This window comes from Diabrotica virgifera, chromosome 3 (genome assembly GCF_917563875.1).
Source record: "Diabrotica virgifera virgifera chromosome 3, PGI_DIABVI_V3a".
Taxonomy (NCBI): domain Eukaryota; kingdom Metazoa; phylum Arthropoda; class Insecta; order Coleoptera; family Chrysomelidae; genus Diabrotica; species Diabrotica virgifera.
The window spans coordinates 31,488,929-31,633,107 of NC_065445.1; the positions used below are offsets into that span (position 1 = coordinate 31,488,929).

The window sequence follows — 144,179 nt, forward strand, 5'->3', positions numbered from 1 at the left end:
ATTTTATCTACTTCTAATTATTTAAGCCTTAAAGTATTCATTTATTTTATTTTTCGGAGTATGACATTTATTTTCACAAACCTACACTTGGGCGGAATTATCAGACTATGCGGGTAATAGCGCCCACTGATGGTATAATACCGCCCAGGGTTTACATTGTATAAAAATCAAACACAAAATAATTATTTACGCACAAACAACATCTATATATTTTTTATATAAAAAAACATATTCAAAGAAATACTTAAGTAAAAAACATTTCAAACTACACTCTATTTGCAATAATCGCATATAAAACTTTTGTGATTATCGTAACCACTACATTCTTTATGCGCCCATTTATGGCAAACTCCGCATCTGTACCACATTTCCGATTTTCCATATTCGCCACAATAGATGCACTCTTCTTCTACGTCGCTGCTGGGATCATCGGAACTGTGGTCATTGCAAATCTCCATTTCATCGTGTAGGGATGAACCGCTTGAAGAACTATCATCGAAGACTTTCCTCGTAACACGTTTAATTTTTTTATTAACGTGTTTTACATTTTTTGAAAGTTTTTGCTTTTCTTTCTTTTGTAATTTTCTATTTTCTTTTTGCTCCAGTTCTATTTTTTCTGGAGTTGCCGTCAAAATCTTTGAAATGCCTAATTTTCTACCCCTCTTTTTTAATTTATTTTCAGTTATGACACACAACGGTGTCATTTCTTCAATCGATATATCTCCTTGTCTTTCATTTGTAATTCCTGATTTTGATGTTGAAGGAGTGACATCTGCATGAGCTTCGTTGGCTTTTGATGTACTTGGAATAACATTAGGTTCATTTGTTTCCAAGACTGCATCTTTTGAAGGCACTCGATTTGTTTCAGAGGTACAGGGAGTAAGTTCAGTTTTAGGAAGTTGTAGTTCAACAGCGGGAATATTAGAAAGGGTAGAAGGCAAAAAATCTTCGTCCGTGAAAATATTTGGTCTATATGGAACAATACCGCTTATTTCAAAGCCTTTTTGAGCTTTTTCCATGGTAGCTACACGAACGAATGCTCGATTCAAAATTTCAGATACATCAAATGGTGTTATTTTTTTGTGAACATTTCGTCTCATATAGAGTGAACATTCATTTGAATAGGCAGATTTTAGCGGTCCAAAAAATGTCAAATCAAGTGGCTGTAGCTTATTGGACGTGTGGGGCGGAAAAACGATAACATAATGATCCCATTTTCACGGCAAAATTCATAAGCAGCTAAAGAACAATGACTGCTGTGATTATCTAGCAACAGCAATGCTGGGTTGTCGTTCGAAGTAGATGCGTGTTTATTAAAATGTCTAAGCCAAATCAAGAATAATTCTACAGTCATCCAGCCTTTGGCCGAGCATTCATATATGACACCTACCGGTCCATTGCGTTTAAGCTGTTCCGACATTCGGATTCTAGGATAAATAAACATCGGAGGTATATATATCCCTGATGCACTTACTGAGCAGCACAGAGTTATATTTCGACCTCTCTCCCAACTTACAGCTTTTCCTAGTTGTTTGACACCTTTTGGAGCTACAATTTTGGATGGAACCTGCACCGTGGTAATGCCTGTCTCGTCAACATTAAATATGCGGCAGGCTTGAAAGTTATATTTTGTTAAAACTATATTTAAATTTTTGAAAAAAAGGCCTACACTTTCAACATTAAAACCCGAAATTCTCCCTAAACTGGTTGCCTCGGGTTTCCTCAAACTAAGATTTGGATGCCGTTTTAAGAAAGCTTGAAGCCAGTCTTTACCGGCCATTTTTTTGTCATCGTTGAAGCAGTGTTTGAAGCAGTATTTTTAACCGCAAACTCGTAGACGATTTTTCGTAAATCAGTGGCCGTTAGACCATAGAACATCTTTGCCAAATAGATGCAGCGATCAGCCACTCGCTTTTCTTGTTCAGTGGAAAATATAGGATGACGACCTAGTTGTGCTGCACAACTTGTATTTAACCTATCTTTTAATGTAGAATATGGGATACCTGAAAAAAGAACATTAGAAAATGGATTAAAAAATAAAGATCATATATTACCAAACTCTCTTGCACTTTGCCTTTTCCCCTTTCCGCTTCTAACTGCATTTATAGCTTTCTGAAGCTGTTCTGCTCTCCATGTTGCCTTTTTCCGCGAATTCATCATTGTCTTTGGCATTCTTTATCCTAAATTAAAAATGTATAAATCAATGTATAATACCGCCCACTGGAGGGTAATGCCGCCCAAGTTGGGCGAAAGTACCCGCCATCGCCATATTTCAAACAAAACAATTGTTAATCGTTATTTCTCAAAATATTGAAAGAAACTGTTTCGATTCATATATATAAGAGGACCGGTTACTAATTAATAAAAAAATCAATAAATTAAGTATAAAAATAAGTTACTCACAAATTATTTTCGAGCTCCTAAAAATTATAGTGGCACCACACAAAACACGTTGACTTCTCTGAAACAACTAAATATGCTTATGGCCGACGACCTTGTTGCACGGTTCTCTCAGTAGTATCGTGGCGTCATTTCGATGTTGCCAAAGTTACTATTTCTCTATATTTAAGATATTTTATAGAGTGGGCGGTATTTGCCGCTGGGCGGTAATACCCGCAGTTCCCCTAGGGTGAGGCAGATAACTGGCCTATTAGAAATATCTCAAGAACTAAAGGCAACAGAATCATGAAAATTGGAATAAAGGGGTTTTGAAGGACGATCTATTAAATGAAAATACTTTCATCTCCGGTTTCCGGTTATACCGGAAATTGCTTATAATTTCGTTTTCTTAAATGAGACACCCTGTATATTGTTACATTTTTGGATTCTCTTCGATGTCTTCTTTCTTAAAATATAAGGTTTTGTAATATTATACAGGGTATTTTAAAAGATAATTACGTTTTTTTTATTAATTTCGTAGCAATATTCACACCCTGTAGAATTGTAGTAGTTTGACATCTAAAACTCTACTTACGTTCAAATGATTTTTAATATACTCTACTATTGTTAAGAATAATTAGTATAGCTAAATCTTTAATTTTAGTATACAGGGTTGGTCGAAACTCGGAATGAGTATTTTCTGAGTTTTCTTAAATAGAACACCCTGTATTTTTGTATTGTAGTGAAATGATATTTTATAGTACTTTTTTATTTCTTAAGCATTCCCTATACCTAACTGCTTTAATTTGTGAGTTATTGGTGATTCAAGCTAAACATTAATTGCAACAAAAAATACGTAAAGTTTTATTAGGTTGGCCGTGAAAATACTCAATCCCAAATAATTTTTCAGAAATAAATACATATTAATCCAGACTGGTCCTTAAAATTACCAATAATGGTTTAGCTATCGAAATACCTACTTAGTTAAGATTGTTGGTGCGATTAACAATTAAGCACAAATTAAAGCAGTTAGGTATAGGGAATTCTTAAGAAATAAAAAAGTACCACAAAATATCATTTCATTACAATACTAAAATATAGGGTGTTCCATTTAAGAAAACTCAGAAAATACTCATTTCGAGTTTCGACCAACCCTGTATACTAAAATTAAAAATTTAGCTATACTAATGATTATTAACAATAGTAGAGTATATTAAAAATCATTTGAACGTAAGTAGAGTTTTAGATGTCAAACTACTACAATTCTACAGGGTGTTAATTTTGCTACGAAATTAATAAAAAAACGTAATTATCTTTTAAAATACCCTGTATAATATTACAAAACCTCATATTTTAAGAAAGAAGACATCGAAGAGAATCAAAAAATGTAAAAATATACAGGGTGTCCCATTTAAAAAAACGAAGTTATAAGCAACTTCCGGTATAACCGGAAGTTGCAAAGAGATGAAAATATTTTCATTTAATAGATCATCCTTCAAAACCCCTTCTCCAATTTTCATGATTCTGTTGCCTTTAGTTCTCGAGATATTTCTAATAGGCCCTTTATTTGCCTCACCCTGTATAGGTCCACCCTTGAAATTCTTAAAATACCTACGCCTGTAACACCCTATTTCGAACTCCTCGAGCTTTCCTAAAGAAGCTTCAGAAAGTGTCCAAGCCTCTATTCTGTGTAATAAAATAGAAAACACATAGCATTTGATTTTAGAGATTTTGGTATCAAGTGGTAAATCGTAACGTTTGAGAAAAGACTTCATCTTTACGAACGCTGATCTTGCTATCTCTTTGGGTAAGAACAGAACAAGTGGGTCGAGGTGGAGGTGTAGGTCGCGGTGGATGCCACTAGTTAAGTCGCGGTCGATGTCGACGCCACATAGCAAGGAGGTCACCTGCGCTGTCAGTCGAGCTAGAACCATTATCAAGTGAAGTAGTTTAATGAACTTTGATTGACAAAAATATTGTGCTTTTGCGATGTTGTGTCAGTCAAGCGATGATGGTGATGAAATGTCAGCTGTAAATAATCAGATCCTCCTTCATATTTCAAAAATTTGCTGAATTTAATTACTTTAGAAATTCAAAAATAAACTGAATACAAAAAGAGATTATATAAAAAGTATTATCTCGGATAGCGCAGGTAATGACAACTTGGCTTCAAACGGACCAATCACAGGGAAGCATCCTTGTAGGCCGCGCAGTAGACATCCATGTAAAACAAACTCATTTAATTTTCAAAAGCATCGACATAAACCTCTTGGATGGCATCGCGCTAAACCTCCACCGCGACTTACCTGCTCTTGTACAGGCCCGGCCCCAGGGGTGGGCGAACTGGGCGGCCGCCCAGGGCGGCGAATTTAGGGGCGGCAATTTTAAGAGGACAGACAATTTTTGAAAATGAAGAAATAACAAATTATGTTTTTAATATGATAAAAAATCAATATTATGAACAAAAGCATCAAAAATGCAACTGTAAAAACGAGAATTATTAAGTGAAACAATAACAATTGCAAGTACAATTGAACTTCCATCAAGTAACGGTCGAATCCATCAATTAACAATTGCAAGGTTTATTCGACGGGACCTTCTTCACCAGGATTCAACACCGCCTTCTTCATCTCATAAGAATAGTGGAACCACAACTAAATTAAATTCACTGAATTCACTTAAAATTAAATTTACTGAAAATAGATATAGGTAATAATTTGAAAAATCTGGCTGAAGCTTATTGCTAAGCTGACAGAAGGTTTTTTGCCAAAACTGAATGAACTGAAACTGAGAAAACCTTTGAACGATATGAGAGAACAAGGGTATGATAATAAGGCAAACATGAAAGGGAAGAATTTTTGTCCCATGTTCTAGCCATTCACTCAACTAAGTCCTAAACGATGCTGGTATAGTCTCCCTGCAGTTTCTTGTTATTCCTTAGTTATAAAAATTTACAACTTTTTTTCACCACCTATTCATTGTTGGGCTATACATACTAAAAAATCATATTTCTGGCATAACATTGAAACCTTTGTCCGAAACTATGTGTAGATGGGGACTAGATGAAAATTGATTCAATTACTCCGATCAGATACTACCGAATTGAAGAAATCTATGCTCTTGTAGAAATCACTGAAAATAAAGCCAACGATAAAATGGTTGCTCATGAGGCAAGCTGTTTGGAAAATCAAATACGTGATTTTACTTTTCATTGCTCTTTGGTAATAGGTATGGCATGACATTTTACTTCACATCAGCGTAGTCAGCAAATCACTGCAGAGTATTGATATTAAGTTGAGTGTATCAAGCTGTCAGTTTATTAGAAAAAACAGAAATCCATTTTAAGTCTCTCAGAAGTGATTTAAAATTCCAGGACTATTTGACAGACGCAAAAGAGTTCCATCAAAGTTAGAAATTGAGAACCCGAAAATCAGAGGCACACTAACATCAAGAAAGAGGAAAGTGAAAAGACAATTCGGCTGAGGCTGAAGATGAAAGAATGGACCTAGATCCAGAGACACGATATATAATATGTTGACTTCTATTTGTGATAGATTTCAGCAAATTAAAAGCCATGGAGAAATTTTTGGGTTTTTGTACGACATAAACCAAATTAAGCATATGACTGCTAGTGATTTATCACGTACCTAAATGTTTTAAGCTATGTGATGCTTTAACTTTTGATGAGTCAAAAGATCTAAATTATGCTGATCTAAAAGATGCACTCAAAGTACTTTCCACGATTGTGAAGTTCAAGAGTAGGTACACCTCTAGAGACACTGAAAATGATTAGAGAGTACGATTTTGATTTCTCACCCAACGTTAGTGTTGCTTTGAGGATTTTTGTAACCCTACCAGTGACAGTGGCCTCTAGAGAGGGAAGCTTTTCAAAGCTAAAATTAATAAAAAATTACTTAAGATCAACTATGTCCCCAGGAACGTTTGAGTGCACTAGCGACAATCTCTATTGAACACGAAATAAATGAGTCTCTGGATTTTTGAGAATTATTAAAGACTTAAAAGACTTTCTCGTGCCAAGATAAAAAGAGTAGTACTTACTTAAAAAAGTAAGTGTGTAATTATGGATACCTATGCATAGTGAGTTTTTGGATATTAAAGCATGTTTTAATATAATAATAGTAATGTAGTAAAATTTCATGAAAATATTGCAAATATATGTATGTATTTTTAAGCGTGTATCGTTCAAATAGAGTGAAAATCGGCATATTAAATAATTTAGCACAAAGCACACATCAATAAAACTGCAATCGTGATTTAAGTTGGCGATCGCTAAAGGAAGGTGGTGAGTCATGGGTCTACCAAAGGGGAGGCGCGGTCGCCACTCTTGCCCAGGGCGTCAAAATCTCTAGGGCCGGGCCTGCTTTTGTATTTGAGTACCGGTAATCATATCGAGAATCGTATTTCGCAGTAGGTAGGTATTTTGTATAGGTATTCCGATATAACAACGACCTTCACCGATATGTTAAGGGATAAAAATGATTTGATTACTATGGTTACTTTTGTTGCTTTTGTATTTGAGTGCCCCTAATCATATCGAGAATCGTATTTCTCAGTAGATAGGTATTTTGTATAGGGATTCTGATAAAATATCGACCTTCACGAAGTACGAAGTAATCAGAGTAATCAAAGTAGATATAATAGTCGTTACTCGCTCTGTTACGATTGGTATGAAGTAACGAAGTAATCAGAGTAATCAAAGTAATCAAACTAGATGCAATAGTCGTAAATAGCTCTGATACGATTGGTACGAAGTAACGAAGTAATCAGAGTAATCAAAGTAACGATTTGCCTCTCTGTACCGTAATCGTTACTTTCGGTATTCGTAAGTAACGAGTACTTTGTAATGAATAGTTACTTTTTCAACATCACTACTGGGTAAACAACTGCGTTCGCTGGTATCTTCTAAAAGCAGGTTATAGTATTGTCACAGTATTGTTAGGTAGGGGAGAGTAGGGCCGGCATTAGATCTAATTGATTATAATATTTAATACTAAATGAAAGAAAAGGGTCATAGGTTTAGAATGTCTTTCTTTAAAATATTTTAATTTAGTTGTGGCTAGTGCTATATGCTTTTTCTTGTAAGGCAGATTCTTGTACAGCTTAGGTAGTTGCTCTCGGCATTAAATGTAAGATATCAACTTGATTACTAAATTAAAGAAGCTTCAAAATACATGCAAAAACCAAAAACCTTTTTTACACTTGTACATGAAGTACTTTTTACCAGTTTTATGTGATGACTATCACATCTTCTTAGATCATAAAATAAGAGTGTAAGTATCATTTCTAGGACAATTTGTTCGCATTAGATAACGATTTTAAAAACAGCTTGAATTAGGAAATAATCTAATTACATAATTAGCAATTTTTGCTGTTGGTAGAACAATATTTGTAACTGTAAATGATTTATTAAGAAATTGTGAATAGCTGGACCAATTTCTTACTGTTTATATTATACATACATATAAAGATTTGTACATGGATATAAAACTTGCCCAACATATCATAGTTTTAGGATACGATAATATAGGTTATGGTAATATTACTATAAAAATAATACTTAAATATAATAATGATGTAATATATTTGTTTGAATGTAATGTCGTATGTTTTCAATTAAATAATTTTTATATAAATCTTGTTTTTTTTCGACGCAGCTCGAAAGAGCTAAATGAATCTCCACGAATGAATCTGCATGATACAGTCGATGCAGTAATTATTGTTAAATGGAATAACCACAGACATAAATACCTAAGACTGCGCGCTGCAGTAAAACTGTGCGAGAGAGAAAAATGTTTGTTTTTACCGTAGGCGTTTCTGGGCAAACTTGCAAAGGAAATAAATAATAAAAAGAAAAGGTGCTGGAAAGAAATGTGCGATAAACTGGAGAATAACACCTGGGGTGATGCATAGGTACAAGATAGTTACCAAAAATCTTAAAGGAAGTAATATCCTCATAATCGAAGAAAGCCGTAGAGGAGAGGTAGCAGAAGAGCCATTCCCACAAATAGATATGAGGAAATATACACCTTTGCATGTAGAAACGCCTTCTTTCTCTATAGAGGAGCTAATGGAGGCGGGGAAAGTTCTTAAGGTCGGGAAAGCACCTGGAACTGATAGAGTTCTACCAAAAGTTGTAAAGAATTCATGAATGACCTTCTCAGAAAGCAAAAATTCCCAGAAGCATGGAAAACGGCAAAACTTTTAATTATTCCCAACCCCGGGAAAAATTTGGGAAACTTTTAGAACGATCTGCCTATTAAACTATTAAACACAATAGGCAAGATATTCGATCTTTTCAGGCCATAATAATGAAAAGACCTTCTCCAATGATATAAAAACTTATACTAAAATTATGGCATCTCCTGAGGTAAAATGAGCCTCCGGTCGGATATCCATGTGAGGACTATCTCAGAAGGAACACCATTGCAGGTTAGAAAAATCAGGATAGAGTCGTGGAATCTTGGTAGAATTACAGGTAAGAGTCTGGAGTTAGTGGATGCGCTCAAACGAAGAAGAGTTCAAATTGCTTGTATTCAAGAAACAAGGTGGAAGGGACAAAGGGCGAAAGAACTAGGTGAAGGTTACAAATTGTAGTATGCAGGGAGTAGTAACACTAGAAATGGAGTTGGTATAATTGCTGATAGTGAAATGAAAGATAACGTAGTGGAAGTTGTAAGAACGAGTGATAGAATGATGTCAATGAAATTTGTAATTGATAAAGAGGTATTGAATGTTGTGTGTGTGTGTGTGTATGCTCCTCAAACAGGTCTGGATGAGAATGAAAGAACGGCTTTCTATGACCAATTAGAAGACGTCCTGAGTGATATTCCGTCAGAGGAGAAAGTTGTAATAGGAGGTGATTTCAATCAAGCCAAGGGAGGATACGATGCAATACATGGGGGACTAGGCTTTGTAACTAAGATATTGTACACCGGCGGCACCGGTGAAGCATCAAGTAAAAACAAACAAAAGTACAAAAAAATTTTTAGAGAAAGCCCTCCTATTAAGGGTCGTATGCGTATGCGCCTATAGAACGGCCTCGACGGTAGCCCTATAAGTTATAGCTGGAGCTGGATTACCACCAATACACTTGCAGGTAAAAGAGAGAGCCAAAGCATACGACAAGAGTAATCAAGAGAAGATAAAATAAAGGAGAAAACCCATCATAAAGTGGCAGGAAGAGTGGGTACCTACTGTGTGCGTTCGTAGGTATCTATGCAGAAAGTTCAATGATGAAAGAGCGGAGCTATAGGCACGTAATAGTAGGCATCTAGGAATATGTACACACAATTATATGACCGTAGTGACAAGCGGATCTTAAGCCTTAAATGAAGCTTCATTCGTCTAAAATCCAGGTTCCTAAGTACCTATTTGTATTTATCAACCATATTATTCTATCGGTGCATTTCCCAAATGTACCTATGTTTGTTTGTATATTTGTTTATTATTGTGATTAATTATATTAATGTCTTAGCTAATCATTTCTCACGCTATTTTACCAGTTTATGTTTGTTTTCCATGTTCAATAAATTAATATACAAGGTGTAACAAAAATACAGGTCATAAATTTAATCACATATTCTGGGACCAAAAATAGTTCGTTTGAACCTAACTTACCTTAGTACAAATGTGCACACAAAAAAAGTTACAGCCCTTTGAAGATAAAAATGAAAATCGATTTTTTTCAATATATCGAAAATTATTAAAGATTTTTTACTGAAAACGGATATGTGGTATTCTTATGGGCAGTAGTGTCTTAAGAGAAAATTATAGTGAAATTTGGACACCCCATAAAAATTTTATGGGGGTTTTGTTCCTTTAAACCCCCCCAAACTTTTGTGCACGTTCCAATTTAATTATTATTGTAGTACCATTAGTTAAACACAATATTTTAAAAACTGTTTTGCCTCTTAGTACTTTTACGAGTCAGTTTACGAGCCAGTCAGTTTTTATCGCGATATTTAGAATATTTTTGTCAAATCCGCCACATACATATTTGTATATATGGTTACGTACAATTATAGAGACTTGGTAATAATATGAAGATTTATTTATGATTTAAATTTTTAGGTAGATTTTTAACCATATTAAAAAAAGCCACATCTCGATAAAAGGTGCCTTATCGGAAAAATAGAAAGAGGCAAAAAAGTTTTAAAAACGCTCTGTTTGACTAATGGTACCGCAGTAATATTTTAATTGGAACGTACACAAACTTTTGGGGGGTTTAAAGGAACAAAACCTCCATAAATTTTTATGTAAACATATTAAAAAAGAAGCCACAACTCGATAAAAACTGCCTTATCGAAAAAATACTAAGAGGCAAAAAAGTTTTAATGGCATTGAATGTAATTAATGGTACCACAATATTAATTTAATTGGAACGTACACAAAAGTTTGGGGGGGTTTAAGGGAACAAAACCATGGGATGTACAAATTTCACTATAATTTTTCTTTAAGATGTGCCTGCCATAAGAATGCCACATGTCCATTTTCAATAAAAAATCTCTAATAGTTTCCGATATACTCGAAAAAATCGATTTTCGTTTTGTAATTTCAAAGGGCTGTAACTTCTTTTGTATGTAGGTATATTTGTACTAAGATAAGTTAGTTTCATTCGAACTATTTTTGGTCCCAGAATATGTGATTTAATTTATGACCAGTATATTTGTTACACCCTGTACATACAGAGTGAGTTTTATATGTTTTGTTCGTCCGCTATAACTTTTCCCATGCGTCACGGTTCATTTTCAAACAAATTAAATCAAAATATAAAGTGAAACGAACGTCAATGTGTATATACATTTTGTATACTGTATACTATATACTACACACATCGGCGTACGTTTCACTGTATGTTTTGACTTAATTTGTTTGAAAATGAATCGTGACGCATGGGAAAAGTTTTTGCGGACGAACTGCATATATGGAAACACTCAATTATCTAGAAAACGGCTTGTACGATTTTTATAGATTTTGGTAAGTGGGGGTTTTCTAATACGGCCGAATTATAGTGCTAATTACATTGTTGTCAGATTTTCCGTTTTTCTGAAAATCTAATGAACTTTCTTATTTCAAATGGAATACCCTGTATATTTTTTGCGTTTTGCAGTCTAAAAAACTACATACTAATTATTTTTCATGTTAAATTCCCTATACCTAAAGGCCACAATTTCGGAGTTATTGCTACATTTATTAAAAAAAAATTAAACAAATTATAAAAATCAATTTTTTCGGCCCGGGTAAACACTATTTTACGTTCCTTGGATCATTGAGAAAAAAAGGTCTTTTATAATTTTTCTCTAAAGTTAATCGTTTTCGAGTAATAAACAATTTAAAACTGAAAAAAATCGAATATCGACGATTTTTAAGGTTCAAAAACACAAGTAAAAAATATAATTTTCGAAATTTCGAAGTACCTAAATTCAAGCTCAACTCTTCTAATAGCTTGCCATCAGATTTTTGGCTCGCGGTTTATTCTAAAACATTTCTTTTTAATTGTTAATGAATAAGTGCATATGTGAGGAAGGGAGATAGGGCTGCATTAACAACTAAAAACCAATGTTTTAGAATGAAACAAGCTCAAATTGCTTATCGGTAACGGTAACTGATAAAATAAGGCTTGAAATTGAATTTGGGTACTTCGCAGGTTCAAAAATAGGTAATATTTTTTATTTGTGTTTTTGAACCTTGAAAATCATTATTCGATTTTTTTCAGTTGTAAATTGTTTATAACTCGGAAACGATAAATTTTAGAGAAAAATTACTAAGATCTTTTTTGTTCCTAATGATCCCATCAACCTAAAATAATGTTTACCCGGGCCGAAAAAATAAATTTTTATAATTTGTTTAAATTTTTTTTTTTTTAAATAAATGTAGCAATAGCTCCGAAATTATGGCATTTAGGTATAGGGAATATAACATGAGAAATAATCAGTATTTCCTAAGGACTTCAAAACGCAAAAAATATGCAGGGTGTTCCATTTGAAATAAGAAAGTTCATTAGATTTTCAGAAAAACGGAAAATCTGACAACAATGTAATTAGCACTATACCACCAAAACTTATAAAAATCGTGCAAGCCCTTTCCGAGATACTTGAGGGTTTCCAGTTTTTCATACATAAAACTCGCTCTGTATTTTACTTATTATATACTACATTCGCTCTCGCGAGATTTTTTTTGAGACATTCGGAATAGGAAACGTACAACACAAAAATTCCTACCTCACACTATTAACTGCTAAAATCAACTCAAATCAACTTAATCTTTCATTAAAAAAAGAAGAATTATTAGAAATAGTGGGAGTGTCTACTAATCTCATAAAATTTTGTGAAGTTTATTTCTACAAAATATTTTTATTTTGTACAATAAATAATTTTCTCATTTGCTATCAATACATTATAATGGTTTAGATAAATAAATATTGATTGGCGTAAGGTTTATGTTATTTTTATTTCTGTTTACTATTAATAATATTGGATATAGCAGGTGCGTTGGTTTTGTAGTAATTTCCAGTCACTTCTGACAACTGAATTTTTCAAAAAAGAAATTACTAACGTCAGTGTCAAAAAAAATCTCGCGAGAGCGAATGTAGTATACCCATGCTCTTTGCTCTTTCCCGATTTATTTTAAAGACGTGGCAACTCTGCGAAGTGCCAAACTCCTTTTTGACAGCTTCCTTCGAGTCGCGTGGCTAACTTCACACGTATTGTGAATGAAGTCCAAAAATGAGTAACAATAATAATGATTCATTCAATTTTAAACCAGGAATGTTTTCTTCGCCACCTCCAATGTTAAACGTAAGTGTTTAGTGCATTTATAATATTATTATCCGTAGGTTATTATTCTTTTCATAGTATGGTCCATATGCAGAAAAAATACTTTTCTGGTTTATACAGTTGATGTTCCTACTGATACTGAGTTACTTTACCTACCTATGAACCACATTCCTCAACGGAGAAACAAACACACAATTGAAATATATAAAAATAGGAACCACAAAATCATTTGATAACATTGACCAATCTAACATAAACAAATTTAGAAACTATATATTGCAGGTCTTATCTGACAGCTCTGCATAGCATAACAACTGTTTTATCCTGTTGAACTGCATTGGGAAATGATTTACTAGTTGGTAAACATAAATATAATATTGAGGGCATGTAATACTTTTGCAGTTATTTTTAACTGCATTCTAACTTTTAATAGATTTTGAAATCTTTTCTTGTTTCACTAAGTTTTCCTTGCTTGCTTTGATAAATTGATGATGGAATCATCATTTGATGATTGAGTCATATATGATGATAATTTGGTATGGTAGTTGTATTATTATTATTTAGTATTATTACGTACAGTAGAACCCCGATTATCTGTGCTATGATTTCTCGTTATTCAAATTGCATTTTTGAGGTTTTATCGAAATAGTGCTCAAATAAATCTGACACCAAGTGTGTGAGACTTAGTTGCGCACTAGAAAAGAGTTGCAGGAGAAAAGTTTTAACAATTTTGAACAAAAACTATTTATTTTAAACAGAAGTAAAAGTTCACTATTATTTCCTGCATGGATAGCTTGTAACATATTCCAAGATTAAGTTCATTCCTGAAGTAAAGTAATTTGAAATAGGAAAAGTTGCCACAAAAGGGGCTTCTTCTTCTCTGGATAATAGAGTACTTGCACATTTTTTTATTACATAATAATGTTCAGTTTTGTATAAAAATGAGATTTCCAAAATTTCACGCTTCAAAAACTCATAATAACTTAGAAGTACAAATTTAAAGTCTTCTTTATCTTAAAATAGTTCAAATGACCCGTGACCTCACAGAGTGTAACTATGTGGTTCTATTTATGGTTATATTTACGTATATTCTTCTTCTTCTTCTTCTTTAGTTTATTGGCCTCCACCTACTTGGGTATTTGGCCAGCTCGTCGTCAGGGAATATAGGAAAAATATTTATATTCTAATGACATTTATCGTATGTCGTTGTAATAATATATACCAGTTTGTTGAGATTGGAGTTTGATACAGTTTTTTAAGGAAAGGAAAGAAGGTTTACTATTGAAAATAAAACCATTTTGTAAAAGTACAAATTTTCTATGAATAGTTCAAACGATCAAAACCACTTTTAATGTCACATAACTGTATTTTTTACTGACGTTTATAATGTCTAATTTAAAATTATATATACAATTGGTGTAGAATGTAAACATACAACCCCGTGACGTCACAACGCGTTTTGGGGTGGCTGGTATAAGTTGAATTTTTAGTCATCTTTAGGGGCCAAACGAAAGACAAACAAACCTTTTTTATCTTCGATACAGGTTCTAAATTATGTTCTGTTATGATTTATACCACCATTTTTTTCGAATTTAAAATTTTATGCAAGTTCCTTATTATGGTCCTATCCCAGTGACGCAGCTCTAATATTTAACAATGGAGATTTCTTTGTTGCTTTTTTTTTTCAAGCAATGTTACACCAATTGCTCAACTAATGTACCTTGGTATTATTGAGACAATAAAACACCTCTAGTGAAGAGAATTTATAATGAACTATATTATAGTGAACTAATGAATACAATAATCTACAAATATCAGAAATACATGTTCGGATTATCTGTTCATTTCAATAATATGTGCCACGCCCAGTCCCGTGGAGCATGGATAATCAGGGTTCTACTGTATTTGTTCTTAGTTTCCTGAGTATACATCAATCACTTCAGATGGTACAATCAACTTTAGTATCGAATAACTATTTTGTAACAGCACTTTAGATTTCATCTTTTATTTCTTTCATCTATTAGCTTTTATTTATATACCCATTGTGTTTCCTATTTTAACACGTTAAGTGCCACATTTTATACCCAATTAGGTGGACACAACAAATATCTGTGGCAAAAAGTTTATCTAATACCATCCCCTCTTTGTGAACACACACACACACACAGGTGGACACTATGCTCTGTTTTTAAACCAGGAGGAGTAAACTAAAAAGACAGATTCACACCCAAGAAAGTCACTAGAAAATCACCAAATACATCTTCTTTATTGGTTGATCATGTCAGCCTTCGACGGTAATCCATAAATATTATATTATACTATGGTTCGTTTTTAAACCAGGAGGGGTAAACTAAAAAGACAGATTCACACTCAAGAAAGTCACTAGAAAAATCACCAAATACATCTTTTTTGGTTGATCATATTGGGCTCCAATGGTAATCCATACATAAGTATTTTATACCAATATGTTGCTAAAGAGTTCTAAAAATAACTGTTTTTTATATAAAAACAAACTATGCATTTAAAAACCAAAGGAATAACGCAGAAAACACAAAAAAAATCGCTGATATAACTTAATTAACATATAAACTGACAATTGTGTCAAAATTTCACAAATTTCAAGTGTGTACTCTTAAAAGTGCTCTCTTTCTTATTGCCATGCATTTAGTTTTTCCATTATTTATCTTCAAGCCATACGTTTTTCCTACGGTATTTATTTTATTTAGCATCAACTGCGTATCATGTTCGCTATCTGTGATTAAAGCAGTGTCGTCGGTGTCATGAATGTTATTTATCGGGTACCCGTTGACATTTATACAACAGTAAGTGCCTCTGCAAAAACATTCTCCACATAGAGGTTGAACAGCACAGGAGACAAAATACACCCCTGTCGCACCCCTCTTAAGATTCCAAATTCCTCTGTGTTCGTTGATTTGTTCAACCTCACTTATGCTTTTTGATCCCAATAGAGATTCTGGATAACTCTTATATCTTTCTTATCAATATTAGCAATGAGAGCATTTTTATCAAATGCTTTTTCATAGTTGAGGAATGTGATGATTATATCCTTTCGTTGGTCATTGCAGTTTTGTATAAGTATATTCAAGCAGAATGCTGCTTCGTGTGTCCTGAGTCCGTTCTTGAAACCAAATTGTGTATCTCGCTATTTAGCTCTTCTTACTTTCTGAACATTCTTGTGTGGAGTATGAGAAGAAATACTTTATTTACTTTATCAGTCTGTGCAGTTAGTGTCAATAGAATCAATAAATTTGTAATAATAATGTCTAATAACAGAAATGACAATTTTTTAACATGTGTGTTATTAAACCATCAATGTTCTTTTAGAATGCATCAAACTGGAATGGTTTTAAATATCCTCAACAGCAACAATTTCCTAGTTCCCCTAGATATAGAAACGTATTAGAAAAAAATGGTGAATCACCTCATAAACGTTCTCCCGGTCCTATGGGAAATACTGAATTGTCATCACCTTCAAACAATAATTTTATGAATAGTAATGTAGCACACGCTCAAGTAAGTGTTTTAGTTAGTTAAGTATTCTTTGCGTCACAATATAAGAAATTTGGCCTGACACTGGTGGGATGTCCCTACCGATTTAGTATCATAATAAATAGTTGATGTTACTAATCCCTCAATTATCTTTGCGACGGATGGCAATAGTTTTGGAACAGCTTACTAGGGCCGGACTTTATATTATTTACAGAACTGACTCGTTACCTGTCAATGCAAATAAATTATTAAAATTAACATTTCTAGACAATGCTTCGTATTAAAATTTTTTAATCTTTTACTGTTAATTCTGCTTTTAGGGCCGGTTGTTCGAACGCTAATCAACAATGATCACTATCAATTATTTAATTACTGTCACCAAAACTGTCAATGTCAACTTTTTATTGGGTTGCTGAAAACATAATTGATTATAATTATAAGGACCCGTTGTTCGAACGCTAATCAACATTGATCACTATCAAATATTTAATTACTGTCACAACTGTCAATGTCAACTTTGGTTGGGTTGCTGAAAACATAGTTAATTATAATTATGAGATTAGTTAGTCCATTAACATAACAATTATTAACATAATTATTAACTAATTTCCTAATGGTCATCAGTAATTATGTTTTCGGCAACCCAACCAAAGTTGACATTGACAGTTGTGACAGTAATTAACTATTTGATAGTGATCAATGTTGATTAGCGTTCGAACAACCGGCCCTAAGATTAGTTAATCAATTAACATAACAATTATTAACATAATTGATTAAGTAATTTCATAATTCTAATCAATTATGTTTTCAGCAACCCAAACAAAGTTGACATTGACAGTTGGTGACAGTAATTAAATATTTGATAATGATCATTGTTGATTAGCGTTCGAACAACCGGCCCTAAATCTTTTACTATTATTATCATTATTTTCCTTAATTTCTTTAATTTGTTCATTTCTCTTATTTCATTGTACATTACCTATAACTACATAGATATAAATACGTAATAAATATAATGATATGATATTTAAATTTATATTTATTATTCCAACCCCATTAAAATATTATATCTACGTGAAGACTTGAACTTTTTTGTTAAGGGGATGGGTACGAACTTTCGGCTTTAGCCGTTATTACCGAGGGCCGAAAGTCCCTGAAATCTTCTATAATGTTTATTTTAATAAGTTACAGGGGTGAAAAACTAAGAAAATTTAGTGTGATTTTGAATTTTAAATATCTCATTCAAAAGAAACATTTTATTCATTCCAAGGGACTTTCTGCCCTCGGTAATAAAGTAATTTTTCATTCTGCGTTTAAATTTTTAAAAAATACATTAGGTTTTTCACGATTCGAAAAAAATGATTACATTTAAAACACATTAAAAATTTTGACAGGCGTCAAAATTTTGCGTTTTGTTCCTTTTCCCTTAATTTTAGCGAATCCGCTCCTGGAAGGTTTGTTGTTTGTTATTATGATACTAAATCTGTAGGGACATTCCACCAGCGTCAGGCCAAATTTCTTATATTGTGACGCAAAGAATAACTATTGATATTTTCTGTAGTAGCGCTGTGTTTGGTTTTCGGAATGCAGTAGGTACGAGAGAGGTTCTATTTAGCATACCAGTGCATTTCAACGATGTGGAGACGTGAATTGCAAAATCTATGCATGCTTCATTGATTACCATAAAGCATTCTATACAGTAAAGCACAACAAGCTGATGGAGATATTAACAAATATTGGAATTAACACCTAGGTTCTAATTATTAGCAATCTTTACTGGAATCAAACTTCGTCAATCTATACAGAGGCAGGAGAATCGGATTATATCAAAATCAAAAATGAGGTATGTATCCACACCTCTGCCGTTTAGCAGACACTATGAGGGGATCTTTCTTTAAGAAGCAGTAAAGGATGCTGAAGCCGGAATTCGACCTAACAGAGAATGTATCAATAACATCAGATATGACTACACGGTGGTATTCACTGCCAGTTATGAAGCCCTTCAGGAATTAATGAATATGTTCCCATAAGTAAGATATGGACTTTCATTAAACGCTAAGAAAACACAATGTATGATGATCTCTAAGAAGGAACAGCAATTTGGATGAATCAGTGTGGACAATGAATAAAAAGAGTAAAAACACTCCTACATTGGTACAATTGCGACCATTCACTAGAAATCAAATGTAGGATAGAGAAAGCAAAAAAAATGCGTTTCAAAAATGGCTAAGCTAATTTTACAGGTAAAAGTAGAAGGAAAACGATAACCAAAAAACGAAGTGTCTTTATTCTGGCGAATACCATATTTTTGGATTGCCAGTCAAAATATCCAGGAAAAAAAATATTTGTAGATGTTTAGCGGATGTGTCTTATCTCGCTCTAGATATAAATATGTACTAAATCAAAAATCATTTGTAGGGTAGTCCGATGAAGTCATTTGAATTTCCCCCACCACCAATCGATACTAGGCCATCTTATGCAATGAATCCTTCAATGCAATCTCTTCCTTCTACCGGTTTTGAAGGAAACCCAAAAATTTCACTTTTTATGTACAGGTAAGACATATTTATGTTTATTTAATTATATTGTATATCTGGCGGTCTGATAAGTAACCTTCTCTGCCGATTGGGGCGCTGCCACCTCACAAAACATTAATTCTAGAAATTCTAACCTTTCTTAGTCACACATGTGAAATGTTAGAGCGATGCCGCCATAAGTATATTTTTGACAGCTGCATAAAGTTGACGTGTTTGAAAAAATGACGCATATGGAAAAAAACGATTTTCGATCTCTTATTCCGAGGGCCGGGGGTGTATATGGTTTGAAATCAACATATCAAGCACATTTTTGTGAATTTTTTTCGAAGATGTAGTAGAATTATTTTATTTTTAAATTAAATAAACATATTAAGTACAATTCAAAGAATATTAAAAAAAATTATTCCGATATATTTAAAAATAAGCCATTAGTGACAAATGTTGACAGGCAGCTAAAAAAATGGATTTTACGGTGGACATCGGAACCCGTCATACTCTGGGCTAATTAGCAAAATTCATGGAAAAGTTATTTACCAGCAATTTTATTGCTGGAATCGAATTATAAGATCCTATATATTAATAATATAGGTATGCAAAGTCCTCAGATAGTGTGCTACTTTTTTTATAAACAAAATGGCGCCGACAAATCGTATTTTTTTCAATTATTGCTCTATAACTCCGAAGATTTTAACTTTACAACAAAAACACCCAAATAAAAATTCACCGCAATTAAATTCTGCATAGAGATATGTTTTTCACGATTTGCTCCGACGAAAATTTTCCTCGGAAAATGCGGGTTTTCCTAACAAAACTATAATTTTCAAATAAAGTTTTAGGTAAGTAATTATTAATCAATAATTAAATAACTTAGTGACATCAAAGATTTCTTGGTATAGATTGTAATTCCAGAAGCCGGTGAAAATTAAACGAATATTTTAGCAACAATTCAATTGTTAATTAACAATTTACGATCGCAATAATAACCAAAATAATCATGATACATTGAGCAAACTTATAAAGATTATAAAGATGAGATGCTTGTTTAATATTTTATCGACAAAATATAAATTTTTCTTTTTTTTGCTAAATCTTTAAATTTTGAAAAAAAAAATAGTTATAATACGTTGGTCTAATTAGTAAAGTACAAAGAAAGGTTATTAACCGGCAATTTTATTGCTTTAATCGAATTATAAGATCCTATATATTATTAACATAGGTATACATAGTCCACAGATAGTGTGCTACTTTTTTTATAAACAAAATGGCGCCGACAAGTCGTATTTTTTTCAATTATTGCTCTATAACTCAGAAGATTTTAACTTTACACCAAAATAACTCAAATACAAATTCACCCCAATTTAATTCTACATAGAGATATGTTTTTCCCGATTTGCTCCGACGAAAATTTTCCTCGGAAAATATGGGTTTTCCCAACAAAATCTCGAATTTTCAAATAAATTTTTTGGGCCAGTAATTATTTACCAATAATTATATAGCTAGGTGTAATAAAAGCTCCCCTGGTATAGATTATAAATTCAGAAGCCGGTTAAAATGAAACGAATATTTTAGCAACAATTCAATTGTTAATTAACAATTTACAGTCGCAATAACAACCAAAATAATCATGAGACATTGATCAAACTTTGAAAGATTATAAAGGTGTGATGTCTATTTAATATTTTGTCGACAAAATATAAATTTTTCATTTTTTTGCATAATCTTTAAATGTTTAAAAAAAATTGTTATAAACAAAGTAACATTTCTTAGAAATTGTTTATCATATTCTAATTTTAAAAAATACTTAAAATGCCTATTTCATAGGTCTTGGAAATGAATGCTTTAAAAAAATTTTCCAACCATTTGCAAAAAAGTTAGGAAACAGCAAAATAAATATACGATATCTCCATTGTTTATAATTTGTTTTAATTGTTTCAAAGCTTAAAAGTGAGTCTATGGTACAATCTAATTACTCACAAAGAATGTCAAAAATTAGTGCAATGGTTATATTTTAATCAAAGATTAAAAATACTTTTTTTTGTAATTTTTAGCGCGAAAGTAGGCTTGATACAGAGCCGGAGATAAAATGTTCACTCGAAGCGATTGACACGCTTAAACTCGCGCGAGTTGTTTATGTGGGCGGGTAGCTACGGTACTGTATTATTCTACTTTCGCGCGTGTAAATTACAAAAAAATATATTTATAATCTTTAATTAAAATATAACTATTAAGCTGATAATCGATATTGTTTTATAAATAATTAGCTTGTACTTTAAACTCACTTCTACGCTTTGAAAGAATTAAAAAAAAATATTAACACCGTAGTAATCGTATGTTTATTTTGCTGTTTCATAACTTTTTTGCAAATGGTTGCAAAAAAGTTTTAAAGCATTCATTTTCAAGATATTTGAAATGCGCATTTTATCTATTTTTTAAAATTATAATATAATAAAAACTTTCTGAGAAACGTTAATTTGTTTATAACTATTTTTTTTAAAATTTAAAGATTATGCAAAAAAAATAAAAAATTTACATTTTGTCGACAAAATGTTAAATAGACATCTCATCTTTATAAGATTTCAAAGTTTGATCAGTGTATCATAATTATTTTGGTTATTATTGCGACCGTAAATTATTAATTAACAATTGAATTGTTGCTAAAATATTCGTTTAATTTTCACCAGCTTCTGGAACTGTAATCTAAACCAAGAAGGCTTTTAAGTCACCAAATTACTTAATTATTGGTAAATAATTACTTATCTAAAACTTTATTTGAAAATTAAAGATTTTGTTGGGAAAACCCGCATTTTCCGAGGAAAATTTTTGTCGGAGCAGATCGGGAAAAACACCTCTCTATGCAGAATTTAATCACGGTGAATTTTTATTTGAGTGTTTCTGTTGTAAAGTTAAAATCTTCGGAGTTCTAGAGCAATAATTGAAAAAAACACGATTTTCGGGCGCCATTTTGTTTATAAAAAAAGTAGCACACTATCTGAGGACTTTGCATACCTATATTATTAATACATAGGATCTTATAATTCGATTCCAGCAATAAAATTGCTGGTAAATAACTTTTCCCAAAAATGGCCTATTCTCCGATAATCAGCCCAGACTATCACTGGATCATACGAAACACAAAATTCAAAAATATTTAATTAGCTTAAAGTTTCACGAGGTAACAACGTTTAGTTTTTTTATTTTAATTGTTTTTTGTATTTTTGGTATCACCCAGAAGTCAAAAATACTAAATTTATGGTAAAAATGTTGTGAAAATCAACAGATTTATTATTGTTGAAGAAAAAATAAGCACAAAACAAAAAAATATCTCGACGTTGTTACCTCATGAAATGGGTAAGGAAAATATATGCAAAATTTCAGGTAGATCGGTCAAGTTTTTCAGTTAAAATGTTCACCGCATTTGAAAAAGCAGTTTTGAGAAAAATTCGTTTAAAGTTTTGACAACTGCATCTTCATCTTCTTATTTGTCTGCCAAATCGTAAAATGAATCGTAAGACTCTATGGGGCAGAGCTAGAAGTACAGATATACGACGGAGATGCATGGTGGATAACATTAATAACTGGGTAAGAAACAGAATAGAATGGAATGACCACATAAGCCGAATGACAACAAATAGTGTAGTCAGGACAGCGAGAGACGGTTCCCCTATAGGAAGACGATCAGTGGGAAGACCACGAAAACGATGGAACGACAACTTACTAGAGGTACATTGAAAAACAGACAGAGTCATGTCTATACAAAAAGAAGAAGAAGAAGATAATCATGGTCAAAGACCATGGATTGTTTACCGTCTGCGCAATTTTCCAATTTATAATTAGTACTTGGCGCCATTTTCAACAAGTCTATTGATAAATTCACCAAAGTAGTATACAGTGGACGGAGGTAGCGGAATTAAAATGAGCTCACTGTCATGGCGACCGTTCCGTAACACGTTCCGCAAGTAGCGGCCCATTCGGAGAACGAATTCCCAACTGTTGCGAAACCGTTCCGTCACTTTTTCGTCTCCTAAATGCGATACTTGTAACATATTTATAATTTTCGTAAGTTTAATTTTGTTATTTAATATAAGTGATGCGTTAATTTTGCCAAGAGTTTAATGAAATTTAAACCGGTCTATTTTTTCAGATTAAACCCAGCACAATACTCATATCCCATGGCTTCTACTCATCCCAACCCATATCAATTAGGTGCATCCCTTCAATTCTCTTCATCACAACCTCCTTTACCTCCAGTTCCTCCTCCTGAAAATCCTCCTCCACCACCTCCCCCTTCTACCATCACAGCACAGTCTCATCAAGCAATGCTACAAACTTCTCATTATGCCATGTATAATAGAATTCCGTTTAACCCAATGTTTGGCAACCAAAGGCAAAATATGTATAAAAGGAGATATGATGGTATGTATAACATCGCTGTAGTTAGTCTGTATATTTTCTTTAACCAATGTGATGCTAAAGTGTATTCCACTAATTATTTTATGAACCATAATATTTAAAATTATAAATAATGTTTTACAGTACTACAGCACAAAAACTTCTGCGTCGAAAATTATCTTTAAAATTTAACACCAACGGCAGATACCGATGATTGAAAGGCCACCAGGAAATTAAAACAACCCAGTAAACACATCCCAGCATCAAGAAACCCAGATGGCTCATGGCCGAGAACAGATCAAGAAAAAGAAGAGACGTTTGGAAAATATCTTGAAGAAGTTTTTCAACCTCTACCCTCTGTCAGTGCTGAGAAAGATGAAGCTATCTATGGAAGTCTAGCAACAATGCAACAGCCAAGTGAGCAAATTAAACCAGTAACAAAGAGATGTAAAAATTCCATTAATTATAGATTAAAAACCAAAAAAGCTCCAGGTAATGACCTTATACTAACAACAGAAAGAGCAATGTTAGGTACATGACTGTCAGATAAAAAGAAGAACGGCTGGGTAAGATCAAAAACAAAAGTCGAAGACATAACAAAAAAAGTTGCCGAACTTAAATGGATCTTCGCAGGCCACACTGCTAGACAAAAAGACCAACGTTGGAATGCAACAATACAACTCTGGAGACCATACATATGTTGCTCAGGAAAGAGACCGATGGAAGGAGTCGGGAGAGGCCTATGTCCAAACGTGGACGATAGAAGGCTGAGAAGAAGAAGATGACCTTATAGTAGAAACTATCTTAAAAGAGTTACCAGATAAGGGTATAGTTATGATAGCACAACTTTTCAACGCCGCACTAAGGCTCAAAATTGTACCCATGCAATGGAATATTGTCGATATAATAATGATCCATAAACCTGGTAAACCACCTCACGAATTTACATCTTATCGTAGTATTAGAAAAACGATGTTAATCGAGACCTTCCTTTGTAGCTTAGGATAGGAGCCTTAAGATGCTACGTATTCTCGAATCTGTTGTATGGAATAAAAAACTAGACACTAAAAGTAGGTAATATAAATAAGTTGGAAGCACTTGAAATGTGGCGCTGTGGAAGGATTTTGAAAATACCATGGATCCAACTAGTTACAAATGCAGAAGTATTAAGACTACAAAAGGATTGTGAGGTCATAAAGAACATAACAACAAGAAAGCTGGAATATTTAGGCCACATTGGGCCTAAATATTAAGGCTCATAATGCTAGGTAAAATTAAGGGTAAAAGATCCATAGGTAGAAGAAGAATTTCCTGGCTGAGAAACTGAAGAGACTGGTATAGTTGCAGCTCAGTAGATCTTTTCAGAGCAGCCGCTAATAAGATGCGGATAGATGTGATGATAGCCAACCACCGGTAGTAGAAGGAACTACAAGAAGGAGAAAATTCAATACATACATTACAATTGCATACAATAAAACAAACAAATTAAAAAAGTACATGTTTCTGACAAATAAACTTTGTTTTTTGTACTACCACTGTTGTTACAAAAACAGATTAAAAACCTATCTACATTACCAAATACCTCAGGAACAAGCGGGGTTTGTAAAGGGTAAAGGTACAAGGGAACAAATCCTGCACCTGAGACAACTCATTGAAAAGTCTAGAGAATTTCAAGTACCTATGATTATATGCTTTGTCGACTACCAAAAGGTATTTGATTGTGTAAGCTGGATAAATCTGTGGTCAATTTTAATAGAAATGGGCACACCAATGCACCTGGTGACACTTATTAAAAATTTGTACCAGTCCAATATAGCGACAGTACGACTAGATCACAAGTTCTCAAACCAATTTAAGTCCGAGAGAGGTGTTAGACAAGGATGCGTGTTGTCACCTGACTTGGCTAACATTTATGGTGAACATGTCATGAGGATGATTTTAGAAGGATGGGCCGGGCCGGTGGAGTAACAGTAGCTGGTAGGAAAATCTCCAATTTAAGATTTGCTGATGACACTACACTTATAGCAGCAAATGAGTAAGAAATGTTTGATCTCCTGCGAAGAGTTGTGTACGAAAGCAATAAAGTTGGTCTAAAAATCAATAAAGCTAAGACAAAAATAATGGTGATCGACAGATTCGACACTATTCAACTGACTAACATGTTACAAGAATACCAGATAGTATACACCTTTGTCTATCTCGGGTCTAGTATAACTAACGATGGTAACTGTGAAGCAGAAGTTCGGAGACGTATTGGTGTGGCAAAAAATGCGATGAGTTGCCTAACTAAACTTTGGAAAGACAGATCTCTCTCTCAAAAAAATCAAGATGAGACTGGTGAATGCCCTTGTATTCTCAATATTTCTATACGGAGAAGAGACTTGGACTCTTCGCGCATGCGAGCGCGATTGCCTTGCGCAATGCAAGGCATTGATGCCATTGAGATGTGGTGCTGGAGAAGAATCCTGCGCATACCTTGGACAGCTCATAGGACAAACGTTTCCATTCTAAACCAACTCAAGATTAAAAAAAGGCTGTCCACAGTATGTCTGCAACGAATACTGCAATTCTTTGGTCACGTGGTTCGCAGAGGTGACGACAGTTTGGAGAAAATAATTGTTTCTGAAAACGTTCCGGGGAGAAGATCAAGAGGACGATCACCAACTAGATGGTCCGACCAAATAAAGAATTCAGCTGGAAACTCATTCTGCGAAGCTCTTAAAGCAGCTGAAGATATGAGACCAATGGAGAAACATTGTTAGGAATATTGGAAGAAATCACGATCCTCAGTAATGGAGAAACGACAAAAGAGAGAGAGAGAGAGAGAGAGAGAGATTGATGTTGCATCTCTTGATTTTTTAGATAGGGTGTAGATTGATTCAGGTCTTGGTCGTTTCTGTCATATTTCTTTCGCCATTGCCTGACGCCTCTTCTCTTATCTTCTTGAAGATTTTGATGTAGTTAATTGTTGCACTGCTTATTTTAGGCGATGGTAAGAAACTGCCCAAGAAAAAGAAGAAACCATTATCGCAAGTGGTTCCTCAAAAGAGGGACTGGTCCTTAGCTGAGGCTAGGAAGGCTTTGGACGTGGAAAAAGAGTGCAACAAGAACAATAAAAGACAAGGGTTGATAATAAAGTTTCCAGATGTGGAACTGAATAGAGATATCGTTTCAAATTTCCACAGCAGTATTGACTCTGTTCATTTTCAACAGCCGTCAACTCCAAGATACTGTTTTATTACGTTAAGGGTAAGATAATATCACATAGCTTATTTTTCGTTTGTTTAACAATAACTGTTACAGAAAATTTATGTATATTTAACGTACTGTCTGACCAAATTCACTTTTTATGCGAGATGCGTATGAATAGTGCGGAGACCGTGGAATTCGTAAGTAAGCGAGACAGGAATCGAATGACCACTCCGTGTATAATCATTTACATTGCTCAGCGATGTTCGGTCTACGACTGGTAGCTCCCGTTTACCGAACGTCAACACCAGTGCGCATTCAAATCTCAAATACAAAGTGAATTTGGTCAGACAGTAATCGTCATATATAAAAAGTGTAAAGAAAATCGAATCGAAATAGATAACTTGTAGTCTGGCAGATTATCGGAAAATAGACCATTTTTTGGTTAAGTTATTTACCAACAAATTTTATTGCTGGAATCGAGTCATGAATGTACATATTAATAATATACGTGTGCAAAGTCCTCGGATCGTGTGCTATTTTTTTTATAGACAAATTAGCACCCCGAAATCGTGTTTTTTTTTCAATTATTGCTCTGTAACTCAGAAGATTTTAAATTTACATCAAAAACACCCAAATAAATATTCACCGTAATTTAATTCTGCATAGTGATATTTTTTCTCGATTTGCTTCGACGAAAACGTTCCTCGCAAAATCCGGGTTTTCCCAACAGTCTTTTATTTTCTGCTAAAATTTTAGGTAAGTAATCATTTATCAATAATTAAATATCTTGGTAACATAAAAGCTTTTTTGGTAATTATAGATTAATTTCCAGAAGCCGAGCCGGTGGAAATTAAACGAATAATTTAGCAACAATTAATAATAAAACGATCGGGATTACGCGTGAAAAATATCAAAATCCCAATCAAAAATTAGGTTAAGGAAAATAGAATCTCAAAGTTCAAAATCGGTATACGTTAAAAAAATGTATTTTCTCGGCTTCCCATGGAGCAATTTTCTTAATTTTTTTTTATTCTCAAGTAAATCGAGTAGAGCCGCATAACCTGTAGTTTTGTTTTATATTAGTATATTAAAGTAGTTTTACTAGTTTCCGTTTATGTATATATTTGCTTTAATTAATAAAATAAACAAAGTTCCAATATTATGTTTTATGTATTTGTGGACTACAATACCTGGCAATAGCGACCATCTTTCTATAGCCGTCAGTAGTTATTTCATTTTTAGTGGCCGTTATTGACAGGTTTTACTGTATATGCAATTTTATACAAAATTTGTTTAACGCCTTCTGTTCTAGGGTTGATAGCTCCAGAATAACTACCCATGAAAACTATAGCCTTCTACAACCAATATCTAAAATGTCATCATAGTCGATTCTAAATTAAAACAAATATAAGATGAAATATTAAACTCAACAAAGCTGATATTATTACCAACAAAAAACTTATCAGTGATCAAATATTGATATAGTTGCAGATGCCAATCATAATCTCAACCAGCCCAGTCAAAACAATAATACAAAGACTCGTGTATGAACACCAACTGTCAAGGACAATATAATAAATACATAATATTGAAATATTGCGAGGCTATATTTCAAAGGAAACTTAAAGTTTGCTCAGTTTGTATTTATAAACTGAGATAAATAAGAAATTTGATGTAACGGTATCAGATTATGTATATACACTTGAGAGCAAAAAACCGACTCACTCAATGAATTATACACGTTAGATGTCTCGAATTTCCTAAACTTCTGTGATTTGAGTGACTTTTTTAGTATGTTATAGCCTTCTTATTTAAGAAAGTCAATGTAATAATATTGTTGCTATACAGGTACTAAATGTAATTTTATACCGGGTGTAACAATATCATGCTGTGTTTTTTGCTTAAAGTTCGGAACACCCTCTGGAATATTGTAACATATATAAAATATTTAAATTGAAACTCAATTGTAGCCTTAGTCTTTCTTAACATTTTGTTTTTCAATAAAGCCTAAGGCTACAATTGAGTTTTAATTTCAGTATTTTATATATGCTAGAATATTCTACCGGGTGTTCCGAACTTTAAGGAAAAAACGCAGTATGATTGTTACACACGGTATAAAATGAAATTTTACACCTGCCTAACAACAGTATTATTAGAGCGATATTGTTAAATAATAAGACTATAACATACTAAAAAAATCACTCAAATCGGACAACAGGTTTAGGAAATTCGAGACATCTAACGTGTATAATTCATCGAGTGAGTCGATTGTTTTGCTGTCAAGTGTAGACAGATAGAAAGCTCATACATATAGAAAGACTTTGATTCTTTTGAAAGGAAGCGTACCATCAGGATCTAGAGCTCAAATTTCAGAACAACAATTTTGGTATAAAAAAGACCAATAGTGTCGATTTTAACGTTCAAACTCAGTACAAGGATTGTCACATAACATTTGATATAGTACACCGGCGAAGAAACTTAAGATCTGACATCTTTGAAGACCATCCCAAATGCATAATGGTTTCAAAAAACATTGATGCTGTGCGTGGAGGAATCGTTAAGCGTGGAGGAAATGCTATGCGTGGAGGAATCGCGTGTAAGCTTGTCTAGCTTACACTGAGATTGAGGCAGATTGAGGCATGTTACAGATATACTGTATGGGCATCTAAAACAAAAAAGATGTTTTAAAGTTGGATAATATATAGGGTGTCCCAAAAGTAGTGGAACGGTCGAATATTTCGCAAACTAAACATCGGATCGAAAAACTGAAAAATACTTGTTCAATCATTTTCAAAAATCTAGCCAATGACAACAAACACCAACCTCCACTACACCCCCTGGAGATGGGGTGGGGGGTAACTTTAAAATCTCAAATGAAAACCCCCCCAGTTTTTCTTGCAGATTTAAATTCGTTACGTAAAAGTAAGCAACTTTTATTCAAGACATTTTTTCTAACTGTGGATAGATGGCGCTATAATTGGGAAAAACGATTTCCTGATACCATAGGTAAATTATAGAAACGGTCTAATATCTCTAGAAATACACTTCCAAATGAGAAACCAAAAATCAGGTTTTTAATATTTTTCGAAAACCTATCGACAAACTAAACATAACCCTCCAACCCATCCCTTGGAGATAGGGTGGGGGTAACTTTAAAATCTTAAATAGCAACCCCCACTTTTTATTGCAAATTCGAATTTGTCATGAAACATTAAGCAACATTTATTCGAAACATTTTTTAAAATTGCTGATAGATGGCGCTAATAAATCGTATTTTTCAAATTAAAGCGCCATCTATCAACAATTCTAAATAAATGTTTCGAATAAATGTTGTTTAATTTTTCATGACGAATCCGAATCTGTAATAAAAAGTAGGGGGTTGCTATTTAAGATTTTAAAGTTACCCCCCACCCACCTCTGGGGGATGGGTTGGAGGGTCACGTTTGGTGTTATTCGATAGGTTTTCGAAAAGTATTAAAAACCTTTTTTTTGGTTTCTCATTTGGAAGTGTATTTCTCGAGATATTAGACCGTTTCTATAATTTACCTACGGTATCAGGATACATCGTTTTCCCCAATTATAGCGCCATCTATCCACAGTTCGAAAAAATGTCCTGAATAAAAGTTGCTTACTTTTACGTAACGAATTAAAATCTGCAAGAAAAACTGGGGGTTTCCATTTGAGATTTTAAAGTTACCCCCCACCACACCTTCAGGGGGTTTAGTGGGGGTTGGTGTTTGGTGTCATTGGATAGATTTTTGAAAATGATTGAACAATTTTTTTTCAGTTTTTCGATCCGATGTTTAGTTCGCGAAATATTTGACCGTTCCACTACTTTTGGGACACCTATTGGGACGCCTATGTATAAATCGGCAATTAAAAGGATTTGCGTCGAGTATTTAAAAGGTTTTAACTATTGTATTGAGCTTAAAACTGAACAGTGACTTCATTCAAGACTATATTTCTATGTAGGAGCAATCTATCTGAGTTAAAAACAATCGACTCTTTATTCTTTATCGACTGAACCTAACTTACCTTAAATTAAATTGGTTATTACATATATACATGGTATATTAAACATGTCTTTGGGAATGTAAAACTTAAAAACAAATTGCTGTTATTTCCAGAGACTGAGAAACTACTTATTGTTAAATAATTCAACGAAGAAATAAATAAGTACCAAATTAAAGAATTGAACTTGAATTTGATGCCTAAAACATATGGGGTAGGAATGACCACTGAACTCAATATTTCTTCAATTAACACCTCTTTCCATTCAATCGAGTCCATACGAATCACGACAAATGACATTGATACGCCAGAAACGGAGGAAATGAAGCACAAGAGGAGGCCTATATTCTGCGATGATTACTTTGGTAAAGAAAATGCTATTGAAGTACAAGTTTAAAAAAGCGTGAAATATCGTATAGACAAAGCATTTGACGCTATCAAATCATGATCGATTGTGTAGAGGTTTCCATTGTGTACACAATTTGTATCTATATAAATAATAATATTAATGTTAATATGGTCATACATTCTGCAGATATTTATAGTTTTATTTTTCTTTTAATTTACTTCTCATCTACTAAAATACTCATCATTAGCATGTCTTTTTTAATTTTATTACAATATACACTTAATAGTGATGTTGAAAAAGTAACAATTCGTTACAAAGTGCTCGTTACTTACGAATACCGAAAGTAACGATTAATATACAGAGAGGCAAATCGTTACTTTGATTTCTTTGATTACTCTGATTACTTCGTACCAATCGTATCAGAGCGAGTACCTATTTGAGTATTGTATCTACAATCGGTTGATATCGGAATCGGACCGGTATTCCACGAGTGTTCGGTATCAGTACAGTTAACTAAAATTTTATCTATGAAGGGCGAAGGCTATGAAGAGTTTTACAAAAGGGCGCTGAGAAGTAGCTGAAACAGAGGGAGGTAAATAAAATACTATTTGTCGAGGTAGATAATTCACAGATGTTTGTTCCTTTGAAAATAAAAATGCAACACATTAGATTTTAATAATAAATACTTACACACTATTCTTATCAGGCCTAGAAAAAAAAAATATCTAGCTTAGATTGACCGGAAAAAATGTAGAAATGATAATATTTTTAGACTATAATCATCAACTTTAATTTTACATGTAGGTATGGCATTGTTTTTATTTGACCAGGGCATTTAACACTAAAAACACAGGGATAAATATATTTTTAATTATAGTAGGTACATAGAGACTTGCAACTTTTTGCATTGTATTTAGGATTAGGATGACGTCTGGAAAAAAGTCTACTATAGAAAAATGGGTGGAAATGCATTATTACATTTTAAAGTGTATAAAACGCATTGAAAAATGCACAAAAATGTTAAAATCAGTATATTAAGGGCCAGATTTTCTTATTTAGGGGTATTTGTGGTCACTGAACACGAATATTCAATCAGAACCTACATCCGAAGCACCTGGGTGCCCAGGGTTACTGCTAAGGTACGTCATCTAGAGTTTCGAGGGTTTGTTTTTGGCACTTAATTGATGCAAACAGATTACTCGAGAGTACTGATATTGTGGAGCAGCAATGACAGAACAATTAACAACATTAATTAACAAAATCATAAAACACAATAAAATTCCGGAAGAATGGAGAAAAAGCGAACTAATTCTACTATTCAAAAAGGAGATAAAAAGCAGCCAGAAAACTACGGAGGTATCAACTTGTTAAATACTACCCTAGAACTTACAACTAAATTTTTACAAGACCTAATGAATCTGAGGATAAGTTTAGCAGATGAACAACAGGGTTTTCGTACTGGAAGATTGTGTAATGATGCAATATTCGTCATAAAGCAAATTACTTAGAAATCACTAGAGTATAATATACTAGAATTTCTGTCTGATTGACTTAAAGAAAGCATTTGACAGAGTAGAGTTAAGACTCACAGATGTAATCCATCTTCTGTATAATAGAGAATTTCCCTTAGATATCATAAAAACTATTGAAAAAGTCTACCATAACAACAAAATGGAAGTCAGAATAGTTGGACAACTTACAGAATCTATAGATATATGCAGCGGAATAAGATAGGGAGACTCATTGAGTCCTATGCTCTTCAATTTAATCATGGATGAATGTTTGTGTACTTTTGGATGTATTTTATACCGCAATTATGCATTTCCACCCATTTTTGTATTGAAAACTTTTTCCTGTTTCGCTATTTCCCTAAAAATCATTTATTTTTTCCTAAATGCCTTGGTCTATGTGTATTTTATCGTTATGATCCAAAAATCTAAAATAAGATCTGCCCGGACCAAAAAATTAAAAGAATTTATAAAAGAAAATTAATTTTTAATTGTTAGACAATTTTATAAGAGAAAATTCATTTTTAATTATTATTTAATTTATTATTAGTCTGGACAAAATTATGTCGAGCACCCCTTGTTTTTAATATCCATTTCTATCCATCAAATAGATCAGTGTTATCATTATAAACAGATCGTTATTATATCGGATCTTATACGAACTACTGAGAAATGCGATTCTCGATATGATTACTGTAATTATAGTAATCAAAATATTCTACTAATACAAAATATGTACTGAAAAATGCGATTCTCCATAATATGATTACCGGTACTCAAATACAAAAGTAATCAAAGTAACGAATACTGCAAATGATTACTTTATACAAAAGTAACGATTTGTAACGATTACTCGAAAGTAACTATAATCAACATCACTAACATTTAACCATTTATATTGACACTCATTTCATCTTTCCTATAATATATAATATAATAAATTCCCACTAATTTCAATACCTTTACAATAAATTTCCCACCAATAAAGGAAGCTAAGCAAAAACTCCAAAATTGCGTAGAATAGCAATAGTTAGAACACAAAGACCAACCGAAAAGTCAATGTCCTAAATTTGAGTAACTCTGAACTGGTCTTGTACCTACAGACAAGTACTCTGAGACTCAGTTCTTTTAATATCCAAGGCTGTGTCCTCCACCTTTGCTCAATGGAAACTAAGCGAAAACTCCAAAATTGCGTAGAATAGCAATACAGAACACAAAGACCAACCTAAAAGTCAATGTCCTAAATTGGAGTAACTCTGAACCGGTCCTGTACCTACAGACAAGACCATAAAACGAGATGGAAATTACCAACTAGGAACAGCATACTCAGGAAGTTAACTTGAAGTAAATGGGGTGCATTTCCTGGCGTCTTAAGAACAACGGCATAGGCATTGTGTTTTTTAACTGCTGAATATGCTTGCCCCGTTTGGAACAGATCTGCCACACCAAAGAAATGGATACTGAGCTAAATAAGACATGCAGGATAGTAACGGGATGCATAAACCGACGCCACTCTCAAAGCTATATAAAACAATATGTACGATAACTTTTACATATGTGAGAGTATGAATATACTTTCAGAGGGTGTGGACTGTAGTTAGAGATTGCTAGTTTACTGGTTCAAGTGGGAGTATAAAGGTTTTATACAGACAATATTCATATGTATAATAAAGTCTTACCAAGTTATGAAACCTTGTCCGGAACACTGAAGCCGGTCACATACGAGATGACTGTTTCCGTACCACGTGCCTCGCGTTTTGACTGTTGTGAAATCGACTGAACCGTCAAGAGATGAGCGGTACCGACTTGATACGTCGAAAGATCGTGGCGAAGAGATTGCACCCTCACGTGTGAGTGGTACTTGTTGACCGTCGAACGGCTGATGAGAGAGAGAAGGATTTTTCCTGTAGCGAATCCAAGTATATTGTCTGTCTGTAAGGGATTAGGAGAGAGGGTAAGAAATAGGAGGGATAAAACGGTACTATTGAATAGGGCTGGCTTGAGTTTTATTTAAAGTTAAGGGTTTTAATAAGAGATTAAACACAGTAAAAAATATAATAATATTTTTGACATGTGAAAATGGAACACAACCTGTTTCGCAGATCTCTCAAACACAAAAATGTAGCAGAGCACATAGAGAAAATTAAACAAATTGGAACAGTGCAGGATGAACCGTCGAATAATTTCCTCTTCCCCAGGAGGTCGCTCTAGTAAAATCAAAGATGGCAAAATAGGTGAAACTAAACCAAGACGATGTAAACTGTGACCGTGAGGAAATACAAAGTATGGAATATCTTACGTTCCATTGCTGTACCTACTCTAGATGATTTGGGAACTCTAACAAAGATGGAACCCGCAAGTCCCGTGTCTCTAAAACGCCCAAAAAAGCATTTGATCAAGAATTCATCTAACAAATTAAAAAAAAAATATATCAAAAGGCTCAAAATAAACTGGGAAATTCTACAAATACAAATATCACTGACACAGTAATTTCAGTATGCAAACTTTCTTTGTGTGCAAATAACGTATCGAATCTAAAAGAAAGAAACTATGTAATAGATTTACAACCAATAAGGTCTAAAACAAGGATGATATCTTTTATTGTCTTAAGTTTTTCAAAAGTTTGATTATCTAAGACTAACTCTAACAAATAAAGGGGAAGAAATCCAAGAAATTTAGAAGAGAATTTGTAGAGGAAAGAAGACTGTCGGAGCCCTCTACACATACTGCTAAGAGCAAAAAACATCTCCAGAAAGGCAAAATTGAGACTATACCGAACAGTGATCCAGCCCACAGTTCTTTACGCAAGCGAAACATGGGTCATGCACAAAAATTAAGAAAATATGCTGAACATCTGGGAGCAGAGTATCCTAAGGAAGATATTCGGGGGAGTCAAAGACGATGAAGACGTTTGGAGGAGACGAACAAATGCAGATATCAGAGAGCTGTACTGAAAACCAGAAATAAGCCAGATCATCAGAACAAAGAGACTTAGTTGGTTAGGTCGTCTTGCGAGAGTGGCTGGCAACGTGTGGAGGACTCGCTGATGAGAGGGGAATGAAAGAGTAGAAGAGGACGACCAAGAAAAAAGTGGCTAGACGTGCGTAAGGAAGACCTGGACACAATTGGGATGATAACAAATTGAAGAACTGTAACCATGGACAGGAGAAAATGGAGCAAAACCGTTTTCCGGAGAAATTACAAGCCTTTAAGACCTGTTGACTATAAGATTTTCAAAAAACAACTTTTGGATCTGTTTGATCCATCTGTTTTGATTTACCATTCATTATCCATTCCTCTGTTTTTTTTAATACATCATTTTTTATTCGATTTCTATTTGAACATATTTTTATTTTTTGTAACATTATCTTTAGTTGAGAAATCTTCGAATTTTCAAATGTTTTATTGATTTTGGTTCTCTAAATCCTTCTGCACTCTTATATCGTTTCCACATCACTGTTGTATAAAATTTGAATACCATTACAGCTTATTTATTAAATATGTTCGCGGAGACAGTCACGGACTAGTCCACGGCAAGTGGAGCATGCGCACTTTAAAATAATACCGTTGATAGATAAACAAGGTATATCTACTATTAATTAATATTATGAATTAATTATTAACTATTAATTTACTGGTATATTTATCAATCAACGATAATGTTACATTAAATAAATATAATATGGAATTAAAGTGCGCATGCGATTTTGTCGTGGACTAGTCACTGACTGTTTCCGCGAACATACTTATTGTCATATAATTTGTTAATGAATGTAATATTAAATATTACATTCATTGTAATATTACATTCAATTTTATAAACGATTATCAATTTTATTTGATTATATTTTCGTTAATTTGTATTGATGGTGTTTTCTTTTTTTATAGGAATCCGCGGACCCAGAGACAGTAATTAAACAGTTGAATCAAATACCCTTCGGGCTAGGGTTTTTGACAGCCGAGTTTAAAAAAGACAGAGAAGATGAACAAAACCTACAGCCATCTGACATAGATCCCTTAACTCTGTATGTCGGTAACTTGGCACAGGAAATCACGAAAGAGGATATAATCAAGACGTATCCGAAACAAAAAAGGATAGACATAGGGTACGCTAAGAAGATGAAATATACAAGATACGCTTTTGTATCTTTTTACAATGTCGATGATGCCGTACAGGCATTTCAGAATACGCATTCTACACAGTTGTATTCAAAGAGTCTTATCGTTAGGTATGTTTTATATAACCAAATTTATTGAATATTAAATACACAGAAAATACTAGTTATATACATTTACTGTTGTCTAGAAATAAAACCCTGAAAGCTTTTGTTTTCGATACTTCTACAAAATTTATTATAAAACTATGTAACTAAAGCTGTTTCGGCAGAGTGCTTTTCTCAAGTGATTAATTTTACTATGTGTTTGCATTTTAAAGTCTTTAACTGAATAGGTTGAGGAGTGGGGAGCTGTTTGTCTCAAGTTGGTCATTCAGAATTATATCTGTATTTTTCAATGTATTAATTTTCTTATATTCTAATAAAGATAGCTTAAGACCTTTATTTTGAATATGAAGAATTTGAAACTGTTCATTAAAAGAAAAATAATGATCTAGAAGGTGAAGTGCGTATGTAGAATCTGTTTTTCTATTGTTGAAAGCCCTTTTGTGTTCTGCTATCCGTTTGTCAAAGATTCTGCGTTTGACCGATATAAGTTTTCGGACAGTCACCACAAGTCAGTTTGTAAACATCACTCTAGTTGCTTTCTCCTTCGGCTCATCGACGGCAGAAAGGCAGGACCTCGTAACTGAAAAATTTGTATAAAATGAGTTACTTCGGTTTTCGCTTTAGAATAAGTGTATCGGCACCTATTAAACAGCGGTTACAGCTGGGAAAGCCTTCCGGGAATTTTCCCAGCTGTAACCACTGTTTAATAGGTGCCGATACACTTATTCTAAAGCGAAAACTGAAGTAACTCATTTTCAGTTATGAGATCCTGCCTTTCCGCCGTCGATATTGTTCTCAATGCATTTGCTTAAGTTGTTGCTAGTTCTGAGCTGGTTTTATTCAAAAAACGAATAAAATCCTTTATGAAAGGTATATATTTAAAAATCCCTAAAAAGGGCTACATCACAGAACTAGTTTTCGATTGGTTGACCAATCATCATCAGTGCTTACCTAAAATGAATATAACCTGATAAAATAATGAATATAACCATTATTTTATCAGGTTATTTTTATTTTAGGTAAGAACTGGTCAACCAATCGAAAACGAGTTCTGTGATGTTACACTCTATTATACCTGTATAAATTAAGTTGGTTGCTTGACTATTTTTAATATTTTTTTTTCTATTCTCATACTATAATATATAATATTTCCATTATGATTTCACTGCCTGCATCATAATGAATGAACTTCATTATGATACAGATTTTCATTACTATACATATTTTTAACCAATAGAATCGCGAGATGACAGTCACGTTGAAGGTGCCACATGCGCAGTGACCAATGTCGAGTCAAATACTTACGCTTTGACAGTTCTCAATATGTAAACAAACTGACAAACTACTTAATTTGTTTGCGTTACAAAATTAATTTTGAATATATTTTTTGTTGTGAATGATCATAGAAAAAATCGTGTATACAACTTGCATTTAATTATATCATTATGAAGCTCGTACTCTATACGAAACTCGCCGCTAGGCGGCTCGTTTCGTATCCCTCATACTCGCTTCATAAATGCTCGTTGCATAATATTTTTCTACCAATTAAACTTCATTTTATAAAGCATACAAAATTGCATTCATTTTATTTTTAAAAAAATTATTTTGCCAATGGTGGCCATTTTTGTTTCAGCGTGTTGATCATTTTCACGGAAAACATGGCTTCGCTCTTTTGCCAATATTTTCACTTATGTTTGCATGTATGTCAAGCAACCACCTTTGGACCACTTGGCTTGGATTGACTCTGCATCTTTATCGTGATTATAGTATTAAAGGCTATAGCGGGATAAGATGGTCAAAAATTCCCCCGCACCGATCAGCCCCGCTACTTATGTTTTCGATAAAGGATATAAAATTATGCCCTCATGCAAATTTTTAGCTTCCCAGAGGTCCTAGAACCTCTTAAATCGAGAAAAGAAGAATTTTTAGGGTTTACTTTTTTGTGAGCGCAATTTTAATTTAAAAAATCTGAAAAAATTCAAGAGGATGTATATTTTGAATGCAAAACAGCCTGATTTTTTACAGATTTTTGTAATAAAAAATGAGCCCAGGAAAATTTTTTGAAATTTTCAAAAAATTTTTAGGTTATGTAAATATGATTTGGCCAACTTTTAAATAGTATTTTTTTGTGTATTTTTTGTCGTTTTTTTGAATGGCAGAGGCAGAATTTTTAATATCTGAGCGGAAAGAATGAAAATATTGAAAAAATCGTTTTTGGCTGTCTCGAGATGCATCTCGAGACAGCCAATTTTAGGATTTAGGATCCTGACTACAACAACTGAAAAAAACACTAAAATTGTGAATTTTGTCATAAAATTTGGTATGTGGGCTTATAATAATATTTGGAACAGCTTGTCCAAATAACTGTTTTCGATATCTGTAACGCGAAGCAAATCGAATCGCATATCGAAAATTCACCCTGTTAGTGGATTCGCAGTAGACCGCGTTTAAAAATTAAATTTCATTTGACTATTTTAAAAATTGTGAACCATCCACCTGTATGACTGCCAAATTTCAAATCTGTATATTTTGATAGCCGAAATATAGGGGTGTCTTCAGCTTAAATGCGACACACTGTATATTATTATCAATTTGATAATTTATTGCAACTAATATAGTCGTATTGTTTATACCCTGTTTATAACCCCGAGTTTATTATACCGTGGTTTATACGTAGATTCAAAATATACATTCAAAATACTGCCTAATTCACTAATTTTATCATAAAAAATTCAAATTGATTGCATTGAAGTATTGAACCAAGTAATGCGTATTAATATAATATTATAATAATTATAATAGACAGAGTGAGTTTTATGTATAGAAACCCCCAATTATCTCGGAAACATCTTGCACGATTTTTATAGATTTTGGTGGGTAGGGGTTTTCTAATGCAGCCGATATTATAGTGATAATTACATTGTTGTCAGATCTTTCGATTTTCTGGAAATCTAATGAACTTTCTTATTTCAAATGGAAGACCCTGTATGTCTTTTGCGTTTTGAAGTCCTTAAGAAATACTGATTATTTTTCATGTTATATTCCCTATACCTAAATGCCATAGTTTCGGAGTTATTGCTACATGTATTTAAAAAAAATTTAAACAAATTATAAAAATCAATTTTTTCGGCCCGTGTAGACATTATTTTACATTCTTCTTTGGATCATTGGGAAGAAAAAAGGTCTTTTATATAATATAACATGAAAAATTATTAGAATTTCTTGAGGACTTCAAAACGCAAAAAATATACAGGGTATTTCAATTGAAGTAAAAAATTTAATTAGATTTTTAGAAAAAAACGGAAGATCTGACAACAATGTAATTATCACTATAATATCGGCCGCATTAGAAAACCCCTACCCACCAAAATTTATAAAAATCGTGCTAACCGTTTCCGAGATAATTAAGGGTTTCCGTACATAAACCTCACTCTGTACCTATATATTATATTATTACATATTAACCCTTAAGCTCCTAGCGTTACATATATGTAACGCAGAAACCGCTAAAATCTTGAGCCTTAAATTCGGGAAGTGATTCTAATTTTAACTAGATGTTGATGCAAGACTTTCAAGGGACACTTGTTTCCTAGTTTTCTCAGCAGTTGGTTCGAGTATTTGATCTAACCTGTTTATTTAGTTGAGTGTTTTATGTGACGGTGTTTATTATTTATGGTAAAAATGGATCTCAAGTTTGAGTAAGTATATTTTTACTATTCTTTTGTTATTATATTTTGTTTAAAGTGTTTTCAATTGAGAATCAATTAATGTCTTTTCTTATTGATAATATAAATTTTTAGAAATTTTATCCTGGTTTTGTAAAAAATGGCTTTAATTTTTGGTGTTACATATATGTAACGCTAGGAACATATGGGAGCAAAAATCGGAACTTTTAGAATTGTAACGTATTTTTTGTTTCAGAAAAGGGGTTTCTCTTCAAGAAGCGCTGGAGATGCTTGATGCCGTTGAAACTTTGAACGTTGATGCTATATACATACATATAGGTACTGAACCCCCAGAATTGAATGTGCTTACAGACGAGGAGTCTGGTGATGAGGAATATAATGATTTTAACAGGCTGTCCGAGAAAATTCTTAGAGCACCTGTTGAACTTGTTTTACGAAATAGTGAAAGAGATTCCGAAATATATGATGATCTTACCGAGGGTCAACTTTCCAGATCATCAACAAAAGCTAAAAAACTAGTGAAAGAAAAGTTGAAGTTGATCTTATGGACCAGAATGTAGCTACATACAAAGTAGGAATTTGCTCTAAAAAATGGTAGTGGTGTCTATTTACATTGATGCTGGACATAACTATGGACATAATGGTCTATTAGTCTATTTATATTGATGCTGGACATAACTGGACATAATAGATGCTATGATCCTATGTTACAACTAGAATTTCGAAGGTATCTAGTAACATCGTATCTTACGAAGTATGGTACCAAACCAAAAGATGCAGGCAGGCCATCTTCGTTCAAAGTAGTCGCAGATATAAGATATGATAAGATTTATCATCTCCTGACCTATATTCCTGATAAGAAAAGGAGACGTTATGCAGATGAATGCTGTAGTTCATATGTGCGTACCATGGGTTGCAAGTGCAATGTGGGAGTGTGCATCAAGTGCAACATAGATTTTCATCTACAATAACTTGATTATGATTTTTCATTTATCTAGTTTTGAATTTGTTTGTTATTTTGAAATTTATAATCGGAAATATTTTAAACATTTTTTGCTGCTATATCTTCCTAGCGTTACATATATGTAACGGCAATTTTCTAAAATATCAAAAATAATTAAGAAAAAAAACGTATGTATTTTGTGTTAAAAGCTTCTCCTGAATACATCAAAATAAACAAAAAATAAAATTTGCTAAATAAATTATTTCAGGATCTTATGGGTTAATAGTTAATTGGTTCAATACTTCAATGCAATCAATTTGAACTTTTTATGATAAAATTAGTGATTTAGTCAGTATTTTGAATGTATATTTTGAATCCAGGTATAAAAAATACGACTATATTAGTTGCAATAAATTATCAAAATGATAATAATATACAGTGTGTCGCATTTAAGATGAAGACACCCCTATATTTCAGCTATCAAAATATATACAGATTTGAAATTTGGCACAGTCATACAGGTTGATTGTTCACAATTTTTAAAATAGTCGAAATTTTCGATATGCGATTCGATTTGCTTCGCGTTAGAGATATCGCAAAAAGTTATTTGGAAAAGTTGTTCCAAATATTATTATAAGCCCACATACCAAATTTTATGACAAAATTCACACTTTGTGTTTTTTCAGTTGTTGTAGTCAGGATCCTAAATCCTAAAATTGGCTGTCCCGAGATGCATCTCGAGACAGCCAAAAACGATTTTTTCAATTTTTTCATTCTTTCCGCTCAGATATTAAAAATTCTGTCTCTGCCATTAAAAAGAACGACAAAAAATACACAAAAAAATACTATTTAAAAGTTGGCCAAATCATATTTACATAACCTAAAAAATTTTTGAAAATTTCAAAAATTTTTCCTGGGCTTATTTTTTATTACAAAAATCTGAAAAAAATCAGGCTGTTTTGTATTCAAAATATAAATCCTCCTAAATTTTTTCAGATTTTTTAAATTAAAATTGCGCTCAGAAAAAAATAAAACCTAAAAATTCTTCTTTTCTCGATTTAAGAGGTTCTAGGACCTCCGGGAAGCTAAAAATTTTCATGAGTGCATAATTTTATACCCTTTATCGAAAACATATCAAGCGGCGCTGATCGGTGCGGGGGCATTTTTGACCATCTTATCCCGCTATAGCCTTTAACTACATTTTAAATATTCTTTCAGGTTTAGACGCCTTCATGGTACAGTCGGTCTGCCCGGTGAAACCAAACAAAATACTCCTCGGTCAGAGAGTACAAGTACAATTACCTCAGAGAGTGTAAGTGATAATCAGGAACTCGATGTATCGAGTTGGCATTCCGAAGAAGGAATACCAGAAGAGACACAATTAAAAAGGTGTGTACGTTGTTCATTACTCATCGTTGTTTATCTCAAAGGCGACGCAATGAAGCAATAAACGTACCAAATGTTTGTAGTTTGGATGCATCTCAATGACTTGTGGCTTTCGATTCGTAAGAGCCTTAAGAAACTGGGAGCTAAAGTGATAGCGAAATGAAACTTACATCATTGAACAAGGAACATGCATTTTCCAAAGTCTTTATACCAATACGTTCACAGATATATTTCAAGATACTTTCTCTGCAACAAGATTAGATCCACCATTTTACGAAACAGTTAGGAGAATCCTTTATGGTCTACATCTTCAATTTCCTGATATTTTCCCAATAAATTTCCTAACTTCTCCAGCTCCAGATCAAACAATTATTCTTAATAGAAATGGAAACTTACAAAAATCACTATAAGATATACACTGACGCATCCATATCATCAGACCATTCTTGCACCCAATACATCCTTAAAATTTAAATTCAATCCCATTACTTCACGATACACTGCAGAGTTATATGCAATATTACAAGCCCTTCTCTACATGCATCATTCTCTTTGCCTTATCCCTATGCGGGGTCGGCTTCCCTAATTGCATTTCTCCACACAATTCTATCTTGGGTCATATCAATGTTAATCCCCTTTACCGACATGTCCTGCCTTATCGTCTCTCCCCAGGTCTTCTTTGGTCTTCCTCTCCTACTCCTTCCAGGAATCTGCACTTCAGCTATTCTTCGTATTGGTTGATTAACGTCTCGACGTTGAACATGACCAAACCATCTTAACCTATGCTCTCTCATTTTGGCATCAATTGGTGCCACACCTAGGCTTCCCCTAATATACTCATTTCTAATTTTATCCTTTTTTGTCACTCCACTCATCCATCTAAGCATCCTCAATTCCGCCACATGCATTCGTTGTTCCTCTTTCTTTTTCACTGCCCAACATTCAGTTCCGTACATCATAGCCGGTCTTATGGCTGTTTTATAGAATTTTCCCTTCAGCTTCATTGGAATTTTTGTGTCACACAACACACCACTCGCTTCTTTCCACTTCATCCATCCAGCCCTAATTCTACTGCATGCATCTCCATCTATTTCTCCATAACTGTAATACCGATCCCAGGTACTTAAAACTATTGCTTTTCACAATCATTTCACCATCCAAAGATACCATTTTATTTGTAGTAACTCCATCTTTAAATGAACATTCCAAATACTCTATTTTTGTCCTACTAAGTTTTAAACCTTTTTCCTCCAGAGCTTGCCTCCACTGTTCCAGTTTTTGTTCTAAGTCTCTTTCACCATTTTCTACTAACACGACATCATCAGCATACATTAAGCACCATGGAATGTTACCCTGTAGTTTCACTGTTATCTGGTCCAAAACTAATGAGAATAAATACGGACTAAGCACACAGCCTTGGTGCAATCCTACTTTCACATGAAATTTATCAGTCTCTCCCACACCTGTCCTAACACTAGTCGTTACTCCCTCATACATATCCCTCACAATCTTTACATATTCACCAAGGACTCCTTTCTTATTGAGTGCCCACCACAGAATCTCTCGAGGAACTCTATCATATGCTTTCTCAAGATCAATGAATACCATATGAGCGTTTGTTTCTTTACTCCTGTATTTTTCCATCAACTGCCTTATAATGAAAATTGCATCTGTTGTTGATCTGCCCTGCATAAAGCCAAATGGATTCTCGGATATTTCGGTCTCTTCCCGTATCCGTCTATCAATTACTCTTTCCCATATGTTCATGGTGTGGCTAAGCAGTTTTATAGCCCTGTAGTTTGTACATTATTCTTTTCTACATTAAGCCCTTCGCTACATAAAAGAGTCGAAACAGTCCGTGTCTCTCATATTAACCGATTCACTAAGCTCACTTCACACTATCAAACGTTTATATACCAATAATCCAATCGCCTCACAGATTCAATCAGAAATAGCGACTGTAAATGAAAATAAGGTTACTGTCGACTTGGTGATTTGTCCCATCGCATTCAGGTATACAAGGAAATGAAGAACCAGATCCTCTGGACCGCTTGGCATCCTTCAGCCAGAACTCCATTCATATTAACGAAGTATCTACTTATTGTTGTTCTACTTATGATTTGAAGGCAGAAATAAAATGTAAAGTGTAAGTGCGTGGCAAAATAAGTGGAGTACATCACAAAACAAACTCAAAGAAATTAAACAATTAGTGAAAACGTGGCTCCAACCAACAGCGAATAGACCCGACCAAGTGAGAATAACACGTTTGCGGCTGAGACACAGTAACTTAACCCATAAACACCTCTTCACGCGAACTATGCCACCAATATGCGAAAATTACCAAACAACACTCTCCGTGAAGCATATATTAACTCAGTTCAAAATATACGAATCACTAGGCCCTCTACTGTTGAACATAATGTTGGATGCAATAATAAAACAAGTCAAGAAAAAAAGAGGGTACAAAATGGGCTATAGAGAGATAAAAATACTCTTTTACGCTGATGACACCGTGTTAGTAGCAGAGTGCGAAGACGACCTACAAAGATTATTGCACGAATTCAACATTAACGCAAAAGAAATAAATATGGAAATATCGGACCAAAAAGAAAAAGCTTAGTAATAGACAAAGAATGAATAAGATGCAAATTGGAGTTAGACAATCAAATTATATAACAAGTAGTGACTTTCAAATATGTACATGGAAATTAATCTATCAGTCGACAACAATATCGAAGAAGAGTATGTAAAAGAACAAATAATTAAAGCCAGTAGAACGGCCGGATGCCTAAACGACACAATTTGGAAAAACAGACACGTGATAGTGGAAACAAAGGCCTGAATATATAAGTCAGTTATTAGGCCAGTTATGACTTACACGACCGAAACAAGACCAGATACAAGCAAAACTTAAAGACATCTAGAGACCAACGAAATGAAGATATTAAGAAGGGTTGCTGAAAAAGGACTACAGAACAGGATAAGAAGTGAGGAAATCCGACGCATATGTGGGGTAGACAATATAAATACCTGGGTGAAGAACAGAAAAAAAGAGTGGAATCAACACATAAGCAGGATGTCTGAATCAAGGATAGTAAGAGAATAGCCAGGGACAAGCCAGCGTTAGGCAGAAGAAGTATAGGACGCCCAAGGAAACGATGGAATGGCAATTTAGAGACAGAATGAAAGGCACCGTTGAAGAAAAACAGGCAGTAGTGCCAATATACAAGAAAAAGAAGAAGAAGGAAATATACGAAGCTACAAGAAAGAAGCACAACATCCCAAAGAATATAAAGGAAGCCTTAGGAGTAAACATGACTGTTAGAAATACAATAAGTTATCTAAAACACACTGGATTATATCAGCTATTGTAGCCCAATAAATGACCGTTTTGGAGTGTAATTTTCAGGGTCAACTGCGAATTGCATGAAAATTTGAATTTAGGTTTGACTTACCCTCCACTTCAAAGTTGAATTTGTGCCGTTGGTTGCTTTTACTTGGGGGGGGGTGCCAGTTACCCCTCTCGGGGGATAAAAAACGTGTGTTTAAAATAAGTCCGGAAATGGATAAATTGACAGATTATAAGCAACTTTCGTTCTATAAATTTTTTTACGTAAGTCAATACTTTTCGAGTTATTCGCCATTGAAAATGTTGATTTTTCGACAAAAAAACTACGTTTTCAGACCGTTTTTCGCAAATAACTCAAAAAGTAAATATATTATCGAAAAAAATATTCTTAGCAAAAGTGTAGCCTATAAAAAAACGAAAAAAATAGTGTATCAGTAAGTAAATAATAGTGTATAAATTGAGTAAAAACTAAGTTGTCGCTTATGAAAAATACGTTCTTATTCGTCTAATTCCAAATCGAATAATTCAACGCGAAATCACCGAAAAATTAAGCACTTTTCGGGAAAAGCGTATTAACATTTTTAAAGTATCTAAAAAATATATATCTTTATATTTGTTTTGTACAAAAGTTTCTAGCATCAAAAATAAACGAGTTACACTGAAAAAAAAAGTCGGCCCCTTTTTTTGGTAAAAAAATTGTGAAAACTTCCCTCTATTTAGCACCCTAAATAAAATCGTTACCGATTTCCATTTATTTTAACTGTATGTTTATTGTTTATATGATCTGTAAGGTTGATTGGTTTGAAGAGTAAGAAAGAAGAGTTTTGAAAAAAATTGGTTTTATAGTAAAAAAAATTTTCAAAAAATTTGTGAAATGTTTCCTTTTTTCAAAATAACTTAAAAAGTATTAGTGATAAGAAAAATCTTAAAGAGTATAAATGCAGGTTTTGCTATTATAAATATGCTAGTTTCATTTTGTTTTTCCGTAAGACAAAAATTGGTTAAGATATGGCTGTTCAAAATTTGCATACACTCGTAAGTAGTGACCCGTTCAAGCTTTTTCAACTATAACCCTTTCAAAAATAAGCACTTTAAAGCGGTGAGACTGACAGATCATATAAAAAATAGATAAGTAAGTAAATTGTTTGTAAAGCGGTAGCGATTCATTTTATTTGGGGAGCTAAACACGGGGAGATTTTCATGATTTTTTCATCAAAAAAAAAGAGGCCAACTATATTTTGAGCGTAACTCACTTATTTTTCGGGATATCACCTTGAAATATTCGATTTGGAATTAGACAAATAAGAACGTATTTTTCATGAGCTACAACTTTGTTTTTACTCGATTGATAGACTTTACTGATACACCATTTTTTTCGATGTTTTATAAGCTACACTTTTGCTAAGGATATTTTTTCGGTCAAATATTTAATTTTTGAGTTATTTGCGAAAAACCGTCTGAAAACGTAGTTTTTTTGTCGAAAAGTAAACATTTTCAATCGCAAATAACTCTAAAAGTATTGACTTGTATAAAAAACTATATAGAACAAAAGTTGCTTAAAATCAGCCAATTTATCCATTTCCGATCTTATCTTGACGTATGTTTTTTCGCCCCCAAGAAGGGGTAACCGTCACCCCCCAAGTAAAAGCAACCAACGGCACAATTTCAACTTTGAAGTGGAGGGTAAGTAGAACCTAAATCCAAATTTTCATGCAATTCGGAGTTGCCCCTGAAAATTACGCGGTATCGCCGTTTTTCCCGTTTCCCTGTATTATGTTTTTTATGTCTCTAATAACGCTTGTGGTTGTAATGAAACATAATAAATTTGTAATTTGGAAATAATTGACGGAAATGAGCTCAATATTACTGTTCGGGTGGTTTTTGGAGTCGCTTATTACGAATATCATGACGGCGATGATATCGTAGGCTAGTGGCGCCAACTCCTTTTCTGGAGTTTTGTTGAAATTCGATACAAAATCAATGCAAACTCATTACGCGGAGGCTTTTGAGATCGCTGAACACGAATATAACGTTGACGATGGTCTGAGACACGTGGTGCACAGGGCGAGCCACGTTTTCTGTAGTTTTGTGAGAATTCGATACAAAATCAGTGCTAAGTTGTTATTCGGGGTGTTTTTGGGGTCAGTTAGCATGAATATCATGTCGGCAATGGTCTCCAAAGGCCCTGTTGTCCAGAAGCGGACTCGTCTCCTGAAGTTTTATGGACATTTGATACAAAATCAGTGGGTCCTGTGCACCAAGTGCCCCAGAGACCACTGCCAACATGATATTCGTGTTCAGCGACCCAAAAAACAACCGTGCTACTACTTTGCACTGATTTTGTATTGAATTTTCACAAAACTCCAGGAGACAATGCTCGCCTTGGACAACAGGTGCCTCGGAGACCATCGCCGAGATAATATTCGTGTTAAGCGATTCCAAACACCTCCGAGTAACGCGTTTGCACTGAACAATTTCTGAACATTTAACATGTTCACTAAACACCAGGAAACGAGGCTCGTCCTGGGCATCAGGTGCGTTGGAGACCATCGCCGCCATGATATTCGTGATTTGCGACCCAAAAACCCCCCGAGTAAGCAGTTTGCACTGGTTTTGTATCTTATTTGCATAAAACTCCAGACGAGGGGCCTATCCTGGGCACCAGTTACTTCGAAGTATAGTAATATTGAATTCAGCTCCGTCAGTTATTTCAAGATTACAAATTTATCATTTTTATCACCTCGAACTGCATTTTCCTTGTTCAGTCAGGCAATTAGCATTTCGCCATCGTCACGTTAGTACACAAAATTTCCTAAGACTGTAACGAATCGAATGCAACAAGTTTCATTGAGATGCAATGTAATCCAACGGCAAAATTTTGGTAGGTTTTGGGCTTTTTACTGCTTCATTGCCTCACCTGTACATGAAAGTATAGATCTGTACATTGCAGTTATTTTTTTATTAGTGAAAGTCCGTATACGTCTGATGAGGAGGAACATGAGGAACTACTATTTTCTCCTGTTAATTTACGCTTGAAACAAGAATCATTTGATTCGCGTGTGGAACAACATGGTCCTGTATCTATTAGAGACGAGGGAAATATTAAACAACCAAGGTCTCCTCTTAAAAACAAACTGAAACCTGGTCCAGTCGTGGGGACCATTGACCAACACCGTTCTGTGCCTATTGAAGAAGATGAGGATATTAAACCACCAAGACCTCCTCTTAAAACAAATTTCCTACCAGGTTCGATAGAGTTGGGTAAACAACAATATCGTCCTATACCTATTAAAGAAGATAAGGATTTTCTTGAGGTAAACATTATTAATTTTACTCTATTTTATTACCTATTATACAGGGTGAGTCACCACTAACGGGATGGAAGATTACAGCAAAACGGTAAAAGATCTGTAATACATTTTAAATATACAGGGTGTCCCAATAAATGGCGATGTATCAAAGTTATATTATTTCTTATGAAACGCCCTGTATTTTATTGCATTTTTTAATTGTCCGTAAAAAATAAGGTATAGTTTTACAAGGCTTCCATATACCCATGTACAGAGTGTTCTGAGTTATGTTGACTTTTCTTAAAATTTAAAGTTTTAAAAGAAGGCTTGTTCTCAAGTTATTTAAGAAACTATAAAACAATTACTTCTACATTTAAATAGCTGGATACTGGTTGGATGTACTCTATTATTAATTGTTACGCATTTATTTACAGAGTTTTCAAAATTTACAGTTTCATTATTGGATTATTTAATATGTCATATTTTGCTTAAATGGAACACAATGTATATTAATAAATAATTATACTAAACACATTTACCTCTTTCGAAAGGTGTATGGATGTCCTATACCTAGGTCCCATAGTTTTTGCGTAATTTGCAATTACATATTTAAATTTTTAATCTGTAAATCGGTTTTAAAACAAAATATATAGGTAGTTAATTTTATGACAGTATGGTCTGGTAATTATCAAAAATATAAACATCCGTGTATAATATTCAAATTTAATTGTTCCTAAAAATGAACAATCACGCTATCTACTAAAGCCACCCAGGTCACCAGGATTGACAAAGATGGATTTTTTAAATAGGGTTATATCAAAAATATTGTATACTTATGCTACACTTGCTACTACTCCAGATGATATGAAATTAAGAATTTCGAACGCTTTTGCGTCTATAACACCACCTATGTTAAATAATGTAAGCAAATCATTTTAAGATAATATCGCTTGTTGTATTGCACAAGAAAGCAAACATTTTGAATGTCTATTACATAACTGATATTTTTTTTACCTATAGTAAGTTGTAGTTCATTTTGTATTATTTGTGTATTTGTTTTAATAAAATTCTTCGTTTCGTTATGATTTTAATTATTTTCAATAACGAAAAAATTTATTTTTCAAATCAGCAACTAAAAGTATACATTTTTATTTACAACTACACTCGTTTATACCAACTATGCAGAGTACTTTTATAGCACTTTTATGAAAGCAACTTTAAAGAAAACTAAAAAAATAGTTTTAAGGCATATGTTTTACTGACATAATAGTCTTGAGATCAAGTAGTTTTAATAATAGGTTTTATTAGTTATATTAATAGAATCTTTAAAACTGCAATAAAACTAAAAGGTAACAAACTAGAATCTAACAAAACCAAACAGCCCGGAAGTTCTTCATAAAACTGATTAGTTTTAAAGTGAACTGAGAATAAACCATTTTAAAACTACAATAAGACAAATTATCTATTAAGATTAATTAGTCTTATTTGATACTCTTCTTAGATACTTTAAAACTAGTGACAAATGCTTAACACTTTTAAAGTTCTGGCAGTATATCTACAAGGTAACTTTAAAACCATTATCTTCTTATTTACCACAGTAAAAACTTTATAAACCTTAAATAAAACTAAAATGTTTTTATTGTGCTACTTGAGTAGTGTAGTTGTTTTTGTATTTTAATGTTGTGTTTCATAGATTAATTCCTTTGGAACTCTGCTGGTCCAGTTTGTCTCCCTTTTTTGATTAGTAGTTGGGGCGGGATAACTTTTGACGAGTAACGGTCTTCTAAACATTGTTTATATTTGTTTCTTTATTTAATTTTACAATAACTATTAACAATCTAATGTATATGTTGCAGATTGACCTAAGTCTTGCTGATTCAGCTTCTGAAAGTCCTAGAACTCATAATACGAATTCAAATAATGATACCAAACCCAACATATCACACATTAAACAAGAAAGGAGCAAAGTATATTCCAACACCAGTTATGAACACCTTCGAATCTTACACAAGCAATTGCGAAATGGTCCAATACAAGTTAAAAATGAAAACGATATGATTCGCAGAGAAAATTGTGAACCATCAGACAGATTGAGCGCTGAAAGTGAGCAGAGTACTTCTAGACCAGTCACTGACGGTAAAATATTGCAAAACCTCTAGATTTTAACCTTTCAGAGATAACGTGGCATGATCGTACATAAAGTATAACGTGCGGACTCACAGTCCACACATCCAGAAAAGGTCCAAAAAACAAATATTTTCGGAAAAACGGTCTGAGAACTTGTCAACTGTTTAAATATAAAGACAAAAAAAACATTTGCAAACAAATTTATTATGCACTTAAACTCATGCTTCAAAAATAAAAGTGAACGGATATATCCATTTCACATTTTGAGTCCTATAAATCGCAAAAACCTAAATTAAAAAAATACAAAACAATTATTTCTAAGAAACTAAACAATGACTAAATAAAAAACAAATGTTTGAGCTGCGCAAAGTAGATACATGAATGAACGGAAATAAGTCAATCTTCGCTGCTGTCTTCCGAGATTCTAAGATTCTCTCCTCAATGTCTTCTTCCATGTCGGTATCGTGGTCCTGTACTTCTTCATAATCTCCTTCCAAACTAGCATCAGCATTGTCAGGTTCAGCTTCTGGCTCAGAATCAGAGAGAAATTCCGCATGCAGCTTTTTAAGATATGCTAGTTGCTTTTTGAAACTCATCTTAAAAAATCTGTAACAAAAATAAGAAAAAAATCAAATATACAGAAAACGTAATCAGTAGATCACTCCCAATTATAAATTACATAAATATTTTTATATTTACCCTAAAAACAAAATATTTTAAAATTGAATCTTACCTGAAGATTTGTGACAACTTGTATAACGTGCGGACTCACGTTCCGCAAGTCAATATAGCAGCAGAACTAAACGCACTAAGACAATTCTCACAACAGTACTGAATAGAGTATCACCTCACTTGAAGCTAGCGAGCACGCCACGACCGAGATCGTAATTAATCGTCAGAAATCGACAAATATTTAGACAAGCAGAATCATAGTCCGCACGTTAACTCTGAAGAACCCTTGGATTCACATAAAATTTGGAATACACATAGCTAAGGTGTCCAAGAAAAAAAAGTGATATTTTGCCGATGCGTGCTTTCGCCCTGGGGGTCAGTTTCATTCCTTGTTGGGGGTGAAACAATATACGTTCAAAATAAGTCCGGAAATAGATAAAACCACTAATTTTAAGCAACTTTTGTTATATATCGTTTTTTCACCAAGTTAATACTTTTCGAGTTATTTGCGAGTAAATATTTCATTTTTCAACAAAAAAAAAACGTTTTTAGGCGGTTTTTCGCAAATACCTCAAAAAGTAAGTATTTTATCTAAAAAAAACGTTCTTAGTAAAAATATAGCTCATAAAAAAAGAATGTGTGTGTACTTTGTACGCACGTAAGAAGTTATACTTCTATTATAATATAATCTAACTTCATATTATGATTTCAACGAAATCAATATATCTACTTTAAACAGTTTTTTTATTGTATTTAAATATTAAACTAATTTTAGAAAGAACTAAAAGAATACCAAAAATTTTAAAAAAGAAAAAGACTTTTTAAGAATATCCGACTTTGTTCGGATTTGTACGGGGGACCTCTCGATCCGTAGGCGAATGCTCTACCGATGAGCTACCACCGTTGTGTATATATACGATCATTCTAGGACATAATTACAATCACGGTGACAGATAGATTAATTGAAAATAAACATTTTCAATAATACTAATTACGAGGAAGACAAATCCACAGACGCAAAAATTATAATAAATATATTCACTAAAAACACTAATAATATATTCTTTTCACGCACACCTTATTTGCGCTACATAACTTAAAATATGTAGCGACTAATACCATACTGTCGGTGTGCGCATGCGCCCAGAAAAATAAAAATTCACCCTCGTACCTAAAGAAGTATAACTTCAAAAAATGAAAAAATGGTGTATGCATGAGGTCTCTAGACCCAGTAGAAGCAGAGTTGTAGCTAATGAAAAATAGGTTCATATTCGTTTAATTCAAAATCGAATATTTCAACGTGAAATAACTAAAAAATGAAGCAGTTTTCGGAGAAAACGCATTACAAAGTTTTTAAAGAGCTTAAAAAATTTTTATTTTTGTTTCTTAAAAAATTTTAGTGTCAAAAATAAGCAAGTTGCGCTCAAAATAAAATTGTTCCTTTTTATTGTGTAAAAAAAAATCATGAAAACCCAAAATACAAATGAAATTAATCGTTACTACTACACAAGTTGCTTTATTCGTGTATGTATTGTTTATATGGTGTATTCCACGAATATACGACTGTTTTGGATTATCGCGACAACGAATATTTTAGTGTGCAACATAAGAAGTACGAAAGTATTTTGCTCTAATAATTACTTCAATAAACAACAATATAATTTGCAATTTACTTTCGTTCTTCATATTTTGCACAGTAAAATATTCGTTGTCGCGATAATCCAAGAGTGTCGTATATTCGTGGAATGGGGTATGTGATATATAAGTTTCATCGGTTGAAAGGGCTGTAGATGAAAGTTCTTGAACGAGTCACTAATCACGAGTGTATGCAAATTTTGAACAGCCATATCTTAATCAATTTTGTGTCTTACAGAAAAACAAAAAATCCAAAATATTCAGAAAAGCAAAACCTACATTTTTTTACTCCTTGGTATCATTTGGTAATAATTTTAAGTTATTTTGAAAAAGCATTTTTTTCAAAATTAAAAATTAAAAAATTGTTAATTTAAAACCAGTTTTTTTTTTTTCAAAAATAAGTACTTAAACCGATGAAACTTACAGATCGTTTAAATAAAATATAAGCAGCTTGTGAAGCGAACACGATTAATTTCATATGAGATGATAATGAGGGGCTGATTTTCCCGATTTATTTTTGCCAAAAAAAGGAGCATCTTTATTTTGAGCGTAACTTGCTTACTTTTGATGCTAGAAACTTATAAAAATCAAAAATAAAGCTGTTTTAACTTTAAAACGTTATAACGAGTTTTTCCCAAAAAGTGTTTTTTTTTTTGGTTATTTAACGTTGAAACATTTGATTTGGAATTGGACGAATAAAACCCTCATTTTCATTAACTACAACTCTGCTTCTAATTTGTCTAGACGCCTCATACATATACCATTTTTTTCACTTTTTTATAAGCTATATTTTTGCTAAGAATTTTTTTTTTGATAAAATACTTTTTGAGTCATTTGCGAAAAACCGTCTAAAAACGTGGTTTTTTTGTTGAAACATGAACATATTCACTCGCAAATAACTCGAAAAGTGTCGGCTGAGTGAAAAAACGCTATAGAACAAAAGTTGCTTAGAATTAGTCAGTTTACCCAATTCCGGGCATATTTTGAGATCGTATAATTTTTCACCCCCCGAGAAGGGGTGAAACTTTTCCCTGGGCAAAAGCCACACATCGGCACAACATCACTTTTTTCTTTGACATGTTAGCTATGTGTATGTCAAATTTCATGTGAAGCCAAGCTGTTCTTTAAAATTTGGAGCGAAGCCCGTGAGGAAATGTACTATTCAGATGTTTCTGTTTTAGACCGTGTTTCTGAGAAGGGTAGGACTCTTACTCAACGGAATAAAGATGTTGATTTGCCCAGAGATAGGGTCGTAAATAGGAATAAGGAAATTGAAAAGACTGCTAGAATGGACAAAACAAGTGATTCGAATACGTTATCTAATTGGGATAATCTCGACTTTTCACCGGTAGCTGTGAAAACTGAAAAAGGTGTTGAAACCGAAAAAGGTAAGTTAAGTTTTTAATAGGATATTAAAGATTTTGTTTCATAATACATGATAGTTTTGCTTGTTTTCGATTCAGAGGGATGCACACCCGCTGGACAGGCTGTTTCTACCATTCTAGGCGTCATCAGCAGCGTTCGTTAGCGTGCACTCCTCTGAATCGAAAAACAGCTGGACCATCAATTTAAAGGGAATCTGAAAGATAATTCAAAATCCCCATTAGGACGCAATACAGCGACATCTCTTAACAAATTGAAGAGTCTCAGATGCAGAATCCACCAAAAATGGTAAATAGTTATTTAAATCTGAGACTATTCGTTTTGAAAGTTCTTTCTGGTATGGTTTGTTCAACAGTAAATGGTTGAGTTCAATTAGTGCGGTTGTAAATATTATTAAATTTATCTGACCTGGCCCATTGTTAAGACCTACCCGGAGCGATAAGCCACCGAGGTAGACAGAGTTGGTATTTTGCAATTAACACTGACTAGACGGTACTCCCATAATAAAGCCTGAAATAAATTTTACCTGAAACCGGGCCTTTTATAGTATTATCGGTTAATCCAGGATGTTTATAGTGGTAACTAATTGAACTCAACCATTTACTGTTAAACATACCATACATCCTTAATCTGCGACTTTTTCAATTAATAAGACCGCAGACGACGAATATAGAAAACGAAAAGGAAACGATCACATTCCGCTTTCATTCGTCTAGGAAAAAAGGACAGAAGAGGAACTTTCAGTACTCAAATCCGAGTAAAGATAGAAAAATAATAAATGATGGTTTTGCTTGTTTTCGATTCAGAGGGATGCACACCCACCAGAGGGAAAAAGTCGCAGATTAAGGATGTACCAGAAAGAACTTTCAAAACGAATAGTCTCAGATTTAAATAACTATTTACCATTTTTGGTGGATTCTGCATATGAGACTCTTCAATTTGTTAAGAGATGTCGCTGTATTGCGTCCTAATGGGGATTTTGAATTATCTTTCAGATTCCCTTTAAATTGATGGTCCAGCTGTTTTTCGATTCAGAGGAGTGCACGCTAACGAACGCTGCTGATGACGCCTGCAATAGTAGAAACAGCCTGTCCAGCGGGTGTGCATCCCTCTGAATCGAAAACAAGCAAAACCATCATTTATTATTTTTCTATCTTTACTCAGATTTGAGTACTGAAAGTTCCTCTTCTGTCCGTTTTTTCTAGACGAATGAAAGCGGAATGTGATCGTTTTTTTTTTCGTTTTCTATATTCGTCGTCTGCGGTCTTATTAATTGAAAAAGTCGCAGATTAAGGATGTACCAGAAAGAACTTTCAAAACGAATAGTCTTAGATTTAAATAACTATTTACCATTTTTGGTGGATTCTGCATCTGAGACTCTTCAATTTGTTAAGAGATGTCGCTGTATTGCGTCCTAATGGGGATTTTGAATTATATTTCAGATTCCCTTTAAATTGATGGTCCAGCTGATTTTCGATTCAGAGGAGTGCACGCTAACGAACGCTGTTTTTCGATTCACGCTAACGAACGCTGCTGATGACGCCTGCAATGGTAGAAACAGCCTGTCCAGCGGGTGTGCATCCCTCTGAATAGAAAACAAGCAAAACCATCATTTATTATTTTTCTATCTTTACTCAGATTTGAGTACTGAAAGTTCCTCTTCTGTCCGTTTTTCCTAGACGAACGAAAGCGGAATGTGATCGTTTTCTTTTCGTTTTCTACATTCGTCGTCTGCGGTCTTATTAATTGAAAAAGTCGCAGATTAAGGATGTACCAGAAAGAACTTTCAAAGCGAATAGTCTCAGATTTAAATAACTATTTACCATTTTTGGTGGATTCTGCATCTGAGACTCTTCAATTTGTTACGAGATGTCGCTGTATTGCGTCCTAATGGGGATTTTGAATTATCTTTCAGATTCCCTTTAAATTGATGGTCCAGCTGTTTTTCGATTCAGAGGAGTGCACGCTAACGAACGCTGCTGATGACGCCTGCAATGGTAGAAACAGCCTGTCCAGCGGGTGTGCATCCCTCTCTGAATCGAAAACAAGCAAAACCATTATTTATTATTTTTCTATCTTGACTCAGAATTGAGTACTGAAAGTTCCTCTTCTGTCCTTTTTTCCTAGACGAATGAAAGCGGAATGTGATCGTTTCCTTTTCGTTTTCTATATTCGTCGTCTGCGGTCTTATTAATTGAAAAAGTCGCAGATTAAGGATGTACCAGAAAGAACTTTCAAAACGAATAGTCTTACGATTTAAATAACTATTTACCATTTTTGGTGGATTCTGCATCTGAGACTCTTCAATTTGTTAAGAGATGTCGCTGTATTGCGTCCTAATGGGGATTTTGAATTATCTTTCAGATTCCCTTTAAATTGATGGTCCAGCTGTTTTTCGATTCAGAGGAGTGCACGCTAACGAACGCTGCTGATGACGCCTGCAATGGTAGAAACAACCTGTCCAGCGGGTGTGCATCCCTCTGAATCGAAAACAAGCAAAATCATCATTTATTATTTTTCTATCTTTACTCGGATTTGAGTACTGAAAGTTCCTCTTCTGTCCTTGTTTCCTAGACGAATGAAAGCGGAATGTGATCGTTTCCTTTTCGTTTTCTATATTCGTCGTCTGCGGTCTTATTAATTGAAAAAGTCGCAGATTAGGATGTACCAGAAAGAACTTTCAAAACGAATAGTCTCAGATTTAAATAACTATTTACCATTGTTGGTGGATTCTGCATCTGAGACTCTTCAATTAGCTTTTGTTTCATTTCGCTTCAGAGTAGGCTACATGAACACCTCTGAATCAAAACGAAACCAAGCTACCTATGTAAGCAGAAATGTAAAAATAATTCTGCGTATCGGACGCTGTAGCAGTAGCGACATCTATTACAGGAAAATGAGAAGTCCCAGATCTAAACAATAAATCTGAAAATTCTCTTAGAACCACTTTCTGGTAACATCCTTAATCTCTGTCTTTTACAATTTATAAGGCAAGGAGACGACGAATAAAGAAGACGAGAGGGACTCTACAGTATGCAGTCACATTCCGTCTATTGGTCTAGGAAAAAGTCCAACGAAAGTGGGTTCCGTGTACTCAAAATATGAGTAAAAAGAACAACTAAAAAACAGCTTATGTTTTAATTCTGTCTCTCCAGACGTCTTTAATAGGGCCACATGAACTACCGCTAAAGCGTCCGATACCCAGAATTATTTTTACAATTCTGCTTAAACAGGCAGCTTGGTTTCGTTTCGATTCAGAGGTATTCATGTAGCTCCACTGAAGACGTCTGGAGAGACAGAAACGTAGGTATTAGGCCAGGGTAATAAAACAAAAAAACCCTGTTCGTGACACTTCAGCCAAAGCAGCTTTATCCATTAGGCAATATAGGCAGTTGCCTAGGGCGGCATTTATGAGAGGGCGGCAAAAATACTATATAAAAAATATTTGTATATAAAAATTATGGATCTGAGTTCTGTCAATAAAGAGTATGAAGCTCTTTCAAATTTCTTTAACGCAAGGAAGCCAAAAAATTGGGCCCAAATAAAACATATAAAGAAATAAGAAAGAAAAAAAGAAAAATTCAATTTGACGAGCTTTTCAGCTAGTGATGAGATGAAAATCCACACATTCTATATTATAATCGACACTCTGATAAGAGACCTGAATAGACGTCTAGTATCTTATCGACTAATTTATCAACGTTTTCGTGTTATTAACAGATTTGCCAAAATTAAGCAATGAAGAAATTATTAAAGAAGCTGAAAATCTGATAAAAAATAAAGACGACCAAGATACATCATTCATACATGAATGCATTCACTTAAAGTGTTATTTGGATACCACAATAAAATCACAAATTGACATATTTATAATTTAAAGAAGAGTTAGTGCAGTTACTGAAGGTGGATATGAGCTATTAATTACCTCCGAGTTTGTTGAACCTCCATCGATTTTCATGAAACTTGGTGAGTGGTTAGAGGATATCTCAAGGAACAAAGGTGACATAGTGCCACTTTGCGTCTTTACCCTGAGGATGGATACCGCCCTTTCTCGGGGTGAAAATTATTTTATTAAAAATAACCCCATAATTCGATAGAGGGACAAATTCTAAGCATAATTTGTTACATAAAATTATTAAAATTTTATTACACAAAGATTTTAATTTTTCGTGAGAAAAATGCATGTTTTTAACCGATTTTTCATACATAACTCAAAAACTATAAGATTTTACAAAAAAGTTATTATTACCAAAGTTGAAGCTAATAAAAAATGAAATAAACTCCTTACTGGAAAAACCTTTTAATGTTAACTAAAAGTGAGTTAGAGGTAATTGAATGTAGGTATATTTTTTTCGACGAGTACCCAAATATAAGTATTCAAGGTTAAATAACGGGAAAATGATGCATTTTATATAACACCAAACCTTCTTAAACAATGGTCAAAGTACTTAAAAGTATCTATCAAATGAGCCCCCGAACAAGTTGATAGCATTAAAAGTTATGCACTAAATATTTTTCAAAATTTATCTTTTAAAAATTTTTCCAAAAAAGTTATTGTTTTTTTTTAAATAACTCCGTAAATTTTTACGGTATCAGGTGTGCCTAAAAACTATTTGAAAGTTAATTTTAATGGCTATTAAACTACGTTGAATTTAATCTTTTGAACCCCTTATTTTTTTAAACATAAAAGGTTAAATGGCCCGATTACATGGTTCTCGCAGCAAAATCTATGCTTTAAACGTTTCTATCTCGGTTATTTTTTACCCTACAGAAATAGTAACAAGGTAAAATATTTTATACAGAAAAACTAAAATTTGGTTATACATATATCACTTTTTACGTATATTGAGTATTTTTGGAGTTATTATCAAAAGAAAATGAAAATTACGATGATCTTAAAAATTCTGATTTTTTTTTAAATTACATCTTTTCTTCAAAAATATGCATTCTTGCTTACTTAGATAGCTTGAATACTTAGATTTGAGTACTCGTCGAAAAAAATATACATTCAGTTACCCATAACTCACTTTGAATTAACACTAGTTTAGTTCTTTAAGTGAGGAGTATATTCAGCTTTTTATTATATTCAATTTTGGTAATAATAACTTGTTTGTAAAAGCTTATAGTTTTTGAGTTATACGTGAAAAACAGCTTTATTAAAACATTTAACAGCAAGCAAGCATTTAACAAGTATGCATTAAAACATTTATTTAAAAAATTTAACAGCAAGCTATAACAGCTTTACGAAAAAATAAAATTTTTTGATCTTTAATAACTCAAAAAGTATTGATTTATATTAATAACAATATAACAAATTTTGCTTAGAATTTGTCACTCTATCGATTGATGGTATTATTTAAAAAAATTTCACCCACGAGAAGGGGTGGCATCCACCACCACGGTAAAAGCGCAAGTTGGCATCATGTCACCTTTATTCCTTAAGGTATCCTATAACTACTCACCCATTTTCATGAAACTCGATGGAGGTTCAATGAAATCGGAGGTGAAAATCTGCAGTGACTGCACTAAGTGGATTGAAAGATATTTTCCCTAATTTTGACATTGCTTTGCACATTTATTTGTGCATGCCAGTTGCCAACGTGTCCGCTGAAAGGTCATTTTCGAAAATGTCAAGAATTAAAAATAACTTCCCATCAAGTATGACGCAAGAACGTGTTATAATAATTTGTCGATATTGTCAAGAAAAATTTTTTTTTTGAAAAGAAGTCTGATGTGATCGAACTGGAATGACAATTTTTTCTGTTATAGGTATATAAACATCGTAGTTTAAATCCATTTTTAGTGTATTCTTATTTAAATAAAATTTCTGCAATTTTTTTTTTTCGCAAAAATGGTACATGTTTGAAGGGCGGCTACTACAGAATTGCCTAGGGCGTCAATTTACCTAAACGCGGCCCTGACTTCAGCAGCCAGGGTACTGAAGCGTTTTTTCGACAGGTTATACCTATAGGAACAAATTATAACTATTTCCTGCGTAGGATCTGGCGGCTATTTTTATTTATAAACAATTAACTGTCAAAAAATGGCATTTTCCCCTTTTGTTCAAATCAACGGAAAACAGTGAAACTTATGATTTTTTTAGTACAAATATCTTCGAGATTATGGAAAAAGCTGTAAAATGACGTATTACAAAGTTTGATAAACTCGTTTATTGTTAGTACAATTGCGAAAAAAGGTCGGAATTGCAAAAAAAATATTTTCTCAATAACTGTTGTAAAAGTTAGTGTACAGCTTTGAAATTTTTGTCAGATGAGGGCTCTTTAGTGCTTAATATGTGATAAAAATTTCAAAACGATTCATTCAATTATTTAAATTTTATTCAAATTGTTTATCCCAGAGAGCATTTTTTTTGCAATAACATAAGTCAGAAAAAATTACCTTAGAAAAACATTTTCAACATGGTTTAAAAAACTGAATAAAATATGCATTTATTAGTAATAAATAATTATGCAAAAGTATCGTCAATTTCTCTTTATAAACTTTTTGAATAACTTTTTCCAAAAAAATTAACTTTTTTACCCTGTTTTAAGTGCACAACTACCAAGTAATGTTATCTACATCATAATTGATAAAAAATTGTAATAAATATGCATAATTTCTTATATAACGAAATAAAAAGTTCATGAGGAAAGATTTACGATACTTTTGCATAATCATTTATTACTAATAAATGCATTTTTATTCACTTTTTTTAAACCAAGTTGAAAATATAGCTCTTGCTCTTTCATTTGACACCTGTGGAATAGTTCTAACGTCATTTTCTTCTGATTTATGTTATTGCAAAAAAATGCTCTCTGGGATAAACAATTTGAATAATATTTAAACAATTGAATGAATGGCTTTGAAATTTTTATCACATATTAATCACCAAATAACCCTTATTTGACAAAAATTTCAAAGCTGTACACTAATTTTTACAACAGTTATTGCGAAAATAATTTTTTTGCAATTCCGACCTTTTTTCGCAATTATATTAACAATAAATGAGTACCTATATCAAACTTTGTAATACGTCACTTTAACGATAAGATATTTGTACTAAAAAAGCCATAAGTTTCCCTGTTTTCCATTGATTTGAAAAAAAAAGTGAAAAATGCCATTTTTTGAAACTTAATTGTTTATAAAAAATGGAATGAAAAATGGCCGCCAGAGCCTACGCAGGAAATAGTTACAATTTGCTCTTATAGGTATTACCTGTCGAAAAAACGCTTCAGTACCCTGGCTGTTCAAGTGTCATGGAAAAAACCTTATTACCCTGGACTATATAGGGATGGTGGATCACCGCTGAACCGAAATGAAACTAAATAGTCCATGTGGTGAGACCGCTCCCCTCTGGAAAAATTTCTGATTCGGTTTCTTTGTGGATTCCTATTCAAAAATGTCCCCTTTAAACAAATCTGAAGGGTGCCGGGCGGAATTTTTGGGCAGAAATTGTTTAAACAATTTTTTTAAACAAATACAAAAGATCACGTTTTTTTGCTCCGGAACATATTTTTGAGTTTTTTCGGTGATTCTGAACAAGAAAGGTATCTTGTAAATTTTCTCAAAAATTGATAGTTTTCGAGTTATAGGCGATTTAAAATCTGAAAAATGCGAAAATACGCTTTTTCGAGACTTAAAAACTCATATTCAAATTAGTATTTTTGAGGTTGCCAGACACTTAAATTGAAGACTAAATATTCAGCTTCCAGATTCTGAACAGTGATCGCGTCTAACTTTAATTTATACCGTTGTTTTTTAATTGTTAAATATGCGTGTTTATCCGATTTTTTTGCCGGTGCGGCGCGCTTCTTTTCAAAAATCTCCTATTTTCCTCCGAAAAATATTTTTTCTAGATTCTTTGGGACATTCTAAATAAAATAAGTTTCTTGATATTTTTCTCAAAAGTTAATAGTTTTAAAGTTATAAGCGATTTAAAATCCGAAAATGCGTTTTTTGTCATTTTTCGGATTTTCAATCGCTTATAACTTAAAAACTATTAACTTTTGACAAAAATGTCAAGAAATTTATTTTATTTAGAATATCCCAAGCAATCTAGAAAAAATACATTTCGGATGAAAATAAGAGATTTTTGTAATGGAGCGCGCCGCACCGGCAAAAAAATCGGATAAACACGCATATTTAACAATTAAAAAACAACGGTATAAATTAAAGTTAGACGCGATCACTCTTCAGAATCTTGAAGCTGAATGTTCAGTCTTCAATCTAAGTATATGGCAACCTCAAAAATACTAATCTCAATATGAGGTTTTAAGCCTCGAAAATGCGTATTTTCGCATTTTTCAGATTTTAAATCGTCTATAACTCCAAAACTATCAATTTTTGAGAAAAATTACAAGATACCTTTCTTGTTTAGATTGACCCAAAAAATCTAAAAATATATGTTCCAGAGCAAAAAAAAACATTATTTTTTGTATTTGTTTAAAAAAGTTGTTTAAACAATTTCTGCCCAAAAATTCCGCCCGGCACCCTTCAGATTTGTTTAAAGGGGACATTTTTGAATAGGAATCCACAAAGAAACCGAATCAGAAATTTTTTTCAGACGGGAGCGGTCTGACCACATGGACTAAAAGCTGTTTTTTGCTTTTTCATTTTATTCATATTTTGAATACACGGAATCAACTTTCGTTGGAATTTTTTCCTAAACGAATAGACGGAATGTGACTGCATTTTATATTGTAGAGTGCACTTTATATTGTATTATTTGTAACCGATGGAACAAAAATTAACAAAAATGACAAGAGCTAGAAGTAACCAAAATACTACTTTTCTGTAGTATTATATGGGGGAAAATGATAAGATGAAGAAAGTGGGATGAACTGATAATAAAAGTATGAATAGACAGACGCCAACTGAATTGAGTTAGGCTAGCGATGGATGCAAGAGAACGACAACTTGACACTCAATGAGGGATACGGCCAATTTGCATGCCTGTCAAAGACGGTAGCTCAAAATAGATAGGGATGATGACTAAGAATCGAAATATTAAGATAAGACTTATGTACTGAAAATGAGTTCTTCATTACTTGCTAATGAAGAACAAATTGAATAAAACAAACAGATCATTTCCAGGCGCCCATGATTGGATCCGATCCGATCCGATATCGGCCGACGTCGGGAGTAGCCAAATTGCATATTCTGCAAATAAAATTCAAAAATGTCAAATTTTGCGTATTTTTTATAAAAGTGTGCATATAAGTAATTGAATTTTTTGTTTTAACTATTTCATGAAATAAATCAACAATAAATAGCTTCCAAATCTTAATATTTGATTTTGTAATGTATCTTGTATCTCTACAAGATCGATATTTTATAATGTTGTCTTGAATATAAGGGTTACAAAATCTCTTTATTTTTAGGTATAAAATTTAATACCTCTAGCACAGAATGGGAAACAATTATTGTTTCCTATTCTGTGCATCTAGGTAAATAGTTTTATTGGGATGGTCCATTTCACTTTGGTTATAAAATTGTAACGGGTCTTTGAAATTGCCGAAAATAATCTTGGATAAAACCTTACAAAGAAAACCGAAGTTTTGTACTGCTCAATTTGTGATAAAACCGAAATTATAATTATACTACCTGTTATGTGTTACTATATCTTTTTATATGAGTATATTTTTTAATACGTGCCAACACAAGGCTAGTTTGTAATAAATCAATGTATTTTTTCTTTGTGATGAAAAAATAGGATCTTAAATTTATCAGGATAGTTACGTAGGTTTTTGTTTATATTAAATTCTCCTGAAGATCTGTCTTTAAGAGGAAATACTAGCGATCAACAGGTAGCGAAAACGCGTTCCAAGATTGCGGCTGTAATTTTGAATATTTTTTCGAGATATTTGGCACACGTATTCGTAATATATTAAAGAATGGCGGTACAGAGCCCAATTTGAAAAATATATTAATATGTGGAAATTACTCTGTAATCAAATACAATATTAAAAAAACGAGCCTGTACCGCCATTAAGAAGAACAAAAAAATACACTTCCTTCAAATAAACTTTTTTATCCGATGCCTAGATTTTGTGTCATTTTGGAACTACTAAAATTTTTTATTTCATTAGTAGTTCCAAAATGACACAAAATGTAGGCATCGGATAAAAAAGTTTATTTGAAGAAAGTGTATTTTTTGTTCTTCTTAATGGCGGTACAGGCTTGTTTTTTTAATATTGTATTTAATTAGAGAGTAATTCCCACATATTAATATATTTTTCAAATTGGGCTCTGTACCGCCATTCTTTATTATATTACGAATACGTGTGCCAAATATCTCGAAAAAATATTCAAAATTACAGCCGCAATCTTGGAACGCGTTTTGGCTACTTGTTGATCGCTACTGTATCACCTTTATGCATCGATCTACGTTTTTTAAGAACGTTGTTTTCCAACAACAGCCAACACATTAACACATCTTCGGAACTCATTGTCGGTGGTCGGAAGTTAACTGAACCAATGTAGGCACCGTCGCCGGATTAAAAAATCGGTCTATATCGGATCGGATTGGAGAAACACGGATCCAATGTGGATGCCGCCTATCGGATCGGATCGGAGAAAAACGGATCCAATCTAGGTGCGGCCTAAGACGTTTTACTTTGAGGCGCATAAAGAACAAAGTAATAAAAAGTATAAACTGCAATATACAGTGTGCAAATCGCCTGTAGAATAAAATTGTTTGGTCCTTAGTTGTTAACAACTTTTAAATTCAAATCTGCAATTTTTAACATAAATTTAAATGCACAGTGTACATTTAAATAAATTTGTTTTTGTTTTAGACAATTATGATGATGACTCTAGTGATGATGATGGCATGGTAAGTATTAACTATAGATAGTAAAGATACCTTCAATTTTTTTATATCTTCTACAATATTTATACATAATATCTATTATATAAAAATGTGTTTTATTATATAAAATTCGTTGGAAATTTGCGGAGTCAACTTGAAGTTTTGATGTTTCCTGCATGGAAAACCGTCATCGTTGTATATTTTCACAGATCAAAAAAGACCAGAAATATGCAGAAAGCAAGTATTGATTAGACTTTGTTTATATAGAATGTTTTTGAGCTTTTTTCTGGTTTTTTGTTCATTTTTAGTTATTGAACTTTGACACATTTTCTTAATTCAAGGCAGTACGAAGTTCGCCGGGTAAGCTAGTAGGACCATAATTATTAATTATTCTACTCAATTATATTCTTTAATAGGGAATAATTATTATTGGCAGGTATAATTTATAAAGCAGTGATTTCCGTAGGTTACATAAAAAATATAATTCTAGTCTAGTTCTAATTTAATTGCGGAATAAAAGGCAAAATATACGCGCAAAAACGTAAAATGCATTTTACCAATAACAGTATTATTTGTGGAGGAAATGAAAAAGATGTAAACCATGAATCTGAAAATTCCACCACTTTATGGTAACATCCTTAATCTCTGCCTTTCACAATTTATAAGGCAAGGAAACGACGAACAAAGAAGACGAAAGTTTACACGAGAAAAGAAGACGAAACCACGAGAATGGTTTCACGAGCATTTTCAGATTTATTGTTTACATCTGGGACTTCTCATTTTTTTGATAGATGTCGCTATAGCGTCCGATACACGAATTATTTTTATAATTCTGCTTAAATAGACAGTTTGATTTCGTTTCGATTCAGAGGTGTTCATGTAGCTCCACTAAATAGGTCTGGAGGGGCCGAAACGGCTGTATGGGGATGGTGCATCATCTCTAAGCCTAAACGAAACGTAAGCTGTCTTTAATGTTTCATTTTACTCATATTTTGAATACACGGAATCAACTTTCGTTGGATTCTACTGTGACCGAGTCTGCATCCTAGTTGTAGCGATTCCACATATTCTATTATAATTTCATCCATTAGCATATTGAATAGAAATGGGCTGAGGCTGTCTCTCTGCCTGATTCCCCCTGTAGGCCAGAAACCGAAGCTTTTCACCTCGCTATTTTTACAGAATGGATCGATTTGCTTGAAAATTTGAGAATAAGTAGTGGATAGTCCAACGATCAAAATCTATATGATGCCGAAAGGCGCTTTTACCAGGGGGGTGGTTGCCACCCCATCTCGGGGGTGGAAATTTTGATTATATTTTGACCGCAAAAGTTGATGAAATCATTCATTCTAAGCAAAAAATGTTCTATACGTTTTTTTGATAAAATTAATAGTTTTCGATTTATTCGCTATCGAAAGTGTTAGTTTTGTATAGAAAAAATCAATGTTTTTCGATATACTTACTCATTTATGATTCACTCAATTTTTGCCGTAGAAAAAATTTTTTCAAACCAAGTTCTTGGGAATTAAATAACCTACAATTTTATATTGAAACCTTTTTTCCTATCTCTGATGCTAATCTTTCTATTCTGAAGAAAAAACTAATCATTCTAAGCCATTCAAACTCCTAGACTTTGAAAGGGTTGGTAAAGGTGGTTTTTGCATGTTATTACAAGTTTTAATTGTTAATAGCTCACTCAATTTTTACCGTAGAAAAAATTTTTGCAAACTCTCTTCTTGGGAATTAAATAAGCTCAATTTCATATTTAAAAATTTTTTCGTATCTCTGATGCTAATCTTGCTATTCTGAAGAAAAGGCAATTTTTTCCAAACTACAAAAATTCGTCATTCACTTTTAACTCCAGTTTTTTAAAAACTAATCATTCTAGGCCAGTCAAACTTCTAGAACCTATTAAGGTACTAGTACACTTTAAAAGACCAAAAATAAGCATTTTTTCAAGATTTTTGAAGTTATACTTGTTTAGGCGCAATTGAGAGTAAAATTTCATAATACTGCGCGCATGCGCACACAGGCAGTATGGCGTTTAGTTGCTGAATATTTCAAGTTATGTATAAATATATCAGTGCAAGAAAAGGTGTGAAAAGAATATATTAGTGTTTTTAGTAAATATATTTATTATAATTTTTGTCTTTGGATTTGTCTTCCTCAGGATTAAGATGAGTATCATTAAAACATTTTATTGTATATTTATTTTACTTCACCTTCCAGTCTGTTTGTTACCGTGAATTGTCATTAGGTACGTCCGAACCGATACAGACACAGTCCTCGTAGCGTATTTGGTATAGCATTCGGCCAGAGATCGAGAGGTCTTGAGTTTGAGTCCGGAGCAATCCTATACTTGTTTTTTATTTTTTTGAAAGCGGTAAGCAAAGTATAACTTCTTACGTGCGTACAAAGTACACACACATTCTCTTTTTTTCTCAGAACCTTTGTTAAAAATGAACATAAAACTTTTTATATCTTAATGTATAAATCTTAGAGAATACAAAAAATATATCTTTATTTATTTATGCACATACACTAATAATATATTTGTGCACATACACTAGTATTGTAGATAGCAGTTAATCTGAGGATTGGGATCGCTGAAACAAAAAAATCGTACGGCGTTTGAAAAAGAAATGTTTCCTACGTGATAATTTACCACCGTTAGTAAAAAATTCCGCAAGAAAAAGATTTTACGGAAATTTGAGAAAATTTTGTGAAATAATCGCCTGTTTTTCTTCAGTTTTTCATGGTTAAAAAATATTTATTTTTTGGTCAAATTGTGGTAAATTATCACGTAAGAAGCCTTCCTTTTTCAAATGCCGTACGATTTTTTTGTTTTAGATATCCCAATCCTGAGATTAACTGTCCGCCATCATTTTTCGAGGCTTCCACTTTTGCGCCCTCTACAATATTAGTGTACGTGAATAAATGAAAAAAGATATAGTTTTGTACTCTCTAAGAGTTAGATATTAATATGTAAAAAGTTTTATGTTCATTTTTATCAAAGGTTCTGAGAAAAAAATTCTTGAAAAAAATTAATATTTTTGGTCTTCTAAAGTGTACTAGTACCTTAATAATACATAAATAAAAAAGACCAAATAAGGTCAATGACTAATTTTAATTAGGGTGGTGATAAGGAACTTGCTTGCGATCACTTTTTCGCTGAAAAAAATAGGGACTGACATTCTTTCCATTATAAGTCACTTAATTTTTAAGCTAGAGACTTTTTTTATTTCTGGAGATAGATATTTTTAAGTACTTTAAATTAGTTTCAATAAGAGCCATTATACAGGGTGTAACAAAAATACAGGTCATAAATTAAACCACATATTCTGGGACCAAAAATAGTTCGAATGAACCTAACTAACCTTAGTACAAATATGCACACAAAAAAAGTTACAGCCCTTTGAAGTTACAAAATGAAAATAGATTTTTTCGAATATATCGAAAACTATTAGAGATTTTTTGTTCAAAATGGACATGTGGCATTCTTATGGCAAGAACATCTTAAAGAAAAATTATAGTGAAATTTGTGCACCCCATAAAAATTTTATGGGGGTTTGGTTCCCTTAAACCCCCCCAAACTTTTGTGTCCGTTTCAAATAAATTATTCTGATGCCATTAGTTAAATTAAATATTTCTAAAACTTTTTTGCCTCTTGGTATTTTTTCGATAAGGCAGTTTTTATTGAGTTGCGGCTTCTTTTTTAATATGTTTACATAAAAATTTTATGGGGGTTTTGTTCCTTTAAACCCCCCAAATGTTTGTGTACGTTTCAATTAAACTATTACTGCGGTACCGTTAGTTAAACACAGTGTTTTTAAAACTTTTTTGCCTCTTTGTATTTTTTTGATAAAGCATCTTTTATCGAGATGTGGCTTCTTTTTTAATATGGTTCAAAATATACCTAAAAATGTAAATCATAAATAAATTTTCAAATTATTACCAAGTCTCCATAATCGTACTTTACCGTATACAAATATGTGGTGGATTTGACAAATATTCAAATATCTCGATAAAAACTGACTTTTGGAAAAAGTACTAAGAGACAAAAAAGTTTTTAAAAACTTGTGTTTAACTTAAGGCGCTACAATAATAATTAAATTGAAACGTACACAAAAGTTTGGGGAGGTTTAAAGGAACCAAACCCCCATAAAATTTTTATGGGGTGTCCAAATTTCATTATAATTTTTTCTTAAAATACTACCGCCATAACAATACCACATGTCCATTTTTAATAAAAAAATCTCTAATAGTTTTCGATATATTGGAAAAAATCGATTTTCATTTTGTAACTTCAAAGGGCTGTAACTTTTTTTCCGTGCACATTTGTACTAAGGTAAGTTATGTTCAATCGAACTATTTTAGGTCCCAGAATACGGGATTAAATTTATGACCTGTATTTTTGTTACACCCTGTATAATAAAGTATAGCTCGATTACTATTGGTCTTAAAAAAAATTAAAAAAAGGTTTTGTTTATTTTTGCAAAAGGTACATTTTTGTTAAAGTTTTTGATAAAACGAAAACTTTTGGAGTTATTAGCAGAAATCTTATTAAAAACATTGATTTTTTCCATATAAAACTAATACTTTCGATAGCGAATAAATCGAAAACTATCAATTTTATCAAAAAAATGCATAGAACATTTTTTACTTAGAATGAACGTTTTTACCAACTTTTGTGATTAAAATATAAGAACAAATTTCCACCCCCGAGATCGGGTGGCAACCACCCCCATGGTAAAAGCGCCTTTCGGCATGATATAGATTTTGATCCTTGACTATCCACTACTTATTCTCAAATTTTCAAGCGAATCAATCCATTCTGTAAAAATTGCGAGGTTTTGTCCTATTAAGCTTCATTACTTGGACTACTGGTGTTGGTATGTTGGCCGTAGTGGTGTCGTTTGTTTTAATTTTTATCGTGTTGTTATTGTTCATTAGTTTTATGACTTCCACAATGTTGGCCGGTATTTTTTTTGCTTCATTTTCTGTAATATATCGCTAAGTCTGACTCTGTCAAATGCTGTCGTTAGGTCTACGAAGCAAATATATGCGGGTTTGTTATATTCTATCGACTTCTTTTTCACTTGTTTCATGACAAATATTGCGTCCGTGTCTTTTCTGAATCCTTGCTGTTCTCTGTTCTTCATCTGTGATTCCAATTTATCCTTGAGTATGCCTTTGAATAACTTCATTTTCGTATTTAAGAGAGTTAATCCTCTGTGGTTATCCGGACATGATCTTTGTCCTTTCTTAAACATCGGTATTGTGATACTGGTGTGCCAATCTTGTGGTATCTCTGCTCTGTGTAAGAGTTTGTTAAACAATCTTGTGAGACAATTAATGAGTTTCTGGCCACCGTATTTCAGCAGTTCGTTTGTCTGTACAAATTCATTTGCTGGTTTTTTTCTGTTACAAACTTTCCTCTGTGCGCCATAGATGTCATGATCTATGTCACTTGTGAACTTGGTCCAATGCTCCTTTTTATTGCTTTTATTAGCGAATTCATTCTGTTTCTGGTTTTTATCTAGATGGCGCGTTGTTCCTGCGTTCCGATGCTTTTGTAACACAGATAGCATTTTCTCTTTTGTTCTGCGAGTTCCTTGATTTTTGAGCAAAACCATGGTTTTTTGTTTCTTATTGCGCTGATGTTTGTTTTCCTTTTGCCCATAGACTCTTCCGCAGCCTGCTGGATGCAGTTTTTGATTTCATTCCAGCATTCTTCTACTTCACAGTTAGTCCAGGAACCAAAGCTTTTCACCTCGCAATTTTTACAGAATGGATCAATTTGCTTGAACATTTGAGAATAAGTAGTGGATAGTCCATTGATCAAAATCTATATGATGCCGACAGGCGCTTTTACCATGGGGGTGGTTGCCACCCCATCTCGGGGTGGAAATTTTTTATTATATTTTGACCGCAAAAGTTAATAAAAACATTCATTCTAAGCAAAAAATGTTCTATACATTTTTTTGATAAAATTAATAGTTTTTGATATATTCGCTATCGAAAGTGTTTATATATTTATTAAGTTTTATATATATTTATATTAAGTTTTATATATCTAAAAAATCAATGTTTTTCGATGGTATACTCATTTACGATTTACTCAATTTTTGCCATAGAACAAATTTGATCAAACTAAGTTCTTGGGAATTAAATTACCTACAATTTCATATTTAAATATTTTTTCGTATCTCTGATGCTAATCTTTCTATTCTGAAGAAAATGGCATTTTTTACCAAATTGCAAACATTCGTTAATCGCTTTAAACTTCAGTTTTTTTAAAACTAATCATTCTAAGCCATTCAATTTTCTAGAATCTATTAATAATACATAAATAAAGAAGAATAAATAAGGCCAATGACTAAAAACACCGCTAACTTACATATTATGCTTCCAATTGGATTTCTCCTTTTTTTTTAAATATTGATTTTTTAACCGTAACTTTTTTATTTATCTTAGAAAGTTCGTTAAAAAATAATTTTGTAGGTTTTTACAAGATCTATAAGGCTATTAATATTAAATATTTTTAAAATTCTCAGTCACAAATAGAGGTGGCATTGAAAGGGTTGGTAAAGGTGGTTTTTGCATGATATTACAAGTTTTAATTGTTAATAACTCACTCAATTTTTGCCGTAAAAAAAATTTTTGCAAACCAATTTCTTGGGTATTAAATAAGCTACAATTTCATATTTAAATATTTTTTCGTATCTCTGATGCTAATCTTTCTATTCTGAAGAAAAGGGCATTTTTTACCAAACTACAAAAACTCGTTATTCGCTTTTAATTCCATTTTTTTTAAGTAATCATTCTAAGCCGATCAAACTTCTAGAACCTATCAACAATACATAAATCAAGAAAACAAATTCAGGTCAATGATAAATTTTAATTAGAGTGGTGATTAGGGGGTTGTTTACGATCACTTTTTTGCTGAAAAAAATAGGGCCTGACATTCTTTTCATTATAAGTCACTTAATTTTTTGGCTAATTTTTTTTTTAATATCTGGAGATACATATTTTTAAATACTTTAAATTAGTTTCAACAAGTTATCCTCGAAAAAATGCATAGTTTTCCCGTCCTTTGACTTTGAAACTAGAATATTTAGCATTTGACGAAGAAGAGCCAACATAAGAGTAACATAATAAAGTATAGCTCGATTACTATTGGTCTTAAAGAAAATTAAAAAAAATGGTTTTGTTTATTTTTTCAAAAGGTACATTTTTGTTAAGTAAAGTTGTTTTGATAAAACGATAACTTTTTGAGTTATTAGCAGAAAACTGATTAAAAACAGTGATTTTTTTTTCTATATAAAACTAATACTTTCGATGGCGAATAAATCGAAAACTATTAATTTTATCAAAAAAATGTATAGAACGTTTTTTGCTTATAATGAATGTTTTAACCAACTCTTGCGGTCAAAATATAATAAAGATGTCCACCCCCGAGATGGGGTGGCAACCACCCCCATGGTAAAAGCGCCTTTGGGAGGATTTAGTGTGACCAACTCCAATTTAGTCGAATTCGGGACAAGGCTGAAAAACTACCTGAAATCCGGGACTTTTCAATGAAGATCGGGCCATTTTTTTTTAACATAGATAGAACTTTAATATTATCATTTTATTTATTATTTAACCTTTTTATCTTGACAATGATATTTTTGATGGGATCTAGCCACAATTGGTTGTAATAATAATTACATTTTTTAGTTTTTGACGTTTCGACTTCCAATCCGGAAATTGTTCTCAAAAAAGGAAAATTTAGAAAATCAACTAATGTTGGATTTCCATGTAAATATAACCTTAGTTTAATATAAAAATGTAATTATCATTACAATCAATGGTGGCTTAATCCCATCAAAAATATAATTGTCATACTATGCCAAAAGAAAACCGCTTCAGAATTTTTTTATGTCGATTACTTCTTACTATTGTAGCGTGTTTCTTAAAACCATATTTGTCTTGCGATGAAATATAATACCACCATATAAAATGTATTCATTTTGGATGTGGTATTAGAATATTACACTCTAGAAATTGTCAACTTTTTTCGTCCCACCAACTCAATTGGATGTGAATTCTTAGAAAAATAGCGTATTCAAAATAAAATTTTACCAAAACATCGAAAATTCGGATGGCCCGGAAGCCTTGTCCGGGACGCCGGGACACGACTTCGTAATTCGGGCCATGTCCCGGATTTTTCGGGTTAGTTGGTCACACTAGGCATGATATAGATTTTGATCCTTAGACTATTCACTACTCATTCTCAAATTTTCAAGCAAATCGATCAATTCTGTAAAAATTGCGAGGTTTTGTCCTATTTTAAGCTTCAATACTTGGACTAAGTTGTGTATGTTAATGCTTTCCAATTTGCTTGTCAGTCTGCTTTCATACAATCTTTTTGTGCTTTCTGAGGTCATTGATTCTATATTGTATCTCTCGATGTATGTGGGGGATTTTTTGATTTTAATTGGTCGTTCTATCTGTGTTTTACATAAAATAAATAAGGTGAAACAGAATTGGCATTTTAGGATAATCAATACTAATAAGCGGTACTTTTGCGTATGACTATTATTTCCATTGGAAAATTCACGGTAATTTACTAATTTAGCGTTAATTGTATTTCATTAAGATAACCTAGTTTGCCGTAATTTTAAAATTTTCTGATACCGGTCGACTTAATTATCTTTTAAATATTTGGCCCGACTGTCAAAATAGAATTTTCCATGATGCGTTGTAACTTCCTCTGAAAAGCTTCCGCCTTTAATGGTATAGGAATCAAGAGTAGTTGAGTCACTAATTAAAAGAATCTTTAAGTTTAATTAAAGTTTTCGGAAAACATTTTCAAAGATACGAGAAATTCCTAGGAAAATTTATTATAATAATATTTAGAAGAATATTTCTATAAACATTCATGGCCAAAAACATGGAATATTTATGTTATTACACCATAACTTAAAATAATTCCGAAATAAACTTATTATTTTCATAAATGAGACCAATATTCAGTTATGGAAGCCAAATGGACGAAACTTCGTCTACACAAGAGTTGGCGAACGGTTTGATAGTTGTAATCTCAGACAGAGCGTAAGGTTTGATATTGACGGTATAATGCATGGTATCTTCAATAAAAAACAAACTGCATTGCTACAGGATGAACACGGTAAAGTAATATTTGAAGTAGAGGACAAACTTAAAGAATGGGAAAATTACGTTACGAACCTATTCGAAGACGATAGGAGTAGTTCACCCCCCGATATTACTAACTGCGACGGACCCCTAATAACACGCTCTAAGGTAATAAAAGCCATACAATCATCAAAAGATGGCAGAGCGGCTGGTCCTGATGAAATTCCAACTGAATTATACAAGCTTATAAATGATAGCAATGTTTTAGAGGCTAATGGCTTAATGGTTGGTCTAATTCACTGTTTATAGCTCTACCTAAGAAGACAACAGCAAAAACATGTGCTTATTATAGAACCATCAGTTTGTTAAACCATTCATTGAAAATTTTTTTAAGGTAATACATGGTCGTATCTACAATAAATGCGAGGAATACCTGGATGACACACAGTTTGGTTTCCGTAACGGGTTTTTAACGAGAGAGGCACTGTTTGGAATGAACGTACTTGCTCAAAGATGTCGAGATATATCTGTAGACATATACTGTTGTTTTATTGACTTCCAAAAGGCATTTGATCGTGTTAAGCACTCTATATTGATCGAAGCTCTAAAAGACATTGGCTTGGACGGCAGAGATGTTCGAATAATTACAAATTTATATTGGAATCAAACAACATCAGTTTCAGTAGATGGTGTGGAATCACAGGCTCTTAATATTAAAAGAGGAGTACGGCAGGGATGCCTCTTGTCACCCCTGCTTTTCAACATTTACTCCGAAAGAATTTTCAGAAAAGCACTTTCTGAAAAACAAGAAGGAATACTTGTGAACGGTGAAGTCATCAATAATTTGCGATATGAGGACGATACAGTACTCCTAGTCTTTACTCGAGATGTGCAAACACTACTTGATAGTGTCGTTGAGAGTTGTAGGGAGGCAGGTCTGGATCTGAACATACGGAAAACCAAAATACTCGTAATAAGTAAACAACAGCATATAAAACCGGCTATATATGTAAATATGTAATACCAAACTTGAGCAAGTTTAAATTAAATTGTAACGCAGAAAGTCACGGCGAAATTAGATCTAGGATAGAGCAGGCTAGAGCCGCTTTTAGAAGGATGTCCAAGGTGTTATGTAACAGAGACCCAAAATTGGCATTGAGGATCCGTCTACTTCGCTGCTACGTGTTCTCGGTCTTACTTTACGGTGTCGAGTCCTGGACTGTGAATAAAATCGATCTAAATCACCTTGAGGCTTTCGAAATGTGGTGCTATAGAAGAATTTTAAAAGTTTCGTGGGTGGAGAAGATTCGAAACTCCACAATACTAGAACGTTTCAGCAAGACTACTGAGATCATAAAAAGCATCAAGCCGAGAAAGCTGGAGTATTTCGGACATGTAATGAGAGGTCCCAAATATAGGTTGCTACAAAATATCATGCAAGGAAAAATAGCAGGCAAACGCAGTCCAGGACGAAGAAGAACCTCATGGTTAAAGAACTTGCGAGATTGGTATGGTGTTGATACAAGCATGCTATTTAGGGTGGTAGTGAATAAAATTAAGATGATAATGACGGTAACCAACGTTCTGAAAGGACATGGTACATAAAGAAGAAGAAGTATAATGCAATAGGGAGGTTTAGTTTGGCAAGGACATACCAAACTTGTGAAAGTGATTGAGCGAGTGACAGATGACATGTTCATTGAAAACATGTTAGAAGATTATGTTTGGCATTTGCCAGCCGTTTGCCCTCAAGGCGGTGTATTGTCACCGTCATTATGGAACATAGTTGTCGATGATCTGATTCATGGGCTAAGTGCCCAAGGAATATGGGTCCAGGGTTTCGCAGATGATATCGTAATAGTAACTAGGGGAAAATTTCCCAGCACTGTTGCGTATCAGATGCGATATGCCCTTCACTACATAGAGAACTGGTGTCTGAAAGAGAACCTCTCCGTGAATCCTTCTAAAACTAAACTGGTAGCCTTTACAAATAAGAGGAAGCTTACTGGACTGAGTGAGCTGAAATTATTTGGAGAGGTACTGGAAAGAACCAATGAGGTTAAGTATCTAGGGGTAACCCTGGATTCGAAACTCAATTGGAATACTCATATTACCAATATAACCAATAGGGCTAAGCGACTTTTCTGGAACTGCAGACGAATTGTAGGTAAAACCTGGGGATTGAAACCAAAGGTGATATGTTGGTTGTACACATCAGTGATACGACCGACAGTCACTTATGGGTCAGTACTCTGGTGGAGAAAGACGGCTTTGCAATCTTGTGTGACCACTCTCACCACCCTACAAAGACAAGCGCTTCTAAATATAACAGGAGCCTTGAATAGTACAGGAACGGCTTCATTAGAGGCTATCACAGGTCTCCCTCAGCTGGAATTATATATTTCGGCGGTAGCCTTTATGACCATCCTGAGACTCAAAGCAAACAATACTTGGAGGCCAAATTATGTATTGAATAGCCACACAAACATTGCTGGGACTATACTTGAGGAATTTATCTTTATGATGAACTCAGATATGATGACACCAGAACTAATCTTCACTGAGAAGATTAACACAATTATACCATCTAGATCTAGATAACAAAAAGTCCAAAATATTAATGGGGACTTAATATGGTTCACTGATGGATCTAAAACTGCTCATGGTACTAGATCAGGAGTTTTTGGGCAAACATGTAACTATAATAAATCTTACAGCCTAGGTCAACTTACAACGGTGTTCCAGGTTGAAGTTTTTGCTTTGGTGGCCTGCATTGATGAAGTCATTGATGAAGACCCTAAAGCTAAGAGAATCAACATTTACACAGATAGCCAATCGGCTATTCTGTCTGTAAAGAACCCTCTCACCAAATCAAAACTGGTGAGAAACTGCAAAGATCTCCTCAATAACCTGGCAAAAGACAATAAAGTGTCTTTAATATGGGTGCCGGGTCATGAATAAGGGGTGCATGGGAACGAACGAGCAGATATGTTAGCGAAAAAAGGCTCGAGAGAAACTTTTGAAGGCCCAGAACCTTTCTGTGGCATCACTAAAGATGCTATGAAAAACGAGGTTCAGAAATGGCTGATAAAGAATCATCAAAATAAATGGAGAACCACTCAAGGGCAAATCCAAACTAAAAAAATTATCAAGAATATTGATAAAAAACTCTCGAACAGTTTGATGAACCTCAGTAAACGAGAGATCAAAACGGTCACTGAAATGGTGACTGGACGTTGCCGTTTAAGAAATCACCTATACAAACTATTGTAGGTAAGGTGAATGAACCGTGGTGCAGAAAGTGCGAAATGGAAGAAGAAACTGCCATACACATACTATGCCATTGCAGTGTGCTAGGTGATGTAAGGCAGGACTTCACTGGTCAAATAAGGTTTGAACCAGAAGAGATCCTAAAACTACCAATAAGAAAACTGTTGGCCTTCATTGAGGCCACATGACTTATTAAAGTTTAAGGAGAAGAACAGGGTTTGGTACAAAGGTCTTATGACCAAGTGCCAGAGACTAACGAATCTCGCCTGACTTAAGAAGAAGAAGAAATGCTAGAATATTCCACAGGGTGATGCGAACTTTGAGAAAAAAACACAGTTTGATTGGTCTACCCGGTATACAATGAAAATTGACCCGTTTAGTAGCAATGTTATCACAGCGATATTGCTAAAGAATGAGGCTAAACCATACTACAAAAAATAACTTAAATCGGACAACAGGTTTAGGAAATAGAAGACATCAAAAATGACCCATTTTTAAGGTGGACGGTTAATTTTGGCCCAGAGTGTACTTATATTATATGATTTCAACTAAATAAATATATTTTTAACAGTTTATTTGTATTTTATTTAAATATTAATATAATTTTAATACTTACTACTTTCCAAAAAATGTCCTTAAAATAATACCAAAATTAAAAAAGTAAGGCTTCAATATGAGGTTTTCCCAAGCGGTCACTCATCCAAAACATATACGTGCTCCACACTGCTGCTAGATGCCAATAGAATAAAATTTGATACGAAAATGAATTATTTTGGCAGATTGTACAAATAGTATGAAGATTGCTTTTTAGCCTTCATGCAAACTCTGTTTACCCGTTTAGCAGCAGTGGCGGCTGGTCAGAGGAGGCAAGGGAGGCTTAGCCTCCCCATAAATTTTTTACACACGCTACACTGTTTTGTTTACTTTGCTATTTTGCTTCGCGTTAGAGATGTCGCAAAAAGTTATTTGAACAAGTTATTCCAAATAATATTCTAACCCCACATACCAAATTTCAGCACAAAATTCGCACTTTTAGTTTTTTCATTATTTGTATTCGGGATCCTAAAATCGCAGAGGAGGCTGCTGGCCGGAAAATCTCACTTGCTAATGCTCCGCGTAGCCCAGCAGCGTTTAAGGATGGTTTAAGGAGACCCGGTCTCCGCTGCACATCGCTTAACGCACACGCTGCCCGGAGATCGGGCAAGTGAGATTTTTCGGCCAGCAGCCTCCTCTGCGGATTTTAGGATCCTGACTACAAATAATGAAAAAACTAAAAGTGCGAATTTTATGATGAAATTTGGTATGTGGGATTAGAATAATATTTGGAACAACTTGTTTAAATAACTTTTTCCGATATCTGTAATGCAAAGCAAGATATCGGTAATTTACCGTGTTTTTGCATTCGCACAGTAAGCCGCTTTTAGAATTAAAAAAATTCAGTTGAGTATCTTAAACAATGTAACCTGTATGGACTGCAAAACTTCGAATCTGTATTTATTTTGATATGCATAATATCTACTTACAGAGATGAGATAGAATTGTTAACAAATAAACGACACAAACTTTGGTAATACACTCTTACAATTATACTAACTATTTTTAAAATGATATGATATTATGTAATAATTGTGAATTATGATGATATTATAAAATGTAAATAAAAAATGGTCAAAAAAATGTGGCCTTAAATTTGATTTTTTTGGCGGATTTTTTTTTGCTAGTGCAAATTTGTCTAGATAATTTACAGTTAGGTATAGCCTCCCCTATTGAAAAAATCACGAGCCGCCACTGTTTAGCAGCAATGTTATTACAGCGATATAGGGCTTTTCATTCACAGTCATTTGTTTCGAGCTTCTGTCATGTGTCACATAATATTAATATAACTACGTCGTACGTTATTGGTATTACCAATGATACAAACCGAAGACGTATGACGTAGATATATTAATATTATGTGACACATGACAGAAGCTCGAAACAAATGACAATCGATGAAAAGCCCTATTGCTAAAGAATAAGGCTATAACATATTAAAAAATCACTTAAATCGGACAATAGGTTGAGGAAATATGAGACATTAAAAATGACCAATTATTAAGGTGGGTTAATTTTGGCCCAGAGTGTATAACCTCTTCTTACGTATTAACTTCACACTCTTTTTTTCATTGTTGACATCCTCTCTAACTTGCAACCTATTGAGCTACTTCATATTAATATTGTTTGCCTCTTTGTCTTGCCTAATGTAATTAATTACTTTTTTGAACATTAAAAACACTTGTATATTTTTACACATGACACACAACAGAACAAAACAATAATTATTTCTAATACTGTCACCACCGGGTAATTAAAAATTAATTATCTGAATATAAACACAATTCTACCAATTAACAAATAAAAAAACGAGTTGTTAACAGTAAAAAACAAGCAGACATAAACATGATAAAAGCATAAATTTTGTTTGGTTAAAAATACGTAGGTATTATGAGGGTTGTTAAAAATGGAATAATAATATCCTTCCATGAAGTAATAATAATTTTTTCAATTCAAAACAACGTTTTGTTTTATGTTATTTTATTTAACATTAATTTCCTTCAAACAACTGTGAATTCCATCAATAACAAAAGATTGAACATATTTCTCACTTCCGCTTATATTCTACACCTCACATGTTCACTTTCAAGTAAAATTTAATAAAAAAATTTGGTCTTGGTAAAAGGTATATTATTTTAAAAAGCCCTATAGGGCTACAAACATCGAACAAAACGTTTTCGCTCTAAACAGAGCATCATCATTGTTGCCTAAAATAAGTATAACCATATTAATTATCAAAATGTTAAACTTAAAATGATGACCAAGGTAGAAGCAAAGTTTGGTTATACTTACAAGAACATGGTGAGCCAACCAAAAAATACGAAGGTCAAAGCCTTTCAAAAATGGACTAAAAGTCACATCAAAATGCTAACATAGCAAATTCCAAAGGATGGATATAATTCCTAAGGATACGGCCCTAGGATAACATATGACTCCCACACGTTGTAAGTGGGTCAAAGGTAACAAATTAGGTCATTATGTTACAAGAGGTGACAGGCAACTAATATGTGAGATTTCAAAAGCGAATCTGTCTGATGTCAAGACAACAATTGTCAATGGAGCTTGAAGTATCATGAAAAGTTGGTTACACAGCTACTAAATTTATAGTTGTTTATAGTACAAGCAATGATAACAGCTAACATCAGTGTGTTGGAATTATAAAAATAAAGAGTTAGTGAGAATAGATTATCTAGATGTAAAATAGAATGTGGAATTGGAATACCCACAATCATCAATGAAGTGTACGTAAATTGATGAAGAAAGGTAGGCAAAACAACATACAGAGAATGTAATAGGTTTGTTCGTAGAACGATCAGCAACCGTTGCCAACCATCAGACGCACGCGTGTTCGTAGTTTACAAACGCTAACTGTTAACTGCGCAACGCTAACTGTTCACTGCGCATGCGTCTGATGGTTGGCAACGGTTGCTGATCGATTGGATCGTACTACGAACAAACCTAATGTATGGTTTGTGTTTTGAAATTAGATAATTTATATTTGTGAACCAACACAAATGATGGCTGAGAGACTGGCTGAAAAATTAGAGACACAATAAGGGTCGTGATATCAAATGCTGAAAAAGTTGTAAATGCAAAATCTTATTTATCAATTAATAAAATATAGATGGGTTCATCAATACAAATTTACAAGACTGAACAGGTTGTATTAAAAGCTTAGTCCAAATTTCTTTATTATGTCCTTTTATGTTAAAAAACATCTAGGGCAAAGAAAAATTAATAACTTGGATAAAAGTGTCTAAGCTACAACTAAAGTGGGGTCAGATGAAGATAAATGTTGAGTAAGATTATTGAGTATATGAGAAAATTAAAAATTGTGTTTATTTAATTATCTCACATCTTAGTTGCGTGTCACCTCTTGTAACATAATGACCTAATTTGTTACCTTTGACCCACTTACAACGTGTGGGAGTCATATGTTATCCTAGGGCCGTATCCTTAGGAATTATATCCATCCTTTGGAATTTGCTATGTTAGCATTTTGATGTGACTTTTAGTCCATTTTTGAAAGGCTTTGACCTTCGTATTTTTTGGTTGGCTCACCATGTTCTTGTAAGTATAACCAAACTTTGCTTCTACCTTGGTCATCATTTTAAGTTTAACATTTTGATAATTAATATGGTTATACTTATTTTAGGCAACACTGATGATGCTCTTTTTAGAGCGAAAACGTTTTGTTCGATGTTTGCAGCCCTATAGGGCTTTTTAAAATAATATACCTTTTACCAAGACCAAAATTTTTTATTAAATTTTACTTGTAATTAATGGTATACAGCCAGCTACAGGAAATTTTTCCTTGTGGATGTTCACTTTCAACTTTCGCTTCTCATTATTACTGGAGAGATTGATAGGGAACAAAGCAGTAATGCTTAACTAACATGTTGTAGTAATGCTAACATTCCAAATATAGTGGAGCCTCGATAAGTCGGATTAATCATGACCGCAGCCGATCCGGGGTATCGAAAATCTGGATTAGCAGAAAAAAGAATATGGTAAAAATTAATAAAACACGTTATAGGTACTTACAGATAAACTCCATTATAATTGCAAAAACATGAAATACTTGTACATATGCACAGTACATCTAAATTACGTTAAGTTATATTTAATGTTATTAATGTGTAGTATAATGTGTTAGTTAATGTGTATTGTTTATTTCTTGGTAAAAAACTTGGTCAAAGTGAAAAAATGTTTGTTTTGTCTGATGAAAATCGGTCCGGGTTAGCCGGACTCCCGGGTTATCGGAGGCCGACTTATCGGAGTTCCACTGTACTTTCATTCCAAATTTCATTTGCGGAAAAATGCGAAAATTGCATAAATTCCATACGAATGCTTCATTCTTCACCTTTAAAACGCATTTGGATTTTTGCCAATAGGACACTCTGGGCCCTGATTCTTATTCAAATTTCGACTCAAAATGCGACTGTGCGAGCCTTGTGGATTTTAATTGAACTAACGAAATGATGTTACAAAATAGCGGCTTATCGAAATTAATTGCGACTCCAAAAAAGTGGTTGATATTATAATTTCGAGTCGAAATTATTGTGACACGGACATGCATGAATGAATGGCCGAAAGCGAGGTTAGGTTTAATTTAGGAGATGAGTTTTGTTTGTTACTTGCAAGGAAAACTACAGCAAAAGGTATTAATATGGCTGGAATAGTATTAAATTAGAAATATAATAATTGAGAATTTCCACAACGTGAATTATCAACACAATGAAAGATGTAAGGTAATAATCTAGGAAAATTAGTATAAAACAAGGAAAATTTTGTACCAGCTATTTTATTGCTGAACATGTTGGAATCAAATCTTAAGATTTCATATATTAGTAATATAGCTATGCAAAGTCCTCAGAAAGTGTGCTATTTGGTTTATAAACAAATTAGCTCTCTGAAATCTTTTTTTTTTTCAATTATTGCTCTGTAACTCAGAATATTTTTACGTTAAACCAAAAACACTCACATAAAAATTCACTGTAATTTAATTCTGCACATAAATATTTTTTTCCGATTTCCTTCGGCGGAAATTTTCCTCGAAAATTTCGGGTTTTCCAAACAAAATCTTTAATTTCAACTAAAATTTTAGGGAAATAATTATTTATCAATAATTAAATAACTTGGTGACATAAATCTTTTTTGTTATGAGTGTCTTGAAGATATGAAAAGTTCTATGTACAAAGAGGACCGGAATAAAAAGGTAATGGTTTAAAGATTGAAATCCTGTTGTTTATAACTCTGTCGCAAATGCCGGTCAAATTTAGCCGGTTATACCTGAAACCACTCCTCGCAATTCAATTTTTTTCTTCGAAAAGGGCACAGAAGCCGTGCACTTTTCAACAGCGTTAACTTAATTTAATTTAATCTAATATTTTCTGAGGGGTTCTATTTGTTTATAAGCCAAAAAATTGTTTCTTTTTAACATTCCTAAGACCGCTCAAATAGTCCAATTTCAATTCTCTAAAGTACGTTGAATAGGTATTGTGCTTTTTTATACGAAAATCATAGTTATTCTGGTGTATCATCATCTTTCTGGTTATTATTTCGACCAAAATTTTTTAATTAACATTTTAATTATTGCTAAACTATTGGTTAGATTGTCGCCGGCCTCCTGATATATAATCTACTATAAAAAATCTTTCATGTCATCTATTTATTTAGTTATTGATAAATAATTACTTCCCTAAAATGTTAATTGAGAATTGCAGATTTTTTGGGGAAAACTCGGATTTTCCGAGTAAAGTTTTTGTTGAAGGAAATCGGAAAAAAATAACTTTGTGCAGAACAAAAATTACGGTGAATTTTTATTGGAGTGTTTTTGGTTTAAAGGAAAAATCTTAGGTGCTACAGAGCACTAATTAAAAAAAAGAAGATTTAGGAGTGCTAATTTGTTTATAAATAAAATAACACACTTTCTGCGGACTTGTCATACCCCATATTACTAATACAGTGGAACTTGGATATTACGGCCTCGGTAGTTATGTCATCTCGGTTGTAACGTCAATTTTTAATAGGTCCGGCTAAAACCTATTCAATAACATTATTAAAAACCCGGTTTTATCGGCTAAAAATAAGGTAACCCTCGTCTATAGCGTCATAAAATTTTAAAGACGGTTGTCATTTTTTTTTATTTTATGAAGGATAAAGTGCAATGGGTTTCCGGCTTGCAAACTTTATTTTTCGGAAAGGGTTGTGCAGAAGAAAATAATTGACTTTTTTCAGCATTAGAGAACTTTTTCATAAAATGTTTTAAAAGTTTTATATACATAATAGGTTTTATTTCTTATTTCTTTATCCTAAATGCAGCAATAATGCTGTAATAAAATTTTACCTCGTTAAAATCTCATTTTTTTCTACCTCTTGTATAGCGTCACTCTGATATAGCGTCATATTTTTACTGGACCCTTCAATGACGCTATAGGCAAGTTCCACTGTAAATGCAATCTTAAGATTCGATTTTAGCAATAAAATAGCTGGTAAATAACTTTTCCCAAAAATGGCATTTTTTCGATAATTTTCCCAGACTATCAACAAATTTGCGGTGGTTGCGTAGCCAATAAATCCAATAAACCGGAGCGCCAACCCAAATTTTGAGCAGTGTCAAAATGATAACGTTAATATCCCCAGTTGTAACTAATATCGAAATGAATAAGAATCGCTATAAATTGCGACCATCATGGCGGAGTCGAACTTAAATTGCAACCTCGAAATGAATTAGAATCAGGGGCCTGATCAAAAGATTATCTATCGACTTTTGACCGTCGAGTTGATACAAATTTTATTTAAAATGTTAATTTCGCGTGCATAACTGACATTTAAAATCACCGTTCTATTCAAGTATTGTTTCTGAGAGAACGGTTCATTTTACACAAAAAGTGTTAATAAGCATTTTTGTTCAAAATTATCTCAGCTGCATTTCTTGTTTCACTCATTTTTTTCTACGGCGTACAAATTTTTGGGAAGTAGATGTTTTTCTTTTTTCCTCCCTACTAGATGGGTTTTAGGGTGAAGCCCCAGAGTAGGAGTGGTAAATTTTTTTTCCACCCACCTCTACCGAAAGTATACTTTTCCGGACCTGATTGTAGGGAGCAAAGTTGTACTTTTCCTCCCTAGGGAGGAAAATATTTTTCCTCCCTAGGGAGGAAAAGTAAAAGTGACGTCATAGTATTTCATTCATGAAATATAACTTATTGACGCCCTGTGCAATATCTTTTTTTATTACTTAAGTATCTATACAATTTAACGTTTATTTATAAAACACCCAGTAGTTTGCAGAATGGTAAAAAACAGTAAATTGTTATTTTGATTTAACAATGTTTACATTAATAATTTTACTTATATTTGACAGTTGACAGTTATATTGTACCTACTTGTTAGTTTTAGTTTTAATAAATTTTGTTGGTTAGTTACATAAATAAATTAAGTAAAAATGAAAAAATGACTTGTTATTTGAGGAAGGTGGAAAAACCATATGTATAACATGGGAGTAAAGTGCCTTTTCCTCCCTTGAATGATTACTGCCCTCCGCTACGCGTCGGGCAGTAAACTTCATTCTCGGGAGGAAAAGTAGCACTTTCCTCCCTTGTTATACAAATAGCTATTTCATCCTAGTATAATTTTACTAAGAAATTTGAAGCTACTTGAATAAAAAAGGATTCCCCAACTTGTTTTGAGTGCTTTTTTAATGGAAAAATACAAAACAATTATGGTTTCTATATAAGGTAATACGGGCTTTTTTATATAATAGTTATAAAACCCGTTTGGAATAACAACTTTATTTCTTTCTCATACATAAACTTCCTTTAATAATATGTACTTGTAGTAAACATCGTATATTTTTTGCTAATTCGAATGGTGATTACGAATATGCACTTTGTGACTGATTGAAAAATAAAAAAACAATTATTTAAAGAGTAATATAAACATTTTGTATAATAATTTTTAATTTTTTGTATTTTTAATGTAAAAAATAGTAAACAATTTAATTATTTAAAATGCAATTTTGTTGATAAATAAAAATGCAAAATATCAACGTTTCGATAATGAATTTCCTTTTTATTATTTCATCGTGTTTGTAGCTTATTTCGGTCTGTTACAACTTGATTAGACAGTCCGATTTCAATATGAAGTTAAATCACGACTTTATCCCTTATCCCTAATTGTGTACTGAAAATTTCATAACCAAAACAAGTGAAATTTAGAGTTAAACCAGGTTCGTTTTTCTAAAATCGAATTTTCCTTGTTTGCCGCAACTTTTGCAATGTAAACTTAAGGCCATCGGTACATCATTCGCAAATATTTTACGGCTATCACTACTTTTTCTGTCTTTACACGGCAAATTACGTGTAGTAGAATTATCACTGATATGGATATGTAAACATTACTACTTGACAATGTCATCATTAACTTTAAAGAGATTTGAATGTTCTTGGATAACTGTTACTTATACAGTATGTCCCTGTAAGTTGTATCCATATGGAAAACTTTTTTATTATTAATTTTACGAAAAAAAGTTATTCTTTATAAAAAGCTCTGCATGGTCCAGAAGCTAAGATGTAACCATCAAATATCAAATTTTTTTAATATTATACGAGGTATGTCAAAAAGTTTGAATTTCACTCAAGAGTAAAGTAGCTTTATTTTTCATAATATTGGAAATTGCTATTATGAAAAGTTGTTTGGAATTAAAAACTATATTCTAATATGCAATTACATCCTTCTAATTGAAAATTTTTTTTGGAGAAATTATGGATAACTATCATTATTTTTTCAGTTATTTCAATTCTGATAACTCTTTTATTACTAATTTTACGAAAAAAAGTGATTCTTAATAAAAAGTTCTGGATGGTCTAAAACTTAAAATACAACCATCTTATATGAAATTTTATCAATTTTATACGAGGTATGTCAAAAAAGATAAATTTAGATCAAAAGTAAAGTACCTTTATAGTTCAGAATATTTCAATTAGAAGGATGTAATTACATACTGAAACATAGTTTTTAATTCTAAATAACTTTTCATAATAACAATTTTCGATATTGTGAAAAATAAACGTATTTTACTCTTGGGCGAAATTCATATTTTTTGACATACCTCGTATAAAATTGATAAAATTTGACAAAAGATGGTTGTATTTTAGATTTTAGACCATGCAGAATTTTTTATAAAGAATCACTTTTTTTCGTAAAATTAATAATAAAAGAGTTATCTGAATTAAAATGACTGAAAATAATGTTAGTTATCCATAATTTTTCAAAAAAAAATTTTTTCAATTAGAAGGATGTAATTGCATACTAGAATACAGTTTTTAATTCCAAACAACTTTTCATTATAGCAATTTTCAATATTGTGAAAAATAAAGCTACTTTACTCTTGAGTGAAATTCAAACTTTTTGACATACCTCGTATAATATTCAAAAAATTTGATATTTCATGGTTAAATCTTAGGTTTTGGACCATGCAGAGCTTTTTATAAAGAATAACTTTTTTTCGTAAAATTAATAATAAAAAAGTTTTCCATATGGATACAACTTACAGGGACATACTGTATAATAGGGAACTTGCATAAATTTTTAAATTCGAAAAAAATGTTATAAATCACAACACAACATAATTTAAAACATGTATCAAAGATAAAAAAGTTTTGTTTTTCTTTCGTTTGGCCCCTAAAGACGATTAAAAATTCAAATTAAAACAGGTGGTCCAAAACGCTTCGTGACGTCACTTGGTTTTACATTTACATTTTTCCAATAAAGTAAACAGAATTTTAAATTAGACGTTATAAACGTCAGTAGAAGATACATTTATGTGACGTTACAAGTGTTTTTGATCATTTGAACTATTCATACAAAAATTCGTACTTTTACAAAATGGTTTTAGTTTCAATAGTAAACCTTCCTTCCTTTCCTTCAAAAACAGTATAAAACTACAATTTTAACAAACTGGTACATATTATTACAATGACATACGATAAATGACATTAGAATATAAAAATTTTTGACTTATTCCACGACGATGAGCTTGCCAAATACCCAAGTAGGTGGAGGCCAATCAACTAAAGAAGGAGAAGAAGAATATACCTAAATATAAGGTTGTGTCTAGGTATACGTTACCGTGTACGCAAATAAAAAAGTTAGAGTGTCAGTGATTTCTTATTTTTTATTTGTTTAGTGTTTGTTTTTAAATTAACTACGGAGTGTGGACAATTATTTAGTTCTTTTAATGAGTTTAAGAACATTTTAAAACAGTACGAAAAAGATAAGAGATTATAAATTAATATATATATTTTTTAGTTATAAATGAAATAGTATGTATTACCGTAAAAGATTAAAATAAAAAGAAGACCTAAAGCTTTCACAATAATAATTAACTTGTTCTGAAGCTATTATCCTTGTGGCATTTTTGTAATCAACTATTCTAAATGGGAACTAAGCCACAAGTTAACCAAAAAATGATTTTATTAACGTTTCGACGTCTAAATCGGACGTCGTTGTCAAAATACAAAATATTATTAAATTAAACAAAAATGGTGTTGCTTAGTAAAAAATGTTTCTAATAATTTATTTAATCTGACTAATTTTTGTATTTTGACAATGACATCCGATTTGGACGTCTAAACGTTAAAAAAATCATTTTTTTAGTTAAATTGTGGCTTATTTCCCATTTAGAATAGTTGATTATAATAATTAACTTACGTATAAAAATTATTTTAGCAATATTTTGTACGTGTCATATCAACTAAATACATATATTTATTTTGCTAACCTAAATATATACTTTTATATATACATTGATTTATTACAATTAAGTTTGAAACATCTAAATAGTTCTGCTTCCGTTCCTTTATATCATATATATATCAAAATAGCATGTACCAAAATATATAGTCACTGCGCACGTTAAATAATGAAGTCACTAGCTTGATCAAGTTTAATTCGCGTGTACCTAACTTTTTTTATTTGAGTACACGTTATAGTGTACCTAGACACAGCGAAATATAACCATAATAATAACTAATGTAAAACTATGTGACGTCACGGGTCGTATGAACTATTTTATACCGCAGAAGACTTTAAATATATACACGTGGCTGAATATTGCGCACCAACATGGATCAACAGTGCTCACGTTAAAAATATTGATGTCCAGCCAAATAACGCCATAATAATGATTGCTGGAGTAATTAAATCTACACTAACCCATTGGCTACCAGTGCTGAGCGACATTCTACCACCACACCTTTGCCAACTCAATCTGCTAACCAAAGAATATAATAAGATCCTTAGCAACACAGTGCTGCCGGTTCATAAGTATATAGAAGATGCAACCAAAAGTCGACTGGGCTCCAGAAAATCTCCAATACAAACCGCAGAATTAGGCGCAGTCATCGGGTTCAACATGATCATCAAATGGACCATCCATGAATGGTCGGAAGCTCAACCAAATACAGTCATACTGTGCATTATAGAGATACCTCCTGGATTTGACCTACCACGTAAGACCTGGTGCACACTTAATCGCATCAGAACTCAACATGGTCGATGTGCGTAAATGTTGCATAAATGGGGTAAGCTACTGTGCAGGACGCTTCACAGCAGGACAGCGTTCCTGTGACTAAATTGTGGAAATCACTACAAGAAACTAACATCAGCTACACTCTAGTCAAAGCCTTAAAAAATCTATATGAAAATTCTACATCATAAGTAAAAAAATAAGTAACGAAGGAGGAGATGCAAAGTGGACAACATTAATAACTGGGTGAAAAGCAGAAGAGTAGAATGGAACGACCACATAAGCCGAATAACAACAAATAGAGTAGTAAGGACGGCGAGAGACGGTTCCCCAATAGGAAGACGATCAGTGGGAAGACCACGAAAAAGATGGAATGACAACTTACTGGAGACACATTGAAAAACAGACAGAGTAATGTCTATATAAAAAGAAGAAGAAGAAGAAGAGAAGAAGTAAAAATTGGCAACACACTATCTAAAAAGTTCATAGTTAACAAGGGTCTGCGCCAGGGCTGCTGTATTTCAGCAACTTTGTTCAAGATATAAGTTACAAAAGCACTAAACCAGTGGAAACGTAAATGCCACGGTATGGGTATAGACCTCGGAGAGGTTTGTTTATATACCTTACAATTTGCTGATGACCAAGTCATCATAGCTAATGATAAAGATGGCCTACAGTATATGGCAAGAAAACTAAAGGAGGAATGTGACCAGTGGGGCTTGGAAATTAATGTGGAAAAAACTAAATACTTACCCATAGGAGCTGAGTTATCCAATATCGAACTAGAGGATAATGAACAAATCACATCCTGTAGCGAATACACGTACCTGGGAGTAATCTTCGATAGAACGGGAAAAGACGATGATGAAATAAAGAAAAGAGTAACACAAGCTAGAAGAACAATTGGCTGCCTAAATGGAATACTTTGGAGCTCCGAAATAGGAATACAGCGAAAATACAATATCTATGAAACACATATTAAAAGCAGCCTACTTTACGGAGCAGAAACTTGGAGAATAACCGAGAACAACAGGAAAAAATTAGAAGCTGTAGAAATGGATGTGTTTAGAAGATCTTTAGGTATATCCCGTGGGGAAAGAGTTCGAAATGAGGAAGTAAGACGACGAATTGGAATAGATGGTTACTTAACAACAGATATTGAGAGGAAACAGTTGATTTGGTATGGTCATGTTCAAAGAATGGAAGACACAAGATTGCCCAAAAAGATCATGAAGTGGGTACCACCAAACCGCAAAAAACGAGGAAGACCCAAAAAGACATGGAAAGAAGGGGTAACCAAAGCAATGAGTACAAGGGATCTTAGAGATGGCCAATGGGATGATAGAAGGACGTGGAAGTTAGGCATCGGACAACGTCGAAAGACGTTCTAAAACCGATACATACATACATACATAGACAATTTTTCTAACAGCTACCATCACCGTCATGCAGCTGCGGCGAGGTCCAATCTATCAAGCACATAACAGAGGAGTGACACCAGCGAGCCTACAAGGCAGTTGGCAAGGCAAGATTAACTACATAAAGAACCTCGACATTTGCCTATAAATTGAGCATGGTTTAAGTATTTTTATATTGAGTCAATTTTAACGTTTACTGTAATGTTTATTGTAATCTTATAAATGTGTCACAATGACATTGGCTAAATAAAAAAAAATAAAAATAAAATGTGCAGAGAACGAATTTCCACGTGTACCTGTTAATTTTATCTGCGATTTTTTTTGTCGTAGTAAAGTTCAGTCCATTTTACAAATTACGTAAATGCTTCCTAAATTTTCTATTTTAAGTTTATATATTTGCATTCTCAATATTTTTGGATATATTAAGATAAAGGCATAGTTAATCAGGAATATGCGGCAGTGGTTTTACATTATTTTTTATGTATTACATGCTCAACATCGTTATATCTAATGAGATCGATATAATGTTTATTCATATTATTTAAAGCATGTAATTTTAAATTGAAATTGAACACCACAAATAACACAGACCTTATCATTATCGATTTATTATAGCGTAACTAATACATTTTTTAATGATTACATAAACAATTAGAATCTTTGAAGCCGTCATTAGTGTTCATTATCCTTCACCAAAATCTGGAAAATATAATTTCCCTGACATAATAGACCTGGATCCCGCTTACCAAAAAAAAGTTGATTAATAGCAAGCTGAAAATTTAATAGCTTAACGGTGTCTAGTTGGACAAACTTTGATGTATGGGAACACTGGAACAGAGGAATTTTTAATTGTGGAACTGGTTAAAAATTTGGAACGTCAGACTACGAAAACGTTCCATGTATTTTGTCGGACAGAACTTCCAATTGATTTGTTACCATTTCATTAAACTCTCATGCAAAAACCGGACTGGTGTGTATCACCAACTGGGCATTTTAATGAGTGGAACACGAAGAACATGTCAAATGACAGGAATAATGTTGGTTAGTAATAGCAGCCTGATTTTTGCATGAGAGTTTAATGAAAGGGTAACAAATCAATTGGATGTTCTGTCCGACAAAATACATGGGACGTTTTCGTAATCTGACGTTCCAAATTTTTAAACTGTTCCACAATTAAAACTTTCCCTTTTCCAGTGTTCCCGTACATCAAAGTTTGTCCGACTAGACACCTGTAAGCTATTAACAAATTTTCAGTTTGCTATTAATCAACTTTTTTTTGGTCCGCGGGATCCAGGTCTATAATGTTTCGTTATCGATATATTTTTGTGATCTAACATTTTCATCAAGCGGTATTTTATATGTTTGTCATATGTTTATTGTTTAAGATAAAAATCGTTACATTCTTACAGTTTTTTCATAACACAAAACATTCTTTAAGGGTATAGTCGCAAACTTTCGGCTCTAATGCTGTTCAAATGCATTCATTTTTTTCGAATCCTAAGAAAACTTATTAATGTTTTTGGAAAATCTTAACGCATAATGGACGATTGCATCACTACCGAGGGTGTAAAGTCCCTGAAAGCTTCTATAATGTTTTTTTTTAATAAGTTGCAGGGGTGAAAAGAAGAGAAAGTTGAGTTTGATTTTTAATTTCAAATATCTCATTCAAAAGAAACCTTTTGTTTATTCTAAGGGACTTTCTACCCTCGGTAATGATGTAATCGTTCATTCTGCGTTTACATTTTTCAAAAATATTGATTGGTTTTTTTCAGGATTCGAAAAAAATGAACACCATGTCCGCGGTGATATTTTCCAAATCGAACATTCACTTTCTTTGTCATACAACGCACTCACTCGAACAGAATGTGGTGACAAGGCCACTAAATATTTGACACTGACAGTAGTTTGTGTGTAGTAGATACTGACAGTGACAGTTTTAAAGCTTCCAGTGAGAATTTTACTACACGTAATTTACCACGTAAATAAAAAAAAAGTAGGAATAGGAGAGTAAGTGTTGATTCGCTCGGTAAAATATTTGCGCCTAGGCTCTTAATCGACTTCTTAGATTTACGGCTAATGAGTAGCATCGGTTAGCTAATATACGTTGTCGCTTCTTCCTCTGATCATCATCATGTTTGGTTCGACAATCCTTTGCGGATTCCAGCCTTCTTAAGTCGTTATCAATTCTATCCAACCACCCAATACTCAGTAGGCCTCTGCTTTTTCTTCCTACAGGTGTTCCGGTGGTTAGCTTTTTAAAAATTCTGTTGCCTGACATTTGTGTTATGTGTCCAGTTCATCTGAGTAGCTGTATTTTAATAAACGTTACAACGTCTGGTTCAGTAGAGTTGGATAATTCGAAGTTATAGCCTTTGTGCGATAATTGGAGGAAATATACTACTTGAAAAAATTAAACTACTTTTCAATATCTGCCTTCACAACGCCAATATTCCAACAGACTGGAACAGCGCTACTATGATTCTATTACACAAATCAGGAGACAAAGCCAATTTGGAGAATTACAGACCAATTAGCCTCCTCAGTCATTTATATAAGTTATTTACGCGAATAATAGTTAAGAGAATGGAAAGAAAGTTAGAGACTTATCAACCAAGAGAGCAGGCAGGATTCCGAAAAAATTACGAAACAAATGACCATCTACAAAGTATAAAAACCCTAATAGAGAAAGTAGTGGAATACAATAAACCTCTAGTTCTGGTTTTTATCGATTTTCACAAAGGTTTTGACAGAGTTGAGCTTAGCAACATATTACATGCGCTTAAAGAATGCAGGCTAGATTATAGGTATACAAAATTATTATACAAAATATACTTACAGGTAACAACCACCGTCAAATTACATACTAACAGTAATCGCATAAAAATACACTGGCGAGCAAAAAATTTAGGTCACTAGATGAATTATACACGTTTGGTGCCTCGAATTTCCTAAACCTGTTGTCCGATTTGAGTGATTTTTTTAGTATGTTATAGCTTTATTATTTAAGAATCTCAATGTGTTAATATTGTTGCTAGACAGGTACATGTCATTTTTATACCGGGTGTAACAATCATACTGTGTTTTTTTCTTAAATTTTCTTAACACCCTGTGGAATATTCTAGCATAGAGAAAATATTGAAATTAAAACTCAATTGTAACAAAACCGGTTGAGGTATGCAAATGAAATTTGGTAGATTTTAAAAGGTAGTTATTGCGCATTTTTTGACATACAAATAAGAATTCTATTTTCACCATTGGCGTGCATACGGGTATAAATATTTTAGATACATCCCGTATGCATGCCAATGGTGAATATAAAATTCTTAATTGTATGTCAAAAAAATGCTTAATAACTACCTCTTAAAACCTACCAAATTTCATTTGCATATCTCAACCGGTTTGAGAGCAATAAATAAATCGTCAGTTTGTAAGAAAAAATTCAACATCCCCTATCTCGGAAACGAAGCATTTGTGGGCATATCTTTATAAAGCAAACAGTCATTATTTTTTCATGCAGAATTACCCCATAAAGTTTGTCGCACTTATTTTGAAACACCCTGTATTGATGAAGAAGGTGGCTAGTCCTTAAAGTTACCTAACTTTTTTATTATCCAACATAAGCAAATGAACCAAAAAAGAAAATGTTAAGAAAGCCTAAGGCTACAATTGAGTTTTAATTTCAATATTTTATCTATGCTAGAATATTCCACTGGGTGTTCCGAACTTTAAGGAAAAAACACAGTGTGATTGTTACACCCGGTATAAAATGACATATACCTGTCTAGCAAATCACTCAAATCGGACAACAGGTTTAGGAAATTTGAGGCATCAAACGTGTATAATTCATCTAGTGACCTAAATTTTTTGCTCGTCAGTGTAGAACAGGGGGTTAGACAAGGAGACCCAATGTCGCCTAAACTCTTTAATACGGTCTTAGAACCTACTTTCAAGAGTTTGGATTGGATGACAAAGGGAATAAAAATAGATGGAGAATACCTAACCAACTTACGTTTCGCCGATGATATAGTTATAGTAGCTGAGGATCTAGGTATGGCAAGAGAGATGGTACAGGAACTCGTTGTGGCTACAGAAAAAGTAGGTTTAAATATAAACATCTCGGAAACAAAAATAATGACAAATTTGGTACCCAACCAGAACATCAGTATTGGTGGGAAAGAAATAGAACTCGTAGATAGATATAAATACCTGGGACATGGAATTACGATTGGCAGGGATAACCAGACTCATGAACTGAAGAGAAGAATCGGCCTTGGGTGGGCAGCGTTTGGAAAACTGAGAGAAACTTTTAAAAGTAAGTTGCCCACATGCCTAAAAAAAGGTATTTGATCAGTGCGTCCTCCCAGTCTTGACGTACGGATCAGAAACACTTACCTTAACTAAAGCCTCGGCTACCAAACTAAGAGTCACGCAGAGAAGAATGGAGCGGTCAATGTTAGGAATAACTCTGCGAGACAACATCAGAAACGAAAAAATCAGGAGAACAAAGGTGACTGACGTCATCGAAAGGATAGCCAGGTTGAAGTGGAGATGGGCAAGACACATAGCCAGAATGACAGATGGGCGATGGACAAAGAGGTTATTAGAATGGAGGCCAAGAGAAGACAAGAGAAGCCTCGGTCGACCGCCTACAAGATGGACTGACGACTTAAGAAAGCTAAATAAAAACTGGATGAGAGCGGTGCAGGATAGATGGGGTTGGAAACGAGGCCAGGGGAGGAGGCCTATGTTCAGCAGTGGACTTTTGAGGCTGGATGAAGATAGCCTTTGCGCTACGGTCCTTGGTCGTTGATAGCCCCAAATATTGTATAGTGCATGCTACGCTCAAATATTCCCAAAAGTCTTTCATCCTTCTACATCAGCGTCCATATTTCTGCCCCATATGTGAGGACCGTTCTCAGTAGTGTTTTGTATATAATAATTTTTGTTCTTCTTTGGATGTTTCTTATGTGGACATATTTTTTGAGTCCCTGGTATGCTCTGTTTGTATGGTTTATTCGTTTTTTAATTTCCTTCGCTTGTTTTGTTGGTGCACAAGCGAGCCAAGATATGTGAAGCTGTCAACATGTTCAAATAGATGACTTCCAAATACCATTTGGTTTTAGCTTCGTTGATGGTTAGAACTACCTGTTTTACCGTTGTTTCCAATACATTGTTGTTTCCACTACATTGATGTTTACATGGTTCTTAAAATAAGGTGTCATTGTGTAATTTTTGTAATTAATTACTACCTCAAAATTGAAATCAATGTCAATGCAAAGGTTAAGTATACCAAGGTTTATGTTTCTTGAACTCATAGTTCAAACACTTGTTTTTAAGTCATTTCCCATTATTAAGATAATCTGTTTTGAAGATGATAACAACTTGATGACACTTGAAGTTTTGTATTGAAGCTGTTTGTGTTCGTTGTATAATAGAAAATGTATTTTGTACATTAGCATTAGGGTGAAACGGAAAAAATGTTTTTATAATTTCAATGTGTAATAGTGATAGAAAGTTGCCTATAGCCATTGTTAAGCCACAAATAAAATATTTTTCCAAACAAAATATTTTTAGAGGTGCCGCAAAAGGATTGAAAGTTAGAATTTTTAGTTAAATTTTGCGAATTTTGATGATTTTGGTTTGGTAAAAAGCTATTGTAATGTCTTAATTCATATTTTAAATGATAAATACACACTCTAAAACCACTCTTTTCAAGATCATTTACAAAAAAACTACATAAGAATCCATCGATAAATCTGATCTGATTATTGCAGGAGCGGCAACGCAATAACACACACACTTTTGCGAATTTATAAACGAAATGTTTTCGTTGAAAAATATTTGTTTTTATAATACTTTTTTATATTGTGTCCTATAAGTAATAAAAACGTGGTATTATAGAAAGTTCTTTTTTATAAAAGTGTAATTATGTATGTATTTTTATTAATAATTTCCCGGGTCTTTTTTCATTTTATGCCCCGGTTTTGAGCCAGCTGATACATCATTTGTTAATAAGCTTTGGAACAATTGACTATATAAAAAAACAACCATGCCAAAATTCTCCGTTCAAACATTTTTTTGCCGGCACTGTATTATGACATACTGTACGCATGTTTAGAATGGCCCCTTGATAATATATTCATGTTATTGCGCTACGAACTGATTACGTTTAGCAACCCCTGTTTTTATGGAATAAATCCAAAGCGGATACAATGCGTAATAATACCTTTGTTTGAATTTTTAATTTCGTAATTATAATTTCCAAAAAAAGCTAAATTAACATACAATAAACCGCTTCTTGCTTAACTTGGGATGTTCGTTTGACATTTTGTAAATATATCAAGTGACCGGAAGTTATCATTTATGCTATAGGTTCTAAATTGTTTTTTAATGTTATCCAAAATATAGTTATACTGAATTCGCTCAACCGAGATTCATTTTGACACATAGGGGAGTGCAATTAGAATGAAAAAATGCATTGTTTCAGAAAACAAACAAGCTTATAATTTTCTAAAGCTTTTTTTGTTAGTTTATATATATGTTAAAGTAAAAAGTTCTAGTCGCAGATTTGGCCGCTAATTGTTTAAACAATAACAATTGTTTTGTATAAATAATTTTAAAAATATCGTTGAATTCATCATTTTACTTTGATCAAATATGTTTCTATTTTGTTTTTGATTACGCTGAATCCGAATATGACATTACAATTTGAAAATTCTTATACAGTATGTCTGCTTAGTTAGGAACCACATGGAAAACTTTTTTATTATCAATTTTACGAAAAAGTTATTCTTCATAAAATGCTCTGGATAGTCAAAAATCTAAAACTCAACCATCAGATATCAAATTTTATCTATTTTATACGAGGTATGTCAAAAATATGAATTTCATTAAGGAGTAAAGTACCTTTATATTCCAGAATATCAAAAAAAGCTATTATGAAAAGTTGTTTGAAATTAAAAACTATGTTTTAATATACAATTACATCATTCTAATAGAAATACAAATTTTTCATTTTTTTCTCAAATTACGGATACCATCATAATTTTATTACAATTATGATAACTATTTTATTATCAATTTTACGAAAAAAGTTATTCTTCATTATTTGCTCTACCTGGTCTAAAATCTAAGATACAACTATCAGATATCAAACTTTTCAATTTTATACGAGGTATGTAAAAAATATGAATTTTTTTAACAGTTGTCTTTATTATTAACAATATTTTAATTAGAAGGATGTAATTGAACACTGAAACATATTTTTTGATTCTAAACAACTTTTCTTAATAATCCTTTTCAATATATTGTGAAATATAAAGGTACTTTACTCCTGAGTGAAATTCATATTTTTTGACATAGGTACATTGTATAAAATTAATAAAATTTGATATTTGATGGTTGGATCTTAGATTATATACGATGTAGAGTATTTTATAAAGAATAACTTTTTTTCGTAAAACTGATAATAAAAAAGTTATCAATAGGTTGCAAGTTACGCAGACATACTGTATAAAAGCTAAAAAAAAATTTTTTTGTTGAATATTTATTTTTGTTGAAGCTTATTATTAAATGTATTTTAGGTAAGTTTTACAGAAAAAAGTTTTGATCACTTTGTATAAACATTTTTTTAGCTGGTAATTTTCGGTTTTTGTATTACATTTTTGTTATCTTTCTTAATTTTCTCAAAAATAAATAGTTTGTTTCATTTCTAAAGTAAAATAGTTTAGTGCATTTTAAAGACTACACCCTAAGCTTTAAAAAAAACATCTAAAAAAATGTAATAAATCTGTTCAAACTTGAGTAATACCGTCTTAAAGTGGTGGTAATTCTGTAAAACTACAAAGTTTTCAAAAATTACATTTTTTGAGACGTCGTATCATTTGAATTAAATTTTTAAGATTTTTTTTGAATAAAACATCGTTTAGTAAGATGTTTGGAAGGTAAGTTGTGCAAAATTGAGACCCTTATAAGAAAAATTGTATTAGTTACACATTTTTAAATCATTTTTAAACAAAACTCATGTAAGCCTCACTTTTCGCCCACACATTTTATTTCTTTTTATTATAACCACAAGATAGCTTAATTATTCTTTTTTCATGTCCAATTTGTAGAATTTTATTTGGTCCATTAGTTAAAGAATTACATTAAAATAACTCAACCGTGCACTTCGCCGTACGCTAGTTTACAGTGCGCCAATGTTTGTGAGAAGGGTGACTTTAGCGTTATAAATAAAAAATTATAGAAGCTACAGATTTAACTTCAGAAAAATCTTTATGTAAGGTTTTTTTTGTAAAATTTTCTGAATTTTTCAATGGTGTTGTCAGTTTTTTTCTAAAATTTATATTTTCGGAGTTATTTAAGAAGACATCTAATTTCGCAGTTCATTTGTTTAATAAAAAATGAAGCACCCACTTTTCGAGTAGAACTTTTTGATATGTTGTTTATTAAACATTTCTTAATAAAATTACAAAAAGTTCTATCTTGTTTGATTTTTTCCGAAGTGAAAATCTATATGCACTCCCCTAACATTCGGAATAGGAAACATAAAACACAAAAATTCCTACCTCACACTATTAACTGCTCAAATCAACTTAATCTTTCATTAAAAAAGAAGAATTATTGGAAATAGTGGGAGTGTATACTAAACTCATAAAATTTTGTGGAATTTATTTCTTCAAAATATTTTTATTTTGTACAATAAATAATTTTCTCATTTGTTATCAATACATTATAATGGTGTAAGTAAATAATTATTGATTGTGATTGGTGTAAGGTTTATGTTATTTATGTTTGTTGACTATAAGCAGGTAGCGGGTAGGAACTCTTTTAAATTCTTGAAGATATGTAGTTATATCAGGGAAAATGAATCAATCCCTGCCCTCCGCAGATTCCGGGGGTTTCGTGACTCGGGAAACTGGTACCTGTTTAGGGTCCCTTGTCCAGGGTTACGGATGAAGTCCACAACGGTAGTCACGGCGGAGGAGCGGAGCTTCGGTACAGTACGGATGGCGGAAGTGGCAACCCTCGATTTTGTTACTGTTACTATAGAATCAAATCAAACCTGCAGCGTCTGATCCAGAGTGGGCGGCTGATTTAGAAACTCACCAACACGCAAGGCAAGCGTGGTGTTTTAATTGCCAAATTTAACCCCGTCATGGCGAATTTCAAACCGAATCGTGAACCGTGAACCCCAGGTGAGTAGATCAGTAATGGTAAGTCCCACATCTCATAAAGTCTGCCTCAAGGATTCTGGGGGAGGCAAAAATTCGCAAACGACAAAATCCAAAAAACACATATTGATGCATATTACCACCTACAATGCGAGAAGTCTGTTGTCAGAAGAAAGACTTACAGAGATGGGAGAGTGAAATGTCGAATATCAAATGGGACATAATAGGAGTCAGCGAAGTGAGAAGTAAAGGAGAAAGTCTGAAGACCCGAAGTACAGGGCATCTTTTCTACAGTATGGGTAATGAAGAAACATCAGAGGAAGGCATTGGGTTTTTTATACATAAAAAGCATAGCGATAAAATTACATCTATTAAGGGAATCTCGAACAGAGTTGCCTACTTAACATTACAATACAATACTCTAAATATACATACACTGTGTCCGTAAAGTATGGAACAAATTCTTTTTTAGCTAAACAGAGTAAGAAATAATCCTGAAACACGTCGATTTTTGATTTTAATTTACCGTATTTTAAAATAATATTGTAATATACAGGGTGAATTACTTTCGAGTAATGACGTCATTTTTTTTTTAAATGGAACACCCCCATTTTGTCTTAACTTTCGGATTACTCTAGCTGAGCTGATTCCAAAAATGTATCAAATGTTGATTTAAATTGGTACAGGTTGGACAAAAATACAATAGTTTTGTGTGTGCTCATTATATTAAATTTTAAAAAATTTTAAAAATTAATTAAAATATCAAAAATACAATAAGTATTTTTGATAATATTGTTAATTTAACTAACGCGTTACTTTAAGAACACACACAAAGCTATTGTATTTTTGTCCACCCTGTACCAATTTGAATCAACATGTGATACATTTTTGGAATCAGCTCAGCTAGAGTAATCCGAAAATTGAGACAAAATGGGGGTGTTCCATTAAAAAAAATGACGGTGACGTCATTACTCGAAAGTAATTCACCCTGTATATTAGAATATTATTTTAAAATACGGTAAATTAAAATCAAAAATCGACGTGTTTCAGGATTATTTCTTAAAATGCTCTGTTTAGCTAAAAAAGAATTTGTTCCATACTTTACGGACACAGTGTATAACAATTCCATGATGTGAATAAAAATAATGTGAAACAAGAGTAATCTATCGTGACAGTACTGTCACAATTTTACAGATAAAATGACAATTATTGTTTGTAATTCTAGGTTAGAAATGTGTCAACGACGTAAATATAAATATTTTATGTCATTTGTATATTAGGACATTGTAATAGTGAAATTTGTATTCTATATTTATTTATTTTTTCCTTAAATATTTTAAATATTAATATTCTGGCAAATATTGATATTTATATAAACACAAATATTCTGACAACTGTCAGATTTAACTAAAATGTCATGCAGTGATTCGCCACAAAATCTTATATGACGACAAAATTAATTACGCATTGAATAAAGGATTTAGGATAAACTGTAATTTAAAAATAAAAATCGACTTGATTCGGGATTTTTTTAAATAACGCCAGCTTACGAAATAACAAATTTATTCCTTTCATTTACACCATACTATGCTGTATATGTACATAAGTATCTATACACATTCATGTATGTATGTATACAGGGTGTCCCAGACTAATTTAGCCATGCTATCTCTTAAACGAATAAAGATTTTCGAATGGGACAAAAAGTGATATATTCTACTTGTAATACACTTTAATATGCCGTACAAAAAAATTATCCCCTAAATATTCATCCCTTAGTTACAACCCCTAACTTTAGTTTTTTTAATAGCACCCTGTATATTTTTTTATAGTTTTGGATGTTGTCTTTTATCGTCTATTCAACACATTTTTTGAAAATAAAATCGGTTCGTAAATAACCAAGAAACTATCAGTTTATTTTTGTTAATTGTGTGTCCCAGACTAATTTATCCAGGCTATATTTCTTAAACCAATAGAGATTTTCGAATGGGACAAAAACTGATATATTCCATTTGTAATACACTTTCATATGGCGTAGAAAAAATTCATTTCCTAAATATGCATCCCTAACTTACAGGGTGCTATTAAAAAAAATAAAGTTAGGGGTTGTAACTAAAGGATGAATATTCAGAGGATAATTTTTTTCTACGCTAAGGGTGCTTTTAAAAAAATTAAAGTTAGGGGTTGTAACTAAGGGATGAATATTTTGGGGATGATTTTTTTTACGACGGTATTAAAGTGTATTACAAGTAGAATAGACCACTTTTTGTCCCATTCGAAAATCTTTATTCGTTTAAGAGATATAGCGTGGCTAAATTAGTCTGGGACACCCTGTATAGCATAAAAAAAATAAAAAAATAAATCGTAATAAGTTCAAACTAACTTTTAAATTGTATAAAAAATACATAGGTTAAAGAAACGTTTACATAAATAAGAAACAAAATTGACGTACTCATGTAGATTAACCTGCATTTACATAAAGCAGTTATTAGCAAAAATCAGCTGTGAGGGTATACATTTTATGACTCTTTATGATGCGTGCGTCCCCATGGAGTCATAAATAATGATTCTTTTTGCAGGATTGTTTGATAAAAATACTTACATTTAATAAAAAAAAGTCTTATGAGGTAGGTAATATTTTGTTTTGTGTGTGCACAAGTCTAAAAGGTATTAACTACTATTAGTTAAAAGATATAACAGCTCTAATGCACGTTAAAATACAGGGTGCGGCAAAAGTCAGTTCCCCGATTTGCACAATCGAAAAATATCGGAAAATGAAAATGCAAAACGTTTAATTAAGTCGTAAATTTGGGTTACAAAGGTGCATATAAAAATCTAAACTATATGTTCGAACTGGTGTCCATCTTCCTCGATACAACGTTCACAACGGCTCGCAACGATACGGCACGCTACGGCATGTTCGGTTGAGGATTGCCTTGTTCTGACGGAGGTGTTCAAATTCTTCCTCAATAATTTTGTCTTCAACTGTGGGAGAGTTTGCGGTCGCCTAGCATACACACTATTCTTCAGCAGACCCCATAAAAAGAAATCGCAAAAGAAAAACGCGTTCTTATTTCGTGTATTTGCCGCCCGCCTGCATGTTTAACTCGTTACTAACAACGCACCGACACACACAACGAACAGCAACACGTGACAGGGAGATGAACGAAACTCAAGGTTAACCCTACAAACAGTAGGGGACACCTAGCTGTTATGCGAGGCCGATTGTTAGCATGTACTTATAGCGCTTATGCACAAAACTACATAGCGGGAACTGACTTTTGCCGCACCCTGTATGATATTAATATTAAATATAAGAATGAAAAAAAATGTAAAACAGACAATTAAGATTGTAATAGAATATGTTTATTTTTATTATGTTTTAACTACACTTCTTAAATTTGACTAATGCCCCAAAGTAAAATATTAGTTCCACCTCTTATAATCATCATCAACCCGTACGTATACACTGCTGGACATAGGTCTCCCTCAGCTCTTTCCGTCTTTCTCTGTTGTGTGCGGCTTGCATCCAGTTGCCGACAATACGCTTCAGATCGTCAGCCCGTCTGGTTGGTGGTCATCCTCTGCTCCGTAGTGCTTCCTCTCGTGCCCTCCACTCGACACTACGTTTTGTCCATCGGTTGTCTGACAATCTGGCCCAATTCCACTTGAGCGACGCGATTCTTTCGACGCGGCGTCCCTTGTTTTTGTTCTACGACGTATTTTCTTATTTGGGATTCGGTCCCTCACACCGAGAGAAAAAAATTCTTGACATAAAGAAACTTTATTAATATTTAAGAAAGATCGACTTGGCATATTGCCTAAGAAATATATCTTTGTATGTAAGAGATAATTTTCTAAAATATTTCAAATAAATTTTAATATACCCAAAGAAATATATCTTAAACACGATTGAACTATCACTTTCTTGCAAACTGCAAACCCATTTGTCAGAAAGAAATCATACTTGTCATAAGAATATATTTTCTTGGCATTACAAAACTCTTCCTTCTGAGAAATAATATTTCTTAGTAAGGAATATTGTTATCTTACCATTATTAATTAATGTGTTTAATGTTAAGAAATATATTTCGCAGAAATAATTGTATATTTAGAATTAAGTTAAATTTCTTAAAAATAAAGTGATATTACATACGGCGAAATAAATCATTCTGTTAAGGTAAAATTATTCTTTATTAGATAATAAAAACAGGACATAAAACGTTAGATTTTAATACATACAAATAATTTCTCCACTCTTAAACCACTGGCTTCTATACAATAATAAAAGGATAATAGCATTGTTAATAGCACTTTGTATAGCAGCATTTACCTAAAACAAAACCGTTATGTAGAAAGAGTAAACTTATTTTAATAAAAAAAAATTTATAAGGATATAAATACATACTTATTTTGACAAAAGGAAATACAAAAAAAAAACAAATACACGGGTCCACATAAAAACTATTAATTTTTTGAAGAACGGTAGCTATTAGTAAAACAGTCTACAATCCAAAAACATTTATTGACATTTCAACAAATAATAATGAATTATATTTAGTTCAAACATGGCTTTATTTATCCTACCATCTTTGTTAATTTTTTTCTTTTTGTATATGAAATATTAATTATTTATCTGTATAATATTAAGTCACACAATAGACATTGTTTAGATAAAACATGAAGAAAAATACAACCAATGTAAAACATTGAAGCAGACATATATTGTAATTTTATTTATTTATATAATCTAAAAGAGACAGCGAACCTAATCATTAAGAAATTTTATTACAGGAAAGTATTATTAGTTTACATCTTTATTTTATACCTATTAACTAATTTCTTAGCTGTTAAGATGTTTCTTTTAGACTAACTAATATTTCTTTATGACAAATAAAGCACATACCATGTTTGATATAATGTTGAATTGTAGGATTGTATATATAGAAGACGATACATTCAAGAAACATATTAAAGTTTATACATATATGTATTAGGGAGACACCCAACATCTGGCGTTCCATAGCCCTCTGAGCCTCTTATAATATGAGGCAGCAAATAATATGAGACCTGTCGCATAAGACCGTCCTATCTTGTTGTGTTATTGAAGACGATTATAATTTAATACGAAAAAACAAGCAGTAGAGTTTTTATGCCTCCATAAAATAAACTTTTTTAGTATTTTTTTTTAAATATAATTAACTGCAAAGTAATGAATAAAGTTAACTATTGTTTTTGTATTTAATACGTGCAGATTTATTTCAATTAAAGAGACATTAAATAATATATATATTATTTACAATAGCACTTTTAACGATATTCATTAACCATTTCCGTTTCACTTACTTCTATACATACAATAGGACAAAAAAATTATTCACACTATAAAAAATTTTCTAACAGAAATTTCATTAAGTGAAATACACATAATATGTCCTAATGTTTGGAATATTTGAATATTTCAACTTTTTATTGATTTTTATATACAAATAAACTCTTTTGAATAGTTAAACATCATTTTGCTTCAATTCTCATCAATACTAAATAAATCTCAAAACCAGATAAACGATATGCAAAAAATATGATTTAATCTTTTGAAGTGAAAAACTTACAATGTACAATTGGCATTTTAAAATAAATTAGTATAGATAAAAATAATTTTTAATAAAACTAATAATCAGTATTTCCTCCATTGGCCTGTATGCATGCCTGTAGGAGATTTGGCATGCTGCCGATTAACTGGTCGAGCTGGGCTTGCGGAATTCTCTCCCATTCTTCACGAGCACCATCTTTTAGTTCTCGAAGTGTAATAGGAGGATTGTTTCGCTTCTTGATGCGTGTTTTTAGAGTGTCCCAAGCATGTTCAATGACGTTTACCTTTATACACTGTACTATTAGTGGTTTTTTTTTCATTTACAATGATAACGATTCAGACGTAAAAAATTTAATCATTTTCCCTTAGGTACAAAATAATAATGTAAAAAACATTAAAATGTGAATATAATATGTCGGCAAAAGTTTCACTCAATGTTTACGTATTTGTATGATTTGGGAACAAATGCTAATTTAGATACTAATCTGAAATTTCAAATAGGCCCATTTTATATTTAAAAACTCATTTATTTGTACATAACTATCAATATTTAATACAATATATACAGCAAGTAAGTCTTAATTTGCAGATATCTAATCAAGGTTGTTTTTCTATTCAATATTTCATAAGTACTGACGTTCATAGTCCTTTTTTTTAATATAGTTTATTAGTTCATTGTTGTTTTAAAATTTAATATATTATTTTGATTTATTCTTGAAGAATTACTTATTAGTACATGCTATATAATATATACAGGGTGAGTCATGAGGAACTGTACATACTCCTACCTCGTATAGAGGCTCCTATGGGGAATAACAAATGACCATTAAAAAGTGTCTGCTCCCCTTGTTTAATAATATACAGGGCGAGTTTCGCATTTTGACAGAAATTTATTTTCGTCATAATTTTTGAACGGTCAGATCGATGTGTCTTTTATTTTTGTCAATCGTTACACTATTACCACCTAATCAACTGATTTATTCAAATTAGATTTTAGATTTTAGATTTTACATAAGTTTAAACACATTTTCGACCCTAATTTTTCTCATTTTTTTCAAAAATGACCATTTTAAAAGTAGTTTTTTAAAACAAAAACGACTTCACCTAATAAAAATTCCTTCGTTCATTCACTAGCCAGAGGTATAAACTACAAGATACTTTTTGATTTTTTGATTTCAGATGAGACTGGACTTAGTTATGATGCCCACCGCAAAAAAGGGCTGTTGTCGAAAAATTGCAGTCAACTCTACAAAAATGAATATTTTTGGCTGAAATTTTTTTTAGGGTACCTTAGGTACTATACTTTTACATGTTCCAATTATAAATAAAAGTAATTTTTATTTTTCGAGATATAATTTTTTAAAAAGTCACTTTCTTTACCCACAAGACCTATGGAACCCCTAAGTTCTTGATACGTGTAAATGTTCAAGCAAATAGCTTGATAAGACGTTTTACCTACTTTTTTTTTTTGTTTAAAAAGTAATTTCAAATTCAAACTGTTAAAATAATCGGAACCAAGTTTTCGTTGGAATTTGGCTATGATGAATAGGTAGTGAGGTGCAATTTTTAGATCTCCCCGTGTCTTCTTTTATTTATCATTCGCTTGGTTTGCAAACAATAGAAACCACGGATAGGCGTATATAACCAGAAACTTGGTCTCATTAGAGGTTTTATTTCTCCGGAAATAAAACTTCGAATTGTTTTCAGCAGATGTCACTACGGCATCCATATCGAGCTATTTTGTTGTAATTCGGTATTAAGAGACTGGATTTGTTTCAATTCGTTCAAAAGTAGTCATATACAGGGTGTTTGGTAAAGAATGGGCCATAGCTTAACCTTAGATTCCTGAGGTTAAAATAGGTCGATTTAAGTTAACATCTTGGTACGAAAGTTGATAATAACCGAAATACAGGGTGTCAAAGTTAAACTTTTATTATATTTATTCTTGAATATTTCCTAACAGGCATAGGACAACAACACGAAATTTGGTAAGTGGTGCTGGTACTGTACACCCTACTAAATTATGTTAAACAAACATTTCTGGCTACTACCAGAGGCGTACGACGGGGGAACGTGAATGGTTGATCCTTCCCAAATTCTACGCCACTGGCGGAATTGCTATTTTGGTGCAATTTTTTGATTCTCAAATACTTTCTATGTAAATAACAAACTCTTCGTTCGTAACGATAAAGCCATTAGTTTTCGAGATATTTGAAGCTAAAAACGAAGGAGCATAATACATTAATCAAAATAAGTGTGCCTTTTCATCTTAACTTCAAATATCTCGAAAACTACATAATTACTTTATCGTTACGAATGAAGAGTATATTATTTGCATAGAAAGTATTGGAGATTCTAAAAATTATGCTAAAATAGCAGTTTCATCAGTGGCGTAGAATTTGGGAAGTGTCAACCATTCACTTTCCCCTGTCGTACGCCTCTGGTATTAGCCAGAAACGATTATTTAACATAATTTAGTAGGGTGTACAGTGCCTACACTTTCTGCCAAGTATGACACGGATATGTCAAATTAACCCGTGTTGAGCTGCCCCCCCCCCCACTTGCAAAAATTAAAAAACAAATAGCGCTGATTTATGAGCTATTTATGAGCTCTCATATTTCGCAAATTAAAAATTTTGAGCTCGTTACACTGAGCAGGAATTTAATATTTTAGTGGGGGGCTGAGTCAGCCCCCCCATTACTTAAAAATAGGAATATTGAAGCGATCTTTGCGGCAGAATTACGAGCTATTTATGAGCTCTCGAAGCGATATAGTTTAGATTTTTGAGCTCATCCCCTTCATCTCCAAACAACCCTTTAATTGATTTAACTTACGAGAAACATGCTGAGAAAAATTAAAATTTATCGTATCGCCGATATAATTCGTATAGCTTATTCTAAGAATAAACTCTTAAACCCATTTCGATTATTGAGCTACAACCCCTTCGCAGGAAAACCACCCCACCTTCCCGGCTTAAGAGAGAGTTGTACTTAAAATGAATTCAATTTATATTTTGGCGACTACATATCGTTTAATAATTTATGAGCTCCCAAAATACACGCATTTAGATCATTAAATTTCAATTTCTTTTGTATAGTGCAGTCACTGTAAGGTAAAAATAAACTATTACCTTCAATTTCAGTGAACCCTCATCGCTTTTTACGAAAATTGGTGAGTGGTTAGAGGATACCTCAAGAAAGTGCCACCTTGCGCTTCTACCCTGAGGATGGATGCCACCCCTTCTCGGGGGTGAAAATTATTTTATTAAAAATAACTTCAAAAATCGATAGAAGGACAAATTATAAGCAAAATTTGTTATACAGGGTGTCCCGAAAAGATTGGTCATAAATTATACCACAGATTCTGGGGTCAAAAATAGGTTGATTGAACCTCACTTACCTATATACAATAGTGCACACAAAAAAAGTTACAGCCCTTTGAAGTTACAAAATTAAAATCGATTTTTTTTCATATATCGAAAACTCAGAGATTTTTTATTGAAAATTGACATGTGGCATTTTTACGACAGCAATATCTTAAAAAAAAAATTAAGTACAATTTGTGCACCCCATACAAATTTTATGGGGGTTTTGTTCCCTTAAACGCCCCCAAACTTTTGTGTACGTTCCAATTAAATTATTATTGTGGCACTATTAGTTAAACACATTATTTTTAAAACTTTTTTGCCTCTTAGTACTTTTTCGATAAGCCAGTGTTTATCGAGATATTTTGAATATTTGTCGAATCCACCACATATTTGTATATGGTTAAGTACGGTTATAGAGACCTGTTAATAATCTGAAAATTTATTTATAATTTACATTTTTAGGTATATTTTAAAAAAGAAGCTACATCTCGATAAAAGGTGACTTATGAACAAAAGACTAAGAGACAAAAGTTTTAAAAACACGGTGTTTAACTAATGGTACCACAATAATAGTTTAATTGGAACGTACACAAACATTAGGGGGGTTTAAAGGAACAAAACCCCCATAAATTTTTTACGTAAATATATTGAAAAAGAAGCCGCATCTCAATAAAAACTGGCTTATCGAAAAAATACTAAGAGGCAAAAAAGTTTTAAAAACGTTGTATGTAACTAATGGTACCACAATAATGAATTAATTGGAACGTACACAAAAGTTTGGGGGGGTTTAAGGGAACAAAATCCCCATACATTTTTTATGGGGTGGACAAATTTCACTATAATTTTGTTTTAAGATGTTCCTGACATAAGAATTATACATGTCCATTTTCAATAAAAAATCTCTAATAGTTTTCGATATATTGAAAAAAATCGATTTTCATTTTGTAACTTCAAAGGGCTGTAACTTTTTTGTGAGCACATTTGTACTAAGGTAAGTTAGGTTCAATCGAACTATTTTTGACCCCAAAATGTGTGGTATAATTTATGACCATTCTTTTCGGGACACCCTGTATAAAAGTTATTAAAATAAATCAATACTTTTTTAAAGATCAAAGATTTTAATGTTTCGTCAAAAAAATGCATGCTGTAAAGCGGTTTTAAATAAGTTATCATTACCAAAATTGAAGTTTTGAAAAATCTTTTATTATCAATTAAAAGTGAGTTATATGTATGTAATTATTGAATTTTTTTTTTTCGGCGAGTACTCAGATCTTATTATTTAAGCCTAATTAACGGGAAAACGATGCATTTTATAAAATATAAATATTTAATATACGCTTGTCAAAGTACTCAGCAATACCAAAGGATATAGACGTGAAAGTATATTATATTCTTTGGCAATACTTAACAAGTGAGCTACTGACGAAGTTGATATCATCAAATCTAAGCAAATTACACAATGCAAATAAGACGACCCTTTAGAATTTTTTAGGAAATAGTGAAATTTAAAACATACGCCATTTTCAAAAAAATTGAAAATTTTTCGCAATCCCTATAAGACTTTCTTTACTTTAGCATAAGTAATGACCTTAAACATTTTGGCCGATTTAGAACGCATATTTTTAAAAAATATGCATTTATTTACCGATTTACCGATTTAAAAAAATCAAAATTTTTCAAATTTTCGTAAATTATTTTCTTTTGATAATAACTCCAACAATACTAGATACACGTAAAAAATGATAGAGAACGAAATTTGAGTTTTTTTATTAGCAAACATTTTACTTGTCTTTTTATTTCTGTGTGAATCAAAATAATCAAGGTAGAAACGTTGAAGGTCCGGTTTCACCAAAAACAAATAAATCAATGAATAGTTATTCCTCAAATAAAATTTATTATACGTTTATATTTTTATTTTGTTTCAATATAACTTTAATAATTTAAGATTAAACTGACGAATTTACTTTCTTATAAATATCTACAGCGATATTAATAGACGGAGATGCAGCGCTGAAAAATCTATTTGAATTTACTAAAGCTAGATTTTTCACAGTTGATTACTGTGAGTGTGTAGAGAAACATACTGCGGTCGGTCAAGCGAAACGTAGAACAGGGATTTACTGAGAGGGTATCAAAGTTGCTTTCCTACGAAGGTAATTATTTCCATTTACTAAGGCTGAAAATCGGTACACGCATTCTAAATTAAATATAAATAAAAGTTATTATAGTCGGTCAGCTGTATGGCGGGACAGAGCCGGTCGGTCGGCCCCAATAGTCGATTGAGGAAGTGAAGCATTTTGGCTCGCAATTTTTTCGTCCAGCATGGATTTACTTGAAATTTTCACAGAAGGTAGGGAATAGTCCAAGGATCATTTTCTATATCATGCCGCTATCATACGCTAAAACCTTGGGGGTGGTTGCCACCCCATTTCGGGGGTGGTAATTTTTTATTAGATTTTAACCATGTAATTCGATGTAAAAAGTGATTCTAAGAAAAAAATGTTTTTTACATTTTCTTCGTAAAACTAATATTTTTCGAGTTATTCGCGCTTGAAAATAACAGTTTTTCGACGAAAAAATCGAGATTTTTAAAGGGTTTTTTGAGAATACCTCGAAAAATATTCTATATATTTTTGGCGATAAAAAGTTGCTTTAAAAATGATTTTGTAGGATTTTTAAAGAGCTATAAGTCTGTGTAAATTAAATTCCGTAAGATCACTTAGTTTTTAATTGGGGCGGGTTTAAAGGGCTCGAATAAGGGAGTGTTTGCTGGTAAATAGAGGTTTTAAACAGCTATATCTGGCTAAATATCACTGTAATGAAAATCTATGCACAGGGTAATTTTAATCATTAAAAAAGCTACAATTTAGTAGTTTATAATTTTTTTCGTATCTTCAGTATTTTCGGAGATATTTAGAAGTAAAAGGTGAAAAATACCCAATTTCAAAAAATCAATTTTTCTTTAAACTCCAATTTTTCCAAAATTAGGCCTTTTAAATAGGTTAAACTCCTTGAATGTATTGATGATATAAATATAAAAGGAACTACAGAAAGTTCTCATTGATAATTGTTGAATGAAATTGATAATAATTGTTCTCACTGATTCTTTCGTAGAGAAAAGCAGGTACGGACATTTTCTTGATTATAAGTCGCTTAATTTTCATGCTAGAAACTTTTTATTATCATTTTTTGAAAGGTTCAATTGTATACTTGAAAAAAGATTATTTAAGTTTTCCTCGAAAAATGCAAATTTTTCCCATTATTTGACTTTAAATATTTCAAATTCTTCATTTGACAAAAAAAGCTAATTTTTAACATGACGTATCTCGGTTTGTATTGGTCTTAAATATATTATTGGAAAAGAATTTGGTTTGTGTTACTAAAAGGTACAATTTTGATATCTACAGTTTTTTTTATTAAATGCATATTTTTCGAGGTATTCTCAAAAAACCCTCTAAAAAAGTCGATTTTTTCGTCGAAAAACTGTTATTTTCAAGCGCGAATAACTCGAAAAATATTAGTTTTACGAAGAAAATGTAAAAAACATTTTTTTATTAGAATCACTTTTTCAATCAAATTGCATGGTTAAAATGTAATAAAAAATTCCCACCCCCGAGATGGGGTGAAAAGCACCCCCAAGGTTTTAGCGTATGATAGCGGCATGATATAGAAAATGATTCTTGGACTATTCCCTACCTTCTGTAAAAATTTCAAGTAAATCTATGCTGGACGAAAGAATTGCGAGCCAAAATGCTTCATTTCCTCAATCGACTAATGGGGCCGACCGACCGGCTATGCCCCGTCATACAGCTGGCCGACTATAATAACTTTTATTTATATTTAATTTAGAATGTGTGTACTGATTTTCAGCCTTAGTAAATGGAAATAATTACCTTCGTAGGAAAGCAACTTTGATATCCTCTCAGTAACCCCTGTTCTACGTTTCGCTTGACCGACCGCAGTATTTTTATCTACACACTCACAGTAATCAACTGTGAAAAATCTAGCTTTAGTAAATTCAAATAGATTTTTCAGCGCTGCCTCTCCGTCTATTAGAGCTTTTATTTCTCTGGAAATAAAACTTCGAATTATTAAATATTTAAATATATACAGAATGATCAATATTGTTCTGAAGCTTTCTTGAGGCTACTTGTGCAAATTTACTATTAATTTTAATTGAGAATAAGCCATAATATTAGTTAGAAATTAAATTTATTTGACATTTCAATTTCTACTTCGGAAATGATCTATATATACTACATTGACATTGATAAACGACTTCTTACCAATATTTTTCTTTTCTGTTTCAGAGTATGGAACAGCTTCTGGCGCAGGCTAAAAGAAGGGCAGCACAAAAATAGAAAAAAAGATTTTTAATAATTGATATCTGGCGTTTTACAACAAAATCATTTTACTGTGTAAAATGTACTTATTAAAAGAAAAGTGTTTGTTTTATTTGTCTTGTACGATATTGTCTTCCACAGCATCGTAATATTTTTATCATTTGTTTGTGTTCTTTTCTTTTACTATTTTCGTGTATTGCTCAAGCGTTTTTAATTTTAATATAATAATCCGGTCAACTTAGACATCAAAATAGTTGGCAAATAACAAAAATTGCCGGAGAGCCAAATTTTGGTGGAGAGCTAGATTTTACCATAACAAATAAAGTTTTAAAAGTCCCCATCGATCCCATGTGTGCAACAAAAGTTATTTGGGGTCAAAAGTCAAAATTTGAGATTTTTTAGATTTTTCTCGAAAACGGTAAGTTTTATCAAAATAAAACATCAAACCAAAGTTGTAGATCTTAACATTCTCTACAAAAATAGTCCTTACAATTTTTTTCCTAAGAGCTACCATTCCTGAGATATCGCGATTTTAAAAGTTAATTTATACATTATATGCACTGAAGACAGTATAAATGCCTATTTGTGTCTCTTTTATATAATATATTATACCATTCTGAAAATATTTCTTCAAAAGATAATCAGTCCCAAGCTGAATTTCCTCTATCCACGTGGCCTTGAAAAACATTTGGCTATACCTTACAAGCGTCTACCATTTAGCAGACATTACGAGCTTACAGTGACAGTGGTATTTAACGGTTACAGTGACTGGACAAAGAATATTAAAGCTGCAGAACAACGTCGTCGAACTACAAAAACATCATCGGGTTCCGAGATTATCTTTGATGAAAATATAACAGTTCCAGCGAATCAACAACAATTTTTCGCTAACATTAATAATAAATCTCGTTTCATTTCCATGTTAACTGACATTAACAGCTGCGAATATTGAAGTGAAACAAGCTAAAAATGACGCAAATATCCTTATAATTGAGACAGCAATTGAAAAATTTAAGGCAACAAACACAACAATTGTAGTTGGTGAAGATGTTGATTTGTTAGTACTGCTTACTGCAAGTAGATAAAGTTATTTATTTTCTGAAACCTGGAAGGGCTCAACAGCGAACAGAGATATATTCTTCGAAAAGTTTATCGGCTTATCCCAAATGCCAAAATTACATTTTATTTTTACATGCGATAACCCGCTGTGACACTACGTCAGCAATGTACAGAAGGGGTAAAACTTCAGTAGGTACTTAAATTATTCGAAAAAAAAATTGACTGCTGTAAAGTTTTTACAGAACTTGATTCCACACCGCAAACAATAGTTACGGAATGAATTCGCTTTCTTCTTGCGGTTTATGGAGCTCCAAAAAAAAATTAGTTGTCTTGATAAATACCGATACTTAACTTTTGTAAAAAATATGCGAAACAAGAAACAAGTACAACTATCATGTCTTCCTCCAACATCAGCATCTGCTTTTCAACATTTGTATCGAGTATATTATCAAGTTCAAACATGGCTAGGCAATGAACTGAATCCAGAAGATGGGGGATGGGGGTTGGAAATTAATAGATAATACTCTGGAACCGATTAAAATCTTACTCACACCTGCTCCAGAAAAACTCCTTAACACTATTTTTGCAATTGCAAAAAAGGTTGTAGTGCCAAATGTGGATGTAAAAAAGTCTGATTGCTGTGTTCTCTAGCGTGTACCAACTGCCAAGGTCAGTCTTGCTCAAATGTCCAGTTTAGTACAACAGAGGAAGACTCCTGTGATTTTAATGAAGAAACCAATGACTCAGTCACATTTGAACAATTTTTGAACATCCAGCAAGAGGAATAAGATGAAATCGAAGAAGACTTAACTGTTGAAGTAGACTTTCAAGAATATGAATTTGATTAAAATCTAAAGAAATCAAAACAATAGTGTTAACCTAATAAACAATAGCAATATCAATAATCAATATCAATAATAAGGTAATATCTAGAACTTGACCAGTATTGTTTCCTTATATTATCCTAAAATTGTCAAAACAGTTAGTGGAGTAGGCCTGAAGGGGAAACCACGGTAAATATAAAACGCGCCGAGTACACTACCTCACAGTTGGTGTGGAAACGTGTGCATATCATGTATAATGTGACTCTTAGAATCGCGATATCTCAGTAATGGCAACTCTTAGGAAAAAAATAGTAAGGACTATTTTTGTAGAGAATTTTAAGATCTACAACTTTGGTTTAAGGTTATTTTTTGATAAAACTTACCGTTTTCGAAAAAAATCCAAAAAATCTCAAATGTTGACCTTTGACCCCGAATAACTTTTGTTGCACACATGGGGTCGATGGGGACTTTTAAAACTTTATTTGTTATTTAATGCCCGTCTTTCCATAAGAAACCTTCCTCATTAACAATTAAAAAAATATGTTTTAAAATAAAACATGTCTAAAATTTTTATTGAGACCTGATAGAAAAAGGGCTGAATTTGAATTTATGTAGTTGATAATTACAAAAATGATATTCTTTACTTGTGTTTTTGAGCTTTGAAAATTGTCGTCTTTTGTTCTTTTTTCAATTTTAAATGGTTTATAACTCGAAAACGATCAACTTTAGAGAAAAATTACAAAAGAGCATTTTTGTTTAGAATGCTCCAAAAAATCTGAAATAATATCTGCCCGGGTCGAATTTTTTTTTTTTTTTTCATAAAAAAAAGTGTCATTTTTTTATTATTAATTAATAATAGTTAGAACAAGATAAGATCGGGCAACCCTTGTTTTTTGTAATTGTTAACATGCTAAATTACATATCCAATAATTTTTATCCATTAAACAGATCGGTGCAAATCGACCCTATATCGGATCCTCTACTATTAATATATTTTACGTAGAATTTTAATTTATTGATTGATTTATTATTATTAGATGTTTATTTGTTTATGATATATTGACAGTTAAAAAACGCCATATTTATATATTTTTCGTAAGTGAATTCGTTGATCGACTTAGTTTTAAGGTTATTTAGAGTGGTTATTATTTTTAGCATTTTAAGAGTTGTTTAAATACACGTATTTTAATTATATATGTTTATTTTTTTCCCTTGAATTATGGATTTCAAGTTAATTACCTGAATAATATAATTATTTGCCGTCATAAAGCTATGAGGAGACACGTAAAAAGAGAACGACATATAAGTGAATTGAACATTGGAAAGAATTAAAGACAAAAGTATTAAACAAAAACCATAGACAAAAGAAGAAAAAGGAAAGAAGCACACACGAAATATATGGAAAGATAAAGTAGAGAAACCAGAATAACTTTTATGTAAAAAAATATATAGAGAGAGTCTGTAATTTGGAATTAATTCAATATCTCAAATACTAACTGTTTTTTTGAAAAATGCCGTCGATTAGTATTTCAAATTGTCCTTTTTGACATACAATAATAATGTATACAGGGTGTCCCAATTTAGAGATATGACGTCGTCGTTGATTTTTTAAATGGCAACACTGTCATTTTGATAGCATGTGTAAAGTTATACACAACTGCAAAGTTTCAAATTTTTTTCCCTACCATTTACGAGATAATAAAAAATAACAAAGTTATGAAAAACAAGTAATCAAATAATAATTGAAGTTAATTATTTCAGTTAAGAGGATCGGTACGTATTTTCGGCTGCAATGCTATTCAAATGGGGATTCATTTTTTTCGAATCCTGAGAAAACTAATAAGTATTTTTGAAAAATGTAAACGCAGAATGAAAGATCACGTTATTAGCGAGGGCCGAAAGTCCCTGAGAACTTCTATAATGTTTATTTTAATAAGTTACAGGGGTGAAAAACTAAGAGAAAATTTAATGTGATTTTTAATTTCAAATATATCATTCAAAATAAACTTTTTATTTATTCTAAGGGACTTTCGGCCCTCGGTAATAACTTAGTCTTTCATTCTGCGTTTAAATTTTTCAAAAATATTTATTGCTTTTTTCAGGATTCGAAAAACATAAACACAATGCCGTGGTAAAATTTTCCAAATCTATCTTTGTCTTACAACGCACTCAGCCGAATATAAATATAGTATTGTCAGTCAGACACTGACAGTCAGTGACAATTTTAAATATTTGACATTGCATCGGGAATATGCATAGAGTTATATATTAGCATAGAGAGAGTGTCATTCAGAGCGAAGTGACGACACCATCTTTTTTATTTGGATTAGTGCTGTTTCACTCTTACGCATAGTAAAGCTGCTACAGTTGTCCTCTTCCGTGCCTATATTCACACCGAATGTCATCATAGATTTTCGATACAATGTGTTAGAAAGAGATGCAGCAAACCAGTCCATGAGATCTTGTCGTCAGGAAGCTCGGAAGGTAGGCTCCCTCTATGTTAATATATACCTCTATGGGAATATGTTGAGTTATTGATTAAATATTATTGATATATAATGTATTTGATAAATAATTGATTTAAGACGTGAACTTAATAAAAAGTTATTTATTGTGTATTATTTGTGGAAGATCCAAGCAGATAATACATCAGGATAATATATTCTGTGATTGGGACACCCTGTATACATTATTATTGTATGTCAAAAAGGACAATTTGAAATACTAATTGACGGATCTTAGCATTTTTCAAAAAAACAATTAGTATTTGAGATATTGAATTTATTCCAAATTACAGACTCTCTCTGTATAATATGTAGAAGAGCAACAAAGGCAGAAAATTTGAAAATCCTAAAATGCAAAAGTAGCATACCAGTTGTACCAATAAAACTTCAACTAACGTTGGAGCCAATTTTTTCGACTTCGACTAGCTCTAGTCTTTTTGAGTGTCTATCTATCTAATTAGCCTTCTTCGGTCCATCTTTCTCAACAATGTAAGATATGCTGACGATCGGGAACGCTAGTAGAACTACAACATCTCGTTCAAAGTCTCAATATATACTGTAACAGTTACGGCTTGAAAATTAATTTTAAAAAAAGTAAATTTATGATAATCGCGAAATCAAAGAACATCAGAGCTAATCTTATATAGGCAATACAGCGATTGAGCGTGTGTCCTGTTATAAATATCTAGGTGCTTGGATCACAGACGATGTAACTATGTATGTATAGGTTTTAGAACGTCTTTCGACGTTGTCCTATGCCTAACTTCTACGTCCTTCTATCATCCCATTGGCCAACTCTAAGATCCCTTGTACTCATTGCTTTGGTTACCCCTTCTTTCCATGTCTTTTTGGGTCTTCCTCGTTTTTTTGCGGTTTGGTGGTACCCACTGCATGATCTTTTGGGCAATCTTGTGTCTTCCATTCGTTGAACATGACCATACCAAATCAACTGTTTCCTCTCAATGTCTGTTGTTAAGTAACCATCTATTCCAATTCGTCGTCTTACTTCCTCATTTCGAACTCTTTCCCTACGGGATATACCTAACGATCTTCTAACCACATCCATTTCTACAGGTTCTAATTTTTTCCTGTTGTTCTCGGTTATTCTCCAAGTTTCTGCTCCGTAAAGTAGGCTGCTTTTAATAAATGTTTCATAGATATTGTATTTTCGCTGTATTCCTATTTCGGAGCTCCAAAGTATTCCATTTAGGCAGCCAATTGTTCTTCTAGCTTGTGTTATCCTTTTCTTTATTTCCTCATCATCTTTTCCCGTTCTATCGAAGATTATTCCCAGGTACGTGTATTCACTACAGGATGTGATTTGTTCATTATCCTCTAGTTCGATATTGGATAACTCAGCTCCTGTGGGTAGGTATTTAGTTTTTTCCGCATTAATTTCCAAGCCCCACTGTTCATATTCCTCCTTTAGTTTTTTGTCATATACTGTAGGTCGTCTTTATCATTAGCTATGATTACTTGGTCATCAGCAAATTGTAAGGTATATAAACAAACCTCTCCGAGGTCTATACCCATACCGTGGCATTTACGTTTCCACTGGTTTAGTGCTTTTGCAACATATATCTTGAACAGTTGGTGAAATACAGCAGCCCTGGTGCAGACCCTTGTTAACTATGAACTTTTTAGATAGTGTGTTGCCAATTTTTACTTGTGATGTAGAATTTTCATATAGATTTTTTAAGGCTTTGACTAGAGTGTAGCTGATGTTAGTTTCTTGTAGTGATTTCCACAATTTAGTCACAGAAACGCTGTCGTATGCTTTACGCAGGTCAACAAACATGAGATGGGTCTCTTGATTGGGTTCTGATTTTTTTTCAATTAATTGTTTTAGGCAGAAGACATTATCCGTGCAAGTCCTTCCAGCGCGGAAACCAGCCTGTTCTTCTTCTTCTTCTTGTTCCCTATACTCCATCTCAATGAGATTTCTAAGAATGTGCCCGTACACCCGGCTTAGTGTACTAGTTACCGATATCCCTCTGCATTTGAGCAATCCAACTTATTTCCTTTTTTATGAATGGAAGAAATATAAGCGCTACTTTCCATAAACTGGGTGGTGTGACACCGTTTATATAGCGTGTCCCAAAAGTAGCGGAACGGTCGAAAATTTCGCGAACTAGACATCGGATCGAAAAACTGAAAAATACGTGTTCAATCATTTTCAAAAATCTATCCAATGACACCAAACACCAATCCCCACTACACCCCCTGAAGGTGGGGTGAGGGGTAAGTTTAAAATCTCAAATGGAAACCCCCAGTTTTTCTTGCAAATTTGGATTCGTTACGTAAAAGTAGGCAACTTTTATTCAAGACATTTTTTCGAACTGTGGATAGATGGCGCTATAATTGGGAAAAACGATTTATTCTGATACCATAGGTAAATTATAGAAACGGCCTAATATCTCACGAAATACACTTCCAAATGAGAAACCAAAAAACATATTTTTAATCTTTTTCGAAAACCTATCGAATAATACCAAACATGACCCTCCAACCCACCCCCTGGATGTGGGGTGGGGGGTAACTTTAAAATCTTAAATAGCAACCTCCACTTTTTATTGCAGATTCGGATTCGTCATAAAAATTTAAGCAACATTTATTCGAAAATTTTTTAAAAATTTCTGATAGATGGTGCTAATAAATTGTATTTTTCCATTTAAAAAATTTGCTTAATTTTTCATGACGGATCCGAATCTTTAATCAAAAGTGGGGGTTGCTATTTAAGATTTTAAAGGTACCCACCACCCCACCTCCAGGGGGTGGGTTGGAGGGTCACGTTTGGTGTTATTCGAAAGGTTTTCGAAAAATATTAAAATTTTTTTTTTTGTTTCTTATTTGGAATTGTATTTCGTGAGATATTAGACCGTTTCTATAATTTACCTGTGGTATCAGGATAAATCGTTTTTCCCAATTATAGCGCCATCTATCCACACTTCGAAAAAATGTCTTAAATAAAAGTTGCTTACTTTTACGTAACGAATTAAAATCTGCAAGAAAAACTGGGGGTTTCCATTTGAGATTTTAAAGTTACCCCCCACCTCACCTCCAGGGGATGTAGTGGGGGTTGGTATTTGGTATCATTGGATAGATTTTTGAAAATGATTGAACACTTATTTTTCAGTTTTTCGATCCGATATTTAGTTCACGAAATACTCGACCGTTCCACTACTTTTGAGACACCTTGTATATTTGTTCATACACCAAGTAAGTGCTTGAAAGAGTTTATCTGTGCCACGTTTTATTAATTCGACAGGAATATTTTCTGGCCCTGGAGCTCTACCACAGACGATACTGATCAAATAAAAGGGATTAAATGCAGAATAGAAATTGCTAGTTCAGTCTTTAATAGAATGCGCAAACTCTTTTGCAATCGGTATATCAACATAAAGTTAAGAATACGAATGCTGTAGTGTTATGTCTTTTCCACCGTGTTATATGGAGTTGAGGCTTGGATATTAAAACAGTCGACGATAAAAAACATCGAAGCATTCGAGATGTGGTGCTATAGGCGCATTCTGAAAATATCATGAATGGACCTGGTCACTAACATGCAAGTACTCCAAACTTAAGACCAAAGATGCGAAATTATAAATGAGATAAACGTGAGAATGGTGATAAAGAAATGAGATGAGGGGTGAAAAGTAAGAACTTTTAAGAAATATCATGCAGGGCAAAAGAAGTGTGGGAAGAAGAAACATATCGAGGCTTCGCAATTTACGTGAATGGTTCGGGTGTAGTTTGATTGAACTTTTTAGGCGCGCTGCTAACAAAGTCGCATTTGCCATGATGATTTCCAATCTCCGCCAGGAGTGGCACGTGAAGAAGAAGAAGGTCCATCTTTGAACATAGGCCTTCCCAGTCCTTTTCCATTTTTCTCTGTCTGTCGCTACAGTTGTCCACCTAGAGCCCACGTGCTTCTTGATATCATCTGACCAGCTCAGTTAGGGCCTTCCTCTGCTTCGTTTATATTCCCACGGTCTCCAATTTATAAGGATTTTGTTCCATCGGTCTTCTTTTTGTCTTCCATCGGAATTTTTATATGATAACTCCAGAATGCGTTTATTTAAAAAAATGAAAATTGGTGCGCATATTTATCTTCTAGAGATAAATAGATTACATTTATTGTAAATTTCTAGTACCTGTCATAGGGGTCCGTTTTGGGTAGGGCAACGGTTATTTTATGGCATACCTAACTTTTATGTGTTCAACTTTTAAGCATTTTTGACATTAGATTCCTCATTTGTTGTACTACCAAAAAAACACAGAGCCACAAAATGCAGCGACTATCGCACCATCAGCCTAATGAGTCATGTATTGAAAACTTTTCTCAGAATAATTCAGCAAAGAACATATAGAAAAATTGAGGAAAGAATCTCAAATACTCAATTCGGTTTTCGCTGTGGCCTTGATGCGTGATGCACTATTCGCAACCCAAGTTTTAATTCAAAGATGCAGAGATGTAAATCATGACGTTTTATGTGCGCGATTAATTTTGAAAAGGCCTTTGATAAAGTTCGCCATGAAAAAATGCTACATATTCTCAAAACTACCGGTCTGGACGGTAGGGACATTAGAATAATCGCAAATTTGTATTGGGGCCAGGCTGCATGTGCTAGGGTTGGAAATCAGTGCTCTGAAGAAGTAAGACTCAAGCGTGGAGTTCGACAAGGCTGTATATTGTCACCAATGTTGTTTAATCTTTACTCTGAAACAGTCTTAAATGAAGTGTTGGAAAACGCAAAAGGGGGAATACTCATTAATGGTATGCTTATGAACAATAACAGATACGCAGATGACACCTTGTTACTGACAGGATCAACTGAACATCTTCAAGCATTATTGAACCGAATGGTGGCATTCTGCGCGATATATGGACTCAACCTCAACGCAAGAAAAACAAAGTTTATGGGTTATTAGTAAACAAGCAGCCGTAAATAATAATAACTATAACGTAACAATCGGTAATGCCTCAATTGAACGAGTAAGTAATCTTGTATATCTGGGTACTCATATTAATGAAAGCTGGAACCCTAGTACAGAAATAAAAAGTAGAATTGCCAAAGCAAGAACAAGTTTTATGAAATTTAAGAAAATCCTGTGCAGTCATGATCTAAATTTGGAACTTCACATAAGAATGGTTCGATGTTATATATTCCCAGTACTACTTTACGGGCTTGAAGCATGGACCCTAACAGAATCGCTTTTAAAAACCTAGAAGCATTTGAGATGTGGGTCTACCGCCGTCAGTCTACAGTCACAAACGAAAGGGTTTTGCAACGTTTGAATAAAAATTGCGAAGTAGTGAACACGGTTAAAAGGCGCAAATTGGAATACTTTGGTCATATAATGCGTCACCCAGAAAAATATGACCTCCTTCACCATGTGACACCAAGTGTGGGCCGCCGTACAACTTCTTGGCTTAAAAACCTACGCCAATGGTTTGGGAAAACTAGCACTGAACTATTTCGTGCGGCTGTACATAAGACAATGATTGCTAATATGCTGGGCAACATGATGAGAGCCAACGATCTACAAGCGGTCTCGGCACCTTAAGAAGAAGAAGACAATGGATTATTAAATTGGGAGGTATGCTCGTACTAAAAGGTACCTCTTGCTTTAAGTCATTAGAACACACCGTTTTCTAGAAAAATCGATTTGAAAATTTTTCGTTTTGTGAATTTTCAAAAAAAATTTCAAAAAAACACTATTTAGGAAAACGAAAACTGGTACGATTATTTATACACTGCGCGTCATAGAAAACGGGCACCCTAAAAAATGTGTCATTTTTGATGTCGCGTATCTCCTAAACCTGTTGTCCGATTTAAGTGATTTTTTGAATATGTTATAGCCCTGTTCTTTGTCAATATCCCTGTAATAATATTTTTGCAAAACAGGTAAATTTTCATTGTATACCGGGTGTACGAATCAAACTGTGTTTTTTCTCAAAGTTCGCAACACCCTGTGGAATATTCTAGCATTTATAAAATACTGAAATTAAAACCCAACTATAGCCTCAGGTTTTCTTAACATTCTGTTTTTTTATTCATTTGCTTATGTTGGATAATACAAAAGTTATGTTCTTTAACAACTAGGCATGCTCTTTATCAGTACAGGGTGTTTCTAAAGAAGTACGACAAACTTTAAGGGGTAATTCTGCATAAAAATATAATGACCGGTTGCTTTATAAACATATGTCCGCAAATTCTTCGTTCCCGACATACAGGATGTTGAATTTTTTCTTACAAACTGACGATTTATTTATTGCCCTAAAACCGGTTGAGATATGCAAATGAAATTTGGTGGGTTTTAATACGTAATTTTTGAACATTTTTTGACATACAATTAAGAATTTTTTATTCACCATTGGCGTGCATACAAATAATATGATCGGTCATATTACCCGTATGCGCTCCAATAGTGTATATAAAATTCTTAGTTGAATGTCAAAAAATGCGCAATAACTATCTCTTAAAACCTACCAAATTTCATTTGCATATCTCAACCGGTTTTAAAGCAATAAATAAATCATCAGTTTGTAAGAAAAAATTTAACATCCCGTATCTCGGAAACGAAGCTTTTGCGGATATATGATTATAAAGCAAACTTTCATTATTTTTAATGCAGAATTAGCCCTTAAAGTTTGTCGAACTTATTTAGTCCCTAAAACCCATTAGACTTATAACACCCTGTACTGATGAAGAACATGGCTAGTTGTTAAAGTACATAACTTTTGTATTATCCAACATAAGCGAATGAATCAAAAAAGAGCATGTTAAGAAAACCTGAGGCTATAGCTGGGTTTTAATTTCAGTATTTTATAAATGCTAGAATATTCCACAGGGTGTTGCGAACTTTGAGAAAAAAACACAGTTTGATTCCTACACCCTGTGTACAATGAAAATTTACCTGTTTAGCAAAAATATTATTAGAGGGATATTGACAAAGAATAGGGCTATAACATATTCAAAAAATCATTTAAATCGGACAACAGGTTTAGGAGATACGCGACATCAAAAATGACCCATTTCTTAGGGTGCCCGTTTTCTATGACGCGCAGTTTATTACAGAGACGAATCGATTTCATTAATTGCGAATTTCTACTACCGGTCATATGCGTCCGTTTTGGGTAGGTCAATGGTTATTTAATCGCATAACTTTTTTGTCTTTAATTTTTAAGAATTTTTGACTTTAGATTATTAAATTGTGATGTATTCTATTCTAGTACTAAATGTTGCTATTGCTATAAGTTGGTAAAATACACCGTTTTTTTTTTTGAAAAAATTTTTCAATTTTTTTCAAATTCAAAAAACGAAAAATATTCAAATCAATTTTTCTGGAAAACGGTGTGTGTCCTACCGACTTAAATCAAGAATACCTTTTAGTACTATAATATCTCACAATATAATAGTCCAGTATCAAAAATGCCTAAAAGTTAAAGACAAAAAAGTTATGCGATAAAATAACCGCTACCCTACCCAAAACGGACGCCTATGACCGGTACTAGAAATTCACAATGGATGAAATCGATTTATCTCTGGAAGATAAATATGTGTACCAATTTTTGTTTTTCTAAATAGAAGCGTTCTGGAGGTATTTAAGAAAAACTAATTACAAGACAAAATAGATAGTGTAAGCTCAAGAGTTGTGTACCTCATACTAAAATTGAACAAGAGATGCTCTATTAAAATTATCCAAGTATATGCACCCACGACGAGTCATAGCGATGAAGAAATAGAAAACTTTTATGAAGATATAAATAGAGCTATGGAAAAAGATAAAACCCACCACCTAATCTTAATGGGCGATTTTAACGCTAAACTTGGATATAAAGAAGATAACGCAGAAGTGGCTATGGGCTCATTTGGATATGGTGAGCAAAATGATAGAGGAGGTATGCTACTAAATTTTTTGTTGCATCATCGGCTATACGTGATGAACACATTTTCCAAAAAGAACCAACAACGTAAGTGGACGTGGGCTAGTCCAGATGGCATAACAAAAAACGAAATCGATTTCATCATCACAAACAGAAAAAATATTATCCAAGATGTTACAGTAATCAATAAAATCACTGTTGGGAGTGACCATCGGTTGGTTAGAGCAAAAATATTGATCAACATTAGACAAGAGAGGACATCAATGATAACAGAGAGGCATTTTAATAAATGGGAATCGATAGAAGATAGTGTAGCTTATCAGAATCTCATAACTACAGAACTGAAAGAAGTAGAACATCTAAATGAAAATGCATTAGATATAGAGGTGACAAACATGCGAATAAACAGTGCGATTCGAAACGCTCATAGCAAATATAAGGAAAAAAGAAAAAACAAGATAGATAAACTTACTCAAGCTAATAAAGACCTTATAAACAAAAGAAGAGAATTGAAAAACAAATACACAGATAATTTTGCAGCACTTAGACAGTTAAACAAAGATATCACAAAATCCATTCGAAAAGATGTCAGAAATTACAACACTGAACACATAACTCAAGCCATTGATAAAAATAAGAGTTTAAAGGTACTGCGCCGACAAATGACTGAAGGATCGAAAAATATTTGTAAACTTGTAAATAAAAAATTACAAAATTACAAATGAAGAAGTAATACGCAGAATAAATAACAAGCCAGAAGTTCTACTGAATATAAAAAAGAGAAAACTTGAATACTTAGGCCACCTGATGAGGGGACAAAAGTACACATTCCTACAAAACATAATGCAAGGAAAAATCCAAGGACGAAGAAATCCAGGCCGTAGAAGAATGTCCTGGATGAGAAATTTGAGAGAGTGGTTTGGCTGTACCACTAACGAATTGTTCAAAACAGCAGTAAATAAAATTAGAATCGCCCTAATGATATCCAATCTCCGATAGGAGAGGCACTCAAAGAAGAAGAAGAAGAAATAAAAAAGGAGAAGTAACAACAAATAAGGAAGATATTTTAAAAATTGCTCAAGATTTTTACTCAGAATTGTATAAGCGAGAAGAACTTCCAGATCCTGATCAAAGTCAAATACCAAAAGTTCAAAATGTAGGCTCAGAAGACATCCCAGATATCACAACAGAGGAAATAAAATCAGCTCTCTCGGAGATGAAAAACAATAAATCACCTGGAGAAGATGGGATAGTCATTGAACACATCAAAGAAGGAGGAGAAACGTTAATAAATGTGTTGAAAAAGATGTTCAATGTTTGTTTGACAAGAGGCGTAACCCCCTCTCAGTGGCATAATGCAATAATAACCATAATGCATAAAAAAGGTGACATTGCAGATCTGAAGAACTACAGACCTATTAGTTTGCTCTCCCATACATACAAACTATTCATGAAGATAATAACAAAATGGCTTGTGAACAAAGTGGATAGTTACCAACCTTGTGAACAGGCTGGGTTCCGCTCCAGATACGGAACAAACGATCATCTACAAGTTATAAAAACGCTAATAGAAAAGTGCACAAAGTATAACAAGCCTATCTTTCTTATATTCGTGGATTATGAAAAGGCGTTCGATACTATAGATCATCATAAAATGCTTCGAGCATTGGCGGACTGCCGCATTGACTACCGATATATCGCCTTGATTAAAAGTATCTACGAAACTGGTACAGCTTGTGTTCGACTTCATGAAGATACCAAGAAATTTAGAATAGAACGTGGAATTAGACAGGGTGATACTATCTCCCCGAAATTGTTTACAGCTGTTCTTGAATATATGTTCAAGCAAATGGAAGGAGAGGATAATATGGGAATCAATATAAACGGGGAGGATCTGAACCACCTAAGATTTGCCGATGACATCGTTTTAATATCTGATAGAGTTGATAAAGCTACAAAAATGCTGCACACGCTCTATAAAGTGCCAAAAACAATTGGTCTTAAAATTAACACCTCAAAGACAAAATTTATGACCAACCTTGTAGTCAGCGATAAAATTCAGATTGAGAGTCATAGCATCGACCAAGTAATAGCTTACAAATATCTAGGGCATGAGATTCGCTTAGGCCGAGATAACCAGACAACTGAAATACAAAGAAGGATAGGTCTCACATGGGCTGCCTTCGGTAGATTAAATAACATTTTCAAGTCTAATATTCCAGTTTGTTTAAAAAGAAAGGTTTTTGACCAGTGTCTTTTGCCGGTTCTTACATATGGTGCAGAAACACTAACTCTGACAAAAAGAACAATAAATAAAATAAGAGTTACACAACGCGCTATGGAAAGATCAATGTTAGGTATTACCATCAGAGATAAAGTACCGAACCTAGAAATAAGAAGAAGAACAGGAGTCACGGAGGCAGTTGAAAGAATAGCCATGGCTAAATGGGCTTGGGCAGGACATGTTGCCAGACTGACGGATGACAGATGGACCAAAAAGATTCTGGAATGGCGACCAAGGCAGGAGGCATATCGAAGCAGAGGACGACCACCGACTAGATGGACGGATGATATCAAGCGCATCACCACAAATTGGATGCAAGAAGCTCAAGATAGAAATAGGTGGAAATTTTTACGGGAGGCCTACGTTCAGCAGTGGACAAATATAGGCTAGTTGATGAATTACAAGACGCCATCCTCAAAGAGCTCTAGCTCCCTTAGGAAGCATTTTCGGACTAGAAGAATTGGGTTAAAATGTCTTAAATTTATCTAAGGAATGTTCTGTCTTCGTTTGTCGGTAGAGTTTCTGGATACCCTGTATTGTGTCCAGCAAATCTCCAATTCAATTTTCCGACTTCTTGTCTAACATCCCTAACTTTGGTTTTCTCTCTTATCCACTCGTTTCTCTTTTTATCCGTTAGTCTTATGTGCAAAATTTGCCTTTCCATTGCTCTTTGCGTTTTTATGATTTTGTCCATGTTTGCTTTTGTAAACGTCCACGTTTGGAACCATAAGTGATAACAGGGAGTACGCATTGATTGTATACCTTGGTCTTAAGATGTTGTGGATATCTTTTGTTTTTAAGGATGTAGCTTAGTTTGACAAATGCCTGTTTATCTTAATTGCAAAAGTCGAAAATGAGTCTTGGGAAGGGACAAATAAAACATTAAGTACAATATATTATAATCATATTTATTCTAAATTAAAAAACATAAAATGAAATTTGAATGTCAACAAAGTAAATACTGCCCAAAGCTTTATAAAAAATTGAAGTCGATACATATGAAAGATGAAGGAGTTTTCAATCCTAATAGCAATATTAATAATATTTAAAAATATTAAAATATTACTAAAAAGATTTTTAAATTGAAAACTTATTGGTCCATTTCCCTGGTAACACCCCCATGGCTTCTAATATTTGCAAGCCAAATGGATGCTGAAGCGAAGAAGACAAGAGGGAATTCAAAAAACTTACAATTCATGACCCCGTCTGTTCAGCTGGTAAATTCCAACAGAAAATGGACCTAGTTACTCAAAGAAGTAACGACCAATATAAAAATAAAATAAAAATTCCATTTTTATTCAGTTCAAATGCGAAGGCAAAACAATCTTATTTTTCACTTAGAATACGAAGCGCAGTCCAGCACTCTGAATCGACGATTTTCGACTCTTGTTGGAGTCTCATCGGAGAGAACGTAGGCCTGCTACTCCATACTCTAAGTGACCAACACCGAGAGGTTATCTGTTGGAATTTACCAGCTGAACAGACGGGGTCGTGAATTGTAAGTTTTTTGAATTCCCTCTTGTCTTCTTCGCTTCAGCATCCATCTGGCTTGCAAATATTAGAAGCCATGGAGGTGTTACCAGGGAAATGGACCAATAAGTTTTCAATTTAAAAATCTTTTAGTAATATTTTAATATTTTTAAATATTATTAATATTGCTATTAGGATTGAAAACTACTTCATCTTTCAATTGCCAGATGACGCTAGTCACCTAGTCCATTCACGTCAGTTGCGGTGTGGGGGATAAACTCTCGGGGCGTTGGTCACTTAGACTATGGAGTAGCAGGCTTACGTTCTCTCTGATGAGACTCCAACAAGAGTCGAAAATCGTCGATTCAGAGTTCTGGACTGCGCTCCGTATTCTAAGTGAAAAATAAGATTGTTTTGCCTTCGCATTGCAACTGAATAAAAATCGAATTTTTATTTTATTTTTGATACATATGGCTTCATGTAGTTGACAGGATAACACACTGATGTCTTGAGATGCTGATTGGATGGAATGTAGCTGAATGTGTAGATTGCAAATTGGAGAGATGCCGGGAATCGAACCCGTTGTAGTTTCAGACAGCTATTGAGTTTTGAGTGGTGTCTGCTATGCTGCTGCAATTGCTATCCCATGTGTGGTGCACCACGAGACTCAGGAAGTTCCACCCAACTACCCAGATAGCACAAGTACGTTTTATGGACATCCAATGGACGTACATCTGTGTACATTGTAACGTCCAATGGACGTCCCGCTAAGGTACAATGGACATCCGATGGACGTCCAACGAACGTCCAGAGTTCACAAAATTGGACGTCCATAGAACGTCCGCTACAAACGTACAGTGTACGTTGTTGAAGCTTTCAGTGTACATCTTATGTACATTCAATGTACATCTGATGTACATTCAATGTACGTCTTATGGACATTTTTGTAGGGCACGTTTCAGAAAGCAATCTAGTGTCCATAATTTTTTGAATACATACATAGCAAAAAGCCTTTAGGTATAGGAAATAGTTCCTATAATACTAAACTTATACTTTAAAATATTACACAAAATACCTTTTTTATTTCTCTTTATTATAACTTTCTAATGTATACTTTATTATAAGAACTTGATTAATGCAAGACTGCACTTGCACGATAAACAGCAAACACAAAGATATCACAGGATGTATTATATTGTATGTAATAACTTAATAAAGACAAAATTCAGATAATGGCGCCCTATGAAGCATGAACATTAAAAGAGGTTTATTTCTGTTCTGTTCTGAGTGTTCTGTTTCCTTCCAAACGTTATTTCTTAGAACTTAGAATAAGTACGGTTGTATATTGCAAGCGGGTTTGCCATTCTGTGAATTATCATGAATAAATCCTCCTTCAGTATTCCACAACAATTAACAGCGATAATCCCCTAAAAGCACCTGCCTAATACTACCTTTTAGACCGATAGCGTAAAGAGCGGCAACGTTGTCAAGAAGATTCTCATTTAGTTTGGCGGGAAATTTAACAGTTACAAAATGCACATTTAAGATCTAAATTGGTAGTGTCTAATTATTGTAAGTTCTATAATTACCGATGCGCGATGTAGCTCCGTTATTCTGAAAAAGTTTACCATCGTTTTATCATCATCTAATATTATATAGGTTTAATTAAAATAATTTTAGTGGTTCACTGTTTTAATTCGATGATGAAAAAATATGTGACTACATTTATTAGAAGCTTCTTGTATTCTACTAATAATATTGCTTTGATTAAAACAAGAAGCTATATAGATATAATTACTGATAATAATAGTCGCGTTTTGTGTAAAATCTCCATGGACCACAAATGGATGTCCAATGTACGTGGAAATCAAACGTCCAATGGACGTCGCATAATGGACGTACATAGTACGTCCAGTTTTGATCCATGGACGTTTGGACTTTAAATGTACGTTATATGGACGTCCATCGGACGTTGTGTGCTATATGGGTAGGGAACAGGAAAAATTAAATAAGTGTGATAATTTGAACAAATGACACGATGGTTCGAAAATTTAAAAGGCACAACTTTTTTATTTGTATTTGTATGTTAAGCTTCACCTTAACAGTTGTTCTACATTTTAAATTTATTAATATATAATTATTAAAGATTTATAATTGAACGTGTAGTATAAATAATAAAATAATTAACAAAAAAATGCATTGACGTCATGAATGCAGTAAAAAGTTACGCATTTTTACTTCAAAACAAAATCCTGCTTAAAAAACATTCGCATAACTTTTTTATAATGCTTCATTAAATTATTAAATGCTTTATTTAATAAAAACAAATGCGTAATACACATATATAAAAATAAAAGGACAAACAAACCAGAGTATTCTTAACCATAATATCTAGTTCATAACATCAACAAGATTAACAAAGCACCAGGAGAGGACGGAGTAGTGGCAGACGCGCTAAAAATCAGAGGCTCTGCTCTCATCAGGGCAATCAAACACCTCTTCAATATATGCTTAGAAAACCAAGCCATACCAGCTGAATGGAATAATTCTATAACGCTTCTCATACATAAGAAAGGAGATCAAACAGACCCCGAAAACTATAGGCCAATTAGTCAATCTGTAAGATGGATTGATAATCTGTAAGGCTAACATTATTCTTCCTATATATACATATTATTTTTAAGATATTGTAAAAGTACATAGTTTGGTACTTACAAGTATGTGTTAAGCACATCCCAAGAATATACTTTTACGAATACTCCAAGATAATACGTATACGAATGTGCTCAGTATATTCGGTACGAGAATATTCTTTGAAGTATATGCAAAGAACATGAAATTTAGAATGTTTTTATGGTACATGCTATGCTTGTACTACGCATATACTAAAAAGAATATACTCCTTCGAATGTTGATAGTATATGCTTTGAACATGATGCGAACACCGTTCTTATGTGGGATGATATGTGGAGAATAAGCTTCAATCACGAGTTATATCCATATTACAAAGAACCCTCTACAGTCTACAGCAATTTATGCAAAAATACAAAAATTGCGCTAAGCATGCCACGTTATAATAATTGATAATGCCAGAACACCTAGTAAAACTATGGTGGGACGTCGGTTGGCTAATAGGAAGACCAATGAAGAGGTTTATAGACGAAGTGAGAACCGATGCTAAAGATCGGGTGGATAACTGGAGGACAACAGTCAGGGACAAAGATACTTGGAGGCGGATGATGGGGGAGGCCAGGGCCAGATTTAGGCTGTAGCCCCATAGGAGGGAAAGAGAGAGAGAGAGAGAGAGAGAGAGAGAGAGAGAGAGAGAGAAGAGAGAGAGAGAGAGAGAGAGAGAGGGGGGAAAAGATGGCACATAAAAAAGAAGCATTTTGAAGAATCAAAAATGTCGAAGTTTTTTGGAAATTTCTATAGTATTGCTCTTTGACAAAATAGAAAAACTAAATTTGCAAACGTATTGATATATACCCACCTTAATTATTATTTAATATACGTTCTAAATACTATCTTATCATGAAACAATCGGAAGCGGAAGAAAATAACTCAATTCTTATTTTAGTGTGATAAATGCTATTCCTGTAACAATGTTCAAGAGTTAATTTATCTTGAACTTGCGATAAAACTTAAACCGATATGAAACATACGCAGATTTTTTATCATTCAATTTTTGCAATCTCGTGATAGGCTATTGATTATGTAATGTATATACTTTAGACAGGAACTACAATGTTAAAGGTATTTTACTGTTTGATATGATCAATGGCCCCCAAATATAAAAAAAACTGCTACCATTTAAAGACGTACGTTTTTGAGAAAGGGGTGAGTTAGTCTTTATGCACTAGTAAGTATTAGGGTGTATAGAATTCATCTTAATTCTAGTCTAATATAGGCTATTGAACAATGCTATTGGTTATGTTCAAAATAAGAGAACTAAAAGGAACTACAACGTTTACGAGATTTTATTGTCTCATATGGTCAATGGATACCTAGATTTGAAAAAACCGAGGAGTGCTACCATTTAAATGGGTGCGTTTTTGAGAAAGGGGTGAATTAGTCCCTAGGCACAGGGTGAATTAGAGTGAGTTCTATGCACTTTTGGTAGAAACACGTCTACAGGAAAATTGTTCCAGGTTAAATTTACTACCGAAATATCACCTTTTAAATTTATGAATATTTTTTTACAAAATTATATTCAAAAGAAAAGCAAGAAAAAACACGAAAGAAAGCAATTTTGTTTTTTGCCCCATAACTTTTTTCCACAGGGATATAGGTATAAGCATTGCTTCAGCGAAAAATAACTTCCATCCTTCCTCTTCAAAATGAAGTTTGGTAAAAGTCTCTAGAATTTATAGTTTCCGAAATAGAATTTTTCAAATTTCGCCGCTCACAGCATTTTTGGGCCATTTTCCCCATTATTTCGCAAACATTGTTCTGTAACTTTTTTCTACTCATTTCTAGGTATATGCAATGGTACATTTTGTAGAAAGAGAAGTTAATTACATTTAAAATGGTCTATTGTATAAGGATATTCGGCTCTTTTTAAGCAAGTTATAGTTTTTCAAGGTTTTATACTTTTAATGGTTTTTGATATTTATAATAATTATTTTTTAAATTTCTCATTATGACTTTTTTTCTTGTACATTTAGGTATATACATTGTGCAATAAAAAAGCTTATTTTCTTTACTTTAAAACGTTGTATTGCAAAAAATTTTAGGACTATTTTTAAACAAGATATCCGTAGGATATCCAAGAGTATTCTTAATTTCAGAAAAATTTTTATATAATTGCATACTATAACATAACTTTTAATTCCAAATTACTTTTCTTAATAACACTTTTAAAGGTACTTTACTCTTGAGCGAAATTCATATTTTTTGACATACCTCGTACACTATTGATAAAATTTTATATCTGATGATTGCATCTGAGGTTTTAGACTAGGCAAAGCATTTAATAAAAATAATTTTTTTTCATAAAGTTAATAATAAAAACATTTTCCATATGGTTTCAACTTAGTGGGACCTATTGCATGTGTATAATATGTCACATTTTGAAAAGCATATCTTATTTAAAAATAGTCCTAGATTTTTTACAATACACCGTTTTAAAGTACAGAAAATAAACTTTCTTTTTTATTGTACAGTGTATATACCTAATTATATAATAATAGTTATTTATGATATAAGTGTTAAAAGTACACATTTAAGGCACGCATGTGAAAGTTTGCAGAATGAGCGATAGCGAATTTTGTGAAGTGTATTTCTACAAAATATTTTTATTTTGTACAATAAATAATTTTCTCATTTGTTATCAATACATAATAATGGTGTAAATAAATAATTATTGATTGGCGTAAGGTTTATGTTATTTTTATGGCTGTTTACTATTAATAATACTGGATATGAGCAGGTGCCTTGGTTGTGTAGTAATTTCCACTCACTTCTGACAACTGAATTTCCCAAAAAAGAAATTACTAACGTCAGTGTCAAAGTGAATCTCGATAGAGCGAATTCAGTATATCACCTAACTTTATCCGCAAAAATCCGAATGCCACCTCTCACATCCACCTAAAAACAGATCCTTCCTGATCTACATGATATTAAAAGTATGGTGGAGGCTCTTACAAAATCCTTTAAAGTTGTATTAAAAGACAAATTTGTCTTGGTAACTAAAAACTAGTAATGATGTTGAAAGCACTTGAAAGTAGAATAACTGAATGAACTTACTGCCATACTAATAGCAAAAGCATCCATTGGATTGCTTTTAACTATAGAAACGTAAACACTGTCGTGCGGTACGTGATACCGCAAGAAAGCTTTACGTCAATGTAGCTCAAAGACAGAGCCATACAAGTGTTCTAGGAATGTTTTATAAAACACGTTTTACAACAAAATATATTTTCAGTCCGGTATTGCATACCGCATGTCAGTGGTTAAGTGCTAATAAAGAAATGTTGTGCTCGATTTCTGCCTTTTATTTATGACTTTTGATGTAAAACAGCCTTAGCTTTGCATTAAGTCTGATTGTATTGCTCTCGTTAATTATATGTATCTCGCATGGTCGCCCAAGAATACTTTATGGATCTAATATAAACAAGACAAATTACATAAGTATTAGCAAACATCACAATCACAATACACAATCATCTACAAATCAAACACAAATCGAGAGTATAGAAAGTACCTAGGTACCTGTTCATTTCGATAACTCATCGAACCATTCAGTCGAGATAATTACGTAGGTACATCATTTGTGAATCATCTAGCTAACTAATCAATGGCTGTTGTTACGTTATAATCTTAAGAAAAACAAGTAATTGAGGAACACTGGAACAAGATCACAGAATATTATATTTAAAACGGTTTTCATAGTGTAATACGCCTTTCTTCCGCGTAGCTAATGGAATGGAGGTAAGGAACACAAAATACCCGAACTCTGTATTGAGTGCTGACAATTTTAGCTTTACTAAACATAGCGAACACGTACAAAGTAGATGTTTTGCAACTGCAGGAAATGCTGTAGGCGGAAACCAGTACTCCTGACAACATAACCCAGCCGATATGTTACATCATCATTACGTAGCGCTACAACCCTGGGTGGGTCCTACCCAGTCAACCCTTGCTGACTGTAAAACTTTTTTCCAATTTGTTCTGTCTTCCATCAGCCTAGGGTCAAATGGAATGTTCATTATCCGGAGAACTGCTTGGATGTTATCTCTCCATCGCATTCTGGGACGTCCGAGTGGTCTTTTGCCTGTAGGAATCTTCTCCCATACCACTCTTACAAGTCTCCGTTATGAAAATACATATGTGCACGTGGCCTGCCCATCTTAGTCGTTGTGATTTAACTCTTGGACAATATCGGCGTCATTGTAGAGTGCTTTTAATTCGATATTGGTTTTGATCCTATACTTATTGGTTTGTGCTGATGTCGTGGTGAAGTCCGAAAGTATTTTTCGTTCAAAACGTCTGAGCTTTTCTTCGTTTGCTTTGGTCATGGTCCACGTTTCGCATCCATATGTTAGTACATGTCTGACGATGGATTTATAGATTTTGATCTTTGAACTTCTTGTAAGGTTTTTTGATTTTATAAGCTTATCCAGTGCCAATAGACAGCGATTTGCCAATTGGATTCTGTCTTTTATTTCTACAGTAATATCATAGTGATTACGGCCCCCAGATACTTAAAACGTTGTACTGTTTCAAGATTGAAGGTGTTGACCACCACATTTTATCCTACCCTGTCTCTTCGTGTTGTTCTAATTATACACATATATTTCGTCTTCTTTTCATTAATCTTCAGCCCTACTTCGCTTGTTTCTGCTTCCACCTTGTTGAAAATGTCTTTTATGGATAGGATGGAGTCTCCAAAGAGATCAATATGTACATATGAGCCCAGATGTTAGTTATGGAGTCTACAACGAGGTCAATATATGTATGAATCCGTATGTTATAGCTGCAATGAAAATCAACATCTAGATGGAGTGAAATTTATTTACACTTTAAAGCCTACAGCCAAAGAATGTGCTATTTACTCTTAAAACGGAGATTCCTAAATTACAGTTAGATCAATGCACATGCCCCGATTGATGATAAACCAGAAGAAATAAAAGAAGAGACATAGAGCAAGCCAACAGAAGATGTCCCAAAAATGGCAGTAAGTGTTAGGTTTTCAAGACCCGAGAGCAGATTACATTACGAAGATGAGATGACAGAACGAGGAAGATTTAGAATATATGTCAAGAAAACTTTGGAAGAAAATATAGAAAGTATGGGGTCTGTAGGTCAACATGAAAAAAATCACAGTTCCTATGTATAAAAATGGAAGAATCTACGGAAAAACTGGATCCGAACCAGGAAAACATTAAATTTTCAAGGAATACATATACTTAGAAATATAACTAGTAGAGGACGAAATAAATAAAGAAGTATATAATGAGTGGATAGTAAAAGTAAAACAAGTGATAGGGGCCTTAAATTTATTTACGTTAAAAAACTATAGGATAAGATACAAAGAGACGAATCTACAATGCAATATGGTTACCGTATGGGTCAGAAGTATGACAATTAACTAAAAATATAACGTTAAACTATTAAGTACTGAAAGGAACTTTTTGGGGAAGAGCATCAAGAAGATCTCGGTTAGAACACATAAGATATGACGATATTAGGAGACAAATGGGAGTACAAAGGAATATAATAGAAAGCATAGAAAAAAAACAATTTTTGTGAAACGGCCACATCAGAGAAATGGAAGAAAACAGAATCACCAAAAAATATTATACTGGGTCCTCAAAGAGAGACGGAAACGTGGCACATCGAGAATAACATGGATGTAGGAAATCGTCAACGCGATGTCCGCCTCTTTTATACTTTACGATTTTGGTCGTCACGACAAACGGCCGTACGACCGTTTGTCGTGCTCATCGGACTTTCACACTTTACGACAGTATTCATCTTATTGTCGTAGAGAGCACAAGGCGTAGAATGAATCGGGCAAAAATTTTGGCTTTATGGTTAATTTATCGCCGTAAAAAAAGACAGAGACGGAATCGCCTACATTGGGTGCATCCAATCAATGGAAGAAGAGAAGAAGTAGGTTTATCTCATACACTTTTTGGAGATTTAAGAAATGACCAAAATAAAAATTTTAATTATTATTTCCGCATGTCAGTGACAAAGAGTTTCCTCGCCCTTTTTATATACCGGTAGTATTAAATTGCTTTCCCAATCTTTTGGGATCCTTTTCTCTGGTGCAATCATCCATGGTGATCAATATTTGGTGATCTGGTGATCAATATTTGATCATTTCTGGTGCAATTTCATCCTCCCCTAGAGCTTTACCTACCTTTAATTTTCATATCGCTTCTACCAGTTCTTCTCTTTAAATCTCTCTTAATTGTTCCCCCATGGCATTTATTTCTCTCAGCCTTTCTTGCGGTGTACTTCCAAATTTTTCTTCATACAAGTTATCAAAATACAAAACATTAAATTACATAAATTTTGTTTTTGTTCGCCCTGATCATCTTTGGTAATCCCAGCTTATTAAATTAAATGCTTGCTTTAAGGATTGTTGTCCCATTTTTGTTGTCCCAGTTCAGTAGCAATATGTTGTATTAAAAAATATATACCTATTTTGTTAATAAATACAATTAATAAGTGAACAATAATTATTGTTATAGGGCTCAATGTTCATCTTTCAATATTTAAAAGATTTTTTCTACAACCGTGTTAAAAATTCAATTTTTAGCACTCCATACGAGCGTTAAAAATGCTACTTTAAGGCACTAGTGCTTTAAAATTTGTATGGCACTGCAATTCGTATTGACCGTATAAACAATTTTGATGTAATGTCAAAAAAATATAAAAATGGAATGTCAGTCAAGTTCAAGTAAAAGTTTTTGTAGATATTGTCCTTTAATTACGTTTGTAGAAAAAATATTGTATGATATGCGTGTTAAAAAGTACATTTTTAAGGCACTCATGTGAATTGCAGAACTCGCTTCGCTCATTCTGCAAACTTTCACATGCGTGCTTAAACGTGTACTTTTAACACTTATATCGTAAATAACTATTAGAAAAAAAAACTGATTTTAGATTATTTAGTATATTGATTATATTAATATCTATACATATTTAAGAGTTATTTATGATATAAGTGTTAAAAGTACACGTTTAAGGCACGCATGTGAAAGTTTCTATGAACCTCGCTATCGCTCACTCTGCAATTCACATGAGTGCCTTAAAAATGTACATTTTAACACGCATATCATACAATATTTTTTCTACAAACGTAGTTACAGGACAATATCTACAAAAACTTTTACTTGAACTTGACTGACATTCCATTTTTATATTTTTTTGATATTACATTAAAATTGCCTATACGGTCAATTTGAACTGCAGTGCCTTAAAAATATTTTAAAGCACTAGTGCCTTAAAGTAGCATTTTTAACGCTCGTATGGAGTGCTAAAAATTGCATTTTTAACACGGTTGTAGAAAAATAATCATTAATAAAACACGAATATATATCTACATTTATGTCACTGGACACTAAACTGTGTTACTGTGCTATAAAAGAATCTTTAAAATATTAACAAGAAATTTTAGGTATTCCCGATGAAACATTTATGATTTAATTTTTATAATAGGGTACATTGATAATAATGCATTTTATAATAGGGTCTATTCCTGGGCACTTTGAAAAAGTCATAAACATTGTTAATGCTGAAATTTTTGTCCTCGCAATAAGATAATACCAACCAGATGCTTACCTATGTATTGTATCTATGTAGGTAAAAATTCCCCATCTATATTGTCTGCCATTATGTAGGTACCTGCCACTGGATTGACTGGTTCTACACGACTAACTGTCGTTAAGTATGGAAGCACTGATTTATGTCCGTGGTTCACTAATAGCACCGCACGATACGACCGTCGTCCATTGCAGTGACATTGAACGACAGCCGAAGAGCAACGGCACGACAGTTAGTCGTGGTCGTCCTGTGTGAAAGGCTCCGTACATTGCTGTATTGGATTAATGGAATGTACGACAAACTGTCGTTACGACCGTTTGTCGTGACGACCGAAGTCGTAAAGTATGAAATAAGCCTTAAAGAAATCTTAGGCCTATTTCATACTTTACGCCTTTGGTCGTCACGACAAACAGCCGTACGACCATCTTATTGTCGTAGGAAGCACAGGGCGTAGAATGAATCGGGCAAAAATTTTGGCTTTATGGTTAATTTATCGCAGTAACAAAAAAACAGAGACGTAATCGCCTACATTGGGTGCATCCAATCAATGGAAGAAAAGGAAAAGCAGGTTATATCATACACTTTTTGGAGATTTAAGAAATGACCAAAATAGTTATTAATTATTTCCGCATGTCATGTCAGTGACATAGAGTTTCCTCACCCTTTTCGGGCGAGTTTCGGATCTTTTGGGATCTTTTTCTCCTTCCATGCATCTTTGCATATTGTCCACAGCCAGTCTTTCCCTTTCTCTCCTAAAGATTTGATCATTTCTGGTGGAATTTCATCCTCCCCTGGAGTCTGGAGCTTTACCTATCTTTAATTTTCGTATCGCTTCTACCAGTCCTTCTCTTGAAATCTCTCTTAACTGTTCCCCCATGTGATTTGTTTCTCTCAGCCTTTCTTGCGGTGTACTTATCAAATTTTTATTCATACAAATTATCAAAATACTAAACATTAAATTACATAAATGTTGTTTTTGTTCGCCCTGATCATTTTTGGTAATCCCAGCTTATTAAATTAAATGCTTGCTTTAAGGATTGTTGTACCATTTTTGTTGTCCCAGTTCAGTAGCAATTTGTATAAAAAATATATAGAGTCCTTTTCATAGTCATTTTTCAGTGCGTCACAAATGATACAAAAAAAGGTAAGTTCGTGATAATACACATTTATAACATTTATTCTAACATGACATTTTAGTTTAATCTGACAGTTGTCACATTTTATTTGTAATTTAGCATTAAAACAAATCAATTGTGTTTATTGCATTTATAAAATTGTATTTTCTTTGATTTGTATAGTCTTATAAATTGTACAGATTATATTCGTAGATATATTATATAATTCATAAATATTTTTTTCGCTTATAGCGCCATCTATCGACAACTAGAATAAATGTTATAAATGTCTGTAATCACAGACGTGCCTTATTTCTAGCACATACAATTTAATGCGTTAGAAAGAAATAAAAAAACTGTGACTCACTGAAAGATGCCCATGAGAAAAATATTATGTATTTTGTTAATAAATACAATTTAATTAGTGAACAATAATTATTATTATTATTATTGGGCTCAATTTTCATCTTTCAATATTTAAAAGTTCCGTCTAAAAAACTGATTTATTTTATTTAATATACCGATTATATTAATATAAGTATATACATATTTAAATAATCATTAATAAAACAGGAATATATATCTACGTTTATGTCCATGGACACTAAACTGTGCAATAAAAGAATCTTTAAATTATTAACAACAAATTTTAGATATTCTCGATGAAACATTTATAATTTAATTTTTATAATAGGGTACATTGATAATAATGCATTTTATAATAGGGTCGATTCCTCGGCACTTTGACAAAGTCCTCACAAAGTCTATTGTCCCCACAATAAAATAATACCAACCAGATGCTTACCTACGTATTGTATCTATATGTAGGTAAAAATTCTTCATCTATTTATATTGTTTACCATTATGTACGTGCCACTGGATTCACTGGTGTTACACGACTAACTGTCGTTAAGTATGGAATAGGGATGGGGAAAACCTACCGGTTTAAACCTAAAACCGGTTTTTTACTTCGCAATAACCGGTTTTACCGGTTGTTTTTTGGTCCCGGTTATAACCGGTTTTTTCTTTTTAAAGTAAAAACCGGTTATTAGGTTTTTACGGTGATTAGGATTAGGTTAGGTATTATTTTGGATCCCATTCATAATTATTATTTTCAAGTAATTATTCCAAACAAAACCATAATTCAAATTTTATTTTATTTTATAAAATACAGAAGCAAACTGAAAGTGCAATCTCACATATCAGCCAGAAACAATTATTAAGTTTTATTATAATATTGCCTTGAAAAGGTATTTGTAATCATAATATTTACACAAGAAGTGATCTGGTTGAATTAGACGCAAACATCATCTATTTTTCACACTTAACTCTTGACATTGAAAGTGGGTGAATGACTTTTTCTGATTACCAAAAATAATGCTCTGACTATGAATATCGAATTACTGATTACGAATACGAATCTTCAAGAATTTCGCTTCGTTTTCAAAAACGATACACTCATACAGGAAGTATTAAATGAGTTAAAATGCACCTATTCTACAAATATACAAACGTGTTAAAAGTAATACATGTTCTTTCGATAGTACTAATTTTGATCATATTGATATCGAGTCGAATGGAGTATCGCAAACTAAAGTGTATTGTAAATGTAACTTTGTAACCTATTGGATTAAAAAAACCAAAAACCGGTTTTTTTGGCCGGTTATAACCGCCAGGTTAAATCGTAAGAAAAAAAAACCGGTGTTTTGTCAAAAACTGCCATCCCTAAGTATGGAAGCATTAATTTATGCCCGTGGTTCACTGATAGCACTGCACGACACTATCGTCGTCCATTGCAGTGACATTGGACGACAGTCGAAGAGCAACGGTACGACAGTTAGTCGTGGCCGTCCTGTGTGAAAGACTCAGTATATTGCTGTTTACTGGACTAATGGAATGTACGACAAACTGTCGTTACGACCGTTTGTCGTGAGGACTGAAGTCGTAAAGTATGAAATAGGCCTTAGGGAAGAAGACGTATAGAAGGGCTATTAGAAACGAAAAGGCGTATCATTATCATAATCAGGGGCGGCTCGTGATAGTAGAAGGTGGTGAGGCACACTACACCTGAGGAATTTTATTATGATGGTTAGCTTCTCTTTAATGGCCGGAAGGTCGATTTTGTGACGTCATAACTCTAGGACAAATAATC

The 144,179-nt window shown here is 33.0% G+C and overlaps 1 protein-coding gene and 1 long non-coding RNA gene across 4 annotated transcripts; one reads left to right on the plus strand and one right to left on the minus strand.

The window, feature by feature from the left end:
• Positions 1-13,046: 13,046 nt before the first annotated feature.
• LOC114324244 (uncharacterized) lies at positions 13,047-117,680 on the plus strand. Of its 3 annotated transcripts, none has more exons than XM_050646396.1 (12): positions 13,047-13,196; positions 16,521-16,709; positions 19,104-19,240; positions 23,364-23,635; positions 26,598-26,860; positions 36,560-36,900; positions 42,742-42,912; positions 49,224-49,572; positions 51,405-51,651; positions 55,164-55,370; positions 66,162-66,199; positions 114,573-117,680. In XM_050646396.1, the coding sequence occupies exons 1-12, from the start codon at positions 13,125-13,127 to the stop codon at positions 114,621-114,623; spliced, it is 2,337 nt and encodes a 778-aa protein (XP_050502353.1). In that variant the 5' UTR covers positions 13,047-13,124; the 3' UTR covers positions 114,624-117,680. The 3 variants fall into 3 exon arrangements, with proteins under 3 accessions (XP_050502353.1, XP_028127837.2, XP_028127836.2); XM_028272035.2 differs by having other exon boundaries at positions 13,059-13,196; positions 51,405-51,684; XM_028272036.2 differs by lacking the exon at positions 16,521-16,709 and having other exon boundaries at positions 13,054-13,196; positions 51,405-51,684.
• LOC126881815 (uncharacterized) lies at positions 81,289-81,826 on the minus strand. The gene is made up of 2 exons (XR_007697011.1): positions 81,473-81,826; positions 81,289-81,387 (listed from the first exon to the last, which is right to left on the minus strand). It is a non-coding gene; the product is annotated as an uncharacterized LOC126881815 (long non-coding RNA).
• Positions 117,681-144,179: the final 26,499 nt, after the last annotated feature.

Excerpts from the sequence above, each read along its gene's own strand:
- LOC114324244 (XM_028272035.2), top strand. The coding sequence starts at position 13,125 with ATGAGTAACAATAATAATGATTCATTCAATTTTAAACCAGGAATGTTT. Across the intron at positions 16,710-19,103 it reads GTAATGTAGCACACGCTCAA|GGTAGTCCGATGAAGTCATT; the intron begins GTAAGTGTTTTA and ends AATCATTTGTAG. Across the intron at positions 19,241-23,363 it reads ATTTCACTTTTTATGTACAG|ATTAAACCCAGCACAATACT; the intron begins GTAAGACATATT and ends CTATTTTTTCAG.